At 36.1% G+C, this 144,179-nt stretch overlaps 1 protein-coding gene across 1 annotated transcript; it reads left to right on the top strand.

Moving 5' to 3' along the window:
* Window positions 1-28,056: 28,056 nt before the first annotated feature.
* On the top strand, window positions 28,057-97,431 carry TACR3 (tachykinin receptor 3). The gene is made up of 5 exons (XM_053666432.1): window positions 28,057-28,601; window positions 52,112-52,300; window positions 54,463-54,613; window positions 95,128-95,324; window positions 97,084-97,431. The coding sequence occupies exons 1-5, from the start codon at window positions 28,057-28,059 to the stop codon at window positions 97,394-97,396; spliced, it is 1,395 nt and encodes a 464-aa protein (XP_053522407.1). The 3' UTR covers window positions 97,397-97,431.
* The last annotated feature ends 46,748 nt before the right edge of the window (window positions 97,432-144,179 follow it).

The raw sequence follows: 144,179 nt of genomic DNA, 5'->3' as shown, positions 1-144,179 counted from the left end.
ACTAAGAGGACAGATAGATCAGGAGTAGAAACATAGAAATGAAGATCTCATGGAGGGTTAGCAACTGGGGAGTGGGAGGAGGAGAAGGGGGAGAAGGTACAGAAAATAAGTAGCATAGATGGTAGGTAGAAAATAGATAGGGGGAGAGCAAGAATAGTATGGGAAATATAGAATCTAAAGGACTTGAGACACATGGTCATAAACTAAATGGGGGGAATGGTGGGGGAGGGGTTGTGCAGGATGGAGGGGAATGAAGGGGGGAATAGAACAACTGTAATGGCATAATCAATAAAATAAAAATTAAAAAAACATATTAAGTAGCCTCATTTATGAGGGTAGAAAAGAAAGTTCTGAGCTGAGAACTTTGAAAATGATTGGAGACTGTATGTTTAAAAGCAAAAGAAACTACAGAAAGCACTGTACTCTGATTGGTACAGGCATTTTTTCTTGGAGGTACAAGTTAACATTTCTGAAATCACTACACATGTATAATGGAATCAAACAGTTGAGTAAATTGATGGCTGATGGTGAGATCACAGTTGTAATGAAACATTATGAACAAGCAAAGAGAAGATTAGAAAGACCTATGTAGTATTCCATTAGAGCTAAAGACATTAATACATGCTAAGCCTAATAGAGAGAAATATATAATATACATATATATAAATAAATATTTACAGATGTGAGTATTAACACAGGCTAGTATATACATTTCCTTGCTCTTTTCTTTGAGAGGACTGAGAACAAGAACACCCCAACAGCAATGAGCACACATAGAGCCTGGATCTTGGTTTCTAATACCATTCTCCAATCAAACAAAACAAGGTTCCTTAGATAAATGTCTGATTCTTAAGCTGGAGCAGGGAATACATTAGATGAAACTACAATATCTTAGAGTGCTAGGAAATTTTATTTTATTTTATTTTATTTTTTTTATGTCTCCTGAGATTTTGCCTTTTTTTTTCTTTTTTTTTTTTTTTGTTATTTTTCTTTTTTTTTTCGTTCCCCTTCTCCCTTAAAATAGGAAAGGAAATTATTTTAATGCTAAAAATAATAACAGAAAAATGGCAATTTATCAAAGAGACATAGCTGAAAGAACTCCCAAGGGCTAAAGCTAGAATAATTTGAACAAAAAAGTAAAAATAAAGTAGCAGTAAATTATAATTCAGAGTACCAAATAAGTATACATGAGTCTATATTGGTAAAAATAAACGAGTAACTTTAAAGTGGTTAGATTTGACAAACACTACCTCCGTCAAAGGACCAAGGTAACATCTACAGCAGTAAGTCATATTAATAGTATGTACCCTTCAGATTACATGATGAGAATAACAATTTATTTCTGTGGTCTTAATACACAACTTCAAGTCTAATTATAATTCCACATACATAACTTCAGTCTAATTACTAGAAAAGTATACAATAAACCCATAACTTCAAAATACATAAATACATAATACATAACATAACTCCAAATACGTAAGTCCAGTCTAATTATTAGAAAGGTATCCAAAAAACCCATATTAAGAAGCAGTCTAGAAAATAGCTCTCAAAACTGTCAAGATCACTCAAAACAAAATAGTTTGAGAAATTGTTCAAGCCTAGAGAAGCCTAAAAAGATATAATGATTAAATGTCTTATGGTAGCCCAGATGGCATTCTGGAACAACAACAAAAAAATGACATTAGGTAAAAACTCAGGAAACGTGAATAAAATATACATTTTAGAATACTATAGCAATATCGCTTGATTAGTTTTGACAAATGTATCATTCTCATATAAGATTTTAACAGTAGGGAAAGTGGTTATGAGGTATATGTGAAATCTATATTGTCTTTGCAACTTCCAGTTAATTTAAAACTACTCTAGACAGAATTTTTTTTAAAAATTACAACACCCTTAGGGGAAAAAAACAGGTAAATTGTGAAGTTTTAAACAAAGATATTTCTTCTCAAGAGTGTCCTAAGAATAATCAGTGTTTACATTTCACCATCAGTAAATTTTTTGCCAAAATGTACATTCTTTATCTCTCCCTGTGTTTACATATAGATGTAGATGAATTTATGTGCTAGAACTCCATCTTGCTTCAGTAACTGAGTTCATATAATTGATCGCATTACTACCTCATTTTACCTTTGTTTTTGATGAGTGGTAGCACATTCATACACACTCAAGTTATATTTAAAGCTAAGACAACTGCTGCCATAGCATGTGATATTACTTAAAATTATATACACATACAGAAATTATATAAATTAAAATTACATGAACTTATATTGACGATACTTAATTTGGTTAGAGAACACATTTCTGATCTACAAAAATGTGTTTAGAGTCTTTAAAATTTTGGATTTCATATAAATTGATAGTAACATTATCATTAAGAAGATGAATCCTCTAGATCCTTCAAGCTGTCTTCATGTCTTTTGAGCTAATAACTGCGTTATAACAAGACAGTGAAAGAGAAGCCATCGAAATTCATGAGAGGAAAGAATAGATAAACAGAGAGCAACCAATTATTGAAAGAGAAAATGTACTGAAATGTAAGATTCAGTCTAGAGCAGATTGTTTTTTTTTATTTTTAACACTCTTTCTCCTTTATTACCCTATATTAAGTCAAGAATATACTAACAGTGAGCCCTAAATATGTGTTCAACATGAGATCTATGACATATAGTGTTGCCTCTAACCCAACACCATAAAAAGCAGTTAATACTTATAGCCCCTTTATACAAATCAAGAAATTGAAGCAAAAACAGATTGAGTGACTTCCCCTAAATTATACAACTAATAAATAAGAATATCAAAATACAACTAAGTAAAAAAAAATACAACTAAGTACAATTACATTGAAGACTTTGCACCTCTAAGCAATTGTGGGAAAATTGTTACAGCTTCTTATCCCTTGTTCTCGATAGTTTTTTAAATCTGTTCTGTACATACTATCTCCAACACTCTCTATCCACTACCATTTACTGAGCTAAGGGCCCAGCACCTTTCATCCGGAATTATCGTAGTTTATCATCAACCCTTCTCCACTCATCTCAGCCTCCTTAAAATAAACAATTTGAGTTTATAAATGATAAAAATACTTTGGGGACTTATTTAATTTTTGATCTATTAAGTATAATGTCCCTCAAAATTTTTTTCATTGCAACAATATGATTTAAAGAATAAACTATAGCTTTCAATTTTTTAACAATTTAATGATCAGTTAGCTTAGTTAGTAGCTCACATGTTAAATAGTGCGTATGGTGTAAAAGGGACTCAAGGTAATTGACTAATGACCACATTACTTATGTAAACATAATCATTTGTTCTACAAAATGTTTAAACTGTCGTTCTGCTTCATAAATTAAGTTCTGTCTGAAGCTGTTTCCTTTGGAAATAAAAAATGAAATAGAAGAGAATATCATTGTCACATTTTTTAATTTACTTTTAGGTTTACTGTTTTTTATTATAAACTCATGTTTCTTGGAAAATTATTCAGGGTAATTTTTTTTCATTTTCTTCTTACTGTTGTTCAAGTACAGTTGTCTCCATTTTCACCCTGCCACAGCCTCCACCCCACCCATCTCTGCCTCCCACCCTTGCACCCACCCCCTTTTGGCTTTGTCCATGAGTCCTTTATACATGTTCCTGGATGGACCTTCCCCATTTTCCCCCATTATCTCTTTCCTCCCTTCCCACTGGTTACTGTCAGTTTGTTCTTAATTTCAATGACTCTGGTTATATTTTGCTTGCTCATTTGTTTTGTTGATTAGGTTCCACTTACAGGTGAAATTATATGGTATTTGTCTTTCACCATCTGGCTTATTTCTTTTAGAATCATTGTCTCATTGTCACATTGCATTAAGCAACTTGACAATAGTTATTTTGTGGGGTGCGGGGGTTGAGGCTGATGGACCTATTATCCGTAGTTTGCCACATCTTTCCACGAAAGCTGAATTGTCATTAAATAACACCTCTCTCAAGTCATGTAGCTCATAAGGAATCAATTTTATAATAAAGTAAATGGGAAATTCTTTGAACATAAGAAATACTATCTTCAAAAATTGTGGTTTTGAAAGAATAACATGTGAACAGAGGCATTAAACAATATGTACATTTTGCTCTTTGTGTGCATTTGAGCATCTTTTAATCATGGTTGCCTAAATTAACATTACTTTGTGACTACAAAATGCTGCTTTTTTAAACTATGTTATTCCTTATAATATGTGTTGTTGCCATTTTTCTATAAAGAAAAGTTTTCTGTTCCCCCACATTTTTCTTAATATTAACATGGACTCATGATTCAATATATTATGCATTATTATCATTATTCTTATTTTTTTTTATGCTGACTTGGTCCAATTTGACCTCTTCAACCTGGCTTTCTGCCCTTTGCTATGATTCTACAGTCTTCGAACACCTTTCCTTTGAACCTTCTACTTTATCTATCCCAGTTTTGCAAACTGTTAATTCTTTATTAACTTCCAGTTTTTGCATTTTTCTTTCTTTTTAGTGGAGAACAGTCTTTAGAAACTAATATTTGACCTCTATTTTTACATATTGATAGTGGGATATGGTTTCTAGGTTCCTTAAGTAAGAGGGAAATTAAGTCACGACTTCATGCTGTTACCAGCAATTCAAACCCAACATTCTGAGTCCTCCCTAACTTTCTATCCTTTAATACTTGTGCTTCTTGTCTCCCATTATGAGAACCCTAGTTCTAAATATACTCAATCTTACAGTTCTCTTAAAAATAGTTCCATAAGTACACAACTAATGCCATTAATAACAGCTAGCCTACTATGCAAAGTTTGAAATTTCTTTGCAGTTCTTTCACTCCTTATAGTTTATCTTACAAGAGTTTACAGAGTCCAGAACCTTGAATCTTTATCGATACTAATACGAAGTTATTGAAGTGATGCCAGGGGAAAAAATTGATGGGATGCATTTATTGTAGCAGCAAAGTGTGGAACATCTAGGGCGGCTCTGATGTTCATTCCTGAGTCTTATTTTCAAACTATTCTATTAAAGTTTTGAACCAAATAGACTTCCAAAACAAACCAATAAAGCAAAACAAAACAAAAACCTTGCTTAAGTTAGCAAGAATTGGTTTTGTTGCAACCAAAGAATCTAAGTCAAGCTGACACAAACCAAGCACCCATAGCAGGACCAGTTAATTTTCCCTAGTTACGTGCTTTTTATCGTCCTCCTCATGCATGCTGTTTTCTCCTGTGTAAATTTCTTTCTCCCAATATACCAAGTTAAATGTATGCTTGCTGAAGCCATACTGCTACTGAGTTTCAATTCCTCTTCATCCACTTAAATAGCTGGGAGTTACATCATTTAACCTTTTTAGCCTGAATTTTCTCATCTATAAAATAATGACAATAAAGGTACCTAACTCATAAGATTATTATGAAGATAATAAGGTAATAAAGGTAAAGCCTTGGAATAATACTTGACACACAGTAAGTACTTTGTGGGTGCCACAAAGTGTACTGTAAGCAATGACAATGTGTGCGATTTTCCATTTCCCTGGTTCCCATTGAGTCCTCTCTTGGCGTATGATACATTTGGCCTTTTAGTATTATATTTCCTAATAGAGTGCCACATACTGTAGATGCTCCAAAATATATATATCATAAAAATTAATTAATTGTATATTTGTTGGCACAGTATTTAATTTTTCTTCCCTTAAGGGTTCTGTTTAATAGGAATAATTACTGTCATAATACTGTTAGATTTAATGTTATTAAAACCAGAGATATGAAAGTACTGTATATGGCTCTGGTGTTAGACATTAAAATTTTGTATCCTTGTACACAGAAAAAGGTCTCATTCTGACAAAAATGTGGACATAAATTGCTCACATCACTTAGTCCATTCAAGGCCTGAAAATTTTGGCTCTGATAATTAGGTAGGTTTCATCTAGTTCAATATCTGAAAGATGCTTTTTATGGAAAGGATTATAAATAATTCATACAGCCCTGGCTGGTGTGGCTCAGGGCGCTGAGTGCCAAACTGCAAACCAAAGGGTCACCGGTTCGATTCCCAGTCAAGGTATATGCCTGGGTTGTGAGCCAGGACCCCAGCTGGCGGTGCTTGAGAGGCAACCACACATTGATGTTTCTCTCCCTCTTGTTCTCCCTCCCTTCGCCCTTTCTAAAAATAAATAAATACAATCTTAAAAAAAATAACTCATAGACACAGACAACAGTGTGGTAATGGCCAGAGGCAAGGGGTGGGCAGGGACTGGATGGAAGTGAGCAAAGGGGAAGAATGGGGATATCTGTAATAGTGTCAATGATAAAAATACAGAAAAAAATTAAAGATAGCAGAATACTTGTTGAAAATGACTGAACCAAATTCTCCTGTTTGAGTTACACAGTTTCTTATGTGTGTATAAAAATTAATTATGAGTGGGCTTTTACAAATCTTTTTTCTAATCCCACAAACAGACAATAACCCATTCCCAATATGTCTTTACTATTTCTATATGTAATCAATATAGAATTATCAATGAGATATATTTATTTACTTTCTCATAATAAGTGTTTGAAATCTAGTGTGTATTTATTGACACTCCCTGCACATCTGAGTTTGGACTGACCGACTTTCAGGGGCTCACAAGCCATGTGTGAGTAACGGTTACTATGTTAGACAATGCAGACTTAGAGTCCCTAATAGTTGCCTAACCTCTTGTTTTCTTATTCTATTCATAGCTACTTACGTTTTGTTTTAAGTAAGAAACTCTTGAATTCAAGATGGTCAACTACTTGGCAGTTAACAAAATCACTTTTGTTTTGCTGATGTTCTCTGCCTTTCTGGATCTGAGAGTGCTGTCTTATATCTGTGCCATTCTTCAGTGGATGTTATATTCTACATAATTTTTATCTACATGTTTTGGAAAGAAATTATTTAAGTAATTTTTAGTGGAAAAAATACTGGCCTAATCCTATAATGATCCTAAGAAACACTTCAAAATGATACTATTAAATATTCTCCTAGAAGAAGGAGTTAGTTGGTATTACCCTCTAATGATTTCCTAGGAAGAATAAATTTGATTCAATTTGAGCTCATGAAACTTTGAAATGCAAATTAATAATTTAGCTTCACAGTCTATTCAGACAAATTACTGTGCACTGGAAGTGGTTATCATGACCTCCCTCAACTCAGACTATCAGGCCCAACTGAGCAGTTGTTTTGATACTTTTTAATAATTTTTTTCTTTCAATAAAATCTCTAAATATAAAGTCAGATTTTATTGAAGAGAGAAAAATAAAACCTCAATTCACTCTGTCCTACTTTTGCCCCCTGAGGTTTCAAAGAAGTTCTCTACGGCATCGCTAGAGGGGTTGAAAAACACAGTGAGAAAACAGTGTTTAGGGCAATCAAGAATATAATTACACTGAAAATATGAGTTATGTTTCTGTCTTCATCAACTTTAGAAATTTATGTATGCAAAGAGAGAATATCCCAAATATTCTCTTATCCCAAATCCTCCAACAGCAGTTGTAGCTCCATAAGGTATCCAAAATTGGATCTTAGCCAATTAAAAACAAGTATAATCTGTAAAGCTATACTTATGCTTTATCATGTGATATAGCCACAAACATTTACACTGAAAATCCTGAGCCTTTCGAGAAATACAAGAGGTCCACCTGGCATTACAAGTTTGTTTCTTCTTGCTAGCTTACTTTTTGTGGTATAGTCTTATTATATGATTTTCTGTGGTGTGCTTCAGGGAACTAATGAGAAAATACCTCTTCACTATAAACAAGCTATATTCAGACCCTCAGTGGGTGCTAACTACAATAGGAACCAAACTATTTTAAATAGTTTTTAAAATACTGTACAAAGGGAGATAAAGTTGGCTATAACTAATGCCAAGGATAGCATGCATCCTGAGATCATAGACTCTAGCTTCAAGGACATTTATTACTGTTTCTTTTCTCCTCTATTTGACAGGTGACTTCCTTTAGTAGATATATTCTAGTAAGTTAGCAAAAATAGGATTTTGTTCAAAATATTGTTTAGTTCCAATTCTATGGATCAAAAGTATCTTTGTAGAAATATCAGATATTTTAAAAAATCATTAAAATTAGTAAAAGATTTTTACATATTCAGTTCATTTTTCTGAGAAAATATTGAGGACTATTTCTTTTTATTTACATTATGGTATAAATTTAAACATAAAAATGCATTTAAAATACATTTTTCATGTACTTTGTTATGCTTTGAAGTAAAAAAATCAGAATGCAAATACTCTATGTATAAATAGCTGTTTATATGTACAAGTTTCTTTAAAATTGTTAATCTCTCATAAAAAAGAAAAACAAAATTAAAAGGATACACATTATATAAGAACAAAGTGCATATGAGGTAGCAGAGGCTTAATAAACAATCTTGTCAATGATAAAACCAAAAATGATGTTTTGAAATGCTTGCCATTACAACCAATTGAATATTTAGCTCTGACCTTCTACAATGTGTATCTTCTCCATTTGTTGCTGAAAAGATTTAAAATTCCACAAAGTTTATTCTCTGCCCTCTGGAATATTGTAAGCATATTCTCAAATATCTATTTTACATTAAATGATAATCATAAGTTTACAAACAGAAATTAAAAGCTTATCTATAAAAAATAGATATCTATAAAAAACAACCAAAATATCTTTAAAGTTCTTTATTTATAATACTGTCAGCAAAGAAACACAATAGAATAGTATCTACACACATTTATTCAATACTGTGAGCCATGTTTTTAGTTCTTTATTACTTGTCAATATACTAAGCAGCTATTTTAATTGCCCATTTCAAATTTTAATTTTTTATTATTTTGTGGGTGGTAAGATATATGTTTTTCAGTGCATTGTTTTACTGCACCTGCAATAAAATAGGCTCCTTAATCAAATGCTATGTAAGCAGAAAGTCAAAGCTAAACTATTTCCTGCTTTAGACATTAAACAATGTTAGAGGTGTTTTAGTCAGTTAATGGATAAATGAATCTAAATTTGCAATGTCTAACCTGATCAAGGCTTTTTGGTATCCATCCAGCTTCGTGGGTAATGAGGCAATGTAATCTGTGAATTATGGGTCTTCTTGGATCTGCTCAATATTCAGCCCATGGGTTCTTTTAGCTTCTGGTGTTCATTTTGACAAACAAGCAAATATAAGATTCAAGACAGTAGGATACACAGTTTTTCCCTACCAATCAGTGCATTGCTTGATACTCCCATACCCACTCACCTCATGTTTCCAGAAGACCACTTTAGAGAATCCATCAAAGTATCTACTGGATGATTCCAGTCCCCTTCTGAATTTAGATGGCATATCTGATGGGCATCAATATACCTCACTTGGATTTTCCCCTTCTAAATCTATAGCATTCTCCTAACACAGTACCACTGAGATTCTTCTTATCTTCCAGTTATTTGTGGCTCATATATTGTCAGTTCATTGGCTATTGCCTCATAAATGTTAAAAATCTACCCCATAAAAATCTATATTATCAAACAGTCACAGCACATGTGTTTTCCAGTTTAAATGTCAACCCTCCACTCTTGAGAGGTCTGTAAGCCACATTCCTTTTTTAGCATCCTCATTTATCCAATTTATCTGATTATTGGGAAAACTTAGTTCAGCCAGAATGTTAGATAATTCTTCGGAAAGATTTGCAGGATTTAAAGAAGGACAGCTACATGTTGGTACCTACAGTGGCTTCTCATGTTGCATGTTCTTGAATATACCTTTTCCACTTTCTGAGGAAAGCCTTTGAGAGTTTCCCTCTCTGTTCAAATGATGAACTGATATAACACATACCGTAATAGGTATTTAAGGTCTCAAAATAACTGTATGCTATTCAACAATAGAAGTTTCAAGTAAAGCCCAATAACAAGTTAGCACCTGCTAACTAATTATGAAAGTACCTTTAGCACCAGTGTCCAGCAATACTAATAAAGATTCTTCACAACCCCCCATCCATATTCAGCCATAAATGACTTGTCAACTCCTGGTGACTCCCTTTCTCCCTCTCTAAGAAATTTGGATTAACGGATCTCCACAGTCCTTTCAAAATAAGAGATTCCTGAATACCTGGAGTTAGTTTTGCTCTTCCTTAATTTTATTTCTTCAATTATTCAAGGAAATTATTTATGCAAATGAAGCAATCAAGTTTTTTTCTAAACTCAGGGAAAACAATTGGATCTACCAAATTTTGTCTGAAGAGCTATTTCTACGAATAGACTGCATCGTTTTATAAGTTTACTATATAAGATTTCAGAAACACAGTCTTATTTATAGCACAGCAGATAACATTTTTATTACTAAATAATAAATTGCAGCAGTCAAAAGAGAGCAGTGGTAATCATTGCAAATGCTAGGATCAGAATTTTTCCATTTTAAAAATAATTTACTCAGGACCCCACCTTTCCCCCAAATATTACTCCCGATCTCTCCTAACATAATAAGCTAGAAAAATATCAGTAAATCTATTAACTTAGTATTTCCAGGAAAATGCATTTAAATCTCCGAATAAAAGATTAATATCTGCTGAAAAAATTGTAAAACTTCAGGGCTGGATTAAGAGTCTGCCATATAGGGTGGAAATTATAAACGTAATCTCCTCAGATTAGAAAAAATCCACAGGTAACCCCACTTTTCACATTTCTACTGAGACTCAGGAGGAAAGCAAAAACAAAAGAGTAAGTGTGGTTTTCTGCTACCCCAGCATCACCCTAGCTCTCCCAGTTTAAGCCAATGTGTGGGAGAGGGGGCATCTACCAGGAAGAGAAAGCAATGCACCTTCTCTGTGACTGAGGAACACGGTGGCAGTAGGAGAAAAGAACAGGTGATAAACTAAAAATAAAAAGGCCTCTCAACATGGAGACAGCAAGCATTTATTCAATAAAAATAGTTTTTCAGGGAAGCACTGGATCAGGCAGAAGCTCAAACAGTGTTCTAATTAGGAGACAAAGGCAATGGATACTCATGAGAAAGGGAAAGGGGAACAATTACATGAATCAAAGGAAAGCATTTCTATTGGTGCACATAAGCTAACAAAGTGATGCTAATTCTAAACAACATTTTTAATTTTCAGTCCAGCAGTTAGTCATTAGTCCAGTAGTCATAATATCTGCTTTCTCGTTATGTTTTCAAACAATTCTTTGGATCACAGGTTGCTATAGTCCCAGGCCAAAAGTATTTTGCCCTATTTTTAACATTCCAAAGATTTGAGCATAACATGTGCAAAGGCAGTTCTTCTGGAACAGCATTTAAAGCGTCTTTGTTTATTATTTTTGACACATGGAAGGGAAGCAGTGCAGAGCATAAAGATCTCCACCAATTAAAAAAATAGTGGCACGTGCACATGTATATACCCTATATCTTTATTCTAATTTAATATGTAAATTTTAAAATAAGCACCAATAGTACCAAATATTTAAAGAATAAGATAGAAATACAAATAATAATTTTTAGTATGTCTTCCCACATCCCAGTGAACCATCTCCTGCACTGCATGGTATACATGCACTTCACGTGGAGACCAGTGGTATAGGGAGAGAAGCTAGAGTCAGACCCAAAATCAAACGATTCCTTCTTCCTATTGTTTTATAAATGTCATTATTCCTAGAGACGTTAAATATTATTTTCTTCAGCCTTTTCAAATTTTCATACTGCTTTATTTTATATAAACTTAATACATCTTCGAAATCCTACAAGAATTTTGAATTTAAAGATTTAACTACCCTGGGAATTTTTTTCTTGCCATAGAAAACACAAAAATAATGAGACTATAAGGGCTATCTCAAAATGAATATAATTCTCCCATGTCTAAGCATTACATTAAAATCAATTTACTCTATAGGTTAAAAGTGGATTTTTTTTCTTAAAATATACCTTTAAAATTAAGATTGGAGTCCCTCTTAATAAAAAAAAAGAATAAAGGAAGGGAAGTAAAAGGAGGGAAGAGGAGGAGAGGGGAGGAGGAATTGGAGAAGAGGGGAGAGAAAGAAATACTTCATGTCCTTGATCACATAATTATGTAAATCATAGACTCTATCACCATTAGACATTGGGCCACAGTTTACTAGAGTTCCCTGATATTTTTCTCTCAAGTAAAGTGACCCGATCAGTAATCTATGAGTGTTCAGATTAATAATGAAACCATCAAGTAAAATATCTTCATGGGTGCTTTGTTTCTGGGGGAAATTGATAAGAACTCATTCATTTTCATTCAAAATGTCTAACTGGTGTGTTAATATAAATTGAAATACAAATAATCTAAAAACATGTTTCTTTTACTTTCTTGACTTTTAAGTAATGCTGGAGTATTGTTTGTTTTAGCCTGTTTTGTACTCTCTGTGTACTCTCTATGATTTGACATAGAAAAACCACATTAGCTTCTTCCAATGACTTGTCAGTTAAAATGAGGCCAGGAAGTGTGTAAGACTGTGGGCTTTGTTCTGGAGGCACTTGGATTTGAGTCCTGGTCCTTTCTCAGTTTTCTCACCCATCAAACATAGATATTAATAACAATCATAGCCCAGGAGTGTCTGCTATAATGTCATTATATATGTTCCTGAAAGACGTCCATTCAAAAAAAATTATTTAATAAAAAACAGTGTCATGGCCCTGGCTGTTCTGGCTCAGTGGATTGAGTGCAGGCCAGCGAACCAAAGAGTTGCTGTTCAATTCACAGTCAGGGCACATGTTTGGGTTGCGGGCCAAGTCCCCGATATGGGGGTACATAAGAAGCAACCACACATCAATGTTTCTCTCCCTCTCTTTCTCCCGTTCTTCCCCTCTCTCTAAAAATAGATAAATAAAATATTTTAAAAATTCAGTGAACATAGAGAAAAAGGATTAGGGACCCCTCACAAAATGTATGCAGTTTAGTTACAAAATGGACACTAACAAAAGTTACAATCAGTACTGGGGGGAAACTCTGGACTACTGAAGCAGGAGGCTCAGCAGACTGGAGGCAGCCTCAGCAGATATTAAAAATGCATCACTTCTCAGTCATGGAGTCATCATTCTCTGATTTGCCAATCGCATGCAGACTATCACCTGCAATGACTTTTCTATAAAGTGTTATCTCTTTGGTTGAGATACTGAGGAACTTCAAAGTTCACCAAAAAAAAAAAAAAAGAATAGGACTTTATGGGAAAAAATAGAAAATATCTATATTTTGATCAGTATGTCAGCACTGAAAATGCTAACATAGCCATTTGTGCACATACCGTAGATTCCCAACTGTGCAGGTGGCCATGGATGTGGCAGGTTGATAACAATTTGTAGAGGTTGTGTGTGGGAAATGCCAATGCAGCATCATTAAAATCATTTTCAAAAAAATTATGGAAGGAAGGAGAATTTTCATATTTGTGACCAAAGCTACTTTGTGTAAATGGAGACTACATGCTGAGATTCATGTGTATTCTTAAAATTATTGTCAATGGTCTCCTATTTTCTTAATTTTTGAATATTTCCAATATACATAAGATATCAGTACAATCATACAATATATATAATTTGTAAATAAGATGCAGACATTGACAGTGCATGCTTTCTTTTCAGCTCTTGATCAATAACTTTGTAATGTAAATTATCCCTCAGAGAGTTAGCTGTATTTGATTTTTAATTTAGTTCATTTTTATATTAAACCATGTCAAATGCTGATTTGATTATAGATTATTTTCTTAGAAATTTTCTTTTTTGTGTGCTTTTAACATTTAATGATGGAACATTAAGAGCTAACACAAAAAGATTATATGCTTCAGAATCAAAAAGGTGTTCAGTAAATTATGCTCTTTAAATTTAAGTTCTTCATATTAGAATGGAAAACAACAATGGGGAGTTTCACTTTATTCTCTAGAAGACTAAGAACATTTGAGAATAAATGTATATCCACAAAATTTTGTGCATGGTTATGAGGCAATTTACCCTAAAAATTATATTACTCTTTAATATGCTTTAATTCTTGTGGATTTATGCAGTATTCACATTTCAAATAAAAAATTACATCAACCATAAATAAAGCATATGTAAATTAAGATATCAGCACCTCCTATACACACTAATTTCCAGTTCCTTCTTTAAATGATAGCAAATGAATGTGTAACACAGAAATTATATACCAATCATAGAATCATATAAATGTACTGATTAACTCTGATTCAATTAAGAGATAAGAGCTCTCCCAGGAGCTCTTATTTTGAAGATTAAGAAGAGCTAACTATTCACCTACTGCTCCCACACCCCAACACAATGCCACAGTTTTCAAATTTTCATGAGTTTTGAAAGATTAATTTTTCTCTTAATTACGTCACCTGTATCTCTTGAATCAGCCTGAGAAATCCTGGTATTTGCAGATAATCAACAGATGTCTGACCTACAATTCTATATTTAATTGAATAGGATCATTTCTCCTCTTACACAAAATGGTAAACAAATATTATTGCTAAAATTATCTTAATGAATTTGTATAAATATGTTTTTGTTTCTTTTGAAAATTGTCCCCAAAGTACTTGAGGGTAAAACTTTAGGTGACAAAATGACCATCACTATATAATTTATGGAATTGCATCATATAATTTTTAAAAATTTTAATAAGTATAGTTCAGAAATAAAGGGAAGAAAAGGAACAAGAAGTGGAGAGAAAGGGAAAAACGTAGGAAGAAAAATAATTTACATTTTTTGGATAATATACTTGTCATGTTTTTCTATGTAACATAGCTCTGGAGAAAGAGGGGATGGGAGCCATTAATCTTCAATACAGTCATTCCCAGCTCTTATGAAAAGGTTTTGCACAAAAAGTATAACTCTAGCCTATAAACGTTCATTTTATACAATCTGGACTCTTGAAACAATGTAGCACTTTATCACGTGCTAAACTGAAGAAGCAGCAATATATTCCATTTAAAGACTAGCTACTTAGTGCCTTGGGAAATACAGTGTATATGTAATACTTTATATGTGATATGGAAGATTTTCAAGGTCAACTTTGATAATCTGTTCTCTTGCATAAGACTGCAGTAGCTGATCCACTTGTAATCTGTGACTTTGTTGGCATGTGTATGTTTAGAAACATCGATAGTGAGGATACTCAACATCTCTGAGTCATCACTGTGGTCCACACCCAGCTCTAGTCCATGACCCCAGTCTTTAAACCATAGCTATTCCAGTCAGCTTTTGTTGAACGCGCTTTAATTCCAAAGAGATTATTTGTTTGATTATTTGTTGGTTTGCTTGCTTACTTGTTTGCTTGTCTCTTAGTTTGTTGAAATAATGTCTTCTACAAAACACTCATCGGTACTATAATACCCGAGTCTCCATATGTTTAAAAATGTATTTCTGGTATCCTTATTCTTGAAAATGAGTTTATTCAATGGGTTGAATGTATTAGAACACATTTACTCCCTAACGATTTTTAAGAATTCCTCAACTTTCTACCAGCATATAATGTTGTTGCATGAAATTCTAAGACAAGATTGATTTATTAATCTTAAAGTAAGCTGATGTTTTATGCCTATTTCATACATTTTTTTCATATCTAGAGATCCAGTGGCCTAGTAACTTCACTTGAATATATCTTTTTTTAATATATTTCATTGATTATGCCATTACAGTTGTTCTATTCCCCCTTCATTCCCCTCCACCCTGCACACCCCTCCCCCACCATTCCCCCCCTTTAGTTTATGACCATGTGTCTCAAATTCTTTAGATTCTATATTTCCCATACTATTCTTGCCCTCCCCCCTATATATTTTCTACCTACCATCTATGCTACTTATTCTCTGTACCTTCTCCCCCCCCTTCTACTTCTCCCACTCCCCTGTTGCTAACCCTCCATGTGTTCTTCATTTCTATGGTTCTGCTCCTAATCTAGCTGTCCTGTTAGATTGCTTTTGTTTTAGGTGTGGTTGTTGATAACTGTGAGTTTGCTGTCCTTTCACTGTTCATCTTTTTTATCTTTTTTTTCTTAGATAAGTCCCTTTAACATTTCACATAATAAGGGCTTGGTGATGATGAACTCCTTGAACTTGATCTTATCTGAGTAGCACTTTATCTGCCCTTCCATTCTAAATAAAAGCTTTGCTGGATAGAGCAATCTTGGTTGTAGGTCTTTGGTTTTCATGACTTGGAATACTTCTTTCCAGCCCTTTGTTGCCTGTAAGGTCTCTTTTGAGAAATCCGCTGACAGTCTGATGGGAACTCCTTTGTAGGTGACTGTCCCCTTATCTCTTGCTGCTTCTAGGATTCTCTCCTTCATTTTAATCTCGGCTAATGTAATGATGATGTGCCTTGGCGTGTTCCTTCTTGGGTCCAACTTCTTTGGGACTCTCTGCGCTTCCTGGATTTCCTGGAAGTCTATTTCCTTTGCCAGAATGGGGAAGTTCTCCTTTGCTATTTGTTCAAATAAGGTTTCCACTCGTGACTGTTCCTCTTTCCCTTCTGGTACCCCTATAATTCAGATATTGGAGCATTTAAAGATGTCCTGGAGATTCCTAAGCCTCTCCTCATTTTTTTGAATTCTTGTTTCTTCATATTTTTCTGTTCGGTCATTTTTTCCTTCCTTCTGGTCTACTCCCTTGCTTTGAGTCCCAGTTTCCTTTCCATTACTATTGGTTTCCTGTGCATTACCATTCATTTCAATTAGTTTAGCCTTCATATGTTCCTCTAATTTGTGACTAAAATCAACCAGTTCTGTGAGCATCCTGATCACCAGTGTTTTGAACTGTGCATCTGAAAATTTGGCTATTTCTTCATCGCTTAGATTTATTGGATCTGGGACTCTGAGTTGCTCTTGAGCCATGTTTTGATCTGTTTTGCACCAGTCTGGCTGAGTGGTTTGTTGTTATTGGACTCCCGAATTGCTCAATTTTCTGTGATTTGGCTACGTTTTTTGTTGCTAAAACTTTGTTGTTTTTAGACTTGGTTGTGTGAGAAGGTATAGTGTTTTCACCTACGCCTCCATCTTGGCAGAATTCTCAAATACATCTTGATTTGATTCATTTATTAATTTAAACTTTATTTTTCCTTTACCATTTAGCCCTCTTATACCTCCATTCCCTAGCAATATACTTCCCCTGGACCAGCAATCACCACTTGTCCGTGTCCATGAGTCCTTTTTCCCTTTGTTCAATTCTTCCACCACCTAACCTCCCCCAACCCACAAGGTGTTATCCTGCTCTCCATCTATGAGTTGGTCTCCATTTTCTTTGTTAGTTCAGTTTGTTTATAAGATTCCTTGCAAGTGAAATCATATGATATTTGTCCTTCTCTGACTGACTTATTTCACTTAGTGTAACATTCTCCAGGTCCATCTATACTGACCCATAGAGTAAATTTTCCTTCTTTTTACAGTCAAGTAGTATTCCATCATATAATTGCCCCATAGTTATTTTATTCACTCATCTACTGATGGATACTGAGGCTGCTTCCATATCTTACTGATTGTAAATAATGCTGCAGTGAACATTGGAGTGCTTATGTTCTTTTGAATTAATATTTTCTGTTCCTTTGGATGTATTCCCAGATGAGATCACTGAGTCAAAATGCAGATACATTTTTAATTTTTTGATGTATCCCCACACTGCTTTCCACAGTAGCTACACCAGTCTGCATTCCCACCAACAGTGCAGAAGGGGAACCCTTTCTCCACATCCTCACCAGCACTTGTTGTTTGTTTATTTAAGGTTGAGAGCCATTCTGACAGGTGTGAGAGGTATCTCGCTGTGGTTTTAATTTGCATTTCTCTGATGATTAGTGACATTGAGAAGCTTTTCACATTGTCTATTGACCACCTGTATGTCCTCTTTGCAGAGGTGTCTATTCTGGTCATTTGCCCATTTTTTAATTGGGTTGTTTGTGTTTTGGTGTTGAGTTTCATAAGTTCTTATAAATTTTGGGTATTAACCCCTTATTAGATGTATTGTCAAATATTTCCTCCCATTCTGTGGGTTGTCTTTATATTTTGTTGATGAAGAATAAAAACCACATAATCATATCAACAGATACAGAAAAAGCACTTGATACAACCCAGTACACATACATGATAAAAGCTCTCAGCAAAGTGAGATTAGAGGGAACATACCTAAACATAATAAAGGTCATATATGACAAACACACTACCTGCATCATACTCAATGGGAAAAAACTATAAGCGTTCCCCTTAAGATTGGGAACAAGACAGAGATGTCCACTTTCACTTCTGTTATTCAACATAGTACTGGAAGTATTAGCCACAGCAATCAGAAAAAAGGAAGAAATAAAAGGCATCTAAATTAGAAAGGTAGAAGTAAAACAGTCATTATTTGTAGATGACATGATACTGTATATAGAGAACCCTAAAGATTCTACCAAGAAACTACTAGAACTGATAAATGAATTCAGCAAAGGAGCAGGACACAAAATTAATATCCAGATACCAGCTGCATTTTTATATGCCAATAATGAACTAACAGAAAGGGAAATTAATAAAACAATGCCATTCACAATTGCTACAAAAAATAATAAAATATCTCGAAATAAACCTAACCAAGGATGTAAAAGACCTACACTTGGAAAATTATAAGACACTGAAGAAAGAAATTGAGGAAGGTACAAAAATAAGTGGAAGGACACACCATGTTCATGGAAAGAATTAACATCATTAAAACATCCATACTACCCAAAGCAATCTATAGATTCCATGCAATTCCTATCAATAGTCCAATGACATATTTCACAGAACTAGAACAAACATTTCAAAAATTCATATGGAACCACAAAAGGCCCTGCATAACAATGGTAATGCTGAGAAAGAACAGAGTTGGAAAAATCACGCTACCTAGTATGGAACTATACTATAAGTCCATAGGATCAAAACACCAGGGTACTAACATAAAAATGGGCACATAAATGAATAAATGGAGAGTCCAGGAAAAAACCCACACCTTTATAGTCAATTAACATTCAACAGAAGAAGCAAGCACATATAATGGGCTAAAGATGGTTTATTCAAAAAATTATGTTGGAAAAATTGGACAGATGCATGCAGAAAATTGAAACTAGACCTCTCATACCACACATGAGAATAAATTCAAAATGGATCAAAGACTTAAATATTAGACCCCAAACCATAAAAATCCTAGAAGAAAACATAGGCAGCAAAATCTCAGACATTGCTCATAGCAATATTTTATTGCCTATATCTCCCCAGGCAAGGGAAACAATAAATAAATAAATAAACAACTGGGGCTACATCAAACTAAAAAGTTTTTGACTTGATTCTTTTGAATAAAATTTTATTGTGACATGATGAATGTTTCTAAACATTTTTAAAGGAAGCTTACCTGTTTTAGGTAAAATTTATATAACACAAAATTTTATGTTTTAAATTTTTATGTAAAATTCAAATAACAAAAACCCCACTATTTTAATTGTTTAAAATGTATAATTTGGTAGCTTTTACTACACTCACAATGTTGTGCATCCATCACCTCTAGCTAATTTGAGGACAGTTAAAATATGTTCTTCAAAGGGTAAGATGAAAGCCTATTTTGAAGATAGCAGGATTCATTTTTTTGACCTCCCCAAATAATTTAATTTTATGCCTTTTATATTTCTGACCTCTTAAATCTAGCTGCAATATACAGCCTTGCACACAAATTTTTGTCTGAATTTCTGATTACTTCTCTAGATCAAATCATTAGGAGTAAAGTTTTTGGACTCCAAGAGTGAGATGATTATTAATATTCTGGATCTATAGTGCCAAGTACCATAGCTATTTCTACTTCCTTAATAATTTACACAGTAGCACTGAGGGCTATTATTTTAAGCCTGTTTACTATTTTGAAGTGGGGAGGGATTCATGACATCTTTGCTAATAATAGTCTCTTTACTCATTGTTTCCCACCCAGTGCTTGATTTGTAATATCTATATATAACAGATTAGCTGTCATTTTCTAACTTAAAACCCTCCTTTAGTATTATTTACCTTCAACATTGACATTGTCCAAACACTGAAGTTCCTTTTTTCCACTTACTATCTTTGTGGTCTAAGACAACTAAACTCCTTAAAGCCTCTGTTTTCTCATCTCTAGGGTGGACACCTCAGGTACTTAAGTTTTGCTCAAGGGTAAATTAATTAATATCTGTGTCAGTATACTGCCTAGCAAAATGAATTTTTCATAAATGGTAGTTAGTTTTAGTTAAAATAACTGTAAAACCAATTTCTAAAAGGTAGCCAATGAAACGTTTTCTTGGAAACATTTATTTTGAAGGAAAAGGTACAATATATTTAGAAAAATCTATATAGGCTGCATCAAAGTGTAAGTTCTTTATACCTTCTTATCCTTGAACAGCATCTAGTATATAATAGGTGCTCAAGGAATATTTTTTGACCGAGTCAATGTTGAGTAGCTTTTCTTCACACCACTGGAGGTCTCCCATCTTTAAAAGACCCCTCCAAAAACTCTCATCTTTTCAAATAAAGCCTATAAAAAAGGTATGTTCATAAATATTCAAACTTTTGAGCATATGTTATGTTTTCTTTTCAAAAATTACACCAAATAAATGTTATGTATTCAAAATACTTTTCCATTTTTTAATGATCACACAGTTCTTTTTCCCTAAGCTACAGGCCATTGTTTCCTGTACAGATGTAGTGGGAAATACAATGTCTAGGTGGATGATAACTCACTGCACATGATGTGAACATCAGAACTGAATCGCAAGACAAAATGACAAAAATTAACCAAAAAAGGAAAATTAATTTTAAGTTCTTTTTTTATTAAATTAGTGCATTTTAGGGAAAGTTAATCGTACATGAAATTAATCTATTTCTATGTATCATGTATCAGAAACCCCTAAAAAACTTATTACAGTTTCCCTTCCACAAGTAATTCATTTGAAAAAGTGGGGGAACCAATTATACTTCCAAATGATTTAATTTCTCACATTCCCAGTAGTAGAGTTTTATAACTTTTCTTTAGTGAGATTTTAAAACCCTTTAACTGAATATGGGAAGCTTTTTCTAAGTCACTGCTTGAAATGTAAACTATAATTACCTAAATAGCATCTATTTGCGTGGTATGTATCAGAGAAAATATCCATAAGAATAAGGTGTTATAGGAAAACTGGTAAATAAGCCAATAATGTTGGATTATTTTTTCCAATAATATGTAATTAGAGGGTGTGAGAGAAGAATTTCAATTAAAGTTACGCAGTAATAGAAAGAAATAACCATTACCAATTTTATACTTTATATAAAAGAGGAACTAAAGTTTTGTGGATATTTAATATTGTATTTTGTTATAAAAAATTAATGTAGTGTTAAAATAGTCTGTGTATCTGTGTATGTAAATCTAATGAATACATAAAACTCTGCCATTCTATTGAGCACATAAGAATATTTAAGCATCTTTAGGTGATTACAAACCCACTCTCAAAATAAAATCTGATATGACCTTCTGTAAATCTAGTAATAGTGGAGAGTATGAACCTCAAGTTCTCTGGGGTAAGAGAAAAAGACCAGTGCATTATTTCTTACATAAAACATACCAGTGTATGTTCCCACAAAAAATATTAAAGAATTTCTTTCTAACATGATTTAAAATACAAATTAACTTTAAAATTACCATTTGTAATACAACATAAATTATGAATAACAAACTCAATAAAATAAATTCATTTCTTAAAGGTCATATTGTGTAAATCAAATGTACTCTTAAATAATTCAGTGTCCAATTTAGGGTTGTTAATTTAATATTATATTTAGAAAGAAAAGCTGATCTACTAAAGTATCTAGTAATTACACTAGCATTCAGTTGTTACAGGTTCCCAGCTAGTGAGCTGTATAACCTCTTAAATTCTTACAGTTTAACTGGGGAGGTATAGAAGTAAATCAGTAATTACCAGAGGGTACAAAATGAGCTATGCTAACAACAGAAACAGGGCACTTCAATGGACTGCCTCATCATAGAAAACTTCTCCAAAAAGAGAATGATTAAAATAAAATATTTTTAAAAAACAGATGATAAATATAAAGAACCAAGAAGAGAAAGGGTATTCCAGGAAGGGGGACCTGAACTGTGAAGACATGATGTATAATTGGAAGAATTACTAGTAATTTCTGATAGTTAAAGAGACAAGCCATTCTAGGGAGAAGTAAAAGATAAAGAGGTCCAACATTGATGAACCTTATTACTTTCCACTGAGGAATTTATGTTTAGAAAGATCTCTCAAAAACATTGTAAATAATAGTATAAGTACAGTGCTGCTTGAAATTAGTCATGATCTATTCATCAGTGTGATTCATTAAGACTTTGTCACAGAACCCACCATAGAAGTAGTAGAGATTTGATCTAAGGAAGTAGCAGTAGTAATATAAATAAGAAAATTGATATAAGAAATTCTAGTTTTTTATTTGGATAACTAAATTTGACCAGATTTTCTTATCAATATCAACCTAAGTAAAACAGAAAGAATGAATTTAATACATTGAAGATTGGTTCAGTTTAGGTACTTTTGAGTCTAAAGTGACTGTAGAACACCAGAAGGGAATTATCCAGTTGGTAATTGAGCGTATGAGCTGGGAAAAGCAAGTTTGGTAGATGTCAAGATGACTCGTAGCAAAGACAAATTTGCATGAGGTGAATAGCTCAGGGTGAGTATATAGAGTAATAAAAGCAAAGGATCAAGAAAGGAATTTTTGGAAAACAATAGATATAGGTGGTATTCAGAAGAAGGAGGTCTCGAAATACATTGTTTGTATATCAGGAAAAAGGAGGGAGTGGCTGAGAGTTGCTCTATAGCCTCACAGAGAGATAGAAAGTTAATAATGAGGAAATAAATAATAATGTTGTGGGTTAAATTGTGAGATAGTGGAGTGCTGCAATAACAATATTTAAAATGTGGATTTGGCTTTGGAATTGGGTAATGGATAGAGGCTGAAAGAATTTTGAGGGCCATAATAGATAAACCTAGATCTCCTTGAAGAGACTGTTAGGAATTTGATTGTTAAATGAGATCCTTGTGAGATCTCAAAAGAAATACATTATTTAAAATGGGAAGAAAGGTTATCCTTCTTATAAACTTGGCTAACTGGTACTTTGCTTTTGGGTAGAAAGTAAAATTTGTAACTCATGGGACTGGATATTTAGTTGAGGATATTTCTAAGCTAAGTATAGAAGGTGAGGCCTAGTTTCTCCTTGCTGCTTGTAGTAGAATGCAAGAGGAAAGAGATAACTTGAGAAAGAAACCATTAAGCATATAGAAGCCCAAAAGTTTCAAAAGGTCTGTAAAATTCTCAAACAGTTAAAATTTCAAAAGATGTTTTGGAGAGAATGCCAAGAGTATGGCTAACAAACTGCTGTGGAAGACACTAAGCATGGGATGCTTTCTTACAGTCATCCACTTCAGGAGAAACATGTCATCCTGTACTGAGGGCAAGAGAGGGAGGATAAAATGAAGACCAGCAGTTGGACTTCTGGAATTCTGTAGGTAGGAAAAAGAAAATGAAATGCAGACATGTAAATGTGTGTTCTTTCAAGAAAAGAAAGGAAAGGAAAGGGAAGTGAAGGAGAAAAGAAAAGAAGAGAAGAGGAGAAGAGAAGAGAAGAGAAGAGAAGAGAAGAGAAGAGAAGAGAAGAGAAGAGAAGAGAAGAGAGAGAGAGAGAAGAAAGGAGAGAGGAAGGAGAGAGAGAGGAGAGGAAGGAAAGGAAAGGAGAGAGGAAAGGAAAGGAAAGGAGAAGGAAGGAAAGGAAAGGAAAGGAAAGGAAAGGAAAGGAAAGGAAAGAGGAAAGGAAAGGAGAGAGGAAAGGAAAGGAAAGGAGAGGAAAGGAAAGGAAAGGAAAGGAAAGGAAAGGAAAGGAAAGGAAAGGAAAGGAAAGGAAAGGAAAGGAAAGGAAAGGAAAGGAAAGGAAAGGAAAGGAAAGGAAAGGAAAGGAAAGGAAAGGAAAGGAAAGGAAAGGAAAGGAAAGAGACGAACAACCCTGAGGTTGGCTGGGAGGTAAGCAGGGTGTAACCTCTTGGTTCTGGAGGTTGGGACTCCTTGGGCTGGAAGGGTAAAACCACCTGGGACTAAGACAGAGAGACCACACTGCAAAGCACCCAGAGGCAGGGACCAGTGGGCTCTTTCCAGACCCAGAGGACAGACTATCAAGCCACACAGGGTAACTCTCGGGCACTAAAGAATTTTGTCATGCTTGGCTGTGAACCTGCTTTAAACCAGTGACCCCTTTGTTCCTTTCATTATCTCCATTTTTTAATGGGAATTTCTACTCTGTGTCGGTCCCACCCTTTATTCCAGAACCATAACTTATATTCTAGTTTCAAAGGTCCATCGATGAAAAGGACTTTTGTGGTGGTTTGGGATATACCCAGAGTTATATACATAGCTGATTTAGGTAATGAAATTTGGGGCTTTTTGAGTTGATATTTAAATAAGATTTTGGATTTAGAGTTGATGCTGAAATGGTTAAAATTTTTGGTCATGTTGTAATAAAGTGAATATTTTGCATGTAGGAAGGAGATAAATTTGGGGGTACCAGAGTGCAGGCAGATTGTTGTGAGTGGAATTGTCTCCCTTCTCTAAATATGTTCAAGCCTAAACCCCCAGGACCTTATTTGGAAATAAGTCAATTGCAGATGTAGCAAGTCAAGACAAGTATACTGGCTTGAAGTTAGCTCTAATTTAAATGAAAAGAACACCAAAGACTGCCAGCAACCAACAGAAACTATAAGAGAGACATGAAACGGATTCTTCTTTGGAGTTTCCAGAAAGATCTAAGACACTTGCATAAGTGCACTCTCTCACACATTCACAGTTTTTATTTTTTTTTATTGTTGTTCACATACAATTGTCTCCATTTTTCTGCCACCACTTTCCCTTACTCCACCCACTCCCACCTCCCATCCTCAATTTGATCTCTAATATATATTAAACACTCATATGACTTCACTCCAGGAAGACAAACAATCCAATTAAAAAATGGGCAAAGGACATGAACAGACACTTCTCCAAGGAGGACATGCAGAACACCTAGAGACATATGAAAGGACACTTAGCATCACTAGCCATCAGAGAGATGCAAATTAAAGCCACATGAAATACCACTGCACAAGTTTTCAATGTAAGACTATAGGATCCTTTGCTAAGAGACACCTGATCTGCTAGCATTTTCTCTGCTTCTCTTCTTCTCTCAGTGATCCACGGTTAAGGCTTTGGAGTTCTTATGAGAAGAGAGGGGTGATGAGAACGGGTAATTAAACCAGAAGAGTGGTCTTAGGCAGGAGCAGGAGTCAGATTTCGGAGCCAGAATGGGCAGGTTTTTTTTCCCCAAGTTCTTTTAGTCAGGAACCCTTCTTTCCTCTTAGCCTCCCCTTATCTCTTAAAGCTTCCAATTTTTAAGGTGTAAGCATCTGGTAAGTCTGCCTGTCTTTTTGGAACTTGATTTCATTCTCACAAAGACACGTGTGAGAGAAGCTGGCGGAATCCAGAGTCCAGTGAACACAGCATCCTTCCACTCAGTCACACACTCCATTCTTCTTTGTCCCTTTCTATTCTACTATTGCTTCAATGTCAACAATACCGCTAGACTTCAGACTCCAGGAGGACAGGGTTCCTATCTGATTGTTTCACCATTATATCCCTAGTACATGGCACAGCCCCTGGAAAGAAGTATGCTCAATTCATACCCGAGGAAGGACTGAAGCAATGAAGGAACAATGGCTCACCCCCACTACTACTTTGGGTTTCAGGGAGAGTCAGTCTCTGTAAGGCAGATCTGGGAGGAAAGGCACAACTTGGATTCCTCTCCTCCTCTGAGGGGAAAGACCTGTAAGCCTCTTGCATTGTAACAACTTCTAATTTCATCATCACCACTTACTTTTTGTCCTATCATCTCCACTCATGTGTGAGTCCAAGGAAAACAGAATCACAGAAAAACAGAATCACAGACTTAGATACTCTTTGCAGATAAGTAAAGCAACAGTGTAAGCTGAATGAGTTTCTATGCAACTTAGTAATTCTAAAACTTAAAATATTCTATCAAAATATGCATAATTACCAAGGCACCACAATGACCCATTTCATAATCTTGATAATGTGTACCTACAAAGGAATTTTTTTTAAATTCTCCCATGATTTCACTAAGAAAGAAAGAGACTTTCATTTGTAACTCAAGTAATTTATAGATGATCAATTGGCAAAAACAAGTAATTTGCCTTTAAAAGAAAATGGTTTATTTAGAATTAATGAGAAGAAAATATAAAACTTTACTTAAGACTTATCATATATTTTCACAGGCTTCTCTGGGAAATAATAACCTTTTAAGAATGATCACTTTCAGTATGCATTTACTCTGAAGGAGGGTTGTGCCAATGTAATTATCATATAGCCTCAAACTTATTTCTGTACAAAACTTTTTTCATCATAAAAACTATAGAAAAGAAAAACACCATTCATTACCAGTCATCCTACATCCATTTCTGCAATAATCATTGCTGGATTTTTTAAGAATCTATTTTGAACTGGGAAACTAAACAATACAGAATATTCACAAATCAAAAGTCACCTTCTTTTGAAATAAAGAAAACTTGCTGTGCTTCATTTTACCTGAAAATATTTCAATGAAATGCACAATGGGGAAGTAGCTAACATTTATGGAGGTCTCCATCTTGCTGCTGTTGTTGAAGGAATCTCTGTTGGAACTGCTCATCCTCCTAATTACCCTGTAAATTAGATTTTTTGTAAATATTCACTTTCAAATGAGGAAACGGGTTCAAAGATTTCAAATGTTTTCAGGAGATTGCTAAATTACCTTTGACACTAAATCCCTGCACACCTGCCCCCAGAAAATTCATAAAGGAGAGCATCGCCTCTGGAACATACTGGTAAATTGCCTATAAAATCTAAGCACAGACTGCTTTCTGCAGCTTGCGTTCTGCAGCGCACTCCAGCTCCCTTGCTCCAGCCAAAGCTTGGAGGCACATGCCCAGGAAACTAGGGATATCGCTGCTCATCTTCATCAGTATGTCCTCATGGTCAGACCCTAACAACCAATGCGCCAAATGTGCAAAACTATATAACCAAGTGTATTATTTAGATTGATTACTGTTTATCCCAGAGAAATAATAAAGCCAACCCTTGTTGTTTTCCAAAAAAAATTCATCTCCGATTTCTTGATTTACCCTCTGTCCTAGTGGCATTCCAACCAGAGCAGAATCATCCAGGAGAAATGGAGCAAGAGGAAAAGAGATCGGAGAAGTGATAACATAAACACACAGGCAGAAAGTTGAGTGAGATTCCCAAAGGCAGTAACACCTAACACCGGGCCCGAGGCTGGTTATGCACACAGCCCGCAGCAGGCTACATCCACACTCGCTCAGAAAAAATCCCCTGGGGATGTTTTTGATTTACTGATGAATACTTTAATTGGTTCCGAAAACAACAGCCCACCGTAAACATCTGAGAGCAGGGACCTCAACAAAATATCTCCAAGTGCAAAGAGGAGAAACAATCTTGGAGAGATTTTAATTACATTTGAGACAATGCAGCCCTTCCTTAAGCACGTCCATCCGCCAGGCTCCAGCTGCTGGGCGACAGGTGAATGAATGTACCCCGCAACCGGCGGGAGGTGGGGGAAAGGAGCGCAGTTGTAGCCTGCAAAGGGATTGGTCAACTCCGCGGCCCCCACGACGTCACTAGAGCCGGGGGCTATAAAGCGCGCAGAAGTGCGGGAGCCGGGATGCTCTAGTGGGTGTGGGGAGCTCCTGGGGGGACAAACTCCAGGATCCCCTCCGGTGACAGATCCTACTATCTCTCTTTACAACGATCTCATCCTGCCAGCCTGCCAAAGTAGCAAACTCCTCAGTGAAAGAGGTATCTGTGCTCCCCATCGCTTGCTGATTCCAAGCTTTCCTGCACCAAGCAGGGGAGTAGTTTTTTCCCGTAGGCGCTTCCACGGGGTGCCGAGGGCCGCCCGCCCAGCAGCAAAGAGCCCAGGAGGCAAAGAACTTCAGGGGACTCGGCTCCCGCCCACAGCGGGTGAGTGGGCATATCTGAGGCTGCAGACCCGGGCGATGGCCTCTCTCCCTGCAGGGAACTGGACCTCAGGTGCCGGTGGCGTGGGCGCTGACACCGGGCACCTGAGCGAGGCGCTCGCGGCTGGGGCAACTGTGGGGGCGGCTGAGGCTGAGTGGCTGCAGCTGCTGGCCCAAGCCGGCAATCTCTCCGCCTCGTCCTCCACGCTGGGACTGCCCGCGACCTCCCCCGCGCCTTCGCAGCCCCGGGCCAACCTCACCAACCAGTTTGTGCAGCCGTCCTGGCGCATCGCGCTCTGGTCCCTCGCCTACGGCGTGGTGGTGGCCGTGGCGGTCTTCGGCAATCTCGTGGTCATCTGGATCATCCTGGCCCACAAGCGCATGAGGACCGTCACCAACTACTTCCTCGTGAACCTGGCTTTCTCCGACGCCTCCATGGCCGCTTTCAACACCTTGGTCAACTTCATCTATGCTCTTCACAGCGAGTGGTACTTCGGCGCCAACTACTGTCGCTTCCAGAATTTCTTCCCTATCACAGCGGTGTTCGCCAGCATCTATTCTATGACGGCCATTGCGGTGGACAGGTGAGGAGAAAGCCGGGAAGGAGGAGGGAGAAGGCACAGAAAAGAGCAGGGCAGGGGGATAAGGTTACAGGGAAATGGTGACAAGTCGGGTTTGATAAAAGGAAAGGGACTAGGAAGGCGTTCTTGGAGAAAGGAGGTCAGGGACCCACTTGTAGTCCTCCAAGACCTGAACCAGTTTCTGTTTCCATGGCCCCTCCACGCCCACCCTAACCCCGGGACCCTCTTAAGAGCTTTGGAGGGACTGAATGAGGAATGTGGGAAAATCTGTAACTCCAAGTAGAACAAAATCAGCTAGAAATACCTAATACTAGCAAATTCTCAAATGGCTTCAAACGACCACAGCAAAATTTATGTCTTTGTGAAATGTGCTTTTTTGCTCTCCATCTCTGTCAGAACCTATTCACTCAGAGAAATGGATGAAGTCACCCTCCACCCTCCCTTCCACTCTCTGGTTTGCTGGTCCTCATCCCCACCCAGCACATCCCCTATCCTTATCCCGGCCCAACGCTGGTTTCGCTGCCTAGTCACAGAACATCCATCCAGAGGGGCAACAAACTCCCTCCCAAAGATTGCCCCCGGCCAGCAGCTTCCACACCATCTCGTGTTGGAGTTCACTTCCAATAATGTGCAGGGACTACGAGCCGGGTAAATCCTGTGCCTGGAAGACTGTACCCAAATCTTTCAGACAATGAGCACCAAAAAACCCCACGGAGTAAGTGGTTAGACAACAGACTTGATAGCTGTCAGAGGGGAAGGGAGTTGAGAGGTTGGGTGAAAAGGGTGATGGGATTAAGTAAAGAAAAATGAAAACTTCATAGACACAGACAACGTTATGGTGATTACTACAGGGAAAGAGGGGTGAGGGGAGGTAGAAGGTGAAGAGGGTGGTGGAAGGAGAGGGGCGGGAGGATAAGGTGACCGGGTGGTGCACACACATTACAGTATGTAGATGATGTATTATAGAATTGCATACCTGAAACCTGTATAATTTTAGTAATCAATATCACCCCAACAAATCCAATACATTTTTTAATGAAAAGAAATGAGACACACTGATTTGTAGCTGTTTAACTTTTAGATTGTTTCCTCATCTACAGCAGAGATTCTGAGATGCTCAAATAAAAAGCTGGATAGACCTCCAATGTTTGTTCTCATATTTAAGTTTAAAAATGTTCTGTACGCATTTGCTTTCTCATATTGAACACTATGAAATATGCATGCTTGTGTTAAGACAGTGGTAAATCCACACATGTTATTGAAACTGGTTACACTTGAATTCAACACTATGCTAAAAAAAATGAACCACACCAGTTGACTCCAGCCTTGCTTTGTGATTGGCAGCCACGTGGGAGACACAGGGGTGATTTTACTGTAACTGCCAATCTCACTATTCTCACCCATGGAAAGAAAAGTATATTTTGTTACATTAGCAAGCCTGTTTCAAAGTAAAATGAGGCTTAATATTAATTCTCACTACACTAAGCCACTATTATAAAGAAAATAAAGTTATGGAAAAAAGTTATTTCCATAAGTCTATACTTTGTGTTTCCTATTTGAAAATAGCAAACATGGAGGTATTGATCACATCTTTAGAAACTGTTTTGAGTGCCAGACTCAGAGTGTTAAACTGAAGGAGCAGTGGTGAGTTGCCACTTAATAGAAGAAATAAGCACAAAATCACACTTTTTATTTTGCCATCTCTGTAACTTTCAATCATCCTTTTCCTCTTTATATCTGATTTTCCACATGTCTCAACCCTTCATTTTTGTAGGGGTAGAAATAAAAAGAAGCAATTAAATCAGCCCCAAATTGGGCAACAGGTGAAATTGCTTCTAACCTTACTCTAACAAAATAAATATAAATGAATGTTGCTTTGGTTTGTGCACCTTCCTTGTTTTGTCTTTGTTTCTTTTTTATTTTTATTTTTGTCTTTTTTATTTTTTGTAAGCATATGGCTTTTAGTATTCTGATCAGGAGAAGAGGCACTAGCATATCATGTTATGAAATTGTCCCAATATCCTTTACATTTTAATGGTGCATTATGAAATTTGACAAAAATTTAATGTGTGTGAAATTGGTGGTATTTCAGGTAAGAAATACTGTCTGCCAGCATTTACACAAAATCTGAAATGGGCTTGGAGTTATTTTAATGGTTAATGTAATGCTATTTATACTCACTTGTTTGAAATTACACTCACTGGTTAATGTAATGCTATTTACACTCACTGTTTTGAAATTAATAAATACTACTTATTCTTTATTACAAAACGTTCAATTACTAAAACTATACAAAATTTATGGAACATACAATTTGCAACAAAATCTGAAGCATACTCAGTTTGAATACCAAAAATCTTTTTAAAAACTGTCATTTAAAGAAGTATCCTTTGAGCACACAATGAATAAAGAAATACAGAAATAAAGAAAAGACTTTAAGATAATTTTTAAAATCAAATATTATACAAATATAACAGTTCTCAGAACTCCCAATAGTCTCCCAGTGCAAAAAAATTTCTCTACATCAAGGAAGACCTAGAAAAAAAACTTAAAAACTTGTATTTGCAGTTATTTTATAGGTTTAAGTTTGCAACAATGACCCTTCAAGGGAGATTCAGGTGAGTCATGGTCATTTGTTTATGGTTGCCTGGACTCTTTAGCACATATAGTACGTAGTTAACTGCATACACTCACAGAAATTATATTTTGGTTTGTTGAAATAATCTTAAAGGGTGTTTAATCCCTAGTTAGTTTTTACTGATAAAGGAGTGCAACATGCCTCAAAAATCTAAAGATGGATCTGCCTTTTGACCCAGTGATCCCACTGCTGGAATTATACCCCAAGAACCCTGAAACACCAATCCAGAAAAACCTATGCACCTCAATGTTCACAGCAGCACAATTTACAATAGCCAAGTGTTGCAAGCAACCTAAGTGCCTGTCAGTAAATTAGTGGATCAAAAACTGTGGTACAGTTACACAATGGAATTTATGCAGCAGAGAGAAAGAAGGAGCTACTATCTTTCACAACAGCATGGATAGAACTAAATAGCATTATGCTAAGTGAAATAAGCCAGGTGGTGAAAGACAAATATCATATAATCTCACCATAAGTGGAACCTAATTAATAAAACAAACAAATGAGCAAAATAGAACCAGAGACATGGAAATAAGGAACAAAATGACAGTGACCAGAGGAAAAGGAGAGAGGGGTAACAGGGGAAAGAAGGAGAAGGGTCTCATCAAGGGACATGTATAAAGGACCCAAGGACATGGACAACAGGGTGGAGGCTGACTGAGGGAGTGGGGGGATGGGGAGCCGGGCAGGGGAGAGCAATGGGGGTGGGGGGGATTGGGATAACTGTAATTAAACAAAAAGAAAAAAGGAAAAAAAAGGATCTTATAGAATAAAAAAACTGATAGCAAGATAAATTGATTACCAGAGATAGATAAGAATTCCATATGAGTGTTTATACTCTCTTACTAAATTGTGATCTCGTCTAGAGTACAGCCCACTGATACAAGGCTGAAATTTTCCTGTTAATTAAAAGAGAAATTTATGGCAAAAAAAAAAAAAGGAGTACATCATTTAGACTGCAAGGTGAACACTTGACTTATTTAATTGTTACTGTTTTCTGTCCCATTTAATATAAACTGAATTATATCCCATTAGAAAACAATTCACTCTATCCCTCAGTCAAAAGTTAAAAGACCCTCTGAGCTTGAAAACTACTTTCCCTTTGATTCAGGCACATCTGACTTCTCTTCAACTGCAGCAAAATGCTTGCAAGTGCCTATGACCTTAGAATTTTTAAACCTGAGAAGGATTGTAGATGGTGCCTTCATGAATACCTGTATTTTGCCATTGGGGATGCTCAAGCCAGTGGTTTCACATTTTGTCGAGAAGAAGGCATTGAGTCTTCCTTGAAGTGCTTGACCCTTCATTCTGCACTGGAAGAATTGCTCACTTGGTACTTCCACTTTTTAAAATAAGTACGGTATTGGTGACTCTACTAGAGATTTCAATGTGAGGACACTGGTTCTGGTCTTATCCTGAAATGTGTTCCCTTCTGCTTTGTTGGGAATTCCTGAAAAAATGTGTCTTTATTGGCCAAGAAACTAAAACTTTGCAAAATAGTAACTAAAACTATGTTTTAGAAAAGATTACTTTTAGGAAATTCATTATGAGTCATCAGCACTTTCTATAATTTGTAGTTCTTATTCAAGAATCAAAAAAACCCACATTTGAATATAACATCAGTTCTCCTACAACTCCTAACAGGATGCATATAAATGTGGTAGATTAATATGAATATTAATTATTTTTAGTTTATAACCATTACTTATAAACCATATCTTGCCATTTTCCCAATTATTTCAAGGAGTTTCTAGGGAGGTCTGATAAGAGCTTATCAGTAGTCATCTTTAGCACTTTCATTCTCTCCACCACACCCTGGCCAGAGAGAGAGAGGAGATAAAGAAGGAGGAAGAGGAGGAGGGAGAAAGGTGGGGAGGGAGGGGGAGAGAGGAGGGGAGGGAGGGAGGGAGGGAGGGAGGGAGGGAGGGAGGGAGGGAGGGAGGGAAGGAAGGAAGACAATGTCAGCACTTTGGTACAGAGCTTAACAGTTTCTCCAGAGGAAGAAGCCATGTTCTTCACCAGACTGTTGTTTTAGGCACATTGCCTCCAAATCTGAAGACCTCATAAGTTGCAAAACTTGCTCTTTGCATGAAATATTTTTGATGTCTATTTTTGTTTCAAATAGAATTTGAAAAAATGATCTTGTCCCTTAGTTTTTCTTTTGCTCCATTAACAATTTCTTAATGGCCAGTGTCCTTTCATCTTCTACTTTCAACTCTGGTTCCCTGGGGCTCAGCTCTAAAGCGTCTGTCCAGGATGATGAACTGCCCATACATCTTCTTCCCTGTGCCTCACCCTCTGAGCATAAATCATTTTTATTAATGCGTGTTCAGTGGTACATTAAATAAATGCTGCAAACAGGCAACAGCTCCACCACTTCATTAGACACAGAGACTGAATGCCATTTGAGACACAGAGGGACCTGAAACACATGAGGATTTTTAGACCATGAACTTAACAGTCTGATATAATTCTACATGCGCAATAGGATTGATGTAGATTTGATTTGCTCAATGATGAGACTTGGGTTAATTTTATTTTCTTTTATATATTTTATGATTATATACATTTTATATTGATATATACATATTTATATATTATATTCATACATATTTATAATCATACTTTTATGATTATAAAAATATATAAACAACAAAATGCACATTTTTACATAAAATTCTGACAGTGGATGGTGGTGATGATTGCACAGTGCAAATGTACTTTATAGCACCAACCTCTACACTTAAAAATAGTTAAATGGTAAATCTCACATTATATCTGTTTTACCACAGTGAAAATTGTTAATAATAATAATTAATTAATTTGATGCCTTTTAAAAACTAATTAATTAATTAGATGCCAAACAGTTTGGATTCCAAAAGAGAACAACTTGATTAAAGTTTATGTAGGCATTTTTGTGATAGATGTTTTGTAGCAATATCTTAAACGTAATTTGTAGGCTGAATTAGATAGAAATCATGAAGACAACTCTGACATGAGAGCGCTGTTAATGTTATAATAAACTATTTTATAAGCCGTGAAATCTTTTTTCCAGGAATTATGTGAAGATAATTCACCTATGTGGAGTAATTTAGAAGCCTGCCTATTAGCACAGGGATAAATAGCTCATGGTTTCTCTTAGTTTTGTATGTGACATGGGTTTTTAAATATTCACTTAAGTCTCCTATTTTGAGCTTGTATCATCATCCATAAGATTTTTTTTTAATTTCACATCAGTCCACATATCAAGGTTATTTAAAATCCTCTTTCATGACACCCATATGTAAGGAAAATATGCGTTGATCATATTACTAAACAATAGTGAACTCCATTGTGCTTTGGAGCTTTTTTCTACAGACTAGAAGGTATCAACCGTGCACATTTCTTTCCAACTTTGCACACTGTGATGTTACTTTGGTAGCTTGAAATTTTAGTAGTATTTATACCACACAAATTTGCAAACACTAAAAATCAGGGGGTTTCTTTTGTTTTTTTTTTTCCCTCAGACTGTGGTTAAAACATTTATCATCACATGACTCACTATATTTGTTTTCCTTACTCAACAAATATTTATTCCCTTTTAAGTACAAAACATTATATAGCTATGAAACACACAGGGATAAACAAAATAGATACAGCCCATACCCTGGTGATACTGTAATGAGTATCTTTAGCTCGAACTCCTGAGCTGTATTTCAGAGTCCTGAATCCAACCACCTCCATGACTTCATCCTTTGGAAATCTATTAGGCATCTCAGACTTTACATGTCCCAAACTGAGTTCCTGATACTCCTGCAAAACTCAGCCCTCCTGCAGTCCTCTGGGGTCAAAATCTCAGCCTCAGGTCAAAATTCTTGGAAGTATTCTTGACTCATCTCTTCTTTCATATTCCATACCCATTCCATTGGCAAATCTAATCACCTCTACTTTCAAAGTATATGTAGTGTTTAATTACTTTTTAAGTTGCTTACTGCTGCTTCTCTAGTCCAAGTTAACATCATTTCTCACCTAACTGGTTACCCTACTCCTACCCTTGTCCCTGCTTAGTATATTCTCAGTCAACAACCAGAGTGATTTTGCTACTGAATCAGATACTATATCCTGTCCACAAATCTTCTAATGGCTCCTTAGTTCTGTCAGGGTAAAAAATCAAAGTCCTTACAATGGTCTATAAGAACGTATAGTAACAGGTCATTTGTTATTCTCTGACCTTATCTCCTCACCACTCCACCGCACAGCTCCACCATCACTGGTCCACTCTATAGGCATGTTTCCACCTCAGGATCTTACACTCGGTGAAATTCTCATCCTCCAGACAGCCACGATACTCATTCCCTGAGCTGTTTCCAGACCCTGACTTCTTTATTTTAAATCACTTTATTTTTGTCTTTATCACATGTATCACCTTCTAAAATACTAAATAATTAGTTCAGCTGTAATGTTTATTGTTTTTTGTCTGTCTGTCCTACTGAGTTGTAAAGTCCATGAAAATAAAAAAAGATGATAAAAGTAAAATTATTTTACATTTGTAGGTTATGAGATGACAGAGTAGCTAGCTATTTTTACAAGGAATAACTTTTCATTGCTCAGTGTATCTCATGTAATCATATAATCACAAACTGATTACTGTCTGAAACAGTAGCTTCATATCATTTTCCATATACTTATGCTGTTTTATTTTTCTTCTATTTACTAATATCTATTTTGTTTACTATTATATTCATAGCTTTTAGGATAATGACTACAAATATTTGGCACTCAGCACAAATTGCTTTTCTATCATTTTCTATCATTGAATAATTTGTGCCCAAATTACCTTGTTAAGATATCATAAAGCATGTTAAAATTAAAACTTAGATATGAAAATAGCCTTAACTTTCCATCTTTATTTTCCAAGTTTAGGTTATATATTATCTGCTTTCTTCCATTAGTTTGGGGGCAACTTCTTTGCGAGTCTCCCCCCCCCGCCCCCGTGCCACAGACACTAGTGAATGAGACAAGATGAGATCTGTTTAGGGGAGAGGAGTGGGCTGTGGCCAGTTTCTCAGGGGAGACAAAGGCCAGCAGCGGCCAGTTTCTCTGAGGAGAAAAAGGCCCTGAGCACCCTCTTCCATAGCCTTTTATTCGGTTGTAATACACAGGAATACAGGGTGGCAAGGATCAAACAGTAGATAACATTTCAAAGAGATCTGAGGGCTTCAGAGTCTGAGTCAGTGTCTTTCAGGAAGAGAGTTGCAGAAGGTTTATCAGCAAGTCTTTGTGATGCCCGATTTTTCCCCAGGGCATGCTCTAGCAAGGCAAGGAGTTGCACCTCTCCCCATCAGGTATTCAGGCTTAAGGGGATTAGAGCCAGGAAGTGCTTCTCCCAGAGAACATGGGGACTTGGGCTTTGTCAAAGTGGGGGTGGGGGGGTCCATTGCTCCCTCTTTGTTGCAGCCCCCTGAGTCCTTCCATGAAGGCCTCCCAAGTGGTCGAGTCTGGCTGAGGTTGCCCCCCAATGTGAGGGGTCTTACCCGTCATTGACTTCTAACCAAGCTTTGGGGGCAGGGAGAGAAATTGAGGCAGCTTTTGCTATCAGAGACAGGCTTTGTCTCCTGTGGCTGGCATTCCAAAGGTCGTCTCTCGCCCTTAGCCACAAGGGGTAGAGATACAATTCCTATAGGCAAAGCAGTCTACAACACATTAGCACCATTAAATAAGCATTTACACTATCACAACTTAATACCCACTGATTTGGCCCTGGTCAGTGTGGCTCAGTTGGTTGGAGCATCATCTCATATGTCAAAAGGTTGGAGGTTCAATTCCAGGTAAGGGTGCATGCCTGGTTTGTGGGTTTGATCCCTAGTTGGGGTGAGGTCAGGGTGCATGTAAGAGGCAACCAACTGAAGTTTCTGTCTCGCAATGATGTTTCTCTCTCTCTTCCCCTCACTCCCCGTCCCTTCCTCTGTCTCTAAAATCAATAAACATTTTTAAAGAATTCAAATACCAAAATATTTGAATATCTTCTGTTTTATGGGCACCATCATCTCTATGAGTTTGAGGATAAATAGTGGAACTGCTACGTGCCATTATTTACTTCAGAAAGGAGTTTGATATTGTCAAATCCAGTTTAGACAAAATTGAAAGGAATGAATTCCTAGTATACTCGAACAACTTGCAAAGTTTCCAAGAGTAACATTAAGTACTTTTATCTAATCATGAATCACAAATTGCCCTGATTGAAGTTGCATAGATCTCATTACTCATTGCTTTCATACAGAAAATTATTTTAAAAGGAGAAATTTAGAAAAAGAAAACCCTATACCCAAGTACCCTGATAGAATAAATTTTTGTTGAAGAGCTAGAGACAATATTAAAGTAAGATTTTTAAATCCTTAGGTCAGATTGTGGGCATAAGCTCATTTCTTTTTCCATGCCAATCACAAATACCTAAGGCCCACTTTAAATAAGTTATTTTTTGCTTGTTTTTGTCTCAATTTACCACTATAGCTGTTTTATCCCAAGTGATAATTTCATGTTATTCAACATAGTTTACAATAATTTAGATTACTGGGCCTGACATTACCTGTCTCTGTATACATCGTGTTATTTAATGTCATTTTAACATCATAATCACACTCTACATTTTGTTTATTATTTCCTTTTAGCAAAGTTAAGAAAGCTATTCTTTAAAAAAATTGTACATGTGCTGAAGTTCTCCTTTGTAAACAATTAATTATTCACTCGCTATCTATACAAACTATCCCCCAACCACGGGCAGTCACTATTCGAAAATTATGTTGACTATTACAGAGACTTTTTAGGTTCCACAGAACACAGAGAAAAATAAAATCAGCATCTATGATAAGTAAGAGCATAATGCTGCTGTATGAGGAGGTTAAAACTAGGAGAACGGAAAGAATCTACAGTGAACATTCTGTAATCTGAGTGGAACCCAGCTGTAGAACCTTAGAATAAGGTATGAACAAGACGGAAATCCTTTCAGCAAAAAGACCAGCATGTGAAAAATTTGAAACTGTTAAAGGATATTTGATCTGGGTCATGTCCATCTTTCAGTTCAGATCTGCTCTCTATCTCTTCCACACTTCTGCTCCCTTCCTATCTGGCCAACTACTTCTGTGGACTAACTGCATAGATGGGGTCCATTACTGTCTGGCCTCTTCTTGGCTTTGCCTAATGGGATACACCTGCAGGTGATGAGCGGTAAAAGAGTAGAAAAACTTTAGGTTATATCTACCACACTTTTCTTTCTGCAAATTTGCTAAGCCCAGTTGTAACCACATCTCCTATTAACAGCTTCTCTCCTAAGGATTCACCCCACTTTTTAAAAATTTTAAGTATTTTATTTTTTATTATTGTTCAATTATAGTTGTCCCCATTTCCCCCCATAATTCTTCCAGCCCTAACTATCTCCACCTCCCGTAGTTAATCCCCGCACTCCTGTTGTCATTGTCCCTGGGTCCTTTATACATGTTACTTGATGTCTTTCCTCCATTATCTTCCCCCTCCCCATCCCTCTGGTCACTGTCAGTTTGTTCTTTATTTTTATATCCCTCATTCTATTTTGCTCACTTCTTTGTTTTGTCGATTAGGTTCCAGTTAAAAGTGAGATAATATGGTATTTGTCTTTCACCACCCAGTTTATTCCACTTTTCATAATGCTCTCCATTTCCATCTATGCTCTCATGAAGTGTAGGTGCTCCTTTTTTTCTGCTGCATAGTATTCTATTGTGTAAATGTACCATAGTATTTGATCTACTCATTTACTGATGGACACTTAGGTTGCTTCCAGCACTTGGCTTTTGCAAATTGTGCTGCTATAAACATTGGGGTTCACAGATTCTTTTGAATTGGTGTTTCATATTCTTAGGGTATAATTCCATCAGTAGACTTGCAAGGTCAAAAAGCAGTTCCATTTTTAGATTTTTTTAGGAAATTCCATACTGTTTTCCACAGTGGCTGCACCAGTCTTCATTCTATCCAACAGTGCACTAGGGTTCCTTCTCCACAACCTCACCAGTACTTGTTTGTTGATTTGTTTATGATGTCCATTCTGACCAGTGTGAAGTGGTATCTCATTGTAGTTTAATTTGCATGTCTCCGATGGCTAGTGATATAGCTGTCCAGATCTCCCAATGCCATTTCTTGAAGAGGCTATTTTCACTCCACTTTGTGCTCCTGCATATTAATTGACAAATGTCAATTGACCAGAAACTTGGATCTATTTCTGGGCTCTCTGTTCTGTTCCATTGGTCTATGTGTCTGTTCTTATGCCAGTACCAGACTGTTTTGATTAATGTAAACTTGTAATGTTGTTTGATATTAGGTATTGTGATCCCTCCTACTTTGTTCTTTTTTGAAATTGCTGTGGCCATTCAGGGTCAATTAAGGTTCTATATAAATTTTTGAAATTTTTGTTCTATATCTGTGAAATAAGCTATTGGTTCTTTAACAGGGATTGCATTGAATCTATAAATTGCTTTCGGTAGTATGCACATTTTGATGATGTTAACTCTTCCAATACATGAACACAGTTTATGCTTCCAGTTATTTGTGTCTCCCTTAATTTCTTTCTTCAGTGTTGTGTTATTTACTGAGTTTACTGAGGTCTTTTACTTCTTTGATTAGGTTTATTTCTAGGTACTTTATTTTTCTTGTTGCTATAACAAATGGGATTTTTTCCTCATTTCTGTTTCTGATATTTCATTGTTAGTGTACAAAAATGCCTTTAATTTCTTTTTTTTAATTTCTGAATATTGACTTTGTGTCCCTCTGTTTTGCCAGATTCACTTATTAGATCAAGTAGTTTTTTGGTGGAGTCTATAGGGTTTCCTATGCACACTAACATGTCATTTGCAAACAATGACAGTTTTGTTTCCTCCTTTCCTAATTGGATGCCTTTTTTTCTCTTTCTTGTCTGATTGGTGTGGCTAGAACTTCTAATACTATGTTCAATAAAAGTGGTAAAAGTGGACACCGTTGTCTTGTTCCTGATCTTAGTGGGAAAACTTGTAGTTTTTGCCCATTGAGTATGATGTTGGCTGTAGGTTTCTCATATATGGTCTTTATAATGTTGAGGTGTGCTCCCTCTACTCCCACTTTGGCCAGTGTTTTTATCATAAATGGGTGCTGTATCTTATCAAATGCCTTTTCTGCATCTATTTATATAATTAAGTGATTTTTGTCTTTCCTTTTGTTTATGGGCTTCACCTCACTTTTGATTATAGAATCCTTTCATCTTTCAGGTCTGAGATAGGGGATGAATGTTCCTATGCTAGTCATAGGAACATTCATTTCTAGTAGGTTTCCTTTAATCATTTGTGAAATGGGACTTGTAAATGGCTTCTTTATTATATTTTGTAAGTGACATTTATTAAACTCTCTCCAGTTTTCTCATTTGAGTGTGTCTTGTTATTTCCTGGAGCTCTAACTTATACAGTACAGTAAATTTCAAGAAAAGGTAAGATACTTAGTGCCATTGTTGTAAAGGGTGTGCAGAGTCACAGTTAATCCTGTTGGAAGTGAAAAAACAGTGAAATATTTTAGGAAGAGAGCTTTGAAGACATTGTGAAGAAAGTTGGAAAGGAGAAGCACCTAAGAAACCTGTTATGATAGTGTTCTAATAATCAAGGCAATGATAGTTGGGAGGGAAAAAGAGAACATATTTGGTGGTGTTGGAAAGTGGGCTGACAAGGTTTATGATTGAGCAAGGAATTGATAAAAAGGAAGAGATTCAGAATAACTAATATGTACATATGAATAATATTTACAATTACACATTCAAAGTAATTCTAGTTTTCCAAAAGTAAAAGAATTTATGAAATATAAAAATATTTTCATATGTATTAGTAATATTTATGTTTCTTCCAAAATATTCATACTGTAGGAGAATAGACATAAAATTGTTTCCATTCAATCCCATAGGAATCTTAATGTTCCTGTTGGTTAAGAAAAATATCTGCCAGAACTATTGACTTGTAGTGCCAATTGTGATATATAGCTTCATTTAATCACATACATGGAAGACATAAAAACAGAACCCAAAAAATTATGGAGGAATGATTTTTAAATGAAAGGAAATTTTGATTCCATAATATTTGATGTGAGTCACACTTGTAGTACTCTTCAAATTACACAAAGTTACAGCAATATTTTGAACATGTACAATTTTCAACAGTCTGGCTTGTCCCTATCAATTGGTTTCCCATCATAATTCTGACTAAAGTGATATTTCAGGCAACCTCCCTTTGATTAAATTTGGAATCTCAAAGTTTTGAATCTGCTTTCATCTATTTCTACAATTCATTTGGAAGTTTATAGTCTTTTAATTTACCCAATAGATTGCCACCCATTCTATTTCTGAGTACCTTCAGCAACAAAGAAAAAAAAAAAAAAGCTTTAATAACACTGAAGACAATCCATGTACCCTGGACAACTGTGACTCATCTTTCTCCAGAAACTGAGCTCTACGCTCCATGATGATCCAACACTGCTCTCATTGTACTCCATAGCGCTCTATACATTTGACTAAAGCTATCAAGTGTCCCGAGTCTTTTCTGTTTAAAGTTTTCAATTCCTTTACCCATTTATTATTATACAGCATAATTATTGATATTACTTGGTTTCTTTAGTTGCTATTCTCTCTAAATCCACTTTGGACAGCCTCTTGAATTCTCTCTTCCTCTAAAAATTCTTCCCCTTATAAAAATGAAATGAAACTGGGTTAAATTTGTTTTCTATTGCCATGAAAAAGGACTTTGTATACATATTACCTTATGTACAAATAGAATATCATGTATAGGTATGTATCCAACATACTATAATATATACTAATTTACTTTATCTCTATAAAGAATTGAATATTAGAAATATTTATAGATGAATTTGAACTTTAAATATATTTTGATGAAGTCATTGTTCCTACAAAGATAATCTGCTAAGAGTTCAAAAATATTTTCATAAGTAATTAAAATTTAACAAAATTGTTTAATATATGATTGATAACATAAAAGTTACTTTGTGAAGAAAGTGCTTTTGAAGTGATGTATGCAAGGCTATATAATATGTCTTGCCATGAGTTTCCTGCGAAAATCTAGAAATGACACAGTAGTAAACTGAATTTCAAAAAAGTCATTTACAATTTTATAATATCTCATGAATTAAATCTATTATGTTCTGATTTTTTAACTATTACCATAAGAGATAGTATAAGTAGCAGGAAATAATCTTTAGCAGTAAGTTTTATATTGTCAACATAGAAAACCACTTTTGAACTTGTGTCTGAAATTTTGAGGAGAAATTGTTTAATCTATTGTTCACCAATAGCGTAGAATTTTTATATGAATCATATTATAGTTACTATAAATAATTAAAATGTAAAGATTTAACTATTTCTATACAAAGGTCTTAGAGGAGTCTGATACATAGGAACATTCAACATGTTAACAATTATTGTTTTTACTGTTAAAAAAGAAAATCTAAATTTATATTGAATATATTATATTAGTGAAGTCATGCTTAATAACTACATCTCCAGCTCATTTGTTATTTTTTTCTCCCTCACCTCTTTGCTGTATAGACTCTGTGCCTTCTTTAGCTCTTCAAATACCTCACACTTTCTCCAACCCAGGACTTTTCACTTTCCCTCTGGTTCCACCTTCATTCTAATTAATTCTGGGAAGCTACACCTAGTGTGTTCCCCATTACTTCAGTGTATACCCCAGATTAGGTCAATTTTCTATTTTATGCTTTATAATTAATAGTATATCTCTCTTTATAACATCACAGTGCACACAATGAGGACAATTTTATTCAGGAGAATTCCCATAGGGCTAGACAGACTAGCCTAATGAGGAAAGAGGAGACTTGGCTAAACCTCTCAAGGGATTTTAAGTGACAGGATCTCTCATGGTGCATGTAGGGTTTTAGAAAATGACAGACTATAAGGTGAGCATAACAAAGGGAAGAAAGCCAAGTTTGGAACCACCACGATGACAACTAATGGTATATTCCTTCCTTCCTTAAATGTGTAAATCCAATAAAATTTTGAAATTTGAAATGCTTTCTATAATTGACTTTCTTGTGGAAATCAAGTGACAATACAAATTTGCATCAAGGTTCACAATGGGCGAACTAAATGTATTTTATACCGATTCAAGAATGAAAACAGAAGACACCACATATTTCAGGTAGAAATATTTAGCAATCATGGGGGAGTGTGCTTAACTCACAAAGACCATTATACTAAAGCTCCAAGGAAAATTTAACCTAATACTCAAGAGGCAATACTCTAAGGAAAGTTTAACCTAATACTCAAGTTTAACCTAATACTCATATGTATTTTCTGACAATTCTAATAAAGTATTTTTTCTGCATTAGACTCTGACTCCACAAGATTATGAACATCTATTGTACTTATCGATATAGCCAAAGAATGTCACAAAGTCCTGGAAAATAGTTGACATTTAAGAAATATTTGAAAATAAATACTTGATATTTAATAAATAATTAAATAAATAGATAACCCTAGTTGTTAAATTTAAATTGAAAGCATATACTGAGTTCCAGCCAAGATGGAGGCATGGGTAGAAATGCTTCACTTCCTCACACAACCAAAAGAAGGCTAACAAATAATTTAAAAATAATAAATAACCAGAAATGCCAGAAAATCAAACTGTGTGGAACTCTGAGAACCAAGGAGTTAGAGAAACATCCAGACCAGTAGGAGGGGCACAGATGGGCAGCCAGGCAGAGAGGACCTGCAGCAAGGTGGTAGTCCATGAGGGCAAGGCAGGAGCTGGCTGACCAGGAAACTAAAGACTCAAAACCTGTAACCGTAAAATCCTGTGGGAGTTGCAACAGCAGAATAAACTCCCAGTATGACAGAAGAGTTCACTGGAAAAGGCCATGGGATCCTAAAATGTACACAAACCCACTCACCTGGGAATCTGCACCTGAAAGGGCACAATCGACTTCTGAGAAGAGAGAGAAGTGATGGAAAGTGGGGCTAGAACAGAGCAAGCGAGTGGCATTGTTCCCTCTCTGACCCCTTCCCCACAGACAGAGCCACAAGGCAGCAAAGAGGGTTGCCCTGCCCTGGCAAATATGTAAGGCTCTGCCCCTTACTACATAACAAGTGCACTGAGACAAAAAAATATGGCCCAAATGAAAGATCAAAATTCTATGAAAAGAGCTAAGCAACAAGGAGGTAGACAATCTATTTGATGCAGAGTTCAAAAAACTGGTAATCAGGGTGCTCACAGAATTGGTTGAGCTCAGTCACAAAATGAAGACTATACAAAGTGAAATAAAGAATTTACAGGAACAACAGTGAAGGGAAGGACACCAGGATTGTTGATTGTTCCAAATCAACAATTTGGAACAAAAGGAAGAAATAAACATCCAACTGGAACAGAAAGAAGAAATAAGAATTCAAAAAAAATGAGAGGCTTGGGAAACTCTAGAACAACTTTAAGTGCTCTGACATCTGAACCATAGGGGTGCCAGAAGGAGAAAAGAAAGAGCAAGGAATTGAAAACTTATTTGAAAACACAGTGAAGGAAAACTCCCCAACTCTGGCAAAGGAAATAGCCTTCCAGGAAGTCCCGGAAGCCTGAAGAGTCCCAAAGAATTGGACCCAAGGAGGAACACACCAAGGCACATCATAATTATATTACCCCAAATTAAAATTAAGGAGAGAATCCTAGAAGCAGTAAGAGATAAGAAGGCAGTTACCTACAAAGGAGTTCCCATAAGACTGTCAGCTGATTTCTCAAAAGAAACCTTACAGGCAAGAAGGGGCTGGAAAGAAGTATCTGAATTCATGAAAGGCAAGGGCCTATATCCAAGATCACTCTATCCAGCAAAGCTATCATTTAGAATGGAAGGGCAGATAAAAGGCTTCCCAGATAAGGTCAAGTTAAAGGAGTTCATCATTATCAAGCCTTTATTATATGAAATGTTAAAGAGACTTATCTAAGAAATAGAAGAAGATTAAAACTCAGAACAGTAAAATGATAACAAACTCACAACCATCAACAACTGAACCTAAAAAACAAAAACTAAGTAAACAACTAGGGCAGGAACAAAATTACAGAAATGGAAATCACAGGGAGGGTTATTCAGTGGGGAAGGGGAGAGGGAGAATAGGTGGGACGAATGTACAGAGAATACAAAGTATAATTGGTAAGCATAAAATAGACAGGGGGTGGTTAGGAATAGTATAGGAAATGAAGAAGCCAAAGAACTTATATGTAAAACCCATGAACATGAACTAAGGGCGGGAGTATACTGGAGGGTAAAGGGATGCAGGGGGGATAAATGGAGAGAAAAAGAGAACTGTAATAGCACAATCGATAAAATATACTTAAGAAAACATCAAATTGTACACTTTAAATATATACAATTTATCAATTTTTCTTCAATAAAGTTGGGAAAATAGAATAAAAGATAAAGATAAAAAAGAAAGTATCTACAGTGAAGTCAAATGCTTTCACTATTCTGATACTTTATTCTTTAAATATAATTTTTCAAAAATTTCAGTGTATAAATTTTATTTATACCAAAAATTTAAGTAAATCAACAAGCGATTTGTTTTTTCTGGTTAATATTTTGAAGTTTCTATTATATGTGTACATATATATGAATATTTATATGTAGGTTTATTTTCATAAATACTCATTAACTTCAAAATTTACTAAGACAATACTTGTAATTAATTAATTAGTTAATAGAGTCATTCTTAAATTCATTTAAAACAGTTATGAAAAAGTGCACAACAAAATTTATCTAAAAATTGAAGCTTCATGAAAGATTGTATTTCTGGTGACTTGTCAAAGCAAAGTATGCCCTAGTACCATAAGCCAGAGTTGAAATTTTATGGATCAAGAGCACCTACAACAACTATTTATTTTACACAGACAATAGCTAGACAGTATTCTATATTTGTGATTTACAGACTAAAACATTGTCTACTGTGGCCATAGTCAAGCTAGAAAATGGTAAAACTCATACAATTTCAGACAAAATTTCTTGCATGTATAATATAATGAAGTCAATATCGGAATACTGTACTCTGGCTTCATTTTGAAAGAAGCAAGTAAAGATTGAGAAAGAGTTTAATAAAAATGTTATCAGAAAAGGAACTAAACCAGATACCAAGAACAACTGCAAAATGGAAAAGTCTCACTTATTGAGAGTGAGTAACGTTATATCAAAAGTAGTATTGTGCAAAAGGCATCATAGTCAAGAGAAAAGACCTCTTCAATTGTATCAGAAAAATAGTAAGCGGTAAAGCAGAGTGGTCTGATATTAAAGTGAAAAGGAAAACTGATTTTAAAATTGTTATTAAAAATATGAGCTTCCAATAGATGCTTCTGAGAATTCTAGCCTCCATAAAAAGAAAATAAAAAGTGACCTTAAAACTTTTTCAGGTGATGCCCTGATTGGTACAGTAAGAATCCATCAAATCTTAGCTGTGATTCATAAAGTAATCATATTCAAGAGACTCTAACATATTTGAGAATGTTTAGTGAGGGAAGAATGGTAGTGAGAAGCTCAGAAAAAAACCTGAGGAAAAGCTAATGTGACAAATCAAAGATATACATTTCTCTAAAGGAAGAATAAAGTCCTGACATTTGAATGAGTTTATACCTGAGATTCAATCACTTCTCAAGGTCCTGAGGATGTTTATCTCAATAAGCTTAATCAGCCATTTTCTTCATGCCTACTGTTGAGCAAGTTATTACTGAAGAGAGTCACAGAATAGGAAATATTAACTCTACAATGAATTTCTAGTCACCGATTTCAAACTGGTCTTCAGCAATGCCCGGCAATTCTACCCACTTCTTTGGCCAACTGGCTTGCCCTTTTTGCAATATGTCAACATTTCTTACTTTTCTGAGACTATTACCATCATTCAATCTCCTATAACGACACTCTATCTCAAGTACCAATCATCTCCTACCCAAACCAGAACAATAGCCAGGTAACTTATTTCCCTACTTCCAGTCTTTCCATCCTAGAGTCCATTCCCCAGACTAAAATCTGATTGAATCACCTCAGTTACCTTCCATAAGACAAAAATCTTTAACCTGCATTTCAACGCTGTCTCAAATAAGTTTCCCCCTTCACTTTCTGTGTTTCAATTACATTGGCCCTTAATTACTCAGCTTTATAATGCCTCTCTCACTCTCACTCATACTGGTTCCCTAGGGCTGCTATAACAAAGTACCACAAATTGAGTGACTTAGCACAGAAATATTTGTTTCACAGTTCTGGAAGCTAGAAATCTGAAATTAAGGTACTGGTAAGGGTCAACCTCCCTCTGAAAGCTGAAGGAAAATCCTTCCTTTCCTCTTCCTATCTTCTGGGGATTTAGCATTCCTTAGGTTGTAATGCACCACTCAGTCCTTCATCTTCACATGTCATTCCCCATGTATTTTTCTCTGCTTCCAAATTTCTCTTTTGTACCAACTCATTGGATCAGGACTCACCCAGATGACCTCATTTTAACCTGATTACCTTGATAAGGATTCTATTGCCAAATAAATTCACATTCTCTGATACTGGGAGTTATGGCTTCAATATTTCTTTTTTTATTAAATATTTTATTGTTCTATTACAGTTGTCTCAATTTTCCCCCTTTGCTCTCCTCAGCCCAGCCCACCTCCCACTCCCACAATCAATCCCCACCCTGTTGTCTATGTCCCTGGGTCATTCATAGATATTCCTTGACTAAGCCACATATCTTTTTTAAGGGGACACAATTCAACCCATAAAACCCACCATTAACACAGGAGTTCTTCACGTGCTCGTTTTCTGAGAAATCTTTGCAACCCTCCCTGTTCTGCCATTTTGCCTTGTCATCCTTCCAATTCTCAACCCAGACTGACTTTTCTTAGGGGAGACTGATTCACAATCTAAATATGTTTTCCCAGTAACTGCATTCATATGACCACATATGTCTTTCCTTTGTAACGTTACCATATGTGTAATTTTACATATATTGGTGAGATTACTTGATTAATATCTATCTACTTCACTAGACTATGAGGTCTATGAAGTCTTTCCTCACTGTTGTACCACTACGGTGTCTGGAATACCACAGCAGGCATTCAATAAATGTTTGGCTGAATGAATAACTGATAGATTAGACCAGAAATGACAAAACTGCCAGCTTGAAATTTCAAAATTTCTACTTTTATGAAAGCATTAGTGACAATATACTGATAAATTATTTTCATGTAATATCCTACCTGTCAGTGAAAATTTTCTCTATCATTAGACTAATTAACTAAAAAACATCTATAAGAGATTTGCACATTGTTTTGAATTATCCATGCTATTGTGGCTATACAGGATTCCAACCCTGCTCATGTCACTCAATTTCTCTTTTCTTTAAAGGATTTTTTGCAGTTTTTAAAAGTTTTTATTTATTTATTTTTAGAGAGAGGGGGAGAAAGAAAGGGAGAGAAACATCAATGTGTGGTTGCCTCTCACATGCCCCACAGTGAGGAGCTGGCCCGCAACCCAGGCATGTGCCCTGACTGGGAATCGAACCAGTGACTCTGGTTCACAGCCCACACTCAATCCATTGAGCTACACCAGACAGGGCGATTTCTCTTTTTAGTCTCAAAAAAAAAATCAAATGTCTAAACATCCAAATGTATTCATAAATGCCAGAGCAAGCAAAAAAGCAAAATATTATAAAAGAGTTTGAGAAATAGTCAGTTCAGGAAAAGAAAATGTATTGGTAAGCGTTGTGTTTGACTCTGGAAACACCAGAAAAACAACAGTTCAACACAGTGAGAAACGCTATGGTGGCTTTATAATCACCTGCAGTTGAAACAGATATGCCCAACTACAATTATTATCTTATATGTTTGACTTTTAGTTTTGTATGTTGTACATAAATGCTTTTGAATTCATAAGGCAAAATGCAACTTTGATTCTTTGCAAGGCATCTAACTTAAATATTTTTCCTCTCACAATTCCTTACATAAATGGTTATATTCAAAGCCATAATCTGTATATATATACAAAGTTGGAAGACTGTCAGAATTGGCTTAGAAGCCCAGCTCTTACCATCTGAGTCATTTTTGAACAATTTACTTAATTTCTTTTTATATATATATATTCACCCAAGGACATTTTTTTTCACTGCTTTTTGAGAGAGAGGAATGGGAGAGAGAGAGGGGAGTCAATGAGAGAGAGAAATACCAATTGCTTGCTTTTCCGTAGATGTGCCCAACAAGCTATAAAACTGAAACCTGGGTATGCGACCAGGAATTAAACCTGCAGACTTTCAATTTATGGGACGATGTTCCAACCAACTGAGCCACACCAGCCAGGGCTTACTTAATTTCTTTAAGTCTCAGTTTTCTTTTCTGCAAAATAAAGCTATTATTGGATTGATTGGATCACTCTGGATATCAAATGAACATAATGTAAGTAATAAATTGCTGGGCAATGATTAGCAAACAAATATTGCTATTATCTTCCTCAATGTAAGCATGAGAGGTGAATTTTAAATAGTGTTCATTTTATATTCTTTCTATAGTTCACCTTATTTTCTTAAACCAATGTACTGGTTTATTTTGTTTGTTTCTTTGTACTACTAAAAGTCTTCAAAGTTTTTCATTTTTTACCAAGGTACTGTATTTATCATTGTTTTTATATCCAACAATCACTTTATTAACTGCCATACATTATAAATTGAAGATATTCTCTTTAAGTAAATTTCAACTAAAGTTATTATTATGAACAGCATATAGATAAGTTCCAATACACTTACTGAAGATCTAATTCTGCCTAATAATTACAAAAACACAAAGCAATAAACAAATTAATGAATTATCCTTATTATGAAATGTTTATTCTTAAGGTTAAAATGTTTTTGGTTTAAGTAATATTCATTCTTTGATAAAAGTGTTGCCATTGTAAATTTTGCACAAATCAATATATACTTGAGAACACAAAATGGCCAATAGTAAAAATAAAGCACAATGTAATTTATTAATAGAAATGCAAAAAATATAATTAATTTTTACATTATTTTCTGCTCTATTACTCAGAGATTAACAATTTCCCAAAATAACTGCACTCTAAAAAATCATAAGTGTGTTTTATAAAGCCACAAATATATTTCTATAAAAATTATGTATATTTATATAGATAGATACTATGCAGATTTTCATGATGTAGTATGTATTCAATTTGTAGTATGTTAACAGAAAGGCATAGCCTCAGTTACACTTGTTTTATTCATCTTTATCTAAACCCTGAACTTCATGCTTTTATTTTTTATTTATATTTTATGCTATTATAGGTGTCCCGACTTTTCCTTTTTCAGCCCCCTCCACCCAGATGCTTCTTCAGACAATCTCCACACCTTTGTGCATGTCCATGAGTCATGCATACATCTTCTTTGGCTACTCCATTGCCTATTCTGTACTTTACATCCCCATCACTATTCCGTGGTAACAATTTGTACTTCTTAACCCCTTCACCTTTTCCACTGATGCCTCCACACTTCTCTCACCTGGCAACCATCAAAACATTCTCCGTACCTACAATTCTGTTTCTGTTCTGCTCATTCATTTATTTTTTTAGATTCAATTGTTGATAAATATGTATTTATTGCCATTTTATTATTCATATTTTTTTAATTTTCTTCAAGATCCTTTAACATTTCATATAATCCTGGCTTGGTTGTGATGAACTCCTTTAGCTTTTTCTTGTCTGAGAAACTCTTTCTCTGTCCTTAAATTCTAAATGATAACTTTGCTAGATAGAGTAATCTTGGTTGTAGGCTCTTGATTTTCATCACTTTACATACTTCTTGGCAGTCCCTTCGAACCTGCAAAGTTTCTTTTTGAGCTTCATGCTTTTAGATGGAAATGTTGATGATATCCTTCACAGAATTCCTCTTTGTCAATAATGTAGTTATTACCCATATTACCTAGAATTTTCTTTAAAAATGAAGCATATAGAGAAAAATGGAGGTCTTAAAATACTAAGTTCATATTTTAAGCATTTATTTCTCAACTTTCCAATTCCATTCAGCATACATTTGTGAATTCTGATAAATTCATAAATATTCAAGGTACAATATTTTAAAAATATATTTTATTAATTATGCCATTACAGTCGTTCTATTCCCCCCTTCATTCCCCTCCACCCTGCACACCCCCTCCCCCACCATTCCCCCCATTTAGTTTATGACCATGTGTCTTAAGTTCTTTAGATTCTATACTTCCCATACTACTCTTGCCCTCCCCCCATCTGTTTTCTACCTACCATCTGTGCTACTTATTTTCTGTACCTTCTCCCCCCTTCTCCTTCTCCCACTCCCCTGTTGCTAACCCTCCACGTGATCTTCATTTCTATGATTCTGCTCCTGATCTAGCTGTCCTCTTAGTTTGCTTTTGTTTTAGGTGTGGTTGTTACTAACTGTGAGTTTGCTGTCCTTTCACTGTTCATCTTTTTTATCTTCTTTTTCTTAGGGAAGTCCCTTTAACATTTCATATAATAAGGGCTTGGTGATGATGCAATATTAAATAATACTTTTCACTTGCATTATTTTTATTGATCTTGGCTTCATCCCTAAGTGGTGATGTTCTTATTTCTATTATTAAAATAATGAAGCTGAAGTTTAAAGAGATTTTAAAAGGTGGCAGAATAGGATTTAAACCTCAATTTATCTGATTCCAAAGACTATATCATAATTATCACTTTGGGCTGCATCCACACAAGCAAAATCCTTACCAACTTGTTTACCAGAAGAGAGAGAATCCTGGCCACTAAAACACCTTTGAAACTAACTTTTTACACTGCGCTAACAAGAGACTGACAAAATGTTTTTTTTATTATATAGGTATATGGCCATTATTGATCCCTTGAAACCCAGATTGTCTGCTACAGCTACCAAGATTGTCATTGGCAGTATTTGGATTCTAGCATTTCTACTTGCCTTCCCTCAGTGTCTGTACTCCAAAATCAAAGTCATGCCAGGGCGTACTCTCTGCTATGTGCAATGGCCAGAAGGTCCCAAACAACATTTCACGTAAGTTAGTTCTCTATTATGATTTTCAATTTAATTTATTGAATACTTAAGGAGCTGTAGGTTGGAAGCACCAATTATACAAATAAGTCATAGGTATTTCTCTCAATATCTCACACATTATTGGGGAAAAAGACATGTTAATATATTATAATACAGTATGATATAGTCAATAAATTGGGGTGAATTACAAAGATTTATAACTGGAAAAATGTAATGATTTATATATTTGGCATCTCTGAAGAGTTTCCTAGAGGAGGTGATGATAAGCTCATTGGAGATGAAAGCAATGCCCAACAAGGGTAGGGTTGTTAGTGACTGAGAAATGAGTGAGAAGGGAGGAACTAAAGCCCAAAATGTGTGGATTGCTCTTTTAAGAGGGCTGGCTGAAAAGAAGGGGAGTCCTGGTAGTTTTTTAGTTGTGTTATTTTAACATTAAAGAAACTTCTACACTAGGTTGAAAAGAAAATAGGAGTGTTACAATATATGATAGAATCTGGCATTTCATATTTTTGGCCCACCTTAAAAAAATGAAATGCTGCCATTTGCAACAACTAGATGAATTTTCAGAATATCATGCTAAGTGAAATAACTCATACAGGAAAAAAATCAAAAACAATATGGTTTAACTCATGTGTGAGATATAAAACTGAAAGCAACAAATGAAAAAACAAGACAAAGAAACAAACAAAAATTCAGACACAGACAACAGGATGGTGGTTACCAGAGGGAGAGGAGGTGGGATAAGGTGGTAAAGGGTAAATGGAGTAAAAGATATAGTCGTGGAAGGAGACTTAGCTTTGGGTGGTAAGCAATAATGCAGTATACAGATGAGGTATTATGGAATTGTATACTTGAAACTTGTATAATTTTATTAATGAATACAACCTCAATAAATTTCATTTATAAATTTCTCAAAGAGAAAAGCAAATAGAAAAACTGAAATTTATTTGTATTTTAAATTCTAGTCATATAAATTTTATTTCAATATAATTTTTATGTAATAACCCATTGTTCTCTTAAAAATAACAAATAATACAAATATAATGGTCATCTTTTAAAACCGTCATTTTACCAAACTTTGCTCTACCAAGAGTCCAGTTTTTAAGAAACTTTAGAAGCTTTTATTAAAAGGAAGGCAAAAAGCAGTTTTAAACTGTTTTCTATCCATTATTATTAATAAATCTTAGTTGTATGATAAAATAAAATTTATAATAAAATTTCATTTTTGGTTGACTGAATCACTTCCCCATTGAAATAATGTTGATACTTAATAAGATACCAGGGAATGAAGAAGCTAGAAGGTTTGATTCCCTTTACAAAAAAAAAAAAAATGGGCATTGAGATTTGCATACCAAACCCTTGAATTACTTCAAAGTCTTACTAAGACAGTGGAAGCCACACAGAAGTTTATACCGAATCTAACTGTGCTGTCGTGTTACGGGTTACCTTCTATTCCTTCCTAACTACCTCCTTGTAATTTTGATTGAAAGCTATGAAATCCTGGAATTTACTTTGATAATTTATAGTATCATGACTTTGTAGTTGCTGACATGTCTGTATATTATTTACCAAATTAGTAATGTAATCAAATGTGCCATGACCTTGGAAAAATACATATTAATGTCCTTGATTTTTAAAATCACAGTCATGTAGCTTGTGAATTCAATATGGCACATAGAATCTGGTGACATTTATTTCATTTGGGTGAAAAACTATTTATTTCAAAGACAATGTCACAGAGATATATAGAATAGCTGTGCATAGGAGAAAATATCTATCAGTTGATTAGTTTATTCTGTCCTCTCTCTTTTCCTCTAGTGATATATTAATTAGGTTAGTTCAACAATTACCAAGCAGAGAAAAGGCATTTATTCTGAACCCCTAGGCAAGGTGGGGGCAGGTGTGGTTTAAATGAACATTACAGCTCACCTGTGTTTTCAGGCATAATGCAAAAATTGACAAAGATCAGTTGGTAGCATTTGGACAACTACAGGTGAAAAGCACGGTATGTTGATGGATTTGTGAAATGAATACTTAAAGAAAAAGTGGAAGTATTCTTTGGCATTTCAATCATGATTTTAAATGGAATGGATTCAAAGCCCCACTATTTCATCCCAATATGATCTTCAGCATGTTGTGGGGTTTTTTTGTATTTCTTTCAGTTACCATATCATCGTCATTATACTGGTGTACTGCTTCCCATTGCTCGTCATGGGCATCACATACACCATCGTTGGAATCACTCTCTGGGGAGGAGAGATCCCGGGAGATACCTGTGACAAGTATCATGAGCAGCTAAAGGCTAAAAGAAAGGTACTGTTCCGTGTAATCTACCTAGCATTTGTGTAAATTGTGGCACATCAGAGAAGGCGAAAACTTATTTATGGCCTTTTAACTCTGTATAATGTAATTTGATGCTTTGCTTCTACTTTTGTTTTCTTTCTATTCATCCAATTTTTCTTTTACTTCTTTTTTGTCTTATATAAGCCACTGATTACACGCAGTATCACTTGAGTAGCATAGAATAGTCACTTCCCTACAGAAGGACTTTTTATTACCTCATTCACAGTATTCTCAATTACTACACATGAAACTTCTGAAATTTCACTTGTGGAATTTTGGACCATATTTCTGCAGTTCTAGCTATCTTTATCCTTTATGAAAAAGGATGCCTCTAATGAACTCTATAATTTTCTAGAAGCTTCTTTGATCCCTACAATGACATCTATCTTAATATGCACAATAATTTCCTAATATCCATTTATCTACCCTCCCTTCCCCCATCACTGACATTTCTCACTCCCTCCTTCCCCCCCTCATCTGGTTTCTGCACAGCCAGCCCACATGTCTGGTTAAATTGCATTAATACTCTTCTACAACTCACTGGGTAACATTATAAAGCCTCTTTCCCAACATTCACATTAAACAAGAAGCCCTCTAAATTTACTATACAGACATTTCACTATGATTTTTCATTCAGAATTTTTTCCAACTACCATTATGTGACTCAGTCAGTGAGTGAGGCTTTTGATAAATTTGTAGATTTCAAAAGAATCGAGGTCATCTGTTCCATCTTCCTCTCTCCAATTGGCATGTACCTAATGCAAACCTGAGAGGTTTTTCTGAGGATAAGAGTCATGGGTATAATGCCAATTATCATTTATTCTATTTATGGTTCATTTACTTACATAGAACCAACTACATGGACACTTCCCTCACAAAACACTATTAAAAATGAAGTACACAAACAACCAAATTATGCTTTTATCTCCTAAGAATCCTTAAACTAGGAGAACTGCAATAACTTGGTTGTCTTAAGTGAATAGTTTCTCTCTCTCTTCTGTAATTTCAGCACTCATTCTGTAACATCTTGCTTATATTGAAAGATGCTCTTTGGGGGGATGTTTTCTCATAGCTATGATTTAGGCATCACTACATTAAATAACTGATGTGATGTTCTATGTATTTCAGAATAATTTCTGTGAATTACCAACTTAGTTTCTTGTCTTTGGTTTCTTATTGGTTTAGGCATCTTTTTTTCTCAAATAGTTTTCCCCTGTTCATTCCTAGACAAATTAAAATAGGTTCAATAATTGTATATTGTAGTTCTTTTTCTTCATATACTGTACTATTTTTCTAGCAAGGAATAAAAATTTAATAATTTTTTAAAATTTTGCATCGATTCCAGGGAGAACAAGAACAAGAGGGAACATTTCTGGTTTTGCCTCTGTATAATTGATGAGAGTAATATTCCCTCCTGATTTTATTCCTGTACAATTTTAAAGTATAAATAGAAATATAAATTGAGAGTGTGACCCTGCTAGAATAGTTCAAAAAAGTAAGACACTTAAATTTTTCAGTTCATAGATCTTTCAGATTTCATTCCAGACTGAAATAATACAAATGACACTCATGCCATGGACTTACAATAAGTTACCTTCTCCTTCCAGTTCTCTCTCCATCACTTACTGATACAAACACCAATATCTTGAAAGTAGCGCTCATTTTTTCCGAACAATTTAATTTTTTAAAATATAATTAGACTTCCTCTTAATTTCTTTTTTGACTTGAAATTAAAATATTTTTGGTGTGGTTTGGAACAGATTTATTCCTAGTAATTATGCTACATTTATATTTTAATAGGTCCACTTAGGCCACAGATACAAATCCTACCTTGGATGGGCCATTTAATTATATCCTGCTTCCTAGAAAATACATCTCTGAAATTACAGATTTGACTTCAGAGATAAAAATAAAAGAGTATTGATTACAATAGTGCAGATTTATTCTGACTGTTGGGAAAAACCACAACTAGTAATAACATAGCAAATGTTGACTGAGCTCCCAAATGCACATGAACTAGAATAAATAAAAAATGTAAGTCAAATCACTGCAAAGAGCTTTGCAACTATTGAGAAGCATTGCTTTTACTTCTTTCTCTCACACTCTTTAGACATTGTGCTTAATTTCAACACCTGTAGATTAAATCCTTTGAACGGCAGCCAGTAGAAATAAAGTACATGTTATACAGGACCTAGCATCTAAAAAGTAAACTAATATGAAACTTACGGATCATTAGCCATATCCCCACTTAATTTTTATATATTCCCTGCCTAAGTATTTACTCAGTTTGAAAATAATACCACTCATTCTAGCCAGCACTAAATATTAAAATACTAAATATTAGTCTGAAGAAATAAGTTAATACCTCTAGAAATATTTTTATTATAAACATTAGACTTTTGAACCTGAAAATCAATATTAAAATTCTGCAGTTCCACCCTGACTGGTGTGGCTTGGTTTAGCATCATCCTACAAAGTGAAAGTTCACCTGCTCTGTTCCCAAGCAGGGTGTATACCTCGGTTGTGGGTTCAGTCTTTGGTTGGTGCATATGAGAGAGGCAACCGATCAATGCTTCTTTTTCATAGAGATGTTTCTCTCTCTCTTTTTCTCCTTCCTTTCCCCTTTCTCTAAAAATAAATAAGAAAAATGGAGATAATTTCATGTGAACAACAATAAAAAATGCAACGAAATGAAAAAGAAAAATGTTTCTTGGGGTTTGAAGTGAATTTTGACTGACCATTTGTGCAATAAAAAACTTAGTTAAAAAATTGCAAGATATTTTAAAAATAAATAAGATATTTTAAAATAAAATTTAATCTAATATTTAAAAAGTTTATAGTTCCAAATAGCTTACTAAACTCTAGGAGGCAATCTGTAGGATCAACTAACATTTGATTCACATGTATAGAACTAAACATTTAAAAATATGTTAGCAAGTGAATTAATAAAATCTTACATCATGTATTTTTATAATTTTAAAACACTTTGAATACCTCACAACACAACTAAACTTATCCTCAATTTATAGCAAATATTCTAGGCCTTAAATTTTGCTAAGTTAAGCACCCATTAGCTTTAAATGTCTATTTAAATATGTATATTGAGCCCTCTGTATGTCCTCCTTGGAGAAGTGTCTGTTCATGTCCTTTGCCCATTTTTTAATTGAATTGTTTTCCTGGAGTGGAGTAGTGTGAGTTCTTTATATATTTTGGAGATTAAACACTTGTCTGAGGTATCGTTTGCAATTATATTTTCCAATATGGTTGGTTCCCTTTTCATTTTGCTAATATTTTCCTTAGCCAGGCAGAAGCTTTTTATTTTGATGAGATCCCATCTTATTCTTTCCTTTAGGTCTCTTGCTCTAGGGGACATATCAGTGAAAATATTGCTGTGTGGAATATTTGAGATTTTCCTCCCTATGTTTTCCTCTAGGACTTTTATGGTATCATGATTTATATTTAAATCTCTTATCCATCTTGAGTTTATTTTTGTGTACAGTGTAAGTTGGGTGTTGAGTATCATTTTTTTTGCATGTAGCTCCAGATCTCCCAACACCATTTGTTGAAGAGGCTATTTTTACTCCATTTTATGCTTCTGTCCCCTTTGTCTAATATTAATTGACCATAGGGACTTAGTTTTGTTTCCGGGCTCTCTGTTCTGTTACATTGATCCATGTGTCTGTTCTTATGCCAGTACCAGGCTGTTTTGATTACAGTGGCCTTGTAATACAGTTTGATATCAGGTATTGTGATCCCTTCTATTTTGTTGTTGTTTTTCAAAATTGCTGCAGCTACTCAGGGTCATTTATGGTTCCATATAAATTTCTGAAATGTTTGTTCTATATCCGTGAAATATGTCATTGGTACTTTAATAGGGATTGCATTGAATCTACAAATTGCTTTGGGTAGTGTGGACATTTTGATGATGTTAATTCTTCCAACCCATGAACATGGTACATGCTTCTATTTGTTTGTGTCTTTGTTAATTTATTTCTTCAGTGTTGTATAGTTTTTTTAGTACAGGTCTTTTACCTCCTTGGTAGATTTGTTCCTTGGTACTTTATTTTTCTTGTTGCAATATCAAATGAGATTTTTTTCCTGATATTTCATTGTCGGTGTACAAAAATACCTTTGATTTCTGAATATTGACTTTCTATCCTGCTGTTTTGCCAAATTCATTTATTAGGTTGAGTAGTCTTTGGGGGGAGTCTATAGGGTTTTCTATGTGCACTACCATGTCATCTGCAAACAATGGCAGAGACATATGAAAGGATGCTCATAAAATCACTAGCTCATAGAATCACTAGCCATCAGAGAGATGCAAATTACAATCACAATGAGATACCTCTTCACACCAGTCAGAATGGCCATCATAAACAAATCAACAAACAACAAATGCTGGAAAATTGTGGAGAAAAGAGAACCCTAGTGCACTGTTGGTGGGAATGCAAACTGATACAGCCACTGTGGAAAACAGTATGGAATTTCCTCAGAAATCTAAAAATGAAACTGCCTTTTGACCAGGCAATTCCATTGTTGGGACTATACCCTAAAAATCCTGAAACACCAGTTCAAAGGCACCTATGCACCCCAGTGTTTATAGCAGCACAATTTACAATAGCCAAGTGCTGGGAGCAACCTAAGTACCGACCAGTAAATGAGTGGATCAAAAACTGTGGTACATTTGCTTGATGGAATACTATGCAGGAGAAAGAAAGAAGCAGCTCCTACCCTTTGTGACCACATGGATGGATCTGGAGAGCATCATGCTAAGTGAAATAAGCCAAGAGGTAAAAGACAAATACCATATGATCTCACCTATAACTGGAAGCTAATCACCAAAACTAACAAGCAAGCAAAATATAACCAGAGACATTGAAATAAAGAACAACCTGACAGTGACCAGAGGGAAGGTGGGAGGGAATAATCAGGGAAAAGGGGAAAAGGTTGCCAGGAACATATATAAGGACCCATAGACAAAGCAAAAGTAGGGTAGAATTGAGAGTGGGAGGTAGGATGGCTGGGGTGGTGGGGAGGGATGGGGGTGAAATGGAGACAACTGTACTTGAATGACAATAAAAAAAGTAAATATGTATGTTGAATTAATAATGTCCTTTTAATATAACAAAGTGGTTAACTTAAGAATCCCTGTGCTTTAAATAGGAATACCTTCAGACAATAGCAAAATGTAAAATATCAATTAATATCACACAATCTCCAAGACTTTGACTAAACACCCTCCTTCAGGAAATGTGTATAGAATACTATAAGATTGATTTAAGATCCATCTGCAGCTCAAAATCTAATGGTAATAAAAAATAAAATAAAGATTAAATTAAAAAATGCATCTGCATTTTTTAGAGTTCAAAAACTCTAGAATGACAGATCTTATCTGAACCTAAAACTTTATGAATTCCTTGCCTTACTGCTATTCTAGATTAAAATCAAATGCAGTGTAAGGAAGAAATAAGTAAAGGGTGCCACTGAAAAAATCTCATATTTAAGATGTTTTGGTCAAATAAATCAAATATGCTCCTTACTTTTTTCAGTCTTAATAATACCATCCTGTTTTCTGAAGCATCTAGAAGTAGTAAACCTAAGATACTGACTCATAAGCCATTGAATGTTTATCTGAGTTAGAATCTTATCTATAACCAAATTCATATGATGCAATATGAATTCATACACTTTGGACACAAAAATGATTTGCCATCTATCTCTCCTAGTATTCTCCTAAATTATGACTATTTTCTTGGCAACTTGGGTCAAAAAAAAGTACTGACATTCTTCTATGAATGATATTAATTTTTTTGGCAATGACAAAATATATCTGTGAGTCTGTTGGCATGTTAGAATAACTATCTAGAGCATAAATGCTAGAAGTCCAGTGATGAGCAAAGTGGGAAGAAACTAAATTAATACATGAGTTGGGCAGAAAATTAGCTAATAGGTAAATGATTAAATTATTGTTTTTTTCCTTTTTTAACTTTATTTTTATTGTTGACACTATTATGTCCCCATTCTTCCCCCTTTGCCTGCTTTCTCCCAGCTCCTGCCTCCCCTTCCCTTTGGCCATCACCACACCGTTGTCTGCATCTATGGCTCATGCATATATGTTCAGGGTAATTGCTTCCCCTTCTTTCATTTGGTCTCCTCCTCCACTCTGACAGCTGTCAGTCCGTTCCATGTATCCACACTTTTGTTTCTATTCTGTTCACAGTTTATTTTGTTTATTAGATTCCACAGACAAGTGAGATCATATGGTATTTGTCTTTCTCTGACTGGCTTATTTCACTTAGCATAATAATCTATATAAAAATACATTGTGGCTAGACAGAGAATGAAAATAGTTAGATCAATTTTAATTCATTCATCAAATGTTATTTATTAAGAGTTTTTATTGTGAAAGTACCATAGACAAAATTTGTCTGATATCAGGAAAAAATTATAGTCTCGTGATATAGATTAGGTAAAGGACTGGTTGTAAATTGTATTAATATTGATTGAATGTGGATACTCAATGTGTTCTGATAAAGAAAATGACGTCAATCCAGATGGAGCATTGGAAGGACACACTACAGAGATTTTACCTCCGTGTTAACTTGTTCAAATTGATCAACAAGAGTATCAATTATGTAGTTATGATAAATAAATCTACAGATAGAGATAGAATACAAGATGCCTGCATTAGGAACCGGGAAGGCCCAGAGCACAGTGCCACGTGCGTGGTAGGCTTTATGTGCCGCGGGGTCTAGACCTCATGGCCGACTGGAAAGAACATGGTCTTGGATGGGAAGGATCTGTGTTCTAGCTTTGCCCCATCTAGGTGTGATCTTAGACACATCCCTTGAATTTTCTTAGCCCCTGAAAATTATGGAAGTTTTAAAAAGAACCTTTGGAATTAAAATTGTGTTTCTAATGCCCAATACCATGCCTTTTACATAGCAGACACTTAATCTATGCTGATATTTCCTCGTTCTCCTGCCATTTCTACCTTTTTCAATATGGAGAACCTAAAATTAAATGCAGAACTCACGTCTGTATATTTATATGTGAAGTTAACCAAGAATTTGTACTTAAGAAGTTTGTAAATTGTATCACTATTTATAGTCAAGATAAATTACATTAAGGATAAAATCAATTACAAGGGGCTTAAGTTGCTTGTTTTTTCTATGTATTAGTCTAACAAGAAATATAAATGATAAATTTACTGTGACTGTATTTAACCAAAGTAACAACAGCAGTTCAAAGAAAAAAGGAAAAAAAGTTTTTCAATTTTCAGATTTAGCCTACAAATATTCATTAAAACAAGGTGAATCAAGAATTTGATTACATTATATTTTATGCTATTTATCTGAATTTTTTTGCTTCATAGTTATCTTTTTAGCTACCTGGCTATATAAAATAGATTAATAAAATATGTAAACATTTTTCTAAAAGAAATCTCACTGTGCAATATCAGCAGTGGTAAATGTTCAGAATAATTGAGAATCTGCTGAAATGCTGCCTCTGTGAAGGAACTAGAATTTTTCTGTCTGACATATTCCCCAGAATCAATTTCCTTTACCTTTATGCACTTCACTGACTTTGTTGTAATAAAAAAACCCTTGATATTATCCATATGACTTAGATTTTAAATATTAAGACATTATGTCAGTATACAAGCTTGTATACAATGCAATGTCATTTACTTATCTCTGTGCCCCTCCTCATTTCTATGCCTTTATGACAATTGCCACTTATTTTCATGCATCTTTCCCCAATAATTTGTCATAATGTCATTATTATTTATATCATTAATCATAAAAACACATACCCCTTAAAATATCTTCTTGTTTAAAAAATACATATCTCATACATTCTTCTTTCTTTTAAAAATGTGTATTATTATCCAGGTGTAAAACCAATGTTTTAGTAGTAGATGTCCTAGGGAAGTGAAAGCCAAGAACTGTAAAATATGTTTGTAAGTTTCTCTCCTGTATCACAACCTATCTCTTCAAAAGAGAAAATATTATGGGCACTTTTATATAGAAGTTTACGATTATTTACCAATTTTACATAGACATTTATTATTATCTACCAACTATTTTGTACAGATATTTTGAGAAAAGTGTGTATTTTTGCAGATAAATCAGTAAACACTGTTAGAATACACCTGCATATTATTAAATACTTTTACCCATTGGGATATGATAAAAATTCATCCAGCTGGGTCTTTGAAAGCCTCCTTTTTTTAAAGAAAAAGAGCTAAGCAAAGTCAAACAACACCTGAAATTTATGATAAGGAGAATAGTATTACCTTGAAAATACTTCTAATTACAACACTGAAGCTTAAAGAAAACTGTCATTTATTACTCTCACTAACTTCTGCCCTACTTGGAGCTTTACCTGCAGTCGGGAGTGTCTGCTATACCTGAGCCTTTAATTGATTGCAAATGCTATTTGCTTCAAACCCCTTGATTAAATCTTCTCTGAGCATCATATATTTCTGGCAAGAATATGCAGCTTAGCATATGAAACCTGTAACAAGTACCACAATTCTCAGTACTTCAGGATACCTGTACACACATGCACACAAAAAAGTATCATTTATTGTAGATTTTATGAAATTTCTAAATCTATTAATAATTTCTAACTTAGATAAAATATCTTAGTTATTTTTCTATTTGTTTAATTACCATTAGTAGAATTGAATTATATTATTTGTTAACATTCTGAGTTTAAAGTCTTTTCTATATAGAACTAATGAAAATAGACAATATTTTAAAAATTATTTTCCAGTACTAGCAATCCACTTAAAATTCATTTTCAGTACCAAAAATAAACTCAAAACTTAATTCTTTGAAAATTTTCATCAGGCCCTGGCTGGTGTGGCTCTGTGGATTGATTGCTGGCCTACAAACCAAAGGGTCACCAGTTCAATTCTCAGTCACAGCACATGCCTTGGTTGCAGGCCAGGTCCCCAGTGTGGGATGTGTGAGAGGCAACCACACATTGATGTTTCTCTCCCTCTTTCTCCCTCCCCTTCCCTCTCTCTAAAAACAAATAAGCAAAATCTTTAAAAATAGCTTTTTTCATCAGGAAACTGGGACTGCATATAATTACCAAAGTGAGAAAATATTCAGATATGTAAAAGTGCACAGCAATATAAAATATGTTTTTGATTATTAAAAATTATAAATAAGACTAAAAACTTGTTTTAGTTCACATGAGTTTTTACCATAATAAAGCTCTTTTTAATATACACTAAATAAAAACAATACAATACATACTGGATAAAAACTACATACAAAACCTCTTAAGTTCTCCTTTAATACCCTACACTTTATATGGATATTAATAGTTTTGCCATAACTAAAACAATTCTACAATAAATACTTTGTCATTGCAAAATGTCAGTAGATAAATATAAATATAATTATTTTTGTATTTAGAGGAAAGCTAGACTTGTTAAGCCCAGTGAGCATAACATTTTGTGTGTGCCTGAAGGAGAGCATTGTTTTTTTTGAATCACCATGTTCCTCTGGATTCAGTCTTATTTGTAAATGAGAAGATCGAACTAGATTACCTCCAAATTCCATTCAGTATGCATAGCCATGATACAGATTCATCAAACACTTATTCAGTATCCAATGAGTACCAGGCTTTGTACACAAGTCATTTTATTTAAATCTTATATAATCTTATAAAAGAAGACATATTTCAGGTCAGAAATATTAGTGGACCAAGCTCATAGGAAATTTTCTAACGGGTTCTATGCAGCTGATTTTGTTTAGAGCCAAAGTCTTCCTTCACACCTTTGATCCCACGCAAGTAACCAGTCACCCATATCATACTGCTGTCTACAAGTGATGGATTGTGCAGAGGGGTAGGGGTGGGAAGACCCACACTTAAGATCAGTTCAGCATGGAACTCCCTCCACTCCCAAATGAAATGTATTCTTTTTCTAATGTATGACTTCAGTTCATATACTTCTTTCTGCCCAGTCTCAGACACACCTCCACCTCCTTCTTTTACCCCTCGCTCTATCTAGTTGGGGTGTCAAGAGGGGGAATTTCTCCCAGTACCCCTTTTGAGTTCTTATAGCTAGACTAATAATAAAACTGACACAACACAGATTAACAGGGGAAAAATTAATTCCATGTGTATGGAAAATAATAAAATTGACATTCAGAGAGTGGTCAAAAAGAAGACATTTTATATTTTTATGCACAAAGAATCAATAATTTGTGGCAAAGAAACAGGTTTGGGTGATCGTTAGTGAGGAATCTAAGCAGTTTGGGTTTGAGTAGTAAATTAGTGCTAAAGTGACATGATTCATTGGCACAGCCTTCTTGGAGTTCAAAACTAGTTCAGAATTTGTGGTGAAAGAGTGTCTCAGTTTTATTATCTTCTATAGCACAAAGTTGACATTATTTTATACTCACAATAATGCTCTCAGATAAATAGGAAAGGTATTATTGTACTTGAGAGACACGTAGGCAATAAAGTCAAAGTTAGAGAAAGTAAAGGTGAAAACAAGGGATCAACATGAAAAACTTAAAATAATCATCAGTATGTGGTGGCTGATTAGATATAAACACTAAGAAGAAATGAAAAATTCTATCTAAAGACTCAATTGCTGAGACAATTAGGATCCTATTATGGACAGGAAATAGGGAGTCTGTGAGAAAAATAAAGCAATTTTGATGAAGAAGATAAATTCACCCTAAGAGAACACAGCCAGGTGGAAAGGGCTTGTAGGCAGCGGGGGGTGTGTTTCGGCAGGGAACGCCTACCCATGCTGATGAAGATGACAGCTCATGTTATTACCACAGTAAATGTTTCCCACTACTGTAATCTGTGAACACGGCTTTATGTCAACCATTCTGTACACTGATCAGAAATTTTCATAAGAACATTCTGTCACTTCTGAATGAGATAACAGTGAATGTAGGCACACCATCTACTGGGTATGGTGAGCCCAGACTCCTCTGCTCCCCTCTCAGTGTTCCTTCCTGGGAATCTCCACAGCCTCACCTCCAGGAACCCCAGTCAGAGAGCAGAGAAAAATCCTTTTGCCAGAACTTCCAGGTTTTATTTCTATTTATTTTATTATTTCTATTTGTATTACTTCTAATTTTGTAATAAAATTTGAACCAATGCAGAAAAACACACCGATAGCATTGTTCCTCCCTGATAGGGGCCCCCAGGGAATAACAGGTTAATAAAGTATCCTTTAAAAAGACGAGTTGCTAACAGACAACTCATGCAGCTATTTTTGTGCTCTCAAAAGAGAATGGATACCACCTGTCTTCTATTTCTATTTCATTTTCTGTCTCATTTATATGGCTTGTGTTCATAATAGTGTGTGGTCTTTTAGCTTCTAACCATTTGTCAACAGGAGATGCATTTGTAGCTATTTATTCAGCATTGTGATTGATTGGCGCTGACTCAATACTTTCTCCAACTTCTATTTTGAAAGGCCCCATTTGTTCAAAAGGAGCTAACTTGAGGAAATCTGTGATCAAAAAATAAAGCAAACACAATTAACCTAAACCCTAAGACAATGAGCTTTAAAAAAACACCATTTTTCAATGATTCAACTAAACACAGAAATTATCTTATTTAAATTCACAGTAAATCAGCTACCATGGATTTCTGTTACTTTATACACTTAGAAACCAGTGGCTAGTTAGATTATAAAATCTGGATGTGTTTTCCTTCAGATGCTCAATGTTTCTTTATTATTAATAACTTTAATTGTAATAAGATCATACACCTAAGCATTGTTAGTCACATCTGTTACCTCATTTAGTAGCCTTATTAACACTCTGTGGCATTATTGTACTTATCTAACTAAGATGTGACCAAGGCTTAGAGAGTTTAACTTGCTTGACATTGTGTTCCAAGTAAGTAGAGGAGTCTGGTTTGGATCCCAAGCTAACAGTGAAGTCGAAGAAATAATCTGTCTTTTTACATCCCTTTATAGAGTTAAAGTACATTATAGATGAGGTCAGTAAAAAAGGTGAAAAAAAGAGGGGGACTAGCTCATAATATCAGCATCCGAACACTTTTTTGCTTTTTCTGCAACATTTACTTAAGACATAAATTTTAAGAAAATAAGTTCCTTTTATAAACTAAATCCCTCTAATTCTAGTGTTCATGTAACTGAGTAAATCTCACCCCTTTCTCTTATCTATGAATGATCCATTCATAATGGGATACTCCACCTTTATATTTTTTGTAATGCTAAAAAGATTCTATACAGAATCTCTTGTCTGGAAATAGACCAGTTTTTTATCTTAAATGCATTATCTTCTTTGTTCATGAGCTTTTAGTGCAGCTTCTGGAAAAGATTTTTGTTAGGATTTATTTCAGTGTCTCCTACTTCTTATCTGGTAAACTGTCACAAACATTTTGTCCCCTGCCTGTCCTAAGACTCAAACCCAGTTCTACATGTTATCCATATTGTCCAATTTTACTTTGCATGAGTAGTTTTTATTTTTGTTATTTTTGTTATTGTTGTTCAGGTACAATTGTCTTCATTTCCCCCCACCACAGCCCTCCGCCCCACCCATCCCTGCCTCCTACCCTCGAACCTACCCCCTTTGGCTTTGTCCATGTGTCCTTTATATGCAAACTTAAATAATTTTAATTAAGGTATGTGTAAATACATGAAGTATTTACTTATGTACACAATGATATATTGTCTAATAACCTTTACAATTCTTCACTGTAAAATTAAATTTTATTTAATAATAAGTTCAAGTTCTCTTATAGTACACAAACAAAGGAAATGAAAAAATAAGGTAGTGTAAATTAGATTAAAGTAAATGTCTATAAGAAATGTGGGGCATTTTATCACAGGTAAATTACTGACTCTATTGTAGAAAACTGAGCAAGAAATGCACTTTACCTATCACTGTGTCCTCAGTGCCTAGCATAATGCCTTCTGGGTGGATGGATGGATGGATAGATGAACAGACAAATTGATAAATGAATGAAAGAATAAAGTTTTATGAATCAACCACCTTGAGAAAGTAGTATAAATACATGGGAAAATGTGAAGTTACATGATATGTCTTGCTAAAAGTAAAAAAAATCACTGAAAGAGAGAGCCAGTTCTAGAATTTAAGCTTCCTGAGTTCTGACTGGTACTCTGCCCCCCCACCGGTCCCAGCACACACAGGTAAGACTATAGTCTGAATCTTCAGGCCAAAGTGAATGCCTTCAAGAGTATATTAATAATCTCAGGACTAAAAACAAAGTTTGCTTATCTATTGCTGAATTAATTAAACTGTTCCTGAAAGTTTTCTTTATTTCATTAAATAAAAATATTTCTTCACCTGCCATAAGAAAAATATATAAGATTATCCTTATTATATAGATTCTTGATATAGAATTCTATAAACAAAGTTCTGGTAAGTAAAGAGTTTATCTTATGCATATATTATGCATACTCATTATAAAATTCCAAATTTTCTTAATATTAAATTATGCTGGAGAAAGATGCCTCCTTTCTTTCATAAAAGAGAAAACTACTTCTGTGTCATATAGGAGAAGCTGATTCACATCAAATATAAACTTCCTGGCCAAGTATGACAGACAACCAGATGACAGAGAGCATCCAGTATGCTCCACTGTATCCACAGAATACTCTCAGGCTTAACTGTTATAAATCTCCACAGCATATTTCCTAGCCTAACACATATTTCCACAAGCCTCCCATTCTGCCCAGTGAGGCCTTTAGCCAATAACATCTGCTATAAATGATTTCCCTAAAGACAAAAATTCTTTCCCAAACCCCAAAGAATACACAAGGGACAGGCTTTTCTTTCTCAGTGTCCCTTTGGTTGACAGCTAGGGCACAGGGATTGATTGACAGTCAAGGGCTCTCCCTGCTGGAAGTGACCAGTAAAATGTACCAGATTAAGTTACCGTTTCAGCCATAGGAGTCACTATGTGAATAGCAGTTTGTAAGTATATGATTTTTCCACGGTTAAGGAACAGAACATGAATGTCAGACGTATATGGCATGATATCTGCCGCATGTGAGTTAGAAGTGGAGGAGGTGATGAGGTGGGGGAAGGTGGAAAGAAGAGTCTGTGAGTTTGTTAGAGATGCTACAACCAGGTACTACAGACTAAGTGGCCCAAAACAGAAATTCATCTTCTTGCTGTTATGGAGGATAGAAGATCAAGGTGTCAGCAGGGTTGATTCTTCAAGGTTTTTTCTCCATACCTTTTATTTAGATGGCTGACTTCTTCCAGTGTTTTCCTGTGGTCTTCTCTCTGTGTTTCTCTGCATCTTAATCTCATCGTATTAGGACATCAAGTCTTTAAATTAAGGTCCACCCATATGACCTCATGGTAACTTAATTAGCTCCTTAAACACCTATCTCCAGATACAGTCACATTCCAAAATTCCTGAGGGCTAGAGCTTTAACAAATGAATTGTTTGAAGATACAATTTAACCTATAGTAAAGTCATTATTTAAGATTTTAAATATAGATCCTTCTGATTAAGTCATCTCCTGGATTCTGGGAGCTTCCTGGCATCAAGGAGGATTTCTGCTCTGTTTTAAAAAGAGTTCCTTGGAAAGTGTGAGTGCTACCCATTAAAGGTCTAAGGTAGTGCTTCTCTCTACTCCATCCTAACGGCGCATCTTTTAGCTGAAAGAAAATTGAGGAAACTATTTCTCGGTTTATCTGACTTGAACATTTTCCTTCTTTTTCTCATCTCTGGTTGGCAGTTATTATTGAGCCCTTCTGACTTGACTTTCTTCACTTCTATCTTAGAGGAAATAGTTTACGTTAAAATTATTTTACCTTTCCGCTTTTGCATAAGCTTTGCAACCATGGACAATGCATTTTAAGGTGCCTAGCCTGACATCCGCCTCCCTCAACATAACGCCTATAAGTAACTCTTATCCTTCAGGTTTTTTTTATGATAGCTATTTCCCAGTAATCTACTGTTTTGATTTACCATTATTTTTGTGACCAAGATTTTATTTTATTTTATTTTTAAAGACTTAATTTATTTAGTTTTAGAGAAAGGGGAAGGGAGGCATAAAGAGAGTGAGAGAAACATCGAAGTTAGAGAGGAGTATTGGTGGGTTGCCTGTCTTAACACACCCCTCTGGTGACCCAGCCCACAATCCAGGCACATGCCCTGACCTGGAATTGAACTGGTGACCTTTCTCTTTGTGAGACAGAGCCAAACCAACTGGGCTACACCAGTCAGGGTTACGTGACCAAGATTTTAGTTAATTTCATGTCTATCACTTTTTTATTTTTGTATGTCTTGAATGAAAAGAATGTGAATTTTACTGAGGATTTTGTAGATTAGCTCAAAGGGAGAATTTGCCTCTACGAGCATCCAACCTCTTTGGCATTTCCAATCAGGTCAGCTCCCAGCCATTGGGGCGTGTGTCCCTCCCTCCGCATCTCCTTCTCCGCCTTTCCAGCTTGCAGCCCTCTCCTCGATACATTTCTCTGCTCCAGAAAGACCATTCACCTACAACTTTTAAAGACAAATGTAGCACTCTTCCTACCATTCACATTGTAGCGCTCTTATCATTCAAATAGTTCCAAACTTGCAATTCCGCATATGCATCCATGACCTTTCTCAGCAAACAAAGCATCTTCCATGTACTCAGTTCCACTTTCCTTCAAGTCAGGGGAACTTAAAAATACAAAATTAGTGTTGGTGTTTTCTCTCACACTATGTTGCACACCCTTTGTGGGTGTGATTTAATTACTTGCTCCATTCCATGCCTTTTCAGGTGTCTTTCTGCTACTGTTTTCATATTTACTTCATTTCTGAAAAAATTTTAGCGACTGCTCTCTCCTACTTTGCTGAGGGAGTAGATCCCAAAAGGATGGCGAGTCTTTGTATTTCTATATGCTTTACTCAATATATCTACAAATTTATGGATTTTTAAAATCATTTGTCATTCTCACAAACCTATCTTTCATCTTTTTATTTGAAAATATTCAGAACTGGTAAAATAATACATTGTGAATACTTCCTACCTTTTTATTCTCAAGTATTATCCTCAGATTATTTCTGCTTCATTATTTCATTATTCTTCAACATGATCTGGCAGCATTTCACAAATCTCTGAAATAGGAATTTCTAAATCCTTTTGCCACAGCCAACTAAGCCCAGATGAGAATGATTTGTCACTGACACTTTAAGGAAACACAGACATGTTTCATATATTAAATCTGTATAGAAAAAGAACACCTGAAAGGACTGAAGATGATGAACAGAATACTAGTTACATACCAAAGGGAATAGGAACTTCAATGTTAACGGGGAAAAAAACAGCAAGTCCTTCAAATGCTACCATACTAATTAAAAGAGAAAATCAAGTAGGAAATAATAATTCCCCTCATGTACATTGCTTCACTGAAAACTCAAAACTTATTATTGATAGCCATCAGCTTGTACACCACAGTTAAGGTAGAGTATTTTATTTCATTTTATGATTTTATTTATTTATTCTTAGAGACAGTGTAAGGGAGGAGAGAGGGAGAGAAACATCAATGTGTGGTTTCCTCTCATACATGCCCCAACTGGGGACCAGCCTACAACCCAGGCATGTTCCCTGACTGGGAATCAAGCCAGCGACCTTTCACATTGCAGGATGGTGCCCAACTAACTAGGCTGTACTGGTCAGAGCTAGAGTATTTTATTTTAAAGTATAGTTTCATGGAGAACTAGAAGGCACTGTTTCATTCACTTGACTGAGAATACAAGCCAGGTCTCCACCATCACAACACCAGTCTACCTTCAAGCCGTAAAGTTTCAAGGGCGTCTCCTGGAACACTCCATTGCCAGACTGTGGACCTTTCACTAGGAAAGGCTGTACAGCGAACTCTAACTGCAGTGCTTTGAGCAAATAAATGTCAACTCACATTATTTAGGGATCATCTGTAATATATTGAATAAGAATACCCTATACCTTACAACCAAGTTCCCATTGCTCTACCATCTTCCTATAAGACATCTTAGAATTTAGGCAGCTTTGAGCAAATGATTTAAACATGAAGGTTTTTATCTTCAAGTTCCATAGCCTATGGGTGAAAGCAGAGTTCAGGAGTAAGTTCTGGGGGAAAGTGACAGAGTTCCTAACTTTGGGTGATTTAATAGCACGAGTCTGATGCTCTTCTCTGAAATGTGTTGCTTTGTACACAATTATTCTTTTTCTGATAAAGTGCCAGGTTATATCACCTGAGTAGAAAAAACTGTACAGTAAAAAATTATTCATGTATTTTTTGTATAAGGAGAAAAGATTAATCTATTTATGTTGAATCCTTTTTGTAAGAAAGTTATAGATATACTCTAATTTGCCATTATTTTCAGGTACAAAATGCTGTTAAATTTCTGATGGATCGTTCCAATTTGTGGAAGTTTTGTTTTGTACTTTTGTACTTTATTCTATTTTAGTTTTTCTGTTAGTCTTGGAGGTCATCTCTTAATATTAGGCATAATATTTACCCTAAGGCCCAGGCCTTCTAGAAAAGCCCATGTTGTTTACTGAGTGAGACTTTCTAGTTTGGTGAGACGCAAACCCTAAACTGTGTCCCCAGTGAGGAGTGGTTGCTAAGATCTCTCCACTCTTAGAGCCTTTCAGCCGTAGTTCACCCGCCGAGCTGCTCATAGCCTTGTCCTGCACATGTGCAGTGCAGCAGCCTCAAAGAATGTGGAAGTTGGTGTGTTTATGAAATGCACCCAAGCTGTGTAGACTCCATTTTTAACTGACTTTTAGTTACTCTCCACTGCCATGAAATACTTTAGTTGTTGTTTACATTTTTTTCCATAGCTTAAAGTTGCTCTTGAGGAAAATGTATGTGTGCATATATATGCATATACATGTGCAAAGTACTCTGCATATACTATACACAACACAAAATACTCAGTATATGTACTTGTATTGCTATATACAAACCCTCTAACGTATTGATGTCTCTGAGATAAGAAAGATCTTTATAATTTAGTCTGTCCTTTTTCTTTAGTTGTTTTTTTTATTTTGTGCTGTATAGTGTTGCACAAATTCGTACTAATGTTTCACTTACAGTATTTTCCAATATCCTGTCTAAGAGTTTCCTCTAGCACAAATCACAAATTTCTGAAATTACTGATCAAACTAAATCCCTAAAATTTAATTTTCTGGAGTACTTTCAATTTTCCTGTTCTATTATGGAGAGCACTTAAATTTGATGTTTTAAAATATATTTCTGGAGTTGTTAGAGAAGAGAATAGTTCTCTTTCTAGAAATTATTCATGCATCTAAGAAAGTAAAGACATAAACAAGTTATTTTCTTTTTTTCTCAGAAGAACTTTCAATTGAGATTTTTAAATACTAATAGAAAGAGATGCAGTGATTGCCAGAGGGAAGGGGAAATGGGCAGATCAAGACTGAAAAGGGAGGATAAATGGTGATAGAAGGCAGCTAGGCTTGTGGTGGTGAACACACAATGTACAGAAGCTCTATTACGGAATTATGTACCTGAAACCTGCATAATTTTATTAACCAATGTCACCCTCAATAAATTCAATTTTAAAAGATACTGAGATTATATGTCTTGGATTAATTTTATTCTCTACCTGTTACAGTTCGCAATTAAAAGACTAGTAGAATGTAAGTATTGATATTTTTTAACTTTTAAAAATATTTATGGTCTTTCTTTGTTCAATTAATTTTTTTATCCTCACCCAAGGACATTTTTCATTGCTTTTGAAGGAGTGGGTGAAAAAGAAATGGAGAGAAACATCCATGTGAAAGAGAAACATTCATCAGTTGCCTCTTGCACATGCCCCAACTGGGACCAAACCCGCAACCCAAGCATGTGTCCTGACTGGGAATTGAGCCCTCGACATTTCAGTCTACGGGATGATGTTCTAACCAACTAATCCACACCAGCCTGGGCTGCTAAATTAATTTTTTCTAAATAAGTTTCAGCCCTAGCTGGTGTGGCTCAGTGGATTGAGGGAAGGCCTGTGAACCAGAAGGTCGCTGGGTCGATTCTCAGTCAAGGCACATGCCTGGGTTGCAGGCCAGGTCCCCAGTAGGGGGCACATGAGAGGCAACCACACATTGATGTTTTGCTTTCTCTTTTTCTTCCTCCCTCTCCTCTCTCTAAAATTAAGTAAAATATTTTAAAAAATAAAATGAAAGTTTCACATTGCTAACTTTCTAGTTATAAAACTAAAATAAATATCAAAACAGATTATTGATTATTCTTTTTCTTCCTATGGTAATCATCTTAATAGTTTTTTTTCTATACTAAAGCTTTTCAAGGAATACCTATTATCCTCTTATTTTATAAAATATGTTATGTTGGGGGAGTGACAGAGCTATTGGAACTGTTCAGTAATTAACGTTGTTATTTTCTTAAAGATTTTATTTATTTATTTTTAGGGAGAAGGGTAGGGGCAGAAAGAGAGGGAGAGAAACATCAATGTGTGAGAGAAACATCGACTTGCCTCTTGCACACCCCCAACTGGGAACCTTGCCCACAACCCAAGCATGTGACTTGATCAAGGATCAACCAGCGACCTTTGGGTTCATAGGATGACATGCAGTCCACTGAGCCCCAACATCCAGGGCTAACTTTGCTATTTTTTTAAGCTGTACTAGAAACCATGGACCTGAAGCTGCCCCCACGCCCTCTCATCAATCTCTATCACACACACACACGTTTACACAGAGTGCAGGGACTCTGATTAATAAATAGCTGATTTTAAAACTCTTGTTATTTGCACACCTTCTGCCACAGAACGTGATTTACTTATTTGACTTCCAAGTACCCAATCTTCATTTTACTCATTGTTCTCAGCCTACCACCATAGTCTCCCTTTGCTTTTACAAAGGTGTATTTGTAATCACTTTGGGTCATGGTGCCAATAACTTAAAATATGCTTATAAGTTAATCAGATCTTGGGAATGAAGGAAAAGAGACTATATCAGCATGTCCTGAGTGTTCATGAGCCTGGCATTCGCGTTCCCGTTTAATACCCACAATCCTCTGCATGATGAGCATTCTTGTCACTTCGTTACTAATAAGATGATTGATATGCAGAAAGATTAAGCAATTTTCTCAAGGTTACATAGCTATTTACAAACAGGGACTAGATTTAAATTAAAGTCTTGGAGTCCAGTGCTCCTAACAGTGCAGTGCACTGTTGTGCAGTGAAGACCTCAAGGCTTGTTTGTACTATTCCATGAAGTCCTGGGCCTACACACACAGGGGTCAGTCACGTGATAGGCCAGTTAAATGCTTTGCTTCAACACTAAACAGAACCAAGTTCGTAAAACCTCTACTTTAAAACATCATAGAAAGAATTCTTCTCAGCAACTCTCTAATTAAGTTGTGTGTTTTATGTTTCTCTAAATTTGGAGATCATTTTCCCATGGTCAAATAATGAATTATGGTATATTAGCATATACATATATTAAAATTAATATCAAAAGAAATGCATTTATTTTCTTGAAAATATCAATAGATAATAATTCAAAAGTAATGTCTAGAAAATAATAGAACTAAACAGATTAATAAATGTGAATTTGATATTGTATCTTACATTTATTATTGTGAAGAACTGATTTATGTCACCCCAAAATTCATGTGTTGAAGCTCTAACCTCTCATATGATTATATTTGAAGAGAGGGCCTACACAGAAATAGTGAAGGTTAAATTATGTCATAAGAATGGGGCCCTGATCCAACAGGACAACAGAGACACCAGAAAGCCCACTCGCTCCTCTCCAGGAGGGTACAAAGAAGAGGTCATGTGGGCACACAGCAAGGTAGTGGCCACCTACAAACCAGGAGGTGACACCTCATCAGAAACCAACCTTATTGACACCCTGATCTAGGACTTCCAACCTCCAGAACTGTGAGAAAATAAATGTCTATGATTTAAGCCACCACAGTATATGTTGTTATAGCAGTCTAAGACATTTATTATTGTTTTTAGCTATTAAAACACTATTGTAATTTTGAAAGTTTTTCTCAGATGTTTAAGGCATTATTTTAAATAATTTTTAATCATAAAGATGCTGTGAGGTTAGTCTCATAGCATCTCATAGTTTCATAATGCTATGAGACTAATAGTGTCATTAGTCTCATTAGTCTCATAATGCTATGAGATTTGTCTCATTTTACAGATGAGAAAGCTGAGACTTAAAGAAATTAGATAATTATACAGGATTTCACAGATAATTTGCTAGCAAAGTTGTAACTAGATTCCATACCTCTTTATCCACTCACCTATCACAACACCACACTTTACCTATGTGAAGACTATTATAATTATTACTACCTATGACTGTTAAAAATATGACCAACATTATAAACCATATCACTTAGTACAAAATTATCCACTTATTATTAATTAGCTCTGCAATATAGAGAGAATATGAAGAGAAACTTGATAATGTTATTTCAGTAACCTGTATGAGATTGAAGGTATATTTTTTCCAAGATATCATAGCCCCGTGCCATGTAGGGGAATGTCAATCTTTCCATTTCTAATTACCCATTACTATACCATTCAGGTATTTACTTATTCATTTATTCAAAGGAGGACCATCAGGGGCTGTGTGTATTCTTCTAAACTCCAGAGATGCAAGGTAAACAAAACTGAAATATCCAAGGCCCCCATAGAATTTGCATTGAAACAGGGCATAAAGACCCTATGGATGAACAAAATAAGGACCAATTGTGCTAAGAATGCTGAAGGAAATAGTGTACAAAAAGAATAAGTGCAATGAGGATCACCTTTAAACCGAGTGGTATGAAGTACCTGTTGGAGAACATGCCATTCTACTGAGCTTGTTGTGAAAAAAAGATTTTATTTATTTATTTTTAGAGAGAGAAGAGAAACATCAATGTGTGGCTGCCTCTTGCATGCCCCGAATCTGGGACCTGGCCCACAACCCAGGCATGTGCCCAAACTAGGAATTGAACTCATGGTCCTCTGGTTCACAGGCCCATGCTCAATCCACTGAGCTACACCAGCCAGGGCTCTAGCTGAGAGCTTTTATCAGTGAGAACAAGTAAGGAAACAAAGAGCTGGAAAAAATTACCAAGGCAGGAAAGATCACATAAGCAATGCTTGTAACAGAAAAGTGGTTGATGTGTTGAAGGATCAGAAACAAGTGTGCTGGAAGAAAGAGAACCAAATGGAGTGTGTAATGGATGAGGCTGGAGAATAGGGCAGGAGGAGCAAAATACAGCAGAAGTTTTGGGCAACAGAAAAATTTGGTTTTATTCCAGAAAGTCACTCTAACTACTGTTTAGAAGCAAGGTCCAATTAGGTGGTTATTACAATGGTCTAGGAGAAAGATAATGATGTTTTTTAGAGGTTATAACTTAAAGATGACAAGCCATGATAATGACTTAAGACATATTTTGATGACTTGGCCAACAGGATTTGCATAGGTATTGCAGGGGGGCAATGAAAATGAGGAGATGCAGAGAAACATGCATGACTTCTAAGGATGCTATCTTCAGGTATCAGATGGGTGGTGCCACTCTGAGGTGTTTTTTCATGGAAAGAACAGCTTTGGGGTAGGGGGGTGAACAAGGCAAGGAGCTTGTTTTAAACATGACATTGCAAGATATCTTTGAGATATTCACAGTAATTACCTATCTGGGGGACAATGATGGCCTCAAGGGGTTCTTTTGAAGTTTTGCCTTCTCAGCTGCCACTTGGCTAATTCTCTGGAGTAAAACAGCAGCTGTAATAGAATAGCAGGCAGAGCTCAGAGGGGTTTGTGAAGCCCAGAAAGTGCTACAATCCAGGAAAGACACAGTATTTTACTCATCTCATTATTCCTAAAACTGTGAGCATTCCCATCTCTGCCCTCTTCCAAGGACACAAAACTAGCCAATAGTAGAGACTGTACTTGCTTTAAGATGTGCAGTTTTGCAGGACTGAAAAGAACACTTTCAGTTCATCTATAATTGCAAAGATGAACAGAGTCTGGAATTAGAAAAAAATAAAAACAAATCTAAGGGAAATCAGCTGCTAGGAACAAGACAAAGAAGCAGAGAATCTAGAATAAGCTAAAATTTGTGCACTAAACGCAAAAGCCCAGCTAACTTAATTATGGCATGAATATCATGGGACTAAATAAATGATTTTTAAATTTTAAAACTCCATTGTTGAAAAAGATGTCACTGTGGGAAGTGAAGAAATATATCAAAATGCAAATAAATATGTAAAACATCTAAGAATCATGAGGTCTGGAGGAGAGGTCTAGATTAGAGATATAACTTCATCCACTTGAATAACCAAGACTTTATTATAAAAGAAAATATTTTATTTACATTTACTTCCAGAATCAGCCTTTTGTACATATAAGTGAAATACATGGTATTTGTCTTTCTATGTATGGCTAATTTTACTTAGTATAATATCCTCTAGGCCCATCCATATTGTTGCAAACAGTAAGGTTTTTTTTACAGCTAAGTAATATTCTGTTGCATATATGTACTGCCTCTTCTTTATCCAATCATCTATTACACACTTAGGTTGCTTCCATATCTTGCGTATTGTAAATAATACTGTGATGAAAATGGGAGGGATTTAGAGGAACAAGTATGGAGGACACAGGGACAATAACTAGGGGGGGTGGAAATGGGAGGGAGATGGGGTTCATGGGGGAGGGGTTGGCTGGGATGGGAGAAATAGACAAAAAACTGTACTTGAAAAATAACTAAATAAAAATTTTAAAAATAAATAAATAAATAATACTGTGATGAGAATAGAAATGCAGATATATTTTCAAATTAGTGTTTGAATTTCTTCAGAAAAGTATTGGGTTAGCCAAAAAAGTCCTTTTTTTTTCATAAAATAAAAGACATTTTTCATTTTCACCAATAACTACTGATTTGGATATTTTGAGTATATCAGTTATCTCCCGTGAGATAGAACATTGATTGTTCTCAATTAATGTCTCAGTTTGATTACTATCAACTTCAACTGGTCTGCCCGACCATGAGCATCTTCCAGAGAGAAATCTCCAGCATGAAACTTCACAAACCACTTTTGACACATAACATCAGTCACAGCACCTTCTCCATACACTGCATAAACCCTTTTTTGCATTTCCGTTGTGTTTTTACCTTTCTTGAAATAATAAAGCATAATATGCTGAAAATTTTTCTTATTTTCTCCCATCTTCAACATTAAAATGGCTACACAAAAATTCACCAGTTTTGATATGTTTTTTTAATAAATGCATGCTGATATGACAGCTGTCACAAAACAATCTAACCAAATTGTTTCAAATAAAGTTAAAGAAAACAAAGTGCTACTAGAGCCATTTTATGGAAAAAAAGCAAATGAGTTTTCTGACCAACACATACCAAGACATTACATTACTAGACCATATGGTAGTTCCATTTCTAGCTTTTTGAGGACTCTACATACCATTTTCCATAGTGACTACACTAATTTGCAATCCCACCAAAGGTGCAGGAGTGTTCCCTTTTCTCCACATCCTCACCAATACTTGTTTGTTGATTTACTGATGATAGCTATTCAGACAAGTGTGACTTCATATTTTACTGTGGTTTTAATTTGCATTTCTCTGGTGACTAGTAACATTGAGCACCTTATTACTCATCTATAGGCCACTTTGGAGAAATGCCTGTTTAGGTCCTCTGCCCATTTTTAATTAAATTGTTTGATTTTTGGTGATAAGTTATATGAGTTCTTCATAAATACTGAATGAACCACTTATGAAATGTACCATTAATGTGGTTAATGTATACCACATTATTGAAATGTACCATTGGAAAATACCGTCTCTCATTTAGTAGGTTGTGTCTTCATTTTGCCGATAGTCTTTGTTGTGCAAAAACTTTTTTGTTGGATGCCCAAGGAGGTATTATTTTAAAAATAATACTAATAGCAATGTCGAAGAATTTACTGCCCATGTTTTCATCTAGAAGTTTTAAAATTTTGAGTTTTTCATTTGAGTCTTTAATCCATTTTGAGATTGTTTTTGTGTAAGAAGTAGTCTTGTTTCATTGTTTTTACAATGTATTTATCCTGTTTTTTCAACACTATTTATTGAAGAAACTGCCTTTACCCCATTCTGTAGTCTTGGCTCCTTGTCGTAGATTCATTGACCGTATAGGTGTGGGTTTATTTCTAGACTCTGTATCCTGTTCCATTGATCTATGTGTCTGATTTTATGCCAGTGCCCTACTGTTTTATTAATGTAGTTTTTCACTGTAGTTTACTGCCAGGCAGTGTGATACCTCCAACTTTGTTTTTCTTTCTGAAGGTTGCTGTGCCATTTGGGGTCTTTTGTGATTCCGTATAAATTTTTGGATCATTTGTTCTAGTTCTCCGAAAAGTGCCTTTGTTATTTTGATAGGGATTTCATTGATTCTATAGACTTCTTTAGGCACTATGAACATTTTAACAATGTTAATTCTTCCTATCCATAAGCTCAGTATATGCTTCCATTTATTTGTATCTTCCTCAATTTCTTTTTTCAATATGTTATAGTTTTCCAAGTATAGGTCTCTTACCTCCTTGGTTCAATTTATTGCTAGGTATGTTTTTTAATAAAATTGTAAATGGGATTCTCTACTTAATTTCTCTTTCTGACCTTTCATTATTGGCATATAAAAATACAACTGATTTCTAGTATTAATTTAATGTCCTGCTATTTTACTGAATTTACTTATCAGTTCTAATACTTTTGGGTGGACTCTTTAGGGTTATTTATATATAGTATCATGTCATCTACAAATAATAATAGTTTTACTTCTTCCTTTCCAGTTTGAATGCCTTTTATTTTTTTTTCTTGTCTGATTGCTGTGGGTAGGACTTATACTATTATGCTGAATAAAAACAGTAAACATCGTTGCCTTCCTAATCTTAAGAAAAATGCTTTTCCCCGTTGAGTGTAATGGTAACAGTGGTTTTGTCATATATGGCCTTCATCATATTAAGATATATTTCCTCTATTCCCACTCTGCTGATATTTTTTGTAATAAATGGGTGCTGGATTTTGTCAAATGCCTTTTGTGCATCTAATTGTATGATTAAGCATAACCATATAATTTTTCCTTTATTTTGTTTATGTGGTATATCATATTAATTGATTTGTAGATATTACACCAAATTTGCATCCCAAGAATAAATTCTACTTGATTATTTTATATGATATTTTTAATGTATTGCTGAATTTAATTTGCTAATATTTTATTGAGTCTATGTTTCAGGGATATTAGCCTATACTTTTCTTATTTCATAATGTCTTTGTCTAGTTTTGCCATCAGGGTAATGGCTGGCCTTGTAAAGTGAGCTTGAGAATCTTTCCTCCTCTTGAGCTTTTTGGAATAGTTTGAAAGAATAGGTGTTAATTCTTTGAATGTTTAGTAAAATTCACCTGTTAAGCCACCTGGTCTAAAAACTTTGTTTATTGGCAGTATTTTTTAAATTGCTGATTCAATTCTGTTAGTAGTTATCAGTCTGTTCAGATTTTCTGTTCCCTTTTGACTCAGTCTTGGAAGACTGTGTGTTTCTAGAAATGTATTCATTTCTTCCAGATTGTCCAATTTGTTGGCATATAATTGTTTGTAGTATTTTCTTATTATTCCTTGTATTTCTTTGGTGTCAGTTGTTACTTCTCTTTTATGACTGATTTTATGTAGTTAGACTCATCTTTTTATTAACCTTATTTTTCAGACTATAAGACACACTTCCCCCAACTTGGGAGGAAAGAGGGTGCATCTTCTAGTCCTAATGTAGCTTACCTGGCTCGCTGGTAGTGGGGGATGGTGGTGGAGCGGGGTCACAGGAGGCAGGAGCAAGATTAGCACTGTATTTTCCTCCCAAATTTGGGGAGGGAGTGTGGCTTATAGTCCTAAAAATACAGTAATTGGACTCATTTTTTTTGGATGAGTCTGATTAAAGTTTTGTCAATTTTGTCTTTTTAAAGAACTTGCTCTTGGTTTCATTGATCATTTGTATTCTTTCTTTGAACTCTTTATTTTCACTCTTATCTTTTTCATTTCCTTCTTTCTTCTTATTTTGGGCTTTGTTTGTTGTTCTTTTTCTAGTTTCTTTGTGTGTAAGGTTATATTTGAGATTTTTCTTGTTTCCTCAGGTAGGCCTGCATCGCTATGAATTTCCCTCTTACAAATGCTTTTACTGTGTTCCATAGATTTTAGGTTGTTGTGATTTCATTTTTATTTGTCTTAATGTATGTTTTTAATTTCTTCCTTAATCTCTTTGATAACCCATTCTTTGTTTATTAGCATGTTATTTAGCCTCCATGTGTGGGTGTGTTTTTCAGTTTTTTTCTATAGTTGATTTCTAGTCTCATACTATTTCAATCAGAGAAGATGTTTTATATGATTTCAATCTTCTTAAATTTGTTGAAATATGTTTTGTGGCCTAACATGTGGTCTATCATAGAAAATGTTCCATGTGCACTTCAAAAGAATGTATATTTTGTTACTTGGAGGTGAAACGCTATAAAAATATCAATTAAATATATATGATATAATATGTCATTTAAGGCCACCATTTCTGCATCGATTTTCTGTAGGGATGATCAATCTGTTGATGTTAATGTGAAGTTAAACTACCCTACAATTACTAAAATACTGTCAGTCTCTTCCTTTATGTCCAGCAATATTTGCTTCGTATATTTAGGTGCTCCTATGTTTGGTTTGTAAATGTTTTACGAAGGTTACATCCTTTTGAAGGATGTATCTTTTTATTATAAAATAAACTTTGTCTCTTGTTATAGCAAAGTATATTTTGTATAATATAAGTATTGCTACCCCATCTTTTTGGGGGGTTTCTATTTGCATAAAAAATTATTTACTATCCTTTACTTTCAGTCTGTGTTGGTCTTTCAATATGAGTAGGTCTCTTGTAGACAGCATATGTATGGGTCTTACTTTCTTATCCTTTCAGCCACCCTGTCTTTTGGTTGGAGCATTAATTCATTTACATTTAAAGTGATTACTGATAGATATGTAATTATTGCCATTTTATTATTCATATTTATTATCTTTTTGCCCCTTCTTAAAGAAGTCCCTTTAAAATTTTTGTAATACCAGTTTAGTGGTGATGAACTCTTGTAGCTTTTTCTTGTCTGGGATGGCTTATCTTATTTCTACTAGATTTTGTATAGAAAATAGTCATCTTAAATATTTTATATTTATGCTGTTTCAAAAAGTAGTTAAAATATGAACACCAACAAGATAAAAAGCCAACTGCAGGCTCTGGCTGGTTCAACATTTCAGCCCACACTATATTAATAACACTGTGTTTTAAAAAGGATGTGTTATGTCAACACATAGCAAGAGATGAACTCTGTTGGTCTGGCAAATGATGACAGCCTAGCTCCGGCACACTCTCAAGATAGCACATCTCTTCTTGCAACTGCCGTGACAGAGAAGGATTAGATGGTGCTCTGCCAAGCTGTCAATTAGGCTGGCAGTTGAATGCATCTGCTTCCTCAGTTACTCTTTCTTCCCCAGTTAGGTAATTGATGCAAAAACCCTCCTGACTCTCTCTACTCTGTGACTGTCAAAAGATCTTAACTTGTAACTAACATGTAACTATTTAGTTGGGACTAAAACACAGTAATTTTTCAAGCAGACCTGCTTTGTGGCTTCGAGGTATAATGAAATTTGAGATTGTCAAGGATTTATACCTCTTTTCCATTTGTTTGAAAATGTACTCTACATAAATGAAGAATGTGATAGTAGATGACACATAAAATATTTGAACCACTGAGCCTCTATTTTACGGTTTCAGTGCAGATTAATCTGTTCATATTCACACAGCCAGCATTAGATAAGCCACATTCTGACTTCAAGTTTATAGCCCACTCCAACATTCTAACTTCTCCTCTCACTCAACTTCTCATTTAAGGAAAATGACTCACATAAAAGTCAAACAGGCTATTCCTTGGTGGAATAAGATTCTTTTACTACCCTTTGCTTAAGTATCACCTTAGCATGCTAAATGAGAAAGGAAGCAAGGGTTTTTTCTAAGGATCTTGAGAAACAGAATGTATGTAAAATGAACCCTGGCTAATGGATAATTAGAATATCCAGTAATTCTAGCTCTGAACTTGCCTTTGGGATTTTGAGAAATCACTGTATCTTTTTGGTGTTAAGTCTCTCATTCATAAAAATGGAGAAATGTTATGATCAAAGTTTTGTCATGGTTACATAAGTTCATATATATGTTCATAAGGTTTTGTAATGAATATAAACAGCAATAAGCCTTTTACTCAAACCAAAAGTGGACACACAACTGCACTGACTTATTAATCAATGTTGCCTTCAAAAGTTTCCACTGGCTTTGCCTTTCTCCAAGGACGCTGTAACCTGCAGCGTCACGTTGATGACTCTCTGCGTGAGCTCTGAGACCCCCTGGCTGAGCACAGAGTGCAGCACTCTGCGGCCCTGAGCAAGGCAGCTGGCTGTGCAGAAACTAGCCTCGGAAAGATAGTGGAGAAGAGATAAGATAATAGAAGTGTGAAAGGCAGGATTAGAAAATCCTTAAGTAGAACACAGAGTGAGGATTTTTAAAAGATTGCTCTACCTTCCTGAATTTGCTAGAGAAATTTGAAATGCTGAGTCAGGAATGGTCTCCCTACTGTTCAGTTCCAATGTAACAACCCAGACTATCTTCATAGTAAGGGCAGGACATTGTCAAAAATTTTCAAACTCCATTTGCATTGCCACATTACCTTCCTGTAGTCCTTTATGAGTGGTCTTTTACATATTTTATCCATATGTTGTGAATAGTATGCTTTCATTACATTTCTGTGTTAATTATTAAAATGCATACCTTTAAAGACTGCATTTTTTAAAACCATATTTTGATATTCCTTCCATTCTAATATAATGGAAGTCAAAAACCTGACTTAGTCCCACTATTTATATGTGGCAGTTTCTTTCAAAATACTTTTGTTAAAACTGGTCTTGATTATTTGAATACCTAAAATGCTGATAAATAAATCTACTTCTGGTGTTTTTGTAAACCATAAAAGTTGTTATCTGGTTGCTTCTTATTTAATTCTCTTCCCCTAAACTTTTGCCTTAATTGAAGGGACTATTCTTCAGTCTAAGCTCAAGTGACAGAATAGATTGGATTTTTGAGTTTTGTAACAACCGTGAAGCATCTATCACCTCACTCAAGGAAGATTTCTCTGTGTGTGTTATTATTTCTGTTACAAAGGAGTTATAAGGGGAAAAAGTGCTTGTGAAGAAGACCATATGCAACCTAAGAGAGGCTAGACTATGAAAATAGAGATCTCGGTCTATTGCTTACATCCCTGAAGCAGTCCTACAGGCAATCTATACCTCTCCAGAAAGCCCATTTTCACTGGGACTTTGTATAGTATTTTGTCCCCCACCTTGCTGGAATGCTGCCATATACTATATCATTAGTATTTCAAACACTGTATTAGCCTTCTCTGACTGTCATAACACAGTGCCATAGACTGGTGGTTTAAACAACAGAGATGTATTTTCTCACAATATTAGAGGCTAGATGTCTGAGTTTAGGTGTTGTCGGGGTTGATTTCTTCTAAGGCCTCTCTGGTGGATGTTTAGGTGTGAGCAATCCTCTGTCTTCACATGTCTGTCTGTCTCCTGATGATCTATTCTTCTAAGAACACCATTCATACTGGTTTTGGTTCCACCCTAATGTCCCAATTTCAACTTAATTACTACCTTGTTCAAGACCCCATGTCCAAATACAGCCACATGTGGAGGGACTGGGCATTAGGGCTTCAACTTATTAATTTGGGTGTGACATCAGCAAGATGATAAATAAGATGTTTCCCTTCACCTCTTCACTCAGTAACAGTTTGGCGTCATCCACAGACAGAAGTGCCTTTGTGGGAGCTAAGGGATCTGGGTAGGAGACTGTGGAACCATGGTGCAGGCCAAGAATGAGGAGACTCATTCTGAGAAGACAGGCCCACACCAGGAGGCTGACTCTGCAAAGGTCATCCTGGTTATAGACTGAGAAACAGGTCCACACAGTGGAACTGAGGACTTGACTACAGCCCCCTTTGGTTTTGATTCTGTCACCTGAACCACGTCAGGGGATGTGGGAGGAGTCTGCTTTACTGGGAGTCAGGTAATAAATATACAGACCTCAGCCCAGCTGCAGACCCTGGAGTGGTATGTGAATGAGTCCCAGCCCCTCTAGGCCATGGCCCAGGAGCCCCTGGAAAACACTGGTTTAGCTAATCATCCACATATCAGAGAGCCTGTGTGGAATTCTGGGAGTTCATCAAAGAAGCCCCAGAACACCACTGGAGCAAAAACATTGAAACTGAATACACTGAAGGCAGTAAAGGAAGAGCTTGGCTTTACCTAGGCAACCTCTCCCCCAGGACAATACAACTCAGTGCCAAGACTTTCCCAGGGGGCCAGTAAAAGCAAGGGAGCAGGTGCCTGCCTGGCTTTCCCAGCTGCATGGGGCACCACCAGAGTGCCAGTTCTCCCCTTCTCCAGCCAGAGCACTGGGACCTGGGCTGCACGGTTAAGGGCTGGTGAACAACTGGGAGAACACCAGGCAGGGCTCTGAACAACACATATCAAAGGAACTCAACTCCTACTAACCTGTCATGGACTCCTTCTGGAAGCCAACCAACAAGCCAGTGGGGACCTCGTCTGCAGACCCTCCAACAGTCCAGTTACAAGATGAATACATTCTGGAGATCTAATGTATAGCATGATGGCTATAGTTAACAATATTTATTATATCCTTGAAAGTCACCAAGGGGGTAGTCACCATATAAATATGTATTGTGTTAACCAAAAAGTAGTTTGTTTGTTTTCCATAAAATGGCTCTGGCAGCACTTAGTTATCTTTAACTTCATTTGAAACTATTTTGTTAGATTGCATTGTGACAGCAGTCATATCAGTGTGCACTTAAAAATATCAAACTTGGTGAATTTTTGCGTAGCTATTTTAATGAAGAAGATGCAATAAATACACATTTTCTGCATATTATACTTTATTAGTTCAAGAAAATTAAAAATGCAACTGAAATGCAAAAAAAAAACCCCAATTGTGTAGTGTATGGAGAAGGTGCTATGACTGATCAAACATGTACAAAGTTGTTTGCCAAGTTTTGTGATGGAGATTTCTCACTGCACAATGCTCTGTGGTCAAATAGACCACTCAAATTGAGATGTTAACTGAGAACAATCAACATTGTACCACACAGGAGATAGCTGACATACTCAAAATATCCAAATCAATAAAATTATTGGTGAAAATGAAAAATGTGCCTTTTATTTTACAGAAAAAAACTAAAACTTTTTGACTAACCCAGTAATTAGGTGAGCTGATTGAAGTGCCTGTTAAGTAACCCTACTGTGATAATCACTTCACAAAATGTACAATATCATCATATTGTACACTTTAAGTTTATATAATGTTACATGCCAATTATATCCCAATAAAGCAAGAAAACAAATAAATAAATAAGCCTTGCAAACTTTTAAAAAAAGAATTTTGAGGGGACACAGTTCTGTTCAGAATAAGCCATAAGCCTCACTAAGTTTTTATCTCTAACCATAATCCTCGTTTTTATTCTCTTTGCCCTAATGTACTTCTTTTCTATTTCATCTTGTCTCGCTTTCAGTGGCTGTATTCCTTTATTTGGCGTCAGAGTATTGTAAATCTAAAATTCTACAATGCTCTGAAAACAGAAGTCTGCAATGAAACAATGAAATTACTTAAAAACAGCACATGGTTAATGTAGAGCCCAAACAATACCACATGCACACCTGCACACACAGAAACCCTCGTCATCTGGCTTGATGTAGTAACTTACAGCTATTGCTCTGTGCTGATGTTAATTAGATGCACGTCCTGGACTTGGCAACAAATTTCTTGGGTGACACTAACACAGTGTGCCTTTATGCTCCCCAATTCTGAAGTTACTGGCAAAATGCAATTCATCTGCTGGAACATTGTGCACTTTTTTTTATAAGTGTTACTACTTAGTTCTTATTTTCTCACTGGAAATGAAACTTTTAAGCAGTCTGAAATGAAGGAGCAAAATCCCAACCAACATAGCCCAGGAAGTAAGTGGCACTTTAGATTTTGATGCTTTTCATTAAAGTTTTTTTAATATCTTATTCTTAAAAATATTTTAATTTGCTAGTATGCAGTTAAAATAAGCAGGCCTATTATTTTGACTTAAAAAATATAACAGTCCATGAGAATATTTTGGCTGACAAAGAACATAGCAAAATGATAGGGCATATATGGTCAGTGGGATGCTTCTTCCAAACCTGCACTCTGAGGATGTTCTAATCAATGCCAGAAGTTTCTTGTCAGACACGGTTGACTATTTTCAATTCTGACATTTAAAAAGAATAAATTCTGCCCTAAAGACTATGATTCCTAGATATTTTCTGTTTTGACAATATTTCATTTTGTTTCCTAGACTGATTTTTCTTCTTTTAGAACACAAAACTCTGGATCATCAATTCTGCACTAATTTAGTGTGGCAGATAAGAACAGCTGCAGGCATTCCAGGCTAACCTGGACAGAATACAAAGATTAAAGGGTGCATTTTTCCTTTGGATACATGAACAAATGGTGCCTGAAGCTTCTTCTCACTAACTGATAACATGAACTTTAATCCTGCCTATTTGATTAAAGTGGATCCTTAACTATGAAAAGCAAGCTATATTACTGTGAGTGCTACATCACTTGTCCCACCTCCCTTATTGCTCCTTCTGTTACCGAACAAGAGGAGGTGGGAGGGAGGGGCAATACAATATTTGGCCCACCTAGGGATGCCCAAAACTGCTGTACAACAGGGGCCCCTCCCAAAACCCAAAATACTAAAATCTACTGGGCCCTTCTGTCCGCCGCCAATTGGAAACACATCTCTTAATGCCAGAGATTTGTGAAAAGGAAACAAAATGTTTATTTAATGCTATTCAGGCCTAATGCCACCACTAAAATATCAAAGTCCTTTAGGTTGTACACCTACACCCACACAGCGCTCCCTTCTCCCTCTGTCCCAACTCCGGGTACCGTAAATCAGGAAAAGAGCACACGTCTGTGTTGCAGGCCGCTGGCACCGTCAGCTGTGTCACCGTGCAGGATCTCGAGTTAATCCAAAGTACTGTGGTACCCTCTCATAGTCCACTGGCAAGAGTCCTTTGTACCCAGTTCCAGTCAAAGTCTCTGTTGCTTTTCAGGCCCCGCGGCCAAAGGGGGCACCCCAAAGCCGCGTGGGCCTCTTCTACCAAAGCTGCAGGAGTCCGCACTCCACCAAAAGCATGTGGCTGTCTTCTTCACCTGGCTGCAGGGATCTCCATTCTGGCAAAGCTGTGTGGTTTTTCCCTTTCACCTGGGAAAGAGGGGGTCCACACTCCGCCAAAACCACGTGGCTCCCTCTTTCACCCCACCAACAGGGGGTCCTCACTCTGCTGAAACCGCGTGGCTCTCTCTCTCCATCTGGCCAAGCGGGGACCCTTCATGTACTGGAGCCAGTCTTTTCCAAGCTCTCACACAGGCCTTCTCACTCAGGAGCGCAGCCCCTAGTTACATTCTGAGTCCAAGCCCTTCTCTCTCCGGAGAGCAGCCCTTAGTTCCTATCTTGAGTCCCTGCCACTCAGGAGGGCAGCTCCTAGTTCCATCTTGAGACCTCCCAGTTCCATCTTGAGTCCCTGCTACTCCTTCTCTCTCAGGAGTCCAGACTTTAGTTACATCCTCCTGAGTCCCAGTCCACTCACTCAGGAGAGCAGCTCTTCAGTTACATCCTCCTGAGTCCAAGCCCTTCTCCCTCAGGAGAGCAGCTCATAGATCCCATCTTGAGTCCCAGCTACTACCTTCTCCCATCTGCCTGGCTCCAAACTTGGCCACTGCTATTTAACATATCTATGAAACCAGTTAAAGGTTATAGATATGTTAAATAACCATTCCTCCGGAGGTTAGCTCCAAAACTGTTGCTATGCAAAACAGCTCTCAATGGCCTGGCTCCATTCTTTCTTCCCCCCTGGGGGGGGGGGGGGGTGAGGACATCTTATATGTCTCTCCAATATTCCTATACACTTTGAATTCTGGACACTTTTCTAAATCTTTTTGGGGGGCCCCCCTGTCTGCACCCTGTATCACTTCTAGTAAGTTCTTGTGCCAAATGCAATGGATGGCTGCAATGTCCATGTTACCATGGAAAATAAAGTCCATTGCCTCCAAACCTGGATAGGTCATTCAGTTTCATGAATACCCAATCAATCTTTACAAAACATTTGGAACACTTGTTATTTAAAAGTCAAGCAGCAACAGAGAGGAAGGAATGAGGAGTTGTTATTTCATGGGTAAAAAGTTATGGAGATGGATGGTAGTAGTGACGGTCACACAATACAAATTATTTAATATCACTGACCAGTATGCTTAAAATGATTAAAATGATAAATTTTATATTATATATATATATTTTCTGTTTTGAGTGAACTTTTAAAATATATTTTATTGATTATGCCATTACAGTTGTTCTATTCCCCCCTTCATTCCCCTCCACCCTGCACACCCCCTCCCCCACCATTCCCCCCTTTAGCTTATGACCACGTGTCTCAAGTTCTTTAGATTCTATATTTCCCATACTAAGCTTGCCCTCCCACTATCTATTTTCTGCCTACCATTTATGCTACTTATTTTCTGTACCTTCTCCTTCTCCCACTCCCCTGTTGCTAACCTTCCATGTGATCTTTATTTCTGTTTCTGCTCCTGATCTAGCTGTCCTCTTAGGTGTGGTTGTTACTAACTGTGAGTTTGCTGTCCTTTCACTGTTCATCTTTTTTATCTTCTTTTTTTTAGGCAAGTCCCTTTAACATTTTATATAATAAGGGCTTTTATATAATAAGGGCTAAAAAATTGGAAAAATGTTGGTCTGTTTTATTATATATCTTTGATAAAATAATTTGCATCTAATTAGATTTTTAAAAAGTCCCAAAAGTTTACTTTATTTTACTATATCTGAGACTATGAAAGGCACCGAAAGTATACCAGATATGAACTCTAAAAAGAGAAATCTGAAGTTACAAAAAAGGATTTTTGCAGGTAATTCACCAACCTGGCAACACCACTCTTTATCATTTCCTCTGTTTGCTCAAAATGAAAGCACAACCTTCTGAAGTCCCTGATTAGCCCCCAGAAAAGTAAGGTTTTATATCTACCACTTACTCAGCATCTTAATTAAACCATTAGCTACTATCTCAGTGCCAAGAGAAATTAGCTTTATCTTCTCTGTCTCCTCTCATTCAAAGGTTTCTATGTGAATTTTTTGAAAATTCTTCTTTCCAAGAAAAGCCTAGTAAGCGAATAATAAATGCCGGAGTCTGGGATTTGTCGATTAAACTTTTTTCTAAAATATGCCTTTTTTCATTTGGCTTATAAGGATTTTTTATTTAAGTATAGTTGGTATTCAATATTATATTAGTTATATTAATTTCAGGTATACAACATAGTGATTCAACATTTTTATATCTTACAATGTGACCACTAATTCCAGTAATGATCTGTCACTGTCAACCAATTTTTATATTGTTACAATAACATGTGTCAAGACATAGTGACAGATTTGAATCATGTCTGTCACAGTCTCTTGTCTTGCCTAAACATCTCAGGAGTTTCAGGAAGTCTACCAACTTTCCTGCTTAGTAATTTTTATAGCCCTGTGCTGGTGCCATTGTCCAGCCGTGACCCGCACGGGGGAACTGCTCATAGCGTTTGCTCATTTCCTATTGCTCAAGGTTGTTTCAATGTGCTCTTTTCAGTAACATGTTATGAGGGACAGGATTACAACTTCAATGTATGATTTCAGCACTTCACAAAGCAAGCTAATTTCATTCCCCAAGAGTTTACCTGCAAACGTGGGGTCCTGAGTTTGATATCTAAAAACACTCCACAAGATTTTATGAGCAGAGGCCTAAAGTTTAAATATATTTTATAGAAATAAGTAAATAAAATATAGCAACTGTTTCACTATAAAACATCATTTTGCTCAGGGTATTTTAGATTTTTTTAAAGAAAGTATTCTAATAAGTTAATAAATGTTTTGCAACAAGGTCCTTAAGACCATATATGTGTGAGCAGTAAGCTATCTGATACCTCCATAAGGAAATTCTGCACATGCACTTTAATTTCTCCATGTTCTGGACTTCCACATCGATCGTTGGAAGTTACTTTAAAAGAGTTCAATAGCCTTTGTAGCTCTTCAGCTATTGTTCAAAAATGAGTTCATATATAGGGAGTTTGTGGTCATTTGTATAAAAACATTCAAATAACCTTTCATATTCATTTGCTGATACCGTATTTAAGATAGTAGCCTGCACCATTCCCATTGTCATAGATATATTTTTTCTTGTCCTTAACAAGGGCAATTTCAGAATAAAATTTAAAGCTTATGCTTTCATGAGCCTAAAATAATATACCAGTTATATTGTTCGTGCACGCATACTCTTTTTTTATTGTTGTTCAAGTCCTCATACTCTTTAACTGAATTTGTTTGTCTAAGAAAAGGAAAATAGCAATAAACCTCAGACTCATTTTATATATGCATCCCTATTTTAAATTTGGAGGACAAATGAGGCCAGTAATTAATATGATGGAGTAAAATCTTGGACATCACTTAACCGGCTATATGTCTTTTCCTATCTTTCTTTTTGTATTCCCTTTATATACTTAAAGAAATTTTGAGCACCCTTATGCATGAAGTCCAGTCTATAGGCCTAAAATACATCAGTAAAAATAAACAGCAGAAAATTCTTGTCCTTTTATACTCTCACATAGGGGGCACAAGGCAAAGGGTAAACCTAACAAATAAAGAAAAGATCAAGCTAAGCATTTGGGGGAGTGCTGGAAGGACAGATTGCAATCTCAAATGCCTTGGTCATAATGGGATTCACACGGAAACTGAAAACTGTGCAAAGGCTTGAAGAAGATGAGCATGTTGGCCAGTGGGCATACTGGGGTAAGAGTGTTCTAGAGGGAGGAGCCAGGGGAAATAGTTGTGTACAGGAATTTGCCTACTGTGTTCAAGGAATAGAATAGCGTTCACGTATTAAGAAGGGAAATGTCAATAAAAATTATTTCACTGCCTATTATCTGCTGAGCCTACAGTTAATATGTATTGAGTCATTCTTGATTATAATAAACTAGTAGGTTCTCCTAAATATTATTTTCAATTTTATTTACATGTTTACATTTAGCACACTTTAGTGCATTTTAGTCTTTTTCCTTTTTTCTTTTTTATTGTATTATTTTCATTGCCATTTAGCCTTCTTCAGTCCTGCTCCCCTCTTCAATCACTACACTGTTGTCTGTGTCCATGAGTCCTTTTAACTTTTTGCTTGATCCCTCAACCCACTAAACTCCACCTCACAGCTGTCATCCTGCTCTCTAACTATTAGTGGGTCTCCATTTTGCTGGTTAAGTTTAGTTTGTTCATTAGATTCTACATAGGACTGAAATCATTTGGTATTTGTGTTTCTCTGACTGGCTTATTTCACTTAGCGTAATCTTTTCCAGGTCCATCCATACTATAGCAAAGGGTAAAATCTTATTCTTTTATACCGCCCAGTAGTACTCTATTGTGTAAATGTCCCGTGGTTGTTTTATCCACTCATCTACTGATGGACACTTGGGCTGCTTCCATATCTTAGTGATTGTAAATAACAATGCAATGAACATAGGGGTGCTTATGCTCCTTCAAATTAGTGTTTTGGGTATCTTTGGATAAATTCCCAGAAGTTGGATCATTGGGTCAAAGGCAGATCTATTTTTAATTTTTGAGTTATCTCCATAGTTATTTCCAGAGTGGATACACAAGTCTGCGTTCCCACCAATAGTGCAAAAGGGTTCCCCTTTTCTCCACATCTTCACCAACACTTGTTGTTTGTTGATTTATCAATGATAGCCATTCTGACAGGTGTGAGGTGATACCTCACTGTGGTTTTACTTTACATTTCTATGATTAGTGACATTGAGCATCTTTTCATATGTCTATTGGCCATCTGTATGTCCTCTTTGGAGAAGTATTTATTCAGGTCCTTTGCCCATTTTTAATTGGATTGTTTGTTTTTTTGGTGTTGAGTTTTATAAGTTCTTCATAAATTTTGGATATTAAATTTTTATATGTATTGAGAAATATGTTCTCCCATTCCGTGGGTTGTCTTTGTATTTTGGTGATGTTTTCCTTTGCCATAAAAAGACTTTTTCATTTGATATTTTGTCTCCCTTGCCTTAGGAAATATATAAGTAAAAATATTACTACAAGCAAACCTTCAAGATTTTAGTGCCTAAGTTTTTTTTCTAGGATTTTTATGATTTCAGGTCTAATATTTAAGTCTTTAATCCATTATTAATTAATTCTGGTTTGTGGTGTAAGAAGATGCTCTAGTTTCATTTTTTATTATATTGTAAACTCATTCGAGATAAAGAATTGGTCCTATATTCACTGTTGTTCTCTGTATTGTTTTCTAGATATTTAGAGCCTGAGGCTTAAAGTGTCTAACTTCGTTTCATGAATCAAATCTTTGTTTCAGTGGTCAGAACTTTTGATCTTTGCCTCAGTTTCCTAAAGTGCAATTAAAAACTAATTAATGTGAAATACGTGAAGCATTGTATAAATGTAAATGGTAGCAAAATATGCCTCTTACTTGCATGACACAAACATATGAACAGGAAATAAGAGAGTTCAAATGCAGGATCTGAACACAGTTCTTTAGAAAAAATGCAATTCAAAGAGTCCGGAGAAAATCAAAAGCCTTTACATGGTTCACCCAATGAAGACATTCTGACAGCTAGTGATGGGAGTTTTCAGCTCTAGTGGCCAGTTTCCATCAGCTCAGCACCGGTCACCTGGATAGCACAGTTATGAGGCCCTTGGGAGAGTTTCACCTTCTACATCGTGCCATTTCATGCTCTTCTATTTCTAGAATCATGTCTCTTATGACCCTTAACCTTGTCAACTTTCATTTGACTCTCCAGCCTGCAGTCCAGTGACAAGCCCAGTCCATAAATAATGTGTTTTCATAGTTCTAAGGTGCTGCACGGACCTTTTACGTCAAGACTCTCTGGTTTGTGCTTTGAGCTGACCGTAAGTAAAGCTCAAAATTATTTTGTTTGAGATTTTCTAAACATTTTAACAATTTGAATCTGCCCCAAGAAATGTGAGCAATTTTAGTAGACAAACATATTAAAATAAATTGGTTGCAGTTTAATGCAGCGCCACCCACTCAGTCGGGCTAAGTGAAGACGTTACGGTGACAAGTACATTTTCTTGAGACTTACTACCATAGGCATCTGGCCCTTCATTACCCCCCATTTTTAAAAGTATATTGACTATTCCTCAGGCACACTATGTATTTAACTCTACTGCCAGGCAAATATGATTTGCAGCTATTGCAATAATATATTTAAGACTTTTTCTTCCTTTCTCCTAGGTTGTAAAAATGATGATAATTGTTGTGGTAACATTCGCCATCTGCTGGCTGCCCTATCACATCTACTTCATCCTCACTGCCATCTATCAACAGCTAAACAGGTGGAAGTACATCCAGCAGGTCTACCTGGCCAGCTTTTGGCTGGCAATGAGCTCTACCATGTACAACCCCATCATCTACTGCTGTCTGAATAAGAGGTAAAAAAAATTACCAAATCCAAATTTCTTGTCACTCCTGGCTTCACTGGAAGCATATAATGTTGCCCCAGCTTCTTGGTACAGATTTGAACTGCAAAAGGAAGGGAAAATTGAGAAATTCACTACACAGAGCTGTGTAGTTTTCTAGACTCTCCCCTACTTTATAAAAGATCCCACTTTAACAATTACATCCTCAAAACAATGTTCTTAGAGGTTCTAACTGGGCAGTTTTTTATGGGCCCTATTCTCCTTCCAAACCTTTCATAATTTTATTTGCCAAAGAGAAAGGAATGCCCTCAGGACTGCAGGAGGTGAGTTGACAATGTGCGCAGGTCCTCAGAGAAATAAAGATACTTCACAGAAATGCACAGGTGATGGCATATGTGAATGAGCTCTACTGAAAAGGATGATTTGTAAATAATCTAAACAGTTGTTGCTGTAAGTGTGATGGAAGTAACAATAAAGGCGAGGGGAATTCCTATCTGCCTTCCTGCATAATGAGATCAGTGAACAAAAGAGTATGCAGCCCTGTGGAAATGGGGTGTGAAGAAGATGAGGTGGTCAGGGAAAATCTACTTTTAAAGTGAAGTTTTTTTTTTTTTTAAAAATAGGAATATTTAGAGTTAAATTTGAGATGGGGAAAAAAGGTCAAATGTGGTTTCCCGTAAAAACCACCTGAGTTGTAAGGTCAGCACAGGGATGGGTAGGGTTGATTTCACGGGGTTGCTAGTTTCCTGAATGTGTTTCGAGCTACTCTGAGCACAAGTAGAAACTTCATGTAACTGCGTGAGCTTTCTTTCCAGTTGGGCCTCTAACTGCACTGTGCCTTAAACTTATTAAGTACCTAATTCTTACTTTTTTTTAATGTTTATTTTATTTATTTATTTTTTAAAGATTTTATTTATTTATCTTTAGAAGGGAAGGGAAGGAGAGAGGGAGAGAAACATCAATGTATGGTTGCCTTTTGTGTGTCCCCTGCTGGGAACTGGCCTGCAGGGAACGGCCTGCAACCCAGGCATGTGCCCTGACTGGGAATGGAACCGCGATTGTCTGGTTCGCAGGCCCGCGCTCAATCCACTGAGCTACATCAGCCAGGGCATACTTTTTTAATTATTAATTGCATAATCCATATATCAGTTCAAGCCACCTCCACAAGCAGTATTTTTGTTTTTAATCAACTTCATTTAATGGACTACAAAACCAAGGATTTTCTACTTTCTTATATGATTAAATAAAAATCATCAAGATTAGGGAGCATTTGTGATCTTGCTTCCTGACATATATCATCAGTTTGGCTCAAATAAATGCTTATAAAATTTTTTTAAAACATTAGGTTTAGCAATTAATTTTAATATTAAGTAAAATTTTAATTTATAAATTTGTAATTATGCCTGGAAAAAAACTGTTTTGAGATGTGTAATTTTTAAGTGCCTTACCTGGAAAGACTAATTCAATTATGCTTATGCAAATGTATAAAATTATTGAACAAATGTACACTGTTCCTTTGTCATATTGACTACCTGATACTATGTTTTTACTCTTTGATGACCTTTTCACTGATGGGAAATTAAGATTGAAAGCAAACAAGGAAACTTTAAAGACTAGTACAAATACTATGGCATCAATTCTAAGCTTTTGACTAGAAAGTCCGGTTCAGAAACTAAGTTGGGTGAAAATCCTTAAGTAGGGCTTTCTGTGGCGGTTGAAAGAAATTTCCTCTTGAAAACACAACTCTTTCTTCCTGTGGCCTACTTCTCAGATTTCGAGCTGGCTTCAAGAGAGCGTTTCGCTGGTGTCCTTTCATCAAACTTTCTAGCTATGATGAGCTGGAGCTCAAGACCACCCGGTTTCACCCAACGCGGCAAAGCAGCCTATACACTGTGACCAGAATGGAGTCCGTGACAGTGGTGTTCGACCCCAGTGACTCCGACCATGCCCAACCCGGTGGGAAAAAGAGAGCGAAGTCAAGAGACCCAAGCTTCCACAGCTGCTCCCCCCGGAATTCCAAGTCTGCCTCCACCACTTCAAGTTTCATCAGCTCACCCTATACCTCCATGGACGAGTATTCCTGAGTCCGTTTCCCGAAGTGGGAGTGCAGTGTGAGGCCTCTGTGGAGCCAGCCTGGGCCTCTGTTCTCCTCACCACGCATCTGTCCTGTCCTGCACACTCTCCAGAAAAAGGATGGCAATTTTTTAGGCAACTACGCTGCACTGGATAAAGGTAGCATAGAAACATGATAAAGACACTTAGGGTATCTGCCTCCCTCAAAACTAAAATGCGCTTTAAATGTATTCCTTGAAAATTCTAAATTATCATATGTAACAAACTTAAAAATATATCTGAAAAATACTTATAAAGTGTTTTGTTTTCTCTTTTAAAAATTGCAATATATATTGGTAAAACTAAAGTAACATATGATTTTTCAAAATATTAAAGAAGCTTTAAAATACAGTGTTGTGAATAAAAACAAAATCTATAAAAAAATGAAACAATTTCATCTGCAGCTATAAACAAAAAAACTAAATCACTAATTTTCCCACTAGAATGATGGAAAAATAATCTCAAAGAGTAAAAATTAATGAAAATTTTTGCTCAAGAGAACTGACTTTGGGGAATCATTTAAAATTTTTAATTTAAAATTTTAGTATTTAAAAGTTGTCTCCTTGAAATGTAACTGAAAAGAAAATCTAGTCAAATTATTAAGCTGCTACATGTGGTTCTCTTTATTTTTTTTATGAGAAGTGGCTCTTTGACCATTACATAAAGTGTCACACCAAAACATAGTCAAAGTTGGACCCTAAAAAGACAAAGCAATTCTTATGAATTTCTTTTATTTTTCATAAATATTTTCTAATTTTTCTAAATAGGTAGATTTTAAAAACACTAAACATGCCCTCTAATGAAGAAGAGAAAAATCCCATTTGTCTCTGAAACTGACTACTAATTCTTAGGCAAGAATTAAAAATACAACTGTATAGTTATGCTGGCAAACAGGAACATCCACCATCTCCAAAGGGAGATGTGTCTCCTCCATAACCCACGGGAAAAGTTGAAGGTGGACATCAACCTAAAAACTGTATACAGACCTTTTCTTGTCCTCTCTTTCAATTGAAGAAAAGAGTAAGGACTAGGGAAAAACATCAGAAAATATATTTAAAATCAAGTCCTTAGGAACAAAAAGTCTAGGTACTGCCGGTACTGCCTAGATGTCATAATATACATAGAAGTAAATCAGGCAAGATGTAGGAAGGTAAATCAAGGACAGCGATACCTCAGCACTTGTTGTTAATTCATTCCGGAATTTATGATGAATGCCAAAACAGGCAGGTATTGAACAAATGTTCAAGGAGATGAAGCATCTTCTCCTGAGGGGCGGTGTAGTGACTCAACTTCTAGCAAGTGCCAGGAGTCCTGAACAGACCCCAAGTACCAAAACATTTTTTCTCATTAAAGTGGGACGGGTACAGGGTTTGATGAGTTCTGAAGTATTGAGTGAGTACTGAGGTATGACTGTATTACAATAAAAAGCCAGACAGTATTTTGGATATGTGGTAACTAATACACACCTGCCCACACAGAGAACTTTCTTCTTGTTTGGTTAGATATTTCAGAAGCCCTCACCTGACCCTTCCCCCAAAATGAGCTAATGGCCCCAAAGAAACATTTGTTTCAAAATAAACTGACACACTTCTGGGAGCCATAACAAAATGAGGTATGCCATTAAGTATAGAATTTATCTTCCAGACATCAGTGCGTATGAATAATCTTTCTTTGAGTTAGAGATACTGCTCAGAAAAGCAGAAACTTTCTGAGAATGCAGATATATAGTATACACTTCTTTAAAATATTCAGTTGGATTTTGAAAATTATCCAGCTGAACTAATTACCTGTAACATTTTACAGGATTGTTATTCCTCCACCGATATAGAACTGACTGTTTTTTGAAGAATAAGATAAAAGCAATTATTCAAGAGCAAATCATGATCTCTTGCTGCCAAGACATCAAAGTTTCTGATCCTCCTCTTTATTTTGGACCCAAAGCCAGAAATACCTAATTGTTACAGTGTTAAAAGTCTAGAACCCCACCATATGTGTTCAAGCTGAATTTTTTTCTGATTACATCAATGAGCACATACTGAATGCTGAAATAGTAAATAGTCATTACAGAGTTGTCATAATAGCTCAGTAAACTCTATGATGTATGTGTGCATGCTTTAGCTAAACAAATGTATTATTATTTGGTATCTAATTGTTGAATATAGTTTTTAAATGTTCACTCAGAAAATGTAAATGCTTGTCATACAATGTGAAAGTGTCAATAAAAAGCCTAAAATTTTAGAATAAACATTATCTTCTCAAATTCACAAATGACATTAATGAATCTTCTCGATATATGGGACCATATTCAGCTGTAGTTTGGTCCTCACATTCAGTGCAGCCAGCTGCCACCAAAATATGTCCGAAAAGCAATTCTCGGTCTTCACACAGGATAAGGAAATTTCGTATAATTTCAGTATAATTTGCTAAGACATCTGAGAAAAAATTTACTTCAACCAGCTGTTTTGTTTGCTTTTCTTTATTTTTCTTTTAAAGTAGATTTGTTGTTTTAATTACTAAGTATTATCATCTTTCTTACATGACAGAAATACCTGAAGCCAGACAGGACCTTTTTAATATGTTTGAGGGAAAGCAGAATCACTCACTCAACACTCAGGACTTTTAAACTAAGACTAATAAAACAGAGTTGAAGTTCAATATTTGAAAAATAATAACAATAAAATAAATGAATACAATATGAAAGAGATAAGATTTTACCTCTTTTATACAAATTTTGTCACCAAGAATTATAGAACACTATACACAAAAACTCAGCTTCAGTAGCTCTCAGTTTAAGTAAAGTTATGCCAGAGTTTTCATGTTTGTCAAGGTTTGGAAAAAATGTTCATTCAAAATTCATCCTACCCTCTGATGTTAATGTTCACTGTGCATCTTTTTTATTGTTCACAGGCAAACACTGGCTAGAAGTACTGAACAGATAGTTAAAATCTTCCAGGACTTTTTATATTTAGATCAGTAGAAGAAAAATATACACAATTTTGAGAGAAATCTGAAAGAATAAAAAAGCCTTGCATTGTTTTAAATATTTTCTCTTTGAAAGAAAAAAATGAATAAATAGTAAACACTGTTATTTTCAGTATTTTGTATCTGGACAGAGTGTTTTCAAAATTACCCACATGGGAAAAAATTAGAGCCAACATAAAGTATTATAAAATCCTACCCAACATCACCTGGTTGTTAGCTAACTCACTGTGGTGCTTCATCATTCATCCCTCAACTTCACCACGACAGTGATGTTTCTGAACCAGCAGCCACGTTCACATTGTTCGCCAGATCCTGCCAATCTCTTAGAAACAGAGACTCTCCCAACTTCAAAGTGAACTTGACCCTTGCAAAGCACACAGGAGAATGCTAAGAAGCTTAGTACCATACCTCAGACGCACAAAATAAATACGAAAAAGCAATGCTGGCCAGCTCATAATTTGAATTTGATTTTTCTTAATTCAAGATTTCATCCGAACTTCTGATTAGTGTCTGATGTTCTTCCATCAACTACAAAGGCAAGAGAGTTACAACAATTACTCACACTTTTAACAGTAACAATTTGAGCTCCCAACTCATTGTTGGTAATGAGCCAAAAGTTAGGGAAATCAAGCATGACACTGGCTATGTAGAATAATAAGGTTGTGATCATTTCTCTTAGGGCCACACAGGAATGTAGGATAACACCCAGTAAATCTATACAATGTCAGGAATTATGTGTTGTAAAATAGCTTGGCAAAAGTTCTTTGTATATAAGAGATAAATGTATATAAAGTTCATAGCTAGTGAATAAAATGGTTTCAAGTTGTGGTAATTCTGAACAGGTTTAATACATTCAAACGCTTTGTTTATGTGATACATGTGACAGATTTCCTTTCTTTTTTTCTTTAATAAAAGCATTAAAATAATATTAAAAGTAAAAGGATTTCTAGTATTTTCCTACTGACTAGAAAAAACATGTCATGGAGAGTCTATCGTGTTTAGATGCACTCACTCAACCGTCCCTCGAAATGATTGTGCTTTCTTCCTTATTTTTTCTTATAAAAATGTCTAATTTTTTTAAATTACTTTGATGTGAAAAAAGCATCTATGTGGAGCAAAGCTATCAAAATGTAGGGAAATGTTTTGTGCGGAGAGCAGTAGCGGGTGAATTGGAATGCAGACCCTGCGCACCTGGAGTCATGGAGCACAGCACTTCAGAGCTGTGGCGTAGGGGCCACGTCCACCCCCAGACTCGAGTTCACATCAGAGCTCCAGCGCCCTCCAGCTGGGAGTCCTGGGGCAAGGGACTCTGCTCCGAGCCTCTTTCAACTTACCAGTAAAAAAGAGAAAATAATAATTTCTTCAGAGTGCTGATGTAAGGAATGAGTGCTCTAATGCATAAATGGGGCAGAACCAAACATTAAAAAGATGTCTAAAAGCATCATCAGTATCACTGTGTGCAGGGGGAGAACATTAGAGAAACCCTTCCATTCTGCCCCCGCCCAGAGCGCTTTGAGGGGCACGTGCAGCATTACAGCGTGTGATCACTGAACTCTGGGCTGTTTTCAGAGGCCCCATGAGAGCTCATGGATTGTGTGTCAGTATCCTGGGAATTGGCCCTCTGGCCCTGGGCCCTGACCTAAAAGAGCTGTACAGGTGAAGCATTAGAAATAGCCAGTTCATAGGAGTGGCTTTGGACATGTGAAACTAAGCATACTTCCTCAGAAAGATACACCCATTTTAGGTTAAAAATAAGGAAATAACACATGAGAGCAGCAAAGTGGGGTTTTTTTTTCCTTTTCCAGTTCTCTCCACAGCATCACTGGCTGCTGTCCCAGGGCCTTCTCCCTGAGCTCTGAGGAAGAATGCACATGGACAATCCATTTAGGTGGCAGCAGTGATCCACGCTGTCTATCCACTTCCAGAAAGGACATCTTTTTTAAAAATTTTTTAATTGATTTTAGAGAGAGAGAAGTGAAGGGAAAGAAAGTGAGAGAGAAAGAGACATTAATTTGTTGTTCCTGCTATCCATGCATTCCACTGGTTGATTCTTGTATGTGTCCTGACTGGGGATCGGACCCACAACCTTGATGCATCCAGACAACACTCCAACCAATTGAGCTGCCCGGCCAGGGCCAGGAACATCTATCTTAATGCAATCCTGTAACCCCACTCAGAGACAAGGCAAACAGTCCCTACCCTGCCACACCAACTCATCATAAAAGTGGAAAGAGAGAAAGAAGCAGGATATCTTTACCAGCCCACCAAACATCCAATACATAGGAGATTGTGTAGGCTCTGGAAAGATATGCAATGTTCTGCTGATTCACACTTTATCTGGTGCTGCAATCCTAGTCCTAGGTACCATCATCTCCTGCCTGGATCGTTGCAATAGCCTTCACCCCAAGCCCTCCCTAAAGTCAATTCTCAATAAAGCAACCAGAGTGATTCTTTTAAAACAGCATCACATCATCTCACTCATCTGCTCCAGACCCTCTTACAGCTTCACGATGTGGTCCTTCTTAACTGTTTCTGCTATTGGTTCCCATGCTCACTGGGATCCAGGGAGCCATCAACATGGCCTTTCTTCTTGGCACACTACAGCCTCAGGACTCGGGTACTATCTGTTCCTTTTGTTGTCCACCAAAATAGTTTCACAATAGACTCCATTTTCTTCGGATGTTTGCCAAATGAGCCTAATGCTGATAACTTTATTCCGTATCGCTAATCCTCACCCCCGCCCCTAACTATTCCTCCTAATCCATTCTGCTCTTTCTTTTCCCATAGAATTTCTCAATTTCTGGAATACCATATAGTTAACTCATTCATTATATTTATTGCTAACTCCCCTGAGTTGATATATAAACTATATTAAAGAATGGGATTATTAAATAATTAAACTACTTAATGAATGAATAAATGAGTTTTACATAAGGTATAGTAGAGATTGAATCTCTTCATATATTGATTATTTTTCAATGTGACAGTATAGCAGATATTTCCAACTGTATCACCACCAAGCCCCCTTATAAGCTACTCTTGTCCATGATACCAGGTCTGGGACTTCATGAAATATACTCTCCAGAATTCCTTGTTGCCTGGGTTTATTTTTTCACATTTTTTAAATTGTCGTTCTGGTATAGTTGTCTCCATTTTCCCCTCACCACTCCCCTCCAGCACAGCCATCCCCACTTCCCACCCTTGAACCTACCCCCCTTTGTCTTTGTTCATGTGTCCTTCATACATGTTCCTGACAACTCCTCCCCCTTTCCCCCCTTTATCCCTTCCCACCTCCCCTCTGGTTGCCGTCAATTTGTTCTTAATTTCAGTGTCTTTGGTTATATTTGATTGGTTTTGTTGATTAGGTTCCACTTACAGGTGAGATCATATGGTATTTGTTGCCTGACTTTGTGTTAGGTCCCATTAGAGGGAATTCAGATACAGAAAGAGAGAAATTCTGGTTCATGAACATCCAAAAGCAGCAAACCATCGACACGTACAACTAGCTTCTTTCCACAACCCCAGCACTAGCTTTCCATGCATCCTCCAAGATAATAGTAATAAATGTCCTGTGCCCTTTTGGCAATCATTACCAACAATGCCACATTTCCACCCCCGAAAGCCTACGACGCCTTCACAGAGATGTGAGCACCAGCCCAGCGCGGTACCTCATCTGAATTCTCAGTCTAACAAAATTTTCCCTTCATTTTTTTATCCCATAACTCCATCTAATGACTGTTTTCTGCAAATATGAATCTTTGGGTTATCTCAATGTGATTTTTTTTGCTCTTTCAGACTTCTTACATTAATAGAACCAAAATCTCTGCTTGCAATACCTAACATAATTTATCTGTTTCTAACTAGAACTCTGACTCTAACAGTACTTAATACTAGGAGTGGTCACAGGGGATTCTGGTTTAGTTTAATTACGCCTTTGGTCTTGAAGACCGTCTGAACTCCTAATCGACAGAAAATTAGGCATTAATAATCAATAGCATGCTGTGTCATCATGATTAGTTAAACTGTCTCCTTTAGTTATTCAGGATGAAAGTTCTACAAAAGCAAGACTTTGGGAAATTAAATTGCAGTTGTATGTATCCATTTTTAATTACTACAAGGACTGGAAAAGAAGGGTAGTGGTATTTCTATTAATATCGACACTCAAAACCTTACAAAATGCAAATTTAAATTAAATTTAAACCTAAAGCACACAGAGACAAAAACTATTAAGAATTAGCCTTCAGAAAAAAATCAGATACCATGAAGCACACCAACATAAACATGAGAATACCACTGGGAGGGAAGAGAGAAAAATAAGCACAAAAATACTTTTTAAAAATGACTTATGCCCTGGCTGGTGTAGCTCAGTGGATTGAGTGCCGGCCTGTGAACCAGAGTATCAAGGTTCGATTCCCAGTCAGGGCACATGCCTGGGTTGCAGGCCAGTTCCCAGCAGGGGACTCACAAGAGGCAACCACACATTGATGTTTCTCTCCCACTCTTTCTCCTTCCCTTCCCCTCTCTCGAAAAATAAATAAATAAAATATTTTAAAAAATGACTTAAAACTTCCCAAATTTACTGAAAAACAAATTAATTACAAATAAGTGAAGTCTAAGTAATATAAACAGAAGGAAATCCACATCTAGACTCCTCAGAGTGAAAATATTAAAAGCCAAAAATAGAGAATAATCCTAATACAGTGAGAAATAACCCAACAAGAAAAATATACTTTATACATATGGTAACCAAAATAGATTTTAAGTAAAAAACTATTACAAGAGACAAAAATGGACTTTGTTTACTGATAAGAGCTCAATTCATCAAGAAGATATACCAATTATAAACTTATAAGCCCTAAAAGCTGAGCCACAAAGTACATGAGTTAAAGAACAGAATATGACAGAAAGTGAAGAGAAAAACAAACAATTCTGCAATGATAATTGGAAACTTCAATGCCCCATTTTCAATAATGGTCAGAATATCTAGAGAGATAATTGAGAAAGAAATAGCAAACCTGAATAACACTATAAACCAAAGAAACATCATACATATATGAAATCCTCCACACATTAATAACAGAGTACATATTTTCCAGAGTAGGTTATATATTATAACAGAAAATAAGTCTCCAAATTAAAAGAAATTGAAATTATACAAAATGGAACTAGAAATCAATAACGGAAGAAAAACTGAAAAATCTACAAATGTGTGGAAGTTAAATAATCAAAAGATCAAAGAAGAAATCACAAGGAGATTAGAAAATAATTGAGATGAATAAAAGAAAAATGCCTTCCAAAACTATAGGATGCAGGCAAGGCAGTGCTCAGAGGGAAGTATATACCAGTCAATGGCTATATTAAAAATAAAAAAAAAACATTTTAAATTAATTACCCCAATTTACTGAGGAACTAGGAAAAGAAGAGCAAACTAAACCCAAAATTACTAAGTGGAAAAAATAATAAATATTAAAGTGGACATCCTTGTCTTGTTCCACTAAGATCAGGAACAAGACAAGGATGTCCACTTTCACCACTTCTATTTAATATAGTATTAGAAGTTTTGGCCACAGCGATCAGGCAGGAAAAGGAAATAAAAGGCATCCAAATAGGAAAGGAGGAAACAAAACTGTCACTGTTTGCAGATGACATGATAGTGTACATGGAAAATCCTATAGCCTCTACCCCAAAACTGCTCAAACTAATTAATGAGTTTGGCAAAACAGCAGGATACAAAGTCAATATCCAGAAATCAAAGGCATTTTTGTATACGAACAATGAATCAGCAGAAGCAGAAATCAAGGAAAAAATCCCATTCGATATAACAAAAAGAAAAATAAAATATCTGGGAATAAACCTAACCAAGGAAGTAAAAGACCTGTATGCAGAAAACTACACAGCACTGAAGAAAGAAATCAGGGAAGACACAAACAAATGGAAACATATACCTTGTTCATAGATTGGAAGAATTAACATCATCAAAATGTCCATACTACCCAAAGCAATATACAGATTCAATGCAATACCCATTAAAGTACCAATGGTATATTTCACAGACATAGAACAAACACTTCAAAAATTTATATGGAATCATAAACGAGCCCGAATAGCAGCTGCTCTTTTGAGAAAGAAGAACAAAGTAGGAGGGATCACAATACCTAATATCAAACTGTATTACAAAGCCACTGTAATCAAAACAGCCTGGTACTGGCATAAAAACAGGCACATAGACCAATGAAACAGAACAGAGAGCCCAGAAATCAACCCAACTCTCTACAGTCAATTAATATTTGACAAAGGGGGCAGTAACACAAAATGGAGTAAAGATAGCCTCTTCAGCAAACGGTGTTGGGAGAACTGGACAGCTATGTGCAAAAAAATGAAACTTGAGCACCAACTTACACCATACACCAAAATAAATTCAAGGTGGATAACAGACTTAAATATAAGCCGTGACACCATTAAAGTCCTAGAGGAGAACATTGGCAAGAAAATTTCAGATATTCCACGCAGCAACATTTTTACTGATATGTCCCCTAGAGCAAGGAATATAAAGGAAAGAATAAACAAATGGGATCTCATCAAAATAAAAAGCTTCTGCATGGCCAAAGAAAACAGTATTAAATTAAAGAGAACCGACTGTATGGGAAAACATATTTGCCAGTGATACCTCAGACAAAGGTTTAATCTCCAAAATATACAAAGAACTTACACGACTCCACTCTAGGAAGACATTTAACCCTATTAAAAAATGGGAAAAGGACTTGAACAGACACTTCTCCAAAGAGGACATACAGAATATCCAGAGACACATGAAGAGATGCTCACTATCCCTAGCTATCAGAGAGATGCAAATTAAAACCTCAATGAGATACCACTTTACACCAGTCAGGATGGCTATCATGAACAAAGCAACAAACAACAAATGTTGGAGAGGTTGTGGGGAAAAGGGGTCCTTAGTTCACTGTTGGTGGGATTGCAGACCGGTACAACCATTATGGAAAACAGTATGGAATTTTCTCAGAAAAATAAAAATCGACCTGCCTTTTGACCCAGCAATTCCACTGCTAGGATTATATCCCAAGAATCCTAAAACATCAATTTCAAAGAACCTATGCACCACAATGTTCATAGCAGCACAATTTACAATAGCCAAGAGTTGGAAGCAACCTAGGTGCCCATCAGTAAATGAATGGATCAAAAAATTGTGGTACATATACACAATGGAATTCTATGCAGCAGAGAGAAAGAAGGAGCTACTACCCTTTGCAACAACATGGATGGAACTGGAAAGCATTATGCTGAGTGAAATAGGCCAGGCATTGAAGAACAAATACCATATGATCTCACCTTTGACAGAAAGCTAAACAATAAAACAAACAAGCAAACAGAATAAAAACAAAGACACTGAAGTAGAGAACAAGTGGGCAGCAACCAGAGGGGAGAGAGAAGGGAATTTAAGGGGAAAAATGGGGAGGGATTTTGAGGAACAAGTATGAAAGACACAGGGATGAGGACCGGGGGAGGGGAATGGGAGGGAGGGGGGAGACAGGGCGGGGGGGGCTGGGATGGGAGAAATAGACAAAAAATGTACTTGAAAAATAACTAAATAAAAATTTAAAAAAGAGAAAATAATATTAAAAAAAGAAAATATAATAAATATTAGAGCAAATAACTGAAATCAGAAGTGAAAGTGGGGGAATTAACACTGAGCTAACGAAAGTTGAATGTTTACTTCACACTATATACAAAAATTAACTCAAAATGCATCAATAACCTATACATAAGCATTAAAAGTACAAAACTCTTAGAAGAAGACATAGAACTAAATTTTATGACACTGGAATTAAGAATAGTTTCTTAGATAAGACACCAAAAACCTGAGCAACAAAGCATAGAATGGATGAAGTGGACCTCAACAGAATTAAAAACTATTGTACATCAAAGGACATTATAAAGAAAATGAAAAGAAAACCTACAAAATGGGAGAAAATATTTGCAAACCATGTCTGAAAAGAGTTTAATATGAAGCATATATGAACAATCCTACAACTTAACAAAAAAACCAAACCAGTTTAAAAATGATCAGAGGGTTTGAAAATACATTGATCCAAAAAAAGGTATTAAAATGTCTAATAAACATATGAGATAGTGTTCAACATCATTAGTCATTCAGGAAATGTAAATCAAACCATGATGAGATACTACTTAACATCCACTAGGATGGAATTTAATGAACTGAATGTAAGTAAATTGAATTGATTATAAAATGGTACAGCTGCTGTAGAAAACACTTTGGCGATTCCTCAAAATGCTGGACATAGAGTTATCATGGGACCCAGCCATTCTACTTGTAGGTATATATCCAAGAGAATTAAAAACACATGCCCACACAAAACCCATCCACAGATATTCATAGCAGCATTGTTTATAATAGCAAAAAAGTGGAAACAACCCAACCCAAATGTCTATTGATTGATAAATGAGTAAACAAATCATGATATTTCAGTAAAATGAAATATTGTTTGGCAATCTATAGAATGAAAGGAAGTACTAATGTGTGCTACAAACATGGATAAACACCAAAATCATTCTGCTAAGTGAAAGAAGCCAGTCACAAAGCACCACACATTATGATGCAAGTATATGAAAATGAACAGCACAGGTAAGTCTTTAGAGAAAGAAAATATATTTGCTGCTGCCTGGTTGCCTAGTGCTGAAGGGGTGAGGGAGTGGGAATAGGCAGTCACTGCTAATGGGTACAAGGTTTCTTTCCAGAATGATGAGAATTAGATTATTGTGCTGGCTACACGATTCTGTAAATATACTGAAAACCATCAAATTGTCAATTTAAACAGGTGTAAGTTATACATCAATAGAACTAAAAATCAAAAATTAGGAATTGTATGGAGCAAAAATGTAATGGGAATATCAATAACCTATAATACTGAAAGAAACTTTAGAAAATAAGCATTAAGTCAGCAAGTAAAACAATTGGGGAAAAGACCTCAGTAAGGAATTTTTAAATGGTGGAAGAATTTGGTTTCCCTTCTACAAATGCAAATGAATTCTTTATAATATTTGCCTTTACTACTAACATAACCCTGTGTAATATTGTGGTTATGGGCAAAGGTGGAGAAATAGGGATGGAATGAGAGTGTGCTTGGGGCAATGGCTCAGGATTCAGTGTACAGATGATGTTTTACTGAGTTGTATGCTGGAAACCTGTATGCTTTTGTGAATCCATGTCACCCTAGTAAATTCAATTATATATATATATATATATATATATATATATATATAATTGTGTGTTTGTGTATATATATATGTATATATATATATATATATACACACACATATACAAATATTTGATCTTTGTTACCATTTCTGGCACAGAGCTCCTACAATCCTCAGTGTCTTTTGTTATGTTAATGATGTGGCTTTTGGACCCCATCTGAAGATAGGGACTAGTCACCAACTATGTGATTAGAAGGTTGGAACTATCAGTCTCAACCCCTGACCTGAGTGGAGAGGAGAGGCGCTGGATGTGGAATCAGCTACCAATGACCAATGGTTTAGGCAGTTATGACTATTTAATGAAGCCTCCATAAAAGCCAAACAGATTGGATTTGGAGCTTTTGGGTTGGTGAACAAATGGAGGTGCCGAGAGGCTGGAATAGCTGCAGAGGGCATGGAAGCTCCATGCCCCTCCCCACACCTTGCCCTTTGTATCTCTTCTATCTGGCTGTTCCTCGGTTATATCCTTTCATAAAAACCAGTGATCTGGTAAGTTCATTGTTTCTCTGAGCATTGTGAGCAACTCTATCAAATTGATTGAACTCAAAGAGGAAGTCATGGAAACCTCTGCTTTACAGCCAATCAGTTGAGAGTATGGGCAACAACCTGGACTTGCCGTTGGCATTCCGATAAAGGGGGTGAGTGGTCACAGTCTCCAACATATAGCTGTTGCTGGGTCAGAAGCACAGGTGACATACTGGCCTTTTAGCTGGTGTCTGAATTGTGAGTGGCAATAGAATGTCAGTCTTTTAAGACTAGTCCTTTACCTATCAAATCTGATGCTATCTCTGGGTAGATGATGTCAGATTTGAGTTGAATCAGTTGTGTGTGAAGCTCCCCACTCGCTCTAGACATACAGTTGTCACCCAAACATACAGTTGTTGAAATCGGGTCCAGGAACACAAAGGATCTTGACATGAAACATAAGAATTTCCTTCAGAAAATCCTAGCCCACAGGTAGAATTTACCCCAGATTTAAAAGCATGTTGAAATATGATTCCAATCACATAATTTTTTTTAAATCCACTGATTTAGCATTTTTAGTTGCAAGCTGTAGAAACTAATCAGGTAATTTTAGTAAAAAGGACCTTTACATAACCTTTTAGGTAACAGACTAACTCTCCTTGAAAGGTGGAAGAACAAACAGACCTGGGGCTACAGAGTCACTGACAATATACACAGTAACATCACAGAGCCATGAGAACAGTCACAGTGCCACCAGAATTGCAGGGCACAGTCACTGTTACTTGCACACCCTTTATCACCAGAACTGGGCACCTCATGCTGCTGCTAGAACTGCTACTGCTACAACCTCTGGAAATCGGAAGAGGTTCTCCAGCACATCTGCTGCTTTGCTTCACTAGATTTCAGTCTAAAGCACAGCTTAAGTCGGCTGCATCAGAATGGTGCAGTCTAAGCTGCATGCTTGCCCGTAGCTCCAAGGCCAGCTGAAAACAAGTACTGGATTTTGTACTTCTGAAATAGGAGGCAGGATCTGCCTCATGGGTGGAAATTCTCCAAATGTGGGCTGGGTGATCAGGAAGAAAGGCCGATGTCTGTCTCAGGTGCTTTGAGTAAAGAAAATATATCTAATGTTATGGCGATATCTTTGGTTGGTAGAAACACAGTTTACAATTTTCTTTTTGTGTGTATGTATTAACTTTATTTTTCATAACAAGCATGTACTGTGTAAGTAATACAAATTTTAAAGTGCTTTATTTTGAGGAAAAGAATCTATCTTACCTGAATTCACAGGAAATATTTTCATTTTTTGAAGGTTATTATTACCATGCTTTGCAAACATGAAAAACAATAACTGAAGCTTTTTAGAGGTGAAAATGTTTGGCTACTGTTAGGCAGATGATATAATAATTAGGAGAAATTAACATAATTGCTGTCTAGATATAATGCCATATTTATAGAAGCACTGTATAAATTAGACAGAAATTTCTGTGTCTTGACAAGCAAACCAGCAATGATGAATGGCCTAATCTCCTAAGGAATTTGAACTCTGCCTTGTCTGCAATTTCAGGAAAAGGTAAAGACCCCTTTTAATTAATTTTATATTTCACTACTAATAACATTTTTATTTTTCAGTATATAACAAGATGCTCACAGTTTGTTCTAAAGTGGACTAAAAAAGGTTTTAAAAACGATTTTAGTTTACCAATGAAAAGGCATCAGAATATTGTTCTATGTTCTAAATCAGAACTTTCATCTGTATCAGAACTCTCAATTGTTGGATTCCTTCTTCTTCCAACCTCCAAATATCCTAATAATGGATCCATACAGGCATCCTAGGTGGTCTGAGAGGACAAGTGCATTTTAATGAATTTAACTCCTGAGCATGTGTTTATGCACCAGGCTAAGAAAAGCAAAACATGCAAACCTTCAACTTTATGTTCCTAAAAAGCAGACCCAGAAAGTGTATGACCCTTTATTTAGTAGAGCAACATTAAGACTTAAATATGCAAGTATAATGAGCAAAGACATTTCGCAGGATGCTTGGTTAAATGAAGTGATTTCAGCATATGCAGTCATGCCCTGACCAGCGTGATTTGGTTGAGCGACATCCTGCAAAGCAAATGGTCATGGGTTCAATTTCCAGTCAGGGCACTTGTCTAGGTTGTGGGATTGTCCCTGGTCTGGGTGCATACGAGAGGCAACCAATCAGTGTTTCTCTCTCACAGTGATGTTTCTCTTCCTCTCTTTCTCCCTCCTCTTCCCTCTCTCTTAAAAATAAATGTAGCCATAATAGCAACCAGTTCTGAGTATCCCAGAGCCACTGAGAACTAGACAAGGAGAAGCTAAGTGAAACAACCTGGTGTGGGTCCAGTGGGGACCCAGAACCAGTGAGGAGTAGTATGAAGGTTTTAAGTGAGATGAACTGACTCAGAAATGGTGGGTACTAGGGAAAGAACCCAGCAAAGGACTTGGCATTAAGAAGTATCGGTGTGATGTCTGTCTTATATGGGCATTAGGTATGGACGTTTGCCCAAGATTAGGAGCAGACAGTTATCAGGACTATGATTTCTTAAAAAGTCATGTCAATAGACAACAGTATGGTGATTACCAGAGGGAAGGGGGGTGAGGAAGGTAGAAGAGGGTAAAAGGGGAATAAATAGTGATGGAAGGAGGCTTGATTTTGGGTGGCGAACACAGAATATACAGATGATGTATTATAGATTTGTACTCTTGTAACCTATATAACTTTATTAACCAAAAAGCTATCCAATCATCTGTTGAAGGACACTTTGGCTGTTTCCAAGTCTTGGCTACTGTGAAGAATGCTACAATGAATATAGGTGTGCATGCATCTTTGCAATAAATGTTTTCAAATTTTTCAGGTAGATACCCCAAAGGGAGTTGCTGGGTCTCATGGTAACTCTTAAAACTGAAACTCAGAGGCACAAACAACAGTATGGTGATTACCAGAAGGAAGGGGAGGTACTAAAGGGTAAAGGGGGTCAAATTTGTGGTGATAGAAGATGACTTGACTTTGAGTGGTGGGCGCACAATGCAATATACAGAGCATGTATTACAGAAATGTACACTTGAGACCTATATAATCTTATAAACTAATGTCACCCCAATAAATTTAATAAAAAAGAGCGAAAGCTAAAAAAGAAATTTTAAAAAGCGACAGCCTCTTTATAAGTGCTTTCAATGTGATTAAATGAAAGAATTTAGATATAATTGATTATGATTTAGCCAATCATGGTTTATTCAACCTCTTGCTCATCAGTCCCTGCCTGATTCAAAGCCTAACAAGACCAAGTGCATGTGGATGGAGAGCTTTGTAAGTGGAGCTTCAGAGGAACATGACTAGAAAACACTGTCTTTCAAGAGTATGGAAAGAAAGGCCCATTTTATTTTTAAAAAGCACAAAGATTTTTTCAGTACATGTTGAATATTAAGTGGACTGACTAAAGAAAAAAGCAACACCAGGATAACCAGATTTCCTTTTCTTCCTTTGAAGTATTATTTCAGGAAGAAATATCTGAAAAGATGCAGCATTAGAAAGAAGGCAATCTGAAGATCAGGTGCAACCCAGAAATTGGTTATTCAGGACCATGGAGAACTATCAAGCAGAAGCTACTGCTTTGCAATCATTTATATTAATTACACATTTCAATATCCTTGTGGGGTGGCTCAGTATCTCCGTATTCCATTCTTCAACAACTGAAGGACCAGTAGGTTCAATGGCTCAATACTACTCAGAGCAAGGCAGCCGCAGCTGTGAGGTCATTTCTCCATGCTGTTTGGTGAGGATTGCTCCTCTCTCAGCAGTAACACACATCACACAGAACAACCACTCAGCATTCCAAAACCCACACAAAATTACCGTGAAATAGAATATCTGCTTTCCAAGCACTTTTCTAAGCCATTCCTTTATACCTAATACCTTATAAATATTTTATTCTGTTCTTTCAAGATAATTGCATTGGTCTCCTGCCACTAGTAGAAAAAAAAAAGAGAGATAAACAGTATTAAATCTTTTTTAACTAGGCATCTCTGCCAACAAATATATCTTTGTAAAGATACAGTTTTAAATATTGTTCTTCATAATATAAAACTACCAATATTACTTGTGTCCAATACAACACATGTATATATATACATGTATATATGTATAGATGTATATGTATATATGTATGTATATACATATGTATATATGTATACATGTATATATATAACCAAAATAATAATAACATATTAACACCAATAATTGTACATTATGGAATAGACTCATTCTCACACTTGAGGTTTTGTTTTCATAAAGTCATGTGCCTGTTTTATGTGTTAGGAATTGTTGTGAAATCTATGTGGCAACAACAGAATGTGCTAATAGTAACCACATATAATTTAGGGCTACATAATGCTTTTAAATCCCATTTTGTATAAAATAGATTTAATTATGCCAAGTGAGACAACCAAAACTTCAGCATTCAAATCTCATTATTGCTTAACCACTGCTATTTATCCTAACAAATTCAGTAACTCTCAGGACTTTAAACTCCACTGAGTACTGTGAGAAGTATAAAAGCTACTGCAGTAGTCACAAATTGAGAAGCCCACCAAGCTCCCAGAACATGTGTTTCAAAGATACAAGATGACCTTATATTCTAGTTCCCCACTCAGTGTACTACTTAGTAACACCACCTTCATTTCAGAGAGGCTCTGTTTAGATGACAGATTAAATGGTTTCCCTGCTTGCTGATGACAAGATTCTATAGCATTACCAAATATTGGTAATAAATGTTTATCAAGATGTTCATGGATATATTGGTATAAACAAAGAGTAAAGATATATAAAGTGGCTTTGATTTTTTTCTCTCCATTATTTTTATGAAGTCTAAGATGCTATTTACTTTGCTATAAGTTCTACTACTAGGACAGCTGAGCATCTGAGCCTTTAGTTCTGTTTTCCTATATGCCAACCTTTTAGTGAGTGGTCACAGCTTAATAGAATGGCTTTTAGCATGTAACAGTAGGCATATAACTATTTTTATAGTAAACTAAAATGCCATTTGCCATTTTTTACTCCCATTCTTTCAGGAGTATATGGTAGTATTCCAGAGATTACATGCTGTGTAGTGATATCATCACTCTGATAGTATGTTTGTGCCTTCTGTTATGTTTTAGAATTTTCTAAAGAGAAGTTTAGGGTATGAGAGTGTGCATATTCACAGATCAACTCATGGTTTTCCTCAGCATCTCCACTGTGTGCTTACCAGATTCTTTGGTTGTATATGCTATAACATCTATGTAGTAATTCTCCCTTACCCATAGTTTCACTTTCTGTGGCTTTGGTTACCCATGCTACAGTCCAAGAATATTATAATAAATGGAAATTCCAGAAATCAACCATTCATAAGTTTTAAGTTGCACACTGTTCTGAGGTAATGAAATCTCATGCCACCCTGCTCCTTGCTGTGAATCATCGCTTAGTCCAGCGCATCCATGCTGTTGGTTCCCCCTGCCAGTCAGTCACTTAGTAGCCATCTTCGCCATCTTCATTATCAGATCACCTATGAGGTATCACAGCACTGGGGTTCATGTCACCTTTTTTTTAACTTAACAGTGGCCCCAAAGTTTGTGGGTTGTGCTGCTGGTGATTCAGATATGCCAAAGAGAAGCCATAATGTGCTTTTTTTTTTAAGATTTTATTTATTTATCTTTAGAGGGGAAGGGAAGGAGAGAGGGAGAGAAACATCAATGTATGGTTGCCTTTCGTGCCTCCCCTATTGGGAACTGGCCTGCAGGGAACCAGCCTGCAACCCCAGTATGTGCCCTGACTGGAAATCGAACCACGATTGTCTGGTTCGCAGGCCCGCGCTCAGTCCACTGAGCTACACCAGCCAGGGCCATAATGTGCTTTTTGTGTGTGTGTGTGAAAAGCTGATACAGTACAATAAGATACTTAGATATCACATACACATAACTTTTATTACAATACATTGTTATAATTGATTATTAGTTCTTGTTTAATCTCTTATTGTGCCTAATTTAGAAATTGAACTTTATCATATGTATATACAGGAAAAAACAGAGTATATATAGGGTTCAGTACTATTTACAGTTGCAAGCATCTCCTGGGGTCCTTAGAACACATCCCCAAGGGAATAAATCATTATTTTAAAATATAAAAGTTTTTCATATGTCTTATTTGGAGATAAGCAACAAGAAAGTTTTCTGTATAATCTTGTCTTGCAAAAATAGTTTTTTAATTCTTTTGAAAATTTTCTAAATGTTAAATTTTTTGTAGAGCTGTTATTATTTTAAGATTCAAAAATATAAAATTAGGAAAAGACATTTTTTTATAGATCATTAGTTTATAAGAGAGAAGCCCACAACTAAGAAACTGGGTAAAACTGTAAATAATACACAGAAGTATGATTAAAGTTACCTATTCCTCAGCTTTGTAGATTAATAATTTATCTTGCTCTTATCATATCATGCAATAAAATATAATTGAATAATATTATATCAGCTAAGTTGCAATATCATTTTGAGACTATGTGCAGTTTAAAATAGAAGAAAATTTGACCCATTTAAAAGTCAGTATATCAAATGCTGATATGAAGCACCAAGAACTCTTTTTCATTATTGATGGATATGCAAACTCAACAGCCACTTTGGAAATCTATTTGACAGTTTTTTATAGAAATAAACAAGCCCCTATTATACAACCTGAAATTTCACACCTCAGCATTTACTCAAGTGAACTGAATTTATGTCCACACAAAAACCTGTACCCAAATGTTTATAGCTTCTTTATTTATTATAGCCCCAAAGTGAAAATAACCAAGGTTTCCTTTAGCACATGAAAAAGTAAAAAAAGAAACAAAAAACACACCAGTCTGTAGCACAGTAGTCACCCATACAGTGGAATTTTCTACTCAAAGTAGAAGCCAGACCAAAAACCTACATATTACATATTATAAGACATCCTGGAAAAGGCAAAACTATAGGAATGGAAAATGTATCTGTGATTACCAAGGATTAGGGACATATTTTCACTACGAAAACAGCAGGAGGGAAAGTTTAGAGTGATGGAAGTGTCCTGGGTGGTACTGTGGCAGTCGATACATTTCTTTATGCATTTGTCAAAAGCCAAAAAACTGTACACTAAGAAGAATAAACTCTAATATAGACAAATATTTAAAAATTATCTAGGTTGTTGTGGAATCTCAGGATTGACTACAGATGGTGAAAACTTAATTTTACTGCATCCCAAATGTATGAAGGAAGATGAAGCTCATCTAAGTAACTTTGATAACAGTATATTGACCAGATACTATAAGACCAAAGGCCCCCAAAAAACTATACATTAATACCGTACTCTTGATGACAAATTTGATTCTCACAGGAGTAATTCTGAAACTATTATATATATTTCTACACATAATATGTATATAAATAAGTGATAATTAAATACATTTTTGATAACAGGAGTCAGGGTTCTAAGAAGAAGCTCCCATGCCCATCTCCAGTCTCATTGAGCACACTTTTGGTAAGCTTTCTGACCTAGGTTCCTCCAACATTTGCTCTGATAAACAAGGCAAAGGTTATCGCAGCCCAGCATTGGCTAAATTCTCAAGTTGTCATATACAGCAAACTGTAAAGGTGAGAGTCACTTGCTGAGGACATAGTGCACCCTCATTGGTGCCCTCTGGCAAACATAGCAGAAGTCCTGCAAGACCTACTGGGGGGAGATTTAATCATCTCATTGGATGATTCATTGAAAGGTGAGAGGTCAATGCTGGTGCTCCAAAGGCAAACTTCTATTTCTTTAGACTTTGCAAATATTCTGTGGTATTCTAATATGCCCAGGGAAAAAAGGAATGTTTGAATACATACTTCCCCTGTTTTTCTGTGAAAGTAGCTTCCAGAAACTTTAGCAGGTTTGGAAACTATTCTCTGAATGATCAAATCTCCTAAGATATTTCAAGTCATTTTTCCCTTGCCCTCAATTAGAAAATAGGCTGCTATTGAAAAGTCAGTCTTAGGGGAAATGACAGAAAAGACATATAAGGTACTGTGAAGCAAAAATTGCAGCTGAGAAAGCTAAGCAGGTAAGGAAGACTTTATTCCAGTCTACTGCAGTAGGGAAAAGAAACCAGAAGTCTGAAACTAAGGGCAGGACCAACCTTAGCATTTGGGTGAGATGGACGGAGAACACTGACCATCTGTATGTTAACAGGCTGATCCAAAGGAAAAGCAAACTGTCTCTTCATGAGGGGAGATAGAGCCAAGTTCCCACTGAAATTAGGCTTCTACCCTCTCACAGAGACTGATAGATAGGGCCAGTATTTTCTGTGATGATTATATTTCAAAAAGATGGCTCCTGTGTCCTTGAAAAATGTAGTTCTAGACACTGTTAAAACGGGAAAGAGACATTTTTTAATATTTACATCTCAAAAGATCAAAGACAAATTTACAATTACAAGTGTTCTGAATTAAATGTTGTAAGTCAAGGGAAGGGAAGGACCTCTAGGCCATGTATGTCAGGCCATGTATGTTCTGTAAGGGGCAGGGTCGAGGAGGAGGGGTGTGTTGCCCCCCTTCAAGGCCAGGCAGATTCATGTTTTGTGCAGATGGGAAAATATTCACGGAGCCATTGAGATGTCTGGCACACCTTCACTCAGGGGTGGGTGAGCCACGCACACTGCAAGCTGCCTGTCTATCTGCATGTCTCATGTCATGGCCCCGGCTCCCCAGCATGGCACCCACTGTGGCACCTGTCTTCTTGAATGTCTCTCATCATCATCGCCCCCAGAAGGGAGTCCCTACCTGTTTAAGTGCTAAAGGGAAACAAAGCTGGCAAGATGCCATAATTATATAATATAACATAGTTATGCGCATGCAAGCTCACTTCATGCTGTGGGAACAGTTTATCAGGCCCAGTCTCAAGGCTATGAGAACACTGGTTATCAGGCCCCTCCAAAGCTAAGGGAACACTGCTTCCCTCAGCTACCTAGACACCTGGGCGAGGAAGCAAGACTGCCTGCACTTATCCTACAAGAGGCCTAGGCACAAGAAGAAGACTGTCTGAAGTTTGGTCAAGCGGAGGAGAATAGTAAGGCCATCCTAGTCACTAGAAAGTCAGTGAGTAACACAAAGGGTACATTTATAAAATGAAGAGGTTGTATTATTTTTCTCATTTTCCTTCAAAATTATCATGTCCTTTTAAAGTGTATTCTATGTAAACTTTAATCGATATCATTATCCAAGTTTCTTCCAACTCCAGTAACCCTTAATATTATTCTGCTTGGATCTGAATTTGTGGTAGCAGCAAAACAACTCACCATCAGAGCCCCAGCTGGAACCCTGAGCCCATTAGTTATTTTCAAGTACACACCATCTCCCTCTGTACTGCTTGCCTTTCTGGTGCCCTTGATCTATAATCTACATTGCAAATCTTCCATCAGATTCATATCTCCTTCCCAAAGCTAGTAGTCTCTTCTTAATTCTACTTCTACCTCTTTTTACTGGAACTATGTAGAATCCCATCCTATTTCAAAGAAACTTTTCTATGAAACACATCTGGACTCTGCTCTCCACCTCTTGGAATAACAAGAACCCAGGTCTCCTCTAATGATATCATTTTGCTCCAAAGGTTCTCAAAACAATCTTATTGTTCCTGGTATTTTACAGTGAGGAGATGTGATTTCATTTCCTCACCCATTTCATTTGATACTCATCCAAACATGGCTTCTCATTTGAGCCCCTAACAATTCAACCGTACCCTGTGCTCCTCATCTTCATCACTGTCATCAGCTGACCTCCACTCCCTTACGCCACATTCATGGAGGACATTAGTATCTGGGTCATAGTCATTGTTTTCACTGATTCCTGTCATCATTCTGAAGACAGTGTGCATATGGACAGTCATCTAACAAACTCCACTGCAATTCTGTGACAAAAACTCTTAAGGTCTATATTCTGGACCTTGTCATCTTCCCAGGTTTATTTTCTGATCTGAGATTTGAAAATATAATTCACAAACCTATGCTTATACCTCTAACCCTATCTCTTCCCACTAAACATCCATGAGACCTTAAACCTCCCCTATCCAACTAACCCTAGGAGCTGGCACTTCACGGATACTTTCACTGCACTGTTAACTTCTTGCCACATTGACCCATCTGCCAGCCTGCTTTGTCAATCTCTATCCTGGAATTGTGAGATTTTGGTACAAAACAAAGCTCTTCTGACTGATAATTGTATGTTCTTAAGCCATTTACTTACATTCTCTGATCTTTAGTTTCCTCACCTATAAAATAAGAAATGAGTTGAAAATGTTGCACAAAAAATTACATGGAGAGTGTTATGCTCACCCTAAATCAATGCATTGTAGCCATTATTAACCAGTATCATCCTGAAAATGCATTTTCTCTGAAACTAAATAACGCTGGAGAAACTCATAGTGGTTAGTCACCTCTACAGAGCTGTGGTGTTCAATTAAAAATGCAAAAGAGTTAGATATTATTTTTCCTTTTCTCCTCAATCTCTTTTCATCATTTTTATTTATAGTTATTCAAAATTATATTAACCTCAATTTTTCTGCACTCTCTTACCTCTTTTTGCAGATATTATTCACAGAGAAAACCAAAGGCATCACACTGTGGCTATATCAGCTTATTTCCTGTTTATCTCTAAATCTACCTATATTTGCATTCATTCCATGTATTTAGACATCCATGCATGCATTTAAGAAATATTTACTAAGCATCTGCCAAATGCCAACTATACTGGGGATTTAGTGGAGAACAAGGCTGAGAATTCCTTTACTCCTGAATCTTACACTCATGATCATCATTGAACAAGCTATTACAAGTTTTCCTAGTGTTACAAACACTTCCCAGAAACAAAATATTCTTAGTTCTGAATAATTTTTCCCTAGTGAAAGTTGGATGAAAGGCACGCGAACAGACAGAGTGTCATCCAAAACCCTCAGGGAAGGAAACAATAATCAAGAAACTAAACTCAATGTCTCTAGACCACAGACAACAAAGTAGGAAAGAACAGCAAATGGGCCGAAACTGCTAGTAATCCTCTAAAGTTCTTTCCTTTTCTTCCATAGTCATTAGATATATGAGTGCACAACTATATTACCTTTCCCAGCTTCCCTTTCAATTCAGTGTGGTACTATAGACCCCCTTATCTGTAGGGAATGTATTCCAAGACCCCAGTGATGCCTAAAATTGTGGATAATGCCAAACCCTATATATACAATGTTTCTTTCCTATACATGAATACCTATAATAAACTTGACACAATAACTAATACTAAAATAGAAAATCTTAACAATATACTGTGACATGTGAATGTGGTCTCTCAAAATATCTTATTGTACTGTATTCAGCCTTCTCATGATGTGAGATGATACGGTGCCTACGTGATGAGATGAAGTGAGGTGAGATGAGTGATGCAGGTATTGTGCTGTAGCATTAGGCTACTATGAGGGTTACTTGAACATAATCACTGCGATACACATTAGTCGACCTGACAACCTAGATGGCTACTAAGTGACTAATGGGAGGGGAGTGAGTACAGTGTGCATATGCTGGAGAAAAGGATGATTTGTGTCCAGGGCATGATGGAGAAGGATGACATGAGGTTTCTTTATGCTAATCACAATGGTGTGTAATTTGAAAATTGTGAATTGTTAATTCTGGAATTTTTCATTGGATATTTTGGACTGTGATTTGACTACCAGCCACTGAAATCATGGAAAGCAAAACCTCAAATAAGGGATGGAGAAATTGCCCTGGGTTACCTGGTTGGGCTCTACCCAATTATACGAGTCCTTTAAAATAGTGGACCTTTCTATAGCTAAAGAAAAAGCTATGACTACAAGTTATGGACTGATTGTGCCTCCCCAAAACTCACATTTTGAAGCCTTAACCCCCAATGTGACTATATGTGCAGACAGGGCCATGAGAGAGGTAAAGATTAATGAGGACTTAAGGGTGGGGCCCTAATCTGAGAGAACTGGTGTCCTTTTAAGACGAGAAGGAGACACCAGAAGTGTCTATCTCTTCTCTCTCTGTCCCCTTCTTTGTGCCGATAGAGAAGAAACTATGTGAAGACACACAAAGAAGGTGGCTGTCTACAAAACTAGGAAAAAAAGCCCTAAACCCGAGGTTACCTCGCTCTTGAACTCCTAGACTCCAAAACCATGGAAAAATTAATTTCTAGTGTTTAAGCCATCCTGTCTGTGGTGTTGGTTATGCCAGCCTGAACAGAACAATGCATTGCAGAAAAAGAGTCAGAAAGATACAGCAGTGTTGGCTTTGGCAATGGACGAAGGGGTATGAGCCGAGGCATGTTGGCATCTCTAGAAGCAGAGAAATGCAAGAAAGTGGATTCTCCCCTCCAACCTCCAGAAAAGAACACATTCTATCCACACCCTTATCTTAACCCAGTAAGATATGTGTCAGACTTCTGATTGAAAGAACAATGAGGCAATAAATTTGTGTCATTTGAAGCCGCTGTTTGTGACAATTTGTTAACAGTCATAGTAGAAAATGAATATATCTTCTAAGACTAAAAGATAGGTTATTAACACTGGAATTGCTAAAAAAAAAAAAGTTGGCCTCACTAGGTTTGTGACCTTCCTCATCATCCCCTCCAGCTTCTACTTATGTATGAGAGCTACCATTTTGAAGAATTTTTGGAAGAGGGTTGTAGGCCTAGTAGAAATAAAGTGCTAAGGTGGTTGTTCCTCTTCCTTCCTATCTTCTAAGGAAGAGGTACCCTCCAAGCCGGAGGGGTGGGGACAAGAGAGCTTGAACAGGGAATGAGGTGTTTGCCAGAGAGAGACCCTCCACAGACTGGATGTTTGCTGAATGCAGAAGCTAGTGGGCTTGTGTTCTGCTGCTGCTGGGGAAAGAAGGTTTAGAGATGAGCTACGAAGGTTAGAGCTTGATGTTTTCCTAGAAGACTCATAAGGCAAGAAGTTGGCAAGAATTGCTCCTGGTTTCTGAATGAGAAAGAGAGAAGGCTGAACTAGAACAGATTTAAACTTCCAGAGCTTAGTAGAGGAGCGTGAATATGCATAATTTCCATAAACCTAAATGGAGATTCTGAAAGTTAGCTAGACTTGATCCATTTTAAAAGGGACCCCTCCCAGGATAGTAACCTGCTGTGGTTGCAAGACAAAAACAGAAAGAAGCAGCATGGCATATTCCACTGCAACAGCTGTCGAGCAGGAACCATGAGAGGGCAGAGGTCAATGCATCAAGAACCAGAATATCAGCGGTCCCCACTGGGGTGGGTAGTGTTCACCAAGAATACGCTAAAAGGTCTCACAGAAGAAAGCTAACATTTATGTATCTACCCGACAAGGAATCTAAAAGCAAATAAAAACAGTATTATTTCTTCTTAGGCCTTTTCCTATTTTGATGTTGAAAGTGAAGGAATGCCTTGAGGTCAGGAGGGAATAGAACAGGTAGACAAGAAGGAAAGGACAGGTCACACCCTCTTTCCCTGCTGGACTACGAGGTAGATGGCCTGTGCCAGGTGGGGACACAGTCAGATTTTGCAATGGAAGACAGATTCAAGTCTCAATTTTGTTAGGATTTCTCTTTTTAATATATTAAAATGTGGGCTTTTAATTAATACCTGAAGAACAACTAGCAAAAAAGTACACCCTGCCTTATATAGTCTAGTCTCAATGTGCAAGACCAAGCATGTTAATAGGGCTGGCTTATAGAATATCATCTTTTAAAACTAGACAATAAACTTGAATTTCAATATGCCTTCTGCTTATGTCTCTTCATTTTACTTTTCCCTTCTGTATGTGTAGATCCTGTGTGGGTTCTTTTTTGTTTATTTCCCACCTCTTTGTCTTTTAATAAGGCTTGCTGTATCAGAACATCTGGCTACTTCTACAAACGCAGGATTAGCACAGAAAGAGTGAGCTGCCGGGAGAGGTTCACAACTACAATGCCAGTTGTGTAGTCAGTTGAGTAGTCGGTAATGTCCTACTACCAAACCTCTGCTGTCCTTGCCTAGGGACACAGCTCACCTCGCTTTTCAGAATTCAGGAAATCAAACTCAGGGAGACTCCTTAATTTGCATTTTCCTCAGATTTAATCGAGTGATGCTGTTTATTCTCTGTCCTTCACCATGGTCCTCGCTCCCCGCAGCCTCCTTAAGCAATGACAGCAGTGCTGTGTCGGTGATGTGGCCCGTCCCCTTACTCCCCCCCCATTTCTGTGGTAGGGGGCTGAGTCTCTTTACAGAGGCATTATTGTTTCCAGAGCCCTTTGATGCCTCAGATCTTGCTTGAAGCCACGAAGAGGAGTGTTACAGAAATCTTTCAGAAATGTTGTACTTAGTTTTAGAGAGACTTAGCACCTTCTCTCATATAGGTCCATATTTCACTAACACCAAAAATAATAGTGCATATTTAATGAATGTTGGCATATTCTGTGATGTCTTACTTCTTTTTTACAGATGGTCAGTGGTTTAGAATTGAGACTATCTTTGTCATTATTATTAATTCCTTAAATGATAAAGATTAATACTATTTCATTAAATATTCATTAATAAGAATTTTTTGTTGTTGTTTATTAGGAACACCAAAAGAATATACAGCCTCATCTTCTGACCCCAAGCCATATGAATATTTTGCTCTTGTCATACTTAGCATTTTCTAATTATTTGAGCACACACAGTTCAAAAGCTGCTCCTTTCCCCTCCTGACCTTTGTCCCTTGGTGACATTTAAAGAGCTACCTCCTTATGACAGCTCTGACTTCCCCAGAAAGAGTTAGTCAGTCAGCCCCTCCTCTCTGCTCCCACAGCATTTGCGTCATGCATTGCTCTAATATCTGACCTTTAAATGGGAAGTTTCCTCTTTCTAGCCCGGGAGACTCCAAGCTTTTGAATTCAGGTGTTAGCACCTGAATAACACTTGACATAAAACAGGCACTCAATGAATTATATTGAATAAAGTTCAAAATGATCAATGTCAAACAACAAAAAATTTGACATAATATATTTAATACCTTGTATTTTACATAGCATGAAAAATTGACAAAATTATGTAAATTCCTCACATAATTCTGTATATAAACAATTAGTATTTAAAGAGCATATATTAATTTACAGGGAAAACTCAAATGGAATAGGGATATTGAAAAAATTAAGCATCATTGCAACACAATTTATTCATTTGTTTTATTTCCTTTCATGGTTTTAATTACTTCCAAAGCATTTTTAAAATATATTTCTACTGAACCTTTGAAATACTCTACATCATTTTTAGTACAATTACTACTTTTAACACATTTCCAGAAAAACATTTGTTTTAGTATATTTGCTAATATATTTTGGTACAGTTAACAACATGAATGAAAACTGAAAATTGTGAATTTGCTGTATTTCATAATTAACAAAAGTATACATACTGCTAAAATATTTTCCTAAGAGTTCATATTTAATGACCTCTTGATTTCCTGAATGGAGTAAGCTTTTTTCTGTAGATATGGCTGTGGGGGTGACTTTGCCCTCAAGTGCCCCCATCTACCATGGATGAAAGTAAACACTACCAAGACATGATCTGCTTGGGGAGGAGAGGTGGCCAGTTTCTCAGAAGAGAAAAGCCAAGAGCCCCTTCCTCCAGGGGCTTTTATTGGGTTGTAATACACAGGAATACAGGGCGGCAAGGATCAAAGAGTAGATAACATTTCAAAGAAATCTGAGGGCTTAGTCTGTCTGAGTCACAGTCTGTCAGGAAGGGGGTGTTGCAGAAACTTTGGGAGACATACTCATTTCCTGCTCAGACCCTTAACATATGACTGAAAGCACTCTTAGCAAAGCAGATTTCACAGGATTTTTTAGAAATTCTTTCTTATGCCAGATTTCTCCCCAGATATCGCTCTAGCAAGGCAAGGAGCTGCACCTCTCCCCATCAGGTTTTCAGGCTTAAGTGGATTAGAGCCAGGAAGCGCTTCTCCCAGAGGACATGGGGACTCAGGCTATGTCACATAGCTGGAGGGCAAGGGTCTATTGATCGCTGTTTGTTGCAGCACCCCAAATCCTTCCATGATGGCTTCCCAAGTGATCAAGTCTGGCTTAGGTTGCCCCTTGCTATGAGGGGTCTTACCCATCTCTGACTTCTGACCATGCTTTGGGGGCAGGGAGAGGAGATCGAGGCAGCATTAGCTACCAGAGACAAGCTTTATCTCCTGTGGCTCCGCATTCTGGAGGTCACTCACTCATCCTTAGTCATGGGGGTTAGTTACAATTCCTAAAACCAGGCAGAGTGGTCCCCAACATATGGCTACCAAAAATGTATTCATATTAGTTATTAAAAAATTTGTGTTTAGTTCATGAATTTTGCCTCTATGACATTTTAATTTATTCTCTCATTTTGCCAATAAACAATTTCAATAAAATCAATTATGTGGAAGGTATGTTACATGTTGGAATACAAAGAAGAATTAAACATGGCCATTGCCTTCAAGAAGCCTACTGTCTACTGAAAAGAGTTACTTCAGCAAAGGAGTTATTTTAAATGCCATAAAGAAATCTAAATATTCTGCCAAAAGAATGTAAAGGACTTGAATCTCTTTTGAATGCTACTGGGATAACAAAAAAATACTAACCTAAATAGGTGATAATTGAACTGAGTCTTAAAAGGTAAGAAGCAATTTGATATATAAGGAAGAAGAAATTTTCCTCCTCTTTCCTCATTTTCCATATCAAATCTATCAAAGTCTTGATTTTTTTTAATTGCATTGCATTTTACCCAAAGTAAAATCTCAGCTTATATTTGACCCTCTCCTATGATGGCTTGATTTTTACCTCCTATATATCTTTGGAATATTCTGCATCTCAGGATCTCCTTTCTGACCACACTCAATTCAGGTAATCATTATTTCTCATGCAGACCAATGTAAGGACATACCACTGTATCTCAATGCATTCATTCACTCCTCTCCCTCCAACCTGTTCTCCACAACACAACCAAATATGATTAAGTCACATGTATCCTGCCATGTTGAATTCCCCTTGATGGTTTCCACTGATGCTTAAATTAAAGCCAATATTCTTAACCCAGATGCCTAGATCCTCTTTAACCTGTCCCTTGCCTATCAATCCAAGTTCAATGTCTACACAGATCTTCTGTTTCTTAAACAGATCATGTTCATTACCAATACAAGGTCTATGTTCATTTTATTTCCTTTTTCAGAAAGGCTTATTTTTCAGTTGTTTTATATGGTAAACTTTCATTCATTTTTCATATTTCAATCTTTCCTGAATGCCCTTTCCTCACAGGATAGATCAGATGCCTTTTCAGACATGTACAGTACCATATCTCTCTCCTTCAGAGTGTTTGTCTGTTTTAAATTTCTCATTCATTAGGGTGATTATCTAATATCTGTTCACCTTCCTCACTATTTTATAAATTTAGTTCAAAGGAAACAATCTTTTTCTCACTGATGTATTCCAATAACTTTTTACAGTAATTGTCACATGTCATCTAATAACAGTACGCGTGTTAGATCCAGAGATGAAATAGTGAGGAATAGAACATGCTGCATGAGATGGGGGAAGAAAGGGAAAGCATGAACTGTTTTAGAATCTTGAAGAAAACTTAACATATATGGGAAATGGTAGACATTTAATGCAGGTAGCCCTTAGTTTTCTGGTGGAAAGTCAGCCAAGAATAATAAGAGATAGGAGTGAAAGAACAGCTTGAAAACATATTTTTAAAAGGCTACATAGTCTAGAACAATTTTTGCTTTTATTTTCTTGATAATAAGCATCAACATGTTTTAACTAACAAAGCAACACAGTTGGTTTTGGTTTCTGGTTGTGTAATTCTGGTGGCAGGATGAAGGATGAACTGGAGTGGGCAGAAATTGGTGGGATAGGGATCATTTTGAAGGTCATTGTAAAAGATGATGTTACTCTAAACAGAAGAATGGAAAGTGAAGGACAGGGAACCAAGGTTATTAAGTCTTCTACAATAATATCACAGTCACTGAACAGCACATTAATCAGTGGGTATGAGAGAGGGAAGATCTCTAGGTTAGGATACTGGAGGAATGCCATGAACAAGACAGATACTGAAGTAAACATGAGTGTATATGGGACAATAATAAATCCCCATGTGTTGACAATTTTATCTTTAAACCACACGTACCACTGGTCTGAAGTGATGTAGGTACGCTCCTTGTTCCATTTCACAACTTCTAAACCATTGTTCTTCTTTCTTCCCTAAAGAAAATAGCAAATATAAAGTACCTGGCTGGTCGTTTTTATTTGCACCTTTCCTCCTCATGTAAGCCTTAATTCAAATCTCCTCATAGACAATACTTCCACACCCTGACTTTAAACTTATAAATATAAGTTCAAAAATTCTAGCAAACAAACTGCATTTCCTCATTTCATGAATTCTCCCATGATGCCAGGAAAATTGTACCACCTTCTCTCTCCTCAAACCTGCAACAAATACCCACTTTCCTTTCTCTTGGCTACTGATCTTCCATCTTCCATCATAGAGAAAAAAGAAGCAATAAGAAGAGAACTTTCACAAGCTCCCATTACCTTATCTCTCTACCCACTTTTATCTGTACTCATTTGTATTCTACTTTCTCTCTAATTATAAAGTCAAACTCTCTGGGATCCTAGCAAAGGTGAACTGCCCCACTCAGCACTGGATCGCACCTCCTCAAAGAACTTCCTCTGAAATTATACCTTCTCTTTCATCAACACTTTTTTCACACTCTGGCTTCTTACTCTCATTATACAAACATGCTATAACATTTCCCACTGAAAAACAACCCTCCCAAGATTCCATGTGTTGTTCAAACTATCACTGTATTTTTGATCCTCTTTATAACACTTCTTGGAAGGGTTGTCCAAATTTGCAAAGTCTACCTCTCCATTTCCCATATCCTCTTTAATGTGTCAATTGCACTTTCCCTCCATATCCAGGGGAAAATTTGGCCATTTCACATGGCCAAGTCTAGCGATCAATCCCTTCTTACTCAACTCTCAGTCATATTAGACATAGGTGATCCCTCTATCCTACTTGAAATACTGTCTTCACTTTTGGAATGTCACAACACCTGATATTCTTCCTACCTAACTCATCATTTTTTTGTTAGATGCATTGGCTGCACCTTCTGTCCACACCCTACTCTTTGGTGTCCTTGAAGACTCAGTATTTGGGTGGCTTTCTAGCCATGTCTATTCCCTCACATGCAATTTGAACAGTAGTGACAGACAAATTTTTACCATCAACCCACATCTCCCACTCCACATTCTTTACTTTTCTCTAATTCTCTATCTCCACCTGTATATGTAATAAGTATCCCATACTTAATGAGTCCATGTCAGAATTCTTGATCCCACTCACCTGAGGCTGGTGGTCATGGATTTCAATTGAGATCAGTCAGAATAAAGCTTCTGCTTTCCTGTAAGTTTCAGCTGAAGCAGTTCAGGCTTGGAATAAACTTTTGCATTTAACTAGAATGTGATTTTACCAAATAAGTACAAAGAAATGAAAGAGATGCAAGGCAGATGAACATGCCTGTGTCCGTGCCTCTATGTGACCTTTGAGGCTTTTGATCAGCTGATCCCTGGTTGTGTCTCTGAGCTCATTTCTACCACTTTCCTCCTGCCCATTTCGCTCCAGCCACCCTGACCTCCTTGTACATTCCAATCTCTGACTCTTTAGACTTGCTGTACCTTCTCTTAACACTCTTATCCTAAATATTCACATGACTTTTCCCTGTAATTTATCTATACCTCACTCAAAATGAAACATCTCAGAAAAAAACTTTCCTCATTAACTTATCTGAAATAATGTCCACCTTTACTCACTGTACCATTACATTATCTTCTTTTATAATATTCATTGTTATCTATCATATTATATAGTTATTTATTTCCTGCCTCACATTCTAGAATATAGGGTACGTGAGGACAGGGATTTTTGTCTCTCTTATCCACCTTGAATTTAGACAGTATGTGTTATACACCTAACAATAAATATTTGTTGAACAAATAAATGATTACTCAAAATATCTAATTTGTGAAGCTACTGAGATATTATTTTATCATAACATTAATATTCTAACAGAAATATCTATGGAAGCTTTTGCTATACAACAAAAGAAATAGCAAATGAGAAAATCTACAGAGTACTTAAAACAGTGTCTGGAAAATAATGATCATTCAATGTATTCTAACTATCATTATTAATTAATAAAAATAACCCATAAAAACTTAGAAGTGTTCAAGATATATTCTTGATTTTACATGCCCTCAGACTTTGACTAACAATGAAAAAAGAATTTAAAACGACAGCTTACTCTTTTTCTTTTCGATCATTCTAGTTTGTTTCTGCTATTCTGTTATAAACATAAAATGCTTTATAAAGCAACAGAGTTAGACTCAATGATCTCTACAATGCCTTTTATAATATAAAGTGTAAGTCTATCATGCCTCCAACTCCATCCAGTTATGTACATTGTCCTCAAATTACTGCTTTAAATTCTCTCTTTATCTCTGAAGCTGTGACTATTGAGAATTATCTACTTTCAAATAAATATAGAGCAATCAAAACCTCTATGAAAGTCAAAAATGTAATTATTTTCTGAGATGTATATCTAGAGAAGAAACTACACCTCGGACTGACAGTTTTATTGTGGTTTGAGAACATAGTATTACATAATATTCACTCTGCACCGCTTCAAGTCTGAGTCATGAGATTATTGAATTGCCTGGTTTCCCAGCACCATGTTGGTCAAAAATACCAAAGTTACCCTTCTGGACTTTCCTATATTAAGGAATCCTGTATAAAAATTACAAACAAATAAAAATTATAATTCATTCTATTTTATTTTCAAATAATTATAGGGAACATTATAAATTGGAAATAGTTTATATATTTTTTATGATTTTATTTATTTATTTTTAGAGAGAAGGAAAGGGAGAGAGAGAAACATCAATGTGTAGTTGACTCTCGCATATTCCCAACCGGAGACCTGGCCTGCAACACAGGCATGTGCCCTGACTGAGAATCAAACCAACGACCCTTTGGATCACAGGCCAGCACTCAATCCACTGAGCCACACCAGCCGGGGCAGAAATAGTTTATATTCTGAAACAATGTTTATTCCAGGATGTTTTGTTTCGTTTTTGTAATTGAACATCAAATAATCAAACACAGGACCATCACCAGACCATTAGAATGCAATTTCTAATATTTTCTTTTTAATAAAAATGCTAAATTGTTTCTAGTATATAGTACCAGGAAGTAACAGGAAAAGCTAATTTAAAAAAATAAAATGACTTTAACTTTAGGATAATTTTATATTGCATTTCTCATAAAAGATAAACTGCAATTAAATAATCAAAGTCTAGAATTGCTGTGGCAGATAAGACCTCAGAAATGACATGAATAAAGCTTATCGACATAATCTTTTGTGAAAGAAGCTAAAGAGGAAAGAGTTCCTGTGGCATAATTTTACTTATTTTAATATCAAAGTGGTTTCTCTGGGGTGGGAGTCTTAGTGATTTGACATTGGCATGAGGACGTTTCTGAGGTGCGAGAAATCTTTCATATCTTGGTCTGGTTAGGGATTACCTATTATATACATATTTTTTAATTTTTTGGAACTGTATTCTTAGAACATATGCGCCTTATGAATTTTAAGAAATGCACTAACCTGTACACTAAGATGTGTGCATTTTATAAGTCTATATCACAATTTTTTTAAATTTAATCCCTCTAAACTATCAACTCATTATCAGTCCAGTACTGGCTCTGAGGAATTTCACAGCTTGTAGTGAAAAGTGTGTACTTATTCAACCTTTTATTATAAAATAGAATAAATTCAGTAAATAGTGCCAGGATAGATAAAAATAAATTTTGTCCATTATAGGATTTCATTAACAACTAACATTTATGCTATGTTCCTTTGCATCTACCTTCAGGGAGACATAATGACTTTTCCAAACCTACCGTATCTTTTATTAGAATCCTTCAAGCTTTCTGGTTTTCTTCCTAGGCAATTAGGATAAAAGGTCATGTTTTTTGTTGCTGTTGTTGTTAAAGTAATCAGTGCATCACATCAAAAAGCAGTTCAAGAAATGTTTGAATTTTCTCTGAGCAAATATTTTGTCTTAAATATCACGTTAGAAGGTCTTTTCTTTGAGGTTCATTTTTTATCTTGTCATTACAGATATTGTCTGAAAATGTGGATGAATGAAAAGTATATTTTTAGTAGAGATACTATGTGTTTGATTTAGTGACTATTTAAAATGAAAAGCTGACAAAGGCCATTCACAAGTACACCTACCCCCCTCTCACCAGCCATGTGCATAACACAAAAGCAAGTCTCAGCAGACTCCACCACCAGGGGTAGAAGCAGAAGAACATCAGAAGAGTTCAAGGACAAAGGGAACTGGGACTTCCTCCAGGGGTCAAAATTAATGGTAAGGGAGCTTGTAATAAGAAACTGGAAGATTTTGAACCAAATGAAAAACTGTCCTATATCCTAAGTGTGTTGGCAACCCCTGGTGACAGTAGTAATGACAGCGCCCCTGGGGCTCACGCCTGCAAGTCCTCCTGAGCCCCCTGGAAAGTCCTCTGTGCCCTACCAGCAAATCCCAGAGCAGCAGTGGGACACTGAGTTAGGAACGTAGACCAGGTCGTTGAGGAAGCTTGCATCTTTCAGGGGAAAAAGAGTTTGAAATGAGAGTCATAAAGTTCTTTAAAAAGCTGTCAGCGAGTAACCCTGCATCATGCTTACCTAATGAAGTTTTATGATCAATTCTGTAAATGTGTAATTTTTAAGAATGTCATTTTCTGAGAACTATACCCTCTAAAAACATAAAGTTATGTAATGATGTATTTTCTGGAAGACAAAAAAAGAATTGTCTGAAAATTCTACTGAGGGAGATAGCTGGAAGACAGGAAACACATTTTATTGAATAAAAAGGTGGACTATAAGACAGGTCATTTTTAAAAAGGGAAGAAATGAGTTGTGTATTTCCTCTAGAAAGAATTTATTCAATTCTTCTAAAGGCTCTAAGGGGTTAAATATATTGCCTTTACCAACAGCTTAATCTGTGAGCTGTTTATCTTTTTAATTTGATATTTTACAGAGGAAGAAGTCTATTTTGGGGCCTTTTTCAGTACTTTTCTTCCCTTATTGTCAAGCCTTCTTGACTCAAAATACGAACATTGGACCAAGTTGAGGAGCAGAGCCAGAGCAAAACAATATCACAAAAGACATTATCTGAAAGCTTGAAAAGTCATAGCACTGGCAGGAAGTAGATAGTCGTGCACAGCTGGGTAATAAAGGACTTTTTATAAAGGTCTGTCCAGGGTGTAGGGAATTCAGAAAAGTCGCTGAGCTAACCTCCAGCAGTGGTAGCCACAGAGAGCTATTACCACCCTCAGTCCTGAGGGGCGGAGGGAGAGCAGAGCAGAGGACAGGCGCTGTGCCAGGGAGAGGCAGCCAGCCCTTGGTGGCCAAGCAGGAGGTGTTCAGGCCAATCCCTCACTTGCTCCTTCCTCTCCTAATGCACCCACACCTACACTGGGGGCCAGAGAACAAGGGGACTAGGAGAAGCAGTCACAAAGTCAGCTGCCTAGAGCACAGAAAAAGGTGGAGATCTGGTACAAAGAACCAAGGCAAGGGTGTCAAAATAACCACTATGTGGCCATGTCTAAGAGCCTCATGAAATGAAGTACGCTGCTGGAATGGATCGGAGGGAGAAATACCTACCCATTGAAGTAATCAGGACACATTTCCAAAAGGAGGCAGTGCTATAGAATTGTGGTAGCTAGGGATCAAAGAGAAGGGAAAAGGAGTTGTTCAGGGGTCCGATTTCAGCTTGGCAAGATGAAAAGAATTCGGGAAATAAGTTGCGTGACAATATGAATGTAGTTAGCACATTAAAATGCATACTTAAAATTGTTAAGATGGTGAATTTTTATTATGTGTATTTTACCACAATTAAAATTTTTCACAAAGGAGGCAGTTTATACTAATTAGATTTTTTTAATATGGCAAATGCTTTGCTAGGTAGAAAGAGAGAGATGAGGGGGAGATGGGTACAAAGCAATCCAAACACAAGGCTTTCTATTCAGAGCCAGAGGAAAAGATGTAATAACTCCTGAGTACTAGCTACGAAATTTCAAAGGAGTTTAGAAGAAAGTAAAATGCACTTCTCAAAAACCAATTAACGGGGCAGAGGTTAGGGGTGTCTGTAATACAAGCAGTGTTTTATATTAGTGCAGAAATACCAGGTGTATAGAATCTAAAAATACAAATTTATGTCAGGATTTCAGGTATAAATAATTTAGATTGTTTAGTCAGGAATTAAGCAGTCTCTTAGGCAAGTGTATTAGTTTCCTATTGATATTATAATAAATTACCACAAACTTATTGGCTTAAAAAAACACAGATTCACTTCCTTATATTTTAGAAGTCAGAAATCAAAACTAGGACTCAGTGGGTAAATCACGATGTTTGCAGAGCTGAATTTTTTTCTGGAAGCTCTGGAGACAAATTATTTCCTTGACTTATCCAGTTATTTCAGACAATCCAATAGATTGTCTCTTCTAAAATTATTGTTGCTTCATAACTAAATAAAGGTTCTCAAATTTAACCATTTGAAGTAAAAGAGGGAAAAGTGTGGTCAACATAATTCTCAAAACACTCGTGATTGTGGCTGGAGGAAGTACTTTAATGAGTCATTCATGGTGAGTGAGTGAGACCCCAAATATCATGACCAACAAAAAGGACATTGATTGGCTCAGGGCCATGTTCTGTGCCGGAATGGTTACCTGGCCAACAAATTTAAAACTCTACAACTTTCCCATTAACACCAAATGCTATTGACACATATAGCTACCACTTAGCAAAAGAGAGGATGATATTTGCCCAAGCTGGCATGGCTCAGTGGATCGAGCGCAGGGCAGCAAACCAAAGGATTTTTGGTTTGGTTCCCAGTTAAGGAACATGCCTGGGTTGTGGGCCAGGCCCCCAGCAGTGGGTGCTCGAGAGGCAACCACACATTGATGTTTCTCCCCCTCTCTTTCTGTCTCCCTTCTCCTCTCTCTAAAAATAAATAAATAAAATCTTTTTTAAAAAGAGAGAGAAGATGATTTAAATTTCATCCTAAATTTTCCACAATGATAATATGTCAGATTACCAAGAAGAGCTGGAGAAGAAAATTCTGCCCCTCCTCACAGGTCAAAACTGCGAACCTGAGTACCAACATTTCAAGGAGGTTCTGCATCCGTGGATTCAACCATCCTTGGAATGGAAACAGTAGGGAATCTGAGGATGCAAAGGATTGCCTGCATATATCATTCTACCCCATTTTATGTAAGGGACTTGAGCGTTCACAGGTTTTAGTATCTGAGGGGCTCTTGAAACCAACCCCCACAGATATCAAGGAACAATTGTTTATAGAGCTGTGAATCAAACACAGATTTGCCTGATAATATCGCCCATTTTCCTAACTGCTCTTCTATATTGTTCAGTTTCTATACCCAGTTCTATATTTTACCCGTTAAACTACATGAAAAGTCAGTCTACACTATAACATATGAAAACTAAGTATACTTATCTGTCCTTCCAAAGTACTGATGACTGTCAGTGAGACAGAGTGTACAGAAAATGCTACTCTGTAATGTTAACTGTAAGATGAACGTTTTCTTACCAGAATAGCTTATAAAAACATTTTCTCTAAACTTAAATAACAAAAGTTGAGAAATAAAGTTGCCAAACTAATAAGTATGTATTGTATCACTCTTTAATTTGTACTGGAGTACTTTACGTTGACCAAAAATTAAACATTTCTGGTATCTCTTGTGTTGACTAAGACCACTAGAGTGCTCCACCACGGTTTGTGCCAGGGTTTCTCTCCTCGGCCCTCGGGACTGGAGAAATTTTTGTTGTGGGGGCTTTCCTGTGCACTGCAGAATGTTTAGGAGCATCCCCGGTCCCTTCCTCCTAGAGGCCAGTAATACCCCTTTTCAGTTGCCACAACCAAAAATGTCTCCTGACATTGCCAATGTCCTGAAGAGACATTTGGCAATGAGACTCTTTAGTCTTTAGGAATGAGGTTCATACTCTGGCTCCTGCCCAAGTATACTGCTCTGCTTCTTATCCAGTTCTTTCTAGTCTCATAGGTCTTTCTGTCCCTCATATACACCACATGTAGTCCTCCGAGGGCAAGAACCTCGTCTCAGTATTTCACAACCACCTTATGATGTAGAGTCTATTTCTAAATCCACTTTATATACGAAGAGTTTGAGGCACAAAGAAATTGAGTGATATGCTTAGGTCACAACTTACTAAATGGCAGAGCTGATAATTCACACCCAGGAAGACCATGTCCAAACCCCACCCTCTCCCCCATTCCCCACTGCACAAATCAGAGATATGTGGCTTGAAGGGGAAAAAATTACCATTGCCCTCTGAGTTGATAAGCTTGTCCAACTAAGATCTGAATCAACTGGGATATTATTTGAATTACCAAGAGAATTGTTGTAAACATTGGTAAGTCAGTAGCTATCATGTTCACTAACAAAAATTTAAGAAAAATAAGAGAATATTTAAAAATTTTAATTTACACAAACTTGGAATAATAGCCATTATAAGTAATTAAGTAGATTTTAAATACACTCATCTCAAAATATGTATTTTTCTATAAAGTTATGTAACAGTACAGACTAAAGGAATAGAAAATTTTTTTCTTATGTACTTTTTAAATATAAAGTATTGGCATTTTTAAAACAAACATTTATTTAAAAATACATTTTTGTTTTTAATTTTACTAATACAAAATTGATACCCACTTATATGTAGTAATTTATTATTTCCCAGAAAATAAAATTTTATACTCAAAAGTATAGTTTAGAAAAATATGGTTATATGCCATTGCCTGGGTCATGTATAAATAAGTTTATTGTTCTCTGATTCTGGAATAAGCCCACTGTCAGAAAAAATCCAGCATTGGGGTGCATTCCAACAATCAGAATGAAAGATAGCATAGTCAGCAGAATCTGACAACCCTGGGTTCAAAAACACCTAGTTTAACAAGTGATTTTATGGGATTTATGAATTTATGTTATCATGTGGTTTAACCCCTCTATCTCTTGTTCTCTTTACATGTAAAAAAGAATAAAGAACACCAGTAAGTAGGTGAGAATAAGGTGCTCAGCAGTCAGCTGACATAGAGAGGTGGTGCAGTCAAATGGTTAGGGACAGTCTTTGCAGCCAGTCTGCCTGAGTTCAAATCATAGCTCCATCGCTCATTAGCTCTGTGACCTTGGTTTAAGTCACTCAGTCTCTCCGTATTCCAGTTATCCATTTGGAAAATGGGGATAGTAATGTAATAAGGTTGCAGGAGTATGAGGCCAATGAGCATATGCAATGTACACCAAAGAGTGCCAGGCACATGGTGTTATGTAAGTGCCTTACATAATTCTTACTGCTAAGCCTACAATTCTTTCCATTTTTTTCAAGTTTCTTTTTTAAATTAACTTCCACTGGGGCATTGCAGAAGAGCTCATGGCTGATGAGCTGAGATCTTTTCACTGGATTCTGAGGGACTTACAGGGAATAGATCTGAAATGGAACCACAGAGTTGAGGAGTGTCCTTGGAACCAGGATCTACAGGCCTAAAAAGGTCTATCATGAATGAGGATATTTTTTATCCCTGAATATACTCTACCCCACAAGTATACTGTTTTGTGTATATCCCATGATCGTCATGAGGTGGTTTCTGGCAAGTATCAGAGTAGGTTACCTGAAGGGCCATTTCATCATGTGGACCTAGAAAGACAATTATGATTCTAGACAGGGTCCTCAGTCACTCTGACTTTACCACATGTAATGATGCATCCCCTGCAGAGGTTTAGGACCAGGTATTCTGTACCTCCCTCTGCCCAGAAGAATGTTATTAATCCATCCTTCTGCCATATTTTGGCTGAAGTTTCTCTAAATTCTTTTGATAAGTGGACCTTGGTTGTTACACTGAGTTTCACATGCACTTGTTTTTTGTCTTTTCATGTTCACTGATAAAGTGGTACTCTAAGCCCCTCAATATGTCGCATTCTTGAATGTCCTCTTTCTCTATTCATAAATATTTGGCCTGTCATTACAACTTCATAACCAGTCATAACCAGTATATGTTTCTCCTTTGTGTCTACCTTGTCTTTTTTATTTTCATGTACAATATTTGTTCCTTTTTTGTTTTATTTCTATTGCTTCTTCCTTTTTTTTGCACTATAGACATACGGGTTTATCCTGCCTTCCCTATTTTCTCTTTTTAAAATTCTAATTTATTTTATGATTACTTTTCCTGATTAAATAAAGAACTAGAATTTCCCAAAAATAACTTCAAAGAGGAGTTTATTCATGAAACATAAGCATACTATTCCAAAATAACCTTGGGAGTCATTATTTTCACCTCTCCTTCACTTTTATTCCATTTACTTACTTTGACCCTATGAATATATACCCTGCAAGAAAATAAAACAAGTCTCACCAAAGTGCCACACAATTGGCTTCCCTGAGCAGCTATGTTCCAGATGTTCTTAATCATTCCTTCTTCCACTCTTTGTACTGTATGTCCTTTCCATTTTCATTCTTAATGGTTCTGCTCTATATGTCAGGATCCAGCCATGCTTTCTCCTGCTATCCTGCTCACCCCAGGTTCTTATTTGTGATCAGCTCATTGGAGAAGTTAAAAGAAAATCTCTCAGTCCTTCCTACAGTTTTTTTTAATCAAAACTCTCTTCTCTTTCAAAACTGTTCCATATACTTTGTTTTCTCTTCTCCCCAAATAATTTTTTTCCAAAACGTTGTGGGATCCCTCCTATAAGAGAAATCAGTGTACTCTGTCATTATGAAGCGGTATTGTTTCATTTAATAATTTTAGCTGTCTGGAATCATAATCTATAATAAGGATATGACTTAGATAAAGCTCCAGTGATAAACATTCTGATACTTTTATCAGTGCCTATACGAGTCCCTTGTTTTGTAACATGTGACTATGCCAACCATCCTCTACATTTGACTATGGCCTGAACTCACCTTTATGCATCTCAGTTAAAATCCCCTTAGTTTACTTAGACCCTTTTCTGTAGTTTTAGATGCATTTGGCATAGGAGGTAGGAAGAAGCATAACATGTTCAAAGAGGCATACTATGGTAACAGGGTAGAGGCTAAGTATTCAGGAGGAATCTGAAATGGGAGATGCCTTCATTCCTTTATTAAAATTACACTGAGCAATTTAAATGGACTAGGCAGTGGGTGCTGGAGACATACCAACAATGAAAATTGGGGAGATCATTAAAGGCTTCTCTTCTACACAGTGCTGGGTAGTTCACACATTTTCTTCTAGTTATGAGAAACCATATAATGGTATTAAAGGAAGAATTGATAAGATCTCCTTTTTTAAATGACTGATTATATTGTGAAGAAGGGATTGGAGGAGAAAAGGTTACATAAGGAGAAAATAGCTAAATTACAATTTAGAGTAAAGGCCCAATGAAGTGATGAAACAATCACAGTGGCCGTGGGATTGGTTGGGAAATGTCCGAAAGGTACAATAACCAAAACTGTGTGGCTAAATGATAGAAAATTACTATACTGAAAACTTGTTTTAAATTTTCAATATTAAACTGAAAAGTAACTTAATTCCATTGAATTAAAATGCTTATTAAATATTTTACTATCGTAAACTAGTAATTATAATTATACAAAAATTTTAATTAATAGGAAAATTATATTAAGGAATTTATTGGAGGCTTTTGGTAATATTTACTGTATTTTCATAATTAATAATTTAAAACAATAGAGTATAAATAAAGAGTAAAATAATGGTTCATTAAAAGGAGACATTTATTTCCATTTATTTAGGGGAGAATTGAGAATATAATCACTGATCCTATTATATTCTAATCAGATTAAGCTTCTTCCCCCATTTTCTTTTACAAATAATCCATTAGCCATGAAAACAATCATAGAGTAAAAGTACATCTAAATATCTTCAATAAATGTACACTAAATAAATTTCTCCATATTGGTTTAAGAAACATCTAAAATACAGTTACCTAGTTTTAGCTAATTTAAGGAAATTTGTTTTTTATAGTTTAAAATATGCATGCTTAAAATATACATGCTTCTGTTATCAAACATTTTACCCTTTGACTTCTAAATATCAACTAATCTAATAATATATCAGGCAGCTGTTAATACAGATGTTTGTTCTACAGACTTAAGGAATTTTTTTAGATTATTTATTTATTTATTTGCTTTTATACTAAGGGGAAGGAAGGGAGAGAGGGAGAGAAACATCCATGTGTGTTTGCCTCTTGCACGCTCCCTACTGGGGACCTGGCCCACAACCCAGGCATGTGCTCTGACTCAGAATCCAACCTGATGACCCTTTGGTTTACAGGCCAGCACTCAATCCACTGAGCCACACCAGCCAGGGCAGACTCAGTGAGTACTTGAAACCCAACATTGCCTACCTAACTCCACATTGGTTTGGTGCTTCCACACATCTCGTTTAATCTTTACAATCATACTGAGGAGAGAATTTTTTAAATGAAGAAATTGAAATTTCTAAAAAGTAGCTATTTCCCAGTTCACATGTTTCATCAATAGTGTAAATGACAATTCCAAGTCTGGAACTGTTCTCTATTGTTAAGATATTATTGCACATACTCATAGTGCCATGCTCAGTGATAATTACAATAAAAAAATTAGGGGGAAAAGTTATTCCAGATGAAAAATTTAGCAAATGATTTAGAAGGCAGAGGGGCCTCCCTTTTTGATTGTGAGAAATACTCCATGTTCCTGATATCTGACATGCAGTCACTGTGAGGGCTAAATTGGGTCATTTTCACTGCAAGTTTACAAGAATCTAATGTATGACCATGGCCCTCCAAAACTGCCTAGAGCAGGAGCTTCTGGACTATCTTTCAGCACGATAATAGAAATGTTTTCAGAAAGCATTTCTCTCTATGCTGTAGAGATGTCTCAGAGCATATGGTCGCTCTTTGGCTCAGTTTCAGGTACTTCTTTGCAGATTAAACCATCCTTTGTAGAATTAATCATCAGTACTGTTAAAACTGCAGATGGGGCCCTGTAGGGTAGAGGAAGCTGAGTAGAGCAGACAAGTTAATAAGCTGGAAAAAATACAGGCTGATATTGGTATACTTGCATACTCACAATTCCTTTGAGTGATGTGACACAGGAAACAGACAAACTAACAAAGGGTTACCAGGGTTATATATTTAACCAAAAAAATAACAGAAAATACAGGGAAAGTTTAAATACCTTCTCTTTTCATAATATAAATAAGGTTGGAAAGGAAAAATGAAGATAAATCCCCTCTTAGAATTGGTATAAAAAGTAAAATAAGTACTTTATTTTCCAATTACGTTTTACATTCAATATTACCTTGTTTAAGTTTCAGGTATACAGCATAGTGGTGAGACAATTACATATTTTACAAAATGTTCCTCTCAATACTTCCGGTACCCCCCCCACCATACATAGTTATTAAGTATTATTGGCTATATTTACAAATCCATGACTATTTTTTAACTACCAATTTGTACTTATGAATCCCTTCATCTTTTTTTCTATACATATCTCTTTATTTTCTCATCTTGAGGATATCTCATCTCCAAGTTTCTGATTTTTATCTGTACTTCTCTTTGAGCACTGCAAAATTTTTGCTGATAATCTTATTTTTTTTTTATTTTAATTGTTGTTCAGGTACAGTTTTCTGCCTTTTACCCCCATCCCAGCCCACCCACCCCTCCCGCCCTCCCCACCTCCCTCCCATTTCCACCACCCTAGTTTTTGTCCATGTGTCTTTTATACTTGTTCCTATTAACCCTTACTCTTTTCCCCTGAAACTCCCTCCTCTCTTCACCTTTTTATTCTATTCACAGCAGGCAAATTCTCCCAAATGATTAATGTAAAGAAACAACAAGTATGCTGTATATGTACTTCCAGAAAAATAACTTATAGAACATAAAACAAACAATATAATTACTTTCACCAGTGTGATATAGTTTTATGTTATTAGCCAACAGTGAGGGACAACAATGAAGAGTATGAAATGGAGCTACAAGACTTCATGATTACATAGAGAGAAATAAGCCAGAATGATATCCTTTTGCCCCCAACCATTCTTCCCCTCCATTACATACAATCCCAACTCAATTTGCTGAGTTCATATTTTCACAGCAATTGGTGAGCCCCAAGTCTTTTAGACCAGAGAGAAAATATTGGACAGGAACCACCATAAAACATATTGGAAAAGGCATTTGTGGTGTTTCCACTTTATTAGTTAATTTATTTACCACAATAATTAAGCATGTATTTATTCTGATGTATTCAGTGAATGTTAACTATTATGACTAGGGACTTTTCACAAAGGCAGGGCAGTAGAATAAGGAAATGTTTTGTCTGGAGAATTTTAAAGCAACATAAAGCTGACTTAAAATTAACTGCTTTTTATTATTACAGTATACCAGTTAATTCTAAACAATGTCCATGATAAATACTGCTCTCCATTAAAAACTCCTGTTGCTCTTGGTCCTAAATAATTGCACAGATAACTGAGTATTCTTTTAATTAACTTTTAAATAGAATACGATAATAAAAATTCTACAGAAAAGTTAATTCAAAGGCTTCTCAGTCACCTAATCAACCACTGATACACGTCGACACAGCTACACACTCTCATTCTGAGATCAAATTGGTAACTCTTTTGGATCATTTAAGATCCTTTTGGGGGCTGTTCTCAATCCCTGTGAAACTATAGACTCCTAAGTTAAATAGTAGATTTAAAACAAACAATGACAGCTCAGTGATAGAAAAGATGAAGAAGGAGCACTCCAGTTGCTTCAGTTCTGTCTCTCTGTGACAAAAGTTTTCTTCTGTGTTTACAATTTCTGAAACTTACAGTACAGTAGGTTTTTTAATGAATCCCTTCAAAACTTATGGTTGTGTTTATAATTTTATCTAGTTTTAATTTGTTGTTTTTTGAAACAAAAAAATTTCAAATTAAAATAGATGAAAAGTTTTCTTCACTTATTGTGAGTGAAGATAAATTGGCAAATCTGGCTAGACAATCTATTAAGTGCAACTGTATAAAGAAAATCAACTTTGACAAGCTCTTAACAAATTTGCAAAAAGTTAAGTTGCAATAACAAAATTTAATATCACATATTTATTACTATAGCACACCAATTTTTGGTGTATCATCATGTTTAGGCTGCCATAACAAAATACCATAGAATGGATGGCTTAGGCCAACGAAAATTAATTTACTCACAGTTTTGGAGAGTAGACATGGAAGATCAAGGCTCTGGCTGATTTGGTTTCTGGACACTCTTTCTTGGCTTGTAGATGCCAGACTTCTCCATTCTCATATGGTCTTTCCTTAGTGAGTTCACATGGAAAAAGAGTGTGAACTTGGAAGTCTCTTCTTATAAGAACATTAATCCTATCAGATCAGGGCCCCAACGTATGAGCTCATTTAAACTGAATGGCTTCCTACAACCACAGTGGGAGTTAGAGTTTACACATACAGATTTTAGAGGGACACAAACATTCAATTCATAACAATTAGCATATGTAACAGACAACCTACTTTTCTCTTTTTAAAAAATACATTAAAAATAAGTAAATACGTAAATAAAAATTAAAAATACATTAGTGTGCCAACTCTTATAAAAATGAGTAAGCAGCCAAACAAAATTACATCAATGTAATTTTAAAACAATTACTTTTGTCACTTTTGGACTGTAATATTGATTTTATTTATTATTGTTGTCCATTGGCACAATTATTTGTACAAAGTTTATTAAGAGAAAATGCTTATGATCTTCCTTTTTTCTAACCACTATTTTTGTTTGTTTCATTTCATGACTATTCAAGAAAGTAAA

This window comes from Artibeus jamaicensis, unplaced genomic scaffold, assembly GCF_021234435.1.
Source record: "Artibeus jamaicensis isolate MK-2021 breed Jamaican fruit bat unplaced genomic scaffold, CSHL_Jam_final contig_452, whole genome shotgun sequence".
Taxonomy (NCBI): domain Eukaryota; kingdom Metazoa; phylum Chordata; class Mammalia; order Chiroptera; family Phyllostomidae; genus Artibeus; species Artibeus jamaicensis.
The sequence above is the reverse complement of the archived record's forward strand: the minus strand, read 5'-3'. Positions and strand labels throughout refer to the sequence as shown.

Coding starts and splice junctions, on each gene's coding strand:
- TACR3 (XM_053666432.1), top strand. CDS start 28,057: ATGGCCTCTCTCCCTGCAGGGAACTGGACCTCAGGTGCCGGTGGCGTG. Junction 28,602..52,111: donor ACGGCCATTGCGGTGGACAG/GTGAGGAGAAAG, acceptor TTTATTATATAG/GTATATGGCCATTATTGATC. Junction 52,301..54,462: donor GGTCCCAAACAACATTTCAC/GTAAGTTAGTTC, acceptor TATTTCTTTCAG/TTACCATATCATCGTCATTA.